The following is a 112,173-nucleotide window of genomic DNA, read 5'->3' as shown; positions in this document are numbered from 1 at the left end:
GGGGGGGGTCGCAGTATTGCCACTCTTACTTCTGCGCTGCCTTCAGATCTGGGCATCTAGAGAGTGGTGGCTGTTGTCCAGGTGCCCACCTCTGAAGGCAATGCCCTGCCAGCAGCAGCGCAGAAGGAAGGGTGGCAATCCCATACTGTGCCATCCTTCCTTCTGCCCTGCTGCTGGTGGCATTGCTGCCTTCGGAGCCGGGCTCCCAGCCAGCAGCTGCTGCTCTCCGGCGGCCCAGCTCTGAAGGCAGCAGCACAGAAGTAAGGGAAGAAGTACTGCAACCCCCCCAATAATCTTGTGACCCCCCAACTCCTTTATGGGCCAGGCCCCCTAAAATTACAACACTGTGAAATTTCAGATTTAAATAGCTGAAATCGTGAAATTTACTATTTTTAAATTCCTATGACCAAGAGATTGACCAAAATAGGTGACCACTCTTGGGATGAACTTGGAAACTCTGACGCCAGATTTTGTAGAATCAGAGAATCTCAGGACTGGGAGCCCCTGAGAGGTCACCTGCACACAATGTCCCTTTCCAGGGGCATCCCGGATGATGGACTATAAAATGAAAAGTTTTAAACATCCTTTAAAATGTAATGATGGAGGAAAGTTACAATTCCCGAGCCCCAGCAATAATGCGCAGAAATTAGCTCCAAGGAACTATGGGATTTCTTGGGAATTTTTCTCCCCTTTCAAAAGCTGCCCTCCCACCCCTCCACTGGTGGCATTTTAAAATGTCTGCTCACCACAGTCCGCTTTTTGTGCAGAGGGGCAGCGTCTGGCCTGTGACAGAGATCCTGAAACACGCACACACGCACCACCTGTACTGGGGCAAACTTTGATACGGGCACGAAAGGGTTATTTGGGCACGAAAGGGTTATAGCCTGCTTTCCATGGCGTTAACCTTTGCGCTGGGGCTGGCCATCCGTGAAACAGAGACAGGCTGCAGGTAAAGGAGGCTGCGGGTTTTTCTCCTCTTTCCAGCCTTAGCCTCTGGAGGGGCTGCAAACAGCTTGCCTGACAACTGTACAGATTTGGTTCGGGGGTGGAGGGGCCTCTACATCCGGGCTGTGCAAACGGAGGAAATATCTGCTGTGTGCTGAGAGCTTTGCCGAAGAGGCCCCGCTCCAGGGGCAGAGAGTTTCCATGCAGCATTGTGCAGGCTACGCAGAGCAGAGCTCCTCCATTTTGTTTTCCCACGGAAGGCTGGCTCCTGCCCCTGCTCTTCCCCCTCTGATCTCTGGGGAGGAGGGCCAGTAAAATGGAACGCAGACAAATGGAGTTTAGGGAACGAAGTGTCCCTGTAGCTGCTTTGTTCCTGATGGGGCCGGGACCTGCAGAGAGCGTGAGCGGGGCTCTAATTCCAGGGGGGCTAAAGAGTTCAATCAGCACAGCAGCCACAAGACACTGCAGTTAAAAGCAACCCCTAAAGAAACTAAAACGGAGCGTATACGGCAGGGTATAGGTTCATAGAGTCCAAGGCCAGAAGGGACCATTGTGATCATCGAAGTCTGACCCCCCGGCTAGCCAGAGAACTGCCCCAAAGCAATTCCGAGAGCAGAGCTTTTCGAAGAACATCCCACGCCCCTAGGCTCCTCCGTCTATGCCAGCAATGGCTCCGGCTGCAAGGCCTGACTTTCTCCGGGGAGGGCCCCAACTAAGCCCCTGCCAGCTGCCGTCCTGCTGCAGCCAGCGGCGTATTAACGCCTAGGCCGACAAGGCCTAGGCCTAGGGTGGCAAATTTGCAGGGGTGGCAAATTTATAATAGCAGCCAGAGGCTGCTTCCCCCGGTGCCGGGTCGCGCCCTCCGCCCCTGGCCCCGCCCCAACTCCACCCCTTCCCCGCCCCCATTCCCCGCCGCCTCCCTGCCCCTATTGGTCCCCTTCCCCAAATCCCCGCCCCAGCCCCGCCTCCTCTCCTGAGCGCACCGCGTTTCCCCCCCTTCCCCCCTCCTTCGGGAAGCTGTTTCGCGCACAAGCCCTGGCAGGGAGCAGGGGGAAGCAGGACCCGGCGGCGCGCTCAGGGGAGGAGGTGGAGTCGGAGCGGAGGTGAGCTGGGGCGGGGGGCGGCAATTATTTCTGGGCCTAGGGGTGGCAAAATCATTAATCCGCCACTGGCTGCAGCGGGCTTGTTTGTGAAGGTAGATTTTGTCCACAAGGGGGCAAAGCTTAGGGGAGGAGCAGTCTCTATGCCAGGAGTGGGCGAACTTTTTGGCCCGAGGGCCGCATCGGGGTTGTGAAACGGCATGGAGGGCTGAGTAGGGAAGGCTGTGTCTCCGCAAACAGCCAGGCCCCCACCCCCTGACTGCCCCCCTCAAAACCTCCGACCCATCCAACTGCCCCTGCTCCTTTCCCCTGATGGCCCCCTCCCGGGACCCCCCACCCCTAACCGCCCCCTCTGGCAGGGCCAGCTCCAGGCACCAGCTTTGCAAGCAGGTGCTGGGGGCGGCATTCAGAATGGGGCGGCCGGCCGTGTCCCGCGGCGGCCATTCGGCGGCAGCCCTGCTGCTCTTCCTGCCGTGGCAGCTTTTGGGCGGCAGCCCCGCTGCTCTTCCGGGCACGGCGGCAATTCGGCGGCGACTGGTTGGGGCGGCAAAATTGGTAGAGCTGCCCCTGCCCCCCGGGATCCCCCACCCCCTATCGAACCCTCCCTGTCCCCTGACTGCCCTGACCCTGACCCACACACCCGCCCCCTGACAAGCCCCCTGGGACCCCCGACCCATCCAACCTCCCCACACTTCCCCTGACTGCCCCCTCCTGGGACCCCTGTCCCTAACTTCCCCCCCAGGACCCCACTCCCTAGCCAGCCCCCCCTGCTCCCTGTCCCCCTCCTCCTGGGACTCCCCCAGCCCCCCCGGGATCCCACCTCCTATCCAACCCCCCCTGCTCCCTGTCTCCTGACTGCCCCGCCCTGAACCTCCACCCCATCCAACCGCCCCTGTCCCCTGACTGTCCCCCAGGACCTCCTGCCCCTTATCCAACCCCCCCTTCCCCCTTACCATGCCGCTCAGAGCGGCAGGACAGGCTTATTGGAAAGCCTGGGAGGTGGGCAAGCACAAGCTGCTGCCGGCGTGGCTGTGGGGGAAGGGAGACAGTCGGGGAGGGGCCGGGGGCGAGCCTCCCTGGCCAGGAACTCAGGGGCCGAGCAGGACGGTTCTGCGGGCCGGATGTGGCCTGCAGGCCGTAGTTTGCCCATCTCTGCTCTATGCTCTCTGGCCAGTACAGTGCACGTAGATAGCAGTGATCATAAAGCACTCCCCTTGGCCTGTGCAGTTAGGGTGACCAGACAGCATGTATGAACAATCAGGATGGGGGCAGGGGGTAATAAGTGCCTAAGACAAAGCCCCAAATATGGGGACTGTCCCTATAAATTCAGGACATCTGATCACCCTAGGTGCAGTGTGCAGTGAACATGTGGACAGTGCCCCCCTCCCCTCAGTTGGTGCAGTGAGCACAGAGATTGCTCCCTCTCCACCTGGGGCACCGGGTTAACATAAGACTGGCCCTACTGGGTCAGACCAAAGGTCCACCCAGCCCAGTATCCTGCCTACCGACAGCGGCCAATGCCAGATGCTCCAGAGGGAGTGAACCTAACAGGTAATGATCTAGTGATCTCTCTCCTGCCATCCATCTCCACCCTCTGACAGACAGAGGCTAGGGACACCATTCCTTACCCATCCTGGCTAATAGCCATTAATGAACTTAACCTCCATGAATTTATCCAGTTCTCTTTTAAACCCTGTTATAGTCCTAGCCTTCACAACCTCCTCAGGCAAGGAGTTCCACAGGTTGGCTGTTGCGCTGAGTGAAGAAGAACTTCCTTTTATTTGTTTTAAACATGCTACCCATTAATTTCATTTGGTGGCCCCTAGTTCTTATATTATGGGAACAAGTAAATAAAGACTTTTGTTTCCATCTGGTTTAACCACTGCAGAGAAAGGAGACTTGAGAAAGGCAGGTGAGGAAAGGTGCAAAGCAGCAGAGGGTGGAGGAGCCTGGGGGACCAGAGTCCAGCAGGCGAGCTATAGGGAAGGGATGGCTGCGGAGAAGAGAAGTGGCAGGATGGACCAGAAAGCAGGGAGGGGGATACGGGCAAGACAAAGGATAAGAAGAGACGCTGCCTTGCAGAGGCTGAGAGAAAGGCCAGCAGCAGGAGGAAGTGAAATCACAAGGAGGAAACAGACCAGCTCAGGAACAGAAAAGGGAGAGAGAAAGATGGGGATTCAGCCCCATCTCCTTTGTGTCAGTCTCCACTAGAGCAGCAGCTGCTCTGGCCAGGAGGGGCTAGAGCAGCACAAAGCCTGTGGCAGTCCCAGCAGGAGGCCTGGATTCCCCACCAGCTGCTGAACCTGGGAGCAAACATCCACGTCCAGTAGGATGGGAAGTGGCTGGCAGGGGCTCTGCTCAGGTAGGACTTTGTCCCTGAACTTGACTTTTTCCTGTGAACTGTAAGGACGCTGGAGAAGGAGGGCGATTGCCAGCTGTGTTTATGGGACTGTTCTGTTTCCTCGGCCCAGGTGATTTTAGAACCATTGCTGCACTCCACAGTGGAGTTGTGCAAACCAGTCCAATTCCAGTTCATCCAGAGTTGGGGGATCTCTGTGGTGGGGTTTGGGACATGTGGTTTCATGGCTCCTTCCCCAGAGCTTCACCTCGCATTGCAGGCTCAGGGAAAGCCCCATGCTCCAGAGAAAGCTCCTAACAACGTTCTGTCAGAAAACAAAAAAGGGAAGAACTGTTCCCAGGAGCGGGGAACACACACACACATGGAGCAGGGCAAGTGGGCAGGGGAGGAGCTGGCTAGGAAGCCAGGGAGAAACGAGCTTCCTCGAGGGACAATTTTGAACGGATGCCTTATCCGTCGCAATTCAAAGAAGGATACAGCTGCGGGGGGCAGTGCATTCCGGACTCTGAAATGCAGGTGTGCTCGGTATAGGGTGTGCCTTCGTGTCCTCTCTAGCCGTGTCAGTGTTTAGATTTTTGTGTTTCACTGGACAACACGAGCCCCAGTTAGATATCACTGCAGAGAGGTGGGATGGGGGGAAGGGACTGGTGCCACCTTGATGGGGAGTCTCCACTGTGACAATGGCTGGGCTACTACTCAGCATCCACTTGGAAAATGATTTCCTTCCATCAGAGCCCTGGAGTGGCAGGTGTGAGCTGACAGGGTGGGAATCACACTCCAGGTGGACCGGCTGTGCTGTGTGTGTTACTCAGGCGAGTTACTTGCCCAGGAAATGCTCTCCCTGCCCTGCCAGGACCCAGGGCTGCTGCTGCCAGGATTTGACTGAAGCAGATGTGCCGATCACAGTTTCTTCGCTGTTTCAGGCCCTGGTCACATTTGAAGACATCGCTGTGTATTTCTCCTCGGAGGAGTGGGAAGAGCTAGCGAACTGGCAGAAGGAGCTGTACAAGGACAGGATGAGGGATAACTATGAGGCTATGATCTCTCTGGGTAACAGTGATCGTTCACCTATTTCTAGAAGAAAAGGAGTCCTAGTGGCACCTTAGAGACTAACCAATTTATTTGAGCATAAGCTTTCATGGGCTACAGCTCACTTCATTGGATGTAGCTCACGAAAGCTCATGCTCAAATAAATTAGTTAGTCTCTAAGGTGCCACTAGTCCTCCTTTTCTTTTTGAGAATACAGACTAACAGGGCTGCTACTCTGAAATATTTCTAGAAGCTGCATGAACTTTGAAGGGCCCGAGTTAGCTTCAGCTCAGATTTGCTCTCATGCCTTTGAAATGCTTAGCAGAATTACAAAATACTGTGGTGGTTTTAATCATTCTAGCTCTGTGTGTGATAATACTATAGCGCCTTCAGCTTTTACAGGGAATATGCCCTGACCCCCCACCTTAGAATCATAGAATATCAGGGTTGGAAAGGACCCCAGGAGGTCATCTAGTCTAACCCCCTGCTCAAAGCAGGACCCATCCCCAACTAAATCATCCCAGCCAGGGGGCTTTGTTAAGCCTGACCTTAAAAACTTCTAACAAAGGAGATTCCACCACCTCCCTAGGTAATGCATTCTCGTGTTTCACCACCCTCCTCGTGAAAAAGTTTTTCCTAATATCCAACCTAAACCCCCCCCCTCTGCAGCTTGAGACCATTACTCCTTGTTCTGTCATCTGCTACACTGATGCTACTCCAGATGTGGCCTCACCAATGTCGAATAGAGGGGAATGATCACGTCCCTCGATCTGCTGGCAATGCCCCTACTTATACAGCCCAAAATGCCATTGGCCTTCTTGGCAACAAGGGCACACTGTTGATTCATATCCAGCTTCTCGTCCACTGTCACCCCTAGGTCCTTTTCTGCACAACTGCTGCCTAGCCATTCGGTCCCTAGTCTGTAGCGGTGCATTGGATTCTTCCGTCCTAAGTGCAGGACCCTGCACTTGTCCTCCTGGACTCTGCACCTTCACTTGAGTTATTTGATAAATTTCCCTTCTTGAGATCCTGGGGATAACATCTGGGCCCCCGAACACGTCCAGACAGGGCATCAGATTTTCCCACAGTGCTCCTGCCCAGGAGCACGGTACCAGCACCACTGTGTGTGTCACAGAGCACTGGCAAGGCAGCGCTAACAGGAAGATCCTTCCCCTTTTGGGAACAGAGAGATCTAGAACATCAGCACTCCAGCACCCGTTCCCTGGATATCACAGTCAGCGCGTAATCATCGTTCTCCCCCCGCAGACTGTGCTGCTGCAAACCGGACATCATACCCCAGATGGAGCGAGGAGAGGAGCCGCGTGTCAGTGCTCACCGGGACTCCAGGGACAGATGAACATCCGCAAGCGAGTCGGAAGCTCCCTGGGGCAGGGGGAGTGCACATATTCACCACCACAGCGCCCCCTGTCATCAGGGCCTCTCATTACAGGGATCTTCACCGCTAGAGCCTTGCGAAGGCCATCTGCCTTTGCGCACAGTCAGCCCTCCAGGAAAGGAACATCTATTTCAGAGCCCTTTCAGCTACAGAACATCCATCCAACAACCCAGGTGCCTCAGCAAATCAGCCCGTCCTCTGGGCTCTGTCTTCAGTCCCCTTTCTGGGGCCACTCTGGAGTCTTTGCCCGGCTCCAGTACAGAGCCTTCCTGAGGTATTTGTTCTCCTGCCGTCTCTGGCTCAGGCCGCTTCACAAGAGTCCATTTTGGGTCCCCCTCTTCCCCGCCCCCGCCCCCACCCCGCCCCTGACTGAAGGTCTCAGCTGTGTATTAAGTTATCACCTGACACCTCTTAGTCCCACCCCCTCTGGCTGTGAAGCAACCATTTAATTATGACACAGGTGTAGTAGCTGCAACTAACTGGCTTTTAACCCGTTCTAGCCCATGATGGGGTTTCACCCCGTCACAGGAAGGGACCATCTTTGTTATGTGCTTCTACAGCTCCTTGCCTCATAGTCCATGACCGGGGCTCCTGCATACAAATAAATAAATAGTATAATGTATCCAGAATGACCCCCCACTCCAATGTACATCTACAGTTCCATGCGGGAGGTTAGTAGCAAGCAGATTTCATATTTTCTTGGCAGACATCAATCATCTCTTTCCACTCTCCCTGCCCCTCTGCATTTTGTCCAGCTAGTTTGTGAGCATTCGGCTGTTGCAATTGAATTGGTATCTTCATCTCTCTTCTCTGGAGGGCTCACAAATACTTTGCCCCAGACAGAGAACTTCCCTGGTGGTGGCTTGATTCACAAGGGTCTCTCCTACTTTGCTATCCTGCATGGACCACTTTGTGAGAGTGTCTTTCATGGACCCATTTAACCTCCCACTCTCCCAGCTCTCCACTCTTTGGTTCTCAAATTACGACGTTCTACGGACCACAGTTTGCGAATGACTGAGCTGAAGGTAGAAATGGCTCCTGGGGCATTTTTTACATACTCATCCATCCTTCCCAAGTGAAGGTCTCAGAATATCTTCTTGGGGAAGTGGAAATTACTGTAAAGACTTATTCTGAATGAATTGCCTGAAGGGGCACAGTTTCTGAGCTCCTCCTGCTCTGTCCCAGACACGCTGATGTTTCAGACTTCGGCCTTGACTTACTGCAGTTCCTTGTTGTTCACATAAAGTTGATTTTTCAAGCTATTGCTCTGTTCGTTGGGACACAACGGGTCAGATTTTCAGAAGGTTTAACACGGTTTTGTGCCTACACAGATCCATCATCTGCTGACACAGCTCTGAATACTGCCTTCACATCCTCACCAGCTGGGCCCTCTCCTGCATCCCTGTCGTCTGATCCCTCCTCCCACAACGTGGACCTCTCTCCATCCCCTGTGCATTCCACCAGCCTGTGGATTTGGGAGGCACACCTAGGGCACACAGACCAGGGAGACAACAGCATGGGCATTGCCGAATGCATAGAGAGGCGTGGCAGTAGGTCTTCCTGTGCACTCAGTGGGGCAGTCCACAGCCAAGTGGAGAGGGAGGAGAAAGCACTGGACAGGGCGTTTTGCCCACCTCCAGCCTCGCCTGGCCTACATCCACATTCTGAACGAATCTATGTACCTGGGCAAGTCCAGACATCTGAATCTGCTCACACAAATCAAGGATCTGAGAATAACACAACTATGTTCAGAGCACAGAGAACTGAGCATCCTGCCTCTGTGCACAGTCTGGAGAAGAAATTGGGCAGCATCATCCAGGAGATGCGGATGGCAAGAATCCACCTGGGTAGCATAGCTGGCTCTCTGCTGGCTTTGTCCTTAGCATTCCTGCCAGCTCCTGTGGATAGCACAGGTCCATAGGAGATAATCTCAGAGCAGCATATTCTCTTAGAAACTTCTTCTGCATTCTCACACTCAAAGCTGTGAAACAGAGAAACAACCTCTCCCTTCTTTATTTTCTCTAAAAGCACGTGTTCTATTACATTTTTATGCATTTTTTTTAAATAAAGACATTAAATATTAGTATTTTTTCATTTAAAAAGGCCTGTTAACATATTTATGTCTTAACACTTTATTCCTCTGTTTACTAAACTTTATTTAAAAGGCCCTAAATGTTTAAAAAGCCTATTTTCTTCTGAAAAATGTTTTTTCTAACCCTAAAATTTTTTAAATGGCTGTAAATGTGAAAAAACACACAAGCAGCCATAATGTGCCCCATGAAAAAATTAAATTAAAAAAATCCAAAGTGGCCATGATGCCAAAAGCTTACATGTTCAAAAATGAGACCTGAATGGGCCATAAACCAAAAAGGGGGCCTGGAAACCAGTCAAAATGTATATGGTGATGAAATGTATAGAGCCCTTTACTTTCATTCTCCTCTTGTGTTCCAAGATGGCAAATGTGGAATTAAGGATGCCAATCTCAGAGTGTACAACATTCTGTTTCACATTTGTGGAAAACTAAGTACAACTACCATGATGTACTCTAAAGTAACAGTTAAACTTGGCAGTAGTCTTTATATTATTTACTCCCGGGGGAAATCTGTGCTACTGTGCATGTGCATAATTAATTAATGAGCCATGCATATTTTTAATTTTTTGCACAGAAAGCTTCTGCTGAAATGTTAGTGTACTTCTGCCTTTTGCCTATCAGAGGGTGTTGTGGCCATAGAACACAGTAGCAGCTCCTGGCTAGCTAGGGAAGAGAACGCACCTGGCTTCTTCATAGCACCTGTCAGACCAGGTCAGGAGACAGGGGCTATGGGGAAACAGACAGCATGGGGTGGGTGGGGGGAGGGTCAGACAGGGGCTCATAAGGGCTAGGGGGGAGGACAGACTGGGGCAGAGGCTGAATGTCATGCCCCTTCCCTGGTGCCACCCCTTCCAATATATGGTCATGTTCTGTTCTGGCGGGGTCTTGGGTTGATAAGACCACCTGTTTTGTACCTGATGGGAGCGGTAAGGAGAGGGCTTACTTGTGGCCACGGTCACTTTCTTGCAGACTCCATATCTCTTCCTTGCACCTTCCCCTCTGTTCCAGCTGCTTGGTTACCATTACAACCCCTTGCTTGATTAGGTTCCCTTATCTTCTCTTGTTACTGAAAGGCAAGGCTAGCAGCTTCACAGGGGTGGGGTGGTGTTTGTGTGTGTGCACACGCAGCCTTGTGCTTTCACTTACATTCTCTTGCTTGCTTATTCAGCCTGTTTAAATTAAAAGCAAGGCCAGAAGCAAGATTATTATTGTTTAGTTTTTACCCTATTTACTTCACATCCTCCTAACAGCGGTCAGCCAGGGCCTGCATGGGGGAAGATCCCTAACAATCCCTCTCCCCCCCCCCACCAAAAAAAAAAAACCAAAAAACAAAAAAAACCCAAAAAACCTGTTCCATACTTTCCCCACCAATACCCAGCAATCCTCCAAGTTCACACCCAGGCTCCTTCCCAGCAATTTACTTCCCTCTCCCTCAGCTCCTCCGTTACCCCTGAATCCCCCAAGGCTTTGCACTGCTTCTGAGGGGGGGGGGGGCAGGAAATACCGTTCTGTATTCTAGTTTAAAGGAATTACTCAGAGTTCTGTATTAATATGCCTAGTAAGGAATCTATTTGTCAAAAAAATTTTCTTGAATTTCTTTGTTTGTTATAGACATACTTGCTGACAGGTATTTTGAATAAATGACCAAAAATAATTGAAACTGGTATGATTGTATTGTATTATTTTGACAAATAAAATATGCAGAATTTTAAAATAGTGGGTAGAATTTTTATTTTTTTGGCGCAGAATCCCCCAGGAGTAAATTGATTTTAATTGTACATATATTATCATTGATCAGCGTATTAATATCAGACACTTTTACTACTTAAAAGCTCGTGTACATTGATGCTGCAAAAACTACATTGTTTGGTGACCTTTCTGTGACTTTGAATGTTTTTCCTGCACCTCTGCTGTGGAATCTACTAAAAATTTCCATGCCAAAATCATAGCCTTAGCCATCAGCACTCAAGCAATTTGGCCTGTGTCCATGCTGCAAAGTAGATGAGCTCCAGACTGAGAGTAAAGCAGCACCCTGGCTCTAGCCCACAGTCCAGCAGTGCCAGATACCCTGGATTTAGAGTGCCACCAAACTAAGGTGAGAGGGTTTTGTGTGGACAAGTGGGGCAACATCTGAGTAAGCATCTGGGCTAACTTTGCAGTGAAAACAGGCCCTTAGAGACTAAGAGGACAAAGTTCAGAAATGATGGGTGACAGGGTGTTTGTCACTGAGCAGGCATAACTCATGCTGAGGGGTAAGTAAGGGAAATGTTTGCCATTTTTCTCTCAATCTAGCATAGCACAAGAAAGAAAAAGGAATATTCTGAAATATAAAGGACATAATGAGAGAGGGAGAGACTGGAGAAGTCCAAGCAGAAGCCTGTAAGCATGAGATGGCCCAGGAAGAAGCTAGAGAGAGAGCTTTTGGGTCTGGTGCTGACTAAAGAGGCTTTGGGCTACAAGCAAAGAAGCCACCCTCTTTTTTGGTTCCTCCTGCATTTGGAGAAGCAGGACTTTATACACATTTCTTGTAAATAAACAAGACTGCATCAAAGAAAATACCAGATTCCATCGGTTTCTACTCCCAGCTGGAACAGCCCCACAACCCCAAACTTTGACTAGCTGCTGGGATTAAAAAGGGCCAACAATGTTATAGGGTTCAATGCCTCTCTCACAGAGAGACTAAAAAAGGAGAATTACAGAGAACGCCCAGTAAGAAACCAATCCCGATATGCAGAATGGACAGGGTTCACAGGCTAAGACTGGCTTTTTCTATAGGCAAGGAATCTTCAATTTCTAGGGAAAATTAGCTTTGTGAACTCTGCAAATCCCAAAATAGTCTGAGAGGTTTCTAGACCAGCCCCCACTGATTTGGGATTTCTAGTCCAACTAAGCACTGAGCCTAGTCACAGGGTGTGACAAGGTGCAGGGGCCTTACCTGCTCGCAGGTAAACAATGGTTAACTTTGCCTCAGCTTCCCCTTCCTGCTGCCCAGGTGTTCAGAGGAGGGGCTGTAAGACTGGCTTCTTGGGAAACAGAAAGGAGGGAAGATGCATTTGAGAAGGCTGGGCTCCACACCCAAGGGTTATACACAGAGATGAACTCCAGACTGCTCCTAGAGAGGAGGACCTGGCTGACTGGACATGGATCTTTCTCCTGCATTGTTTGATCAGCTTACCCCAGGTACTTCTATCTTGTGGGTTCTCCAACTTTCCTGCTGAATGAACGCCAAAGGAAGCTTTCCTCAGACTGATTTCTCAGCATTGTAGATTCTCTGGGACTGTGTACTTAGTTGAGATCTCCAGGGGCAAAGGATCAGTCCCAGCATCACCAATTACATCTGAACAAAGCCTCCATGACAAGAAAAAAGGCTATTTCATCAGTACCTCCAAAAAACAAAATCCCATGTGTGCTAAGACTCTGCTTCCTGATTCTAGTGAATTACCATCAACTTCTTCCACAACCTACTGCTAGAAACAGAAATTCATAGCAGAAAATCAGTACAAAATAGCCCCAAAATAAATTACAATCCTTATCAGCACTGAACAAAACTTCAAATGCAAAGGTATAAAGTATGAACTGCTGATTAGAGGTTTATGAAAATATAATGAAATGAGAGACTGATAGAACAAAGAGAAGGAAAGGCCCTAAAAGGTCATGTGGTCTATACCCCTTGTAGTAGGGAGAGAGGGCCTGGAGCACTGGGTCTAGTACAAGAGCTAAGGCCTGAGCTAGAGTCTGTGAACCAGAAAGTCAGGCCATGGATTAAAGCAGATGCTTATAAGATCACTGTCCAGTACATGAATGTGGCAAAGTTGTTGCTAATGTACAAGGCACTAAATAATTACATAAATATATTCCACTCAATCCAACAGAATAGAGAAGCTAGTTGCTCCTGTCTCCTGCCCAGCAAAGCTCACCAGATGGTAACAACCAGCAGTAAAGGCAACCTATGATGTGAATGAATAGTACAAAATTATCCTTGAAGGGTTAAAAATGATAGATTATACCAGTGCTCCAAAGAAAATAAGCTACACCAGCAAACAGAGTCTTTTGCAGTATAAATGTCTATGCTCGTGTTTTTGCCAGCACGGCTGTGTCTGCTAGCGGGTGATAAGGTGTGATTTGTGACCAACCTACTGGCAAAAGCCATGAGTGCAGGTGTGATTATATAGGAAAACACGCACACCTACCAGTCTAGTTTCTTTTGATTAGGGGGAGGGGCTGGAATATGCTAAACTGGTACAAGCGCCATTTTGTTCATCTAAGCGGTGTCCACGCTAGCAGCACTGTGCTGGTGTAGCACACGGGGAGAGGTACACGGCCAGCGTCTTCCAAGCGTAGGCCTCGCCCGAGGAGAAATTTACCCCAACGCAATCAATAAGAACCAAACCTTGTCTGCCTGAAGTGAAGAGTCACGATCCCCTAAAAACGGGAAAGACTCTGAAACTCGATACCTGTCCACATGCAGAGAAACACTAGACTCGCCGATCACAAGAGATGAGTTGAGGTGATTATTTAACTTGTGCTTTTTGGGTCATATATTCACTCATCTGTCCTGAGTTTAGCGGTTTACTCTGGAAGAAGAAATTACTAACATGGTCATTAAATATGGAGATGGTATGAAATTGGTAGGAGCTGCGAAGAAAGAAAACATTCAAAGGGACCTGCAGAAGTTAGACATACCAGGCAAAATGGTACCTGCCTATGTGGAGCCATTCGTACAGATCAAGATTTTTAAGGTTAAACCTGGAGAAATCAAGTGCTTGCTGTACAAAAATAACGTGAACGGTTGTACTGCATAGTTCTGATTGATTGCCATTGAACTAGCTTGAATACAAGTAATTTTACCGAGTGTCCTGGTAAATATGCAAAAAGAAAAGGAGTACTTGTGGCACCTTAGAGACTAACCAATTTATTTGAGCATGAGCTTTCGTGAGCTACAGCTCACTTCATCAGATGTATACCGTGGAAACTGCAGCAGACTTTATATACACACAGAGAATATGAAACAATACCTCCTCCCACCCCACTGTCCTGCTGGTAATAGCTTATCTAAAGTGATCAACAGGTGGGCCATTTCCAGGACAAAGCCAGGTTTTCTCACCCTCCACCCCCCCACACAAATTCACTCTCCTGCTGGTGCTAGCCCATCCAAAGTGACAACTCTTTACATAATCAAGTCGGGCTATTTCCTGCATAGATCCAGGTTTTCTCACATCCCCCCCACCCCCATACACACACAAACTCACTCTCCTGCTGGTAATAGCTCATCCAAACTGACCACTCTCCAAGTTTAAATCCAAGTTAAACCAGAACATCTGGGGGGGGGGGGGTAGGAAAAAACAAGAGGAAACAGGCTACCTTGCAAGGTAGCCTGTAGCCTGTTTCCTCTTGTTTTTTCCTACCCCCCCCCCCCCCAGATGTTCTGGTTTAACTTGGATTTAAACTTGGAGAGTGGTCAGTTTGGATGAGCTATTACCAGCAGGAGAGTGAGTTTGTGTGTGTATGGGGGTGGGGGGGATGTGAGAAAACCTGGATCTATGCAGGAAATAGCCCGACTTGATTATGTAAAGAGTTGTCACTTTGGATGGGCTAGCACCAGCAGGAGAGTGAATTTGTGTGGGGGGGTGGAGGGTGAGAAAACCTGGCTTTGTGCTGGAAATGGCCCACCTGTTGATCACTTTAGATAAGCTATTACCAGCAGGACAGTGGGGTGGGAGGAGGTATTGTTTCATATTCTCTGTGTGTATATAAAGTCTGCTGCAGTTTCCACGGTATACATCTGATGAAGTGAGCTGTAGCTCACGAAAGCTCATGCTCAAATAAATTGGTTAGTCTCTAAGGTGCCACAAGTACTCCTTTTCTTTTTGCGAATACAGACTAACACGGCTGTTCCTCTGAAACCTGGTAAATATGGTCACCCTATTAATCTGCCACTGCGAGAGGGTCATTCTGCAGCTCTACAAGCTGATTCATTCCCTCTCTCAGACCCGTGCCATCAGCAGCAATCTGTCTTGCTGTACTTCCGGGGAGTTACAGGAGAACTGGGGCATGAAACCAGTATGGCACCGGAAGCGACATGGCATGCTTCTTTTACTCTGTAAAGGAACAGCATTCAAGACATTCCTGTTCCTCAAACTCCTGGGCTCCAGCTTGTTTCCCACCCCCACTGCATCTCCCAATTCTCCCCTCCAGGCAAGTCCCACATCCAATCCCACTGCTTTGGGCCTGTTAGAAACCCAATTCCCTTCCCCCAATTCACTCCTCCATCACCTCCCAGACTTTACTCTTCGCATCTCTCTATTTTTCTCCCCAAAGCCAGTCCAAGTTCTACCTCCAGCAGGCACCTCTCTACCCTCCCCTACTCACAGCATCTGATTCTAACCTCACAACACGCCAGCCCAGAGCCAGCCTTAGAGGCGGGCCACTCGGGCGACCACCCCAGGTACCGTGGTCAGGGGGTTGCCGTGCAGCAGCGCAGAGGTTACAAAGATTTCAGGGACAATAACAAGACCCGGCAAGCCCCGCATCTCCTGAGAGTAGCTGGAGGGGATTTTTGAAAGGGAGTCCCCCACTGAACCCAGCCTGTTCTGGACTGCAGCAAGGAACTCCTCACTGATGCCAACCAAGACCCTGAGCAGGAGGAGATTGCCCAGCCAGTCAGGATGGCGCCAGCTCACGAAACCCTGAGGCAGGCGCTGCAGACGACAGTGCTGGAGACCTAGGAGATGCCCAGTTGCCAGCCAGAGACCCATCCTGACGGTGCTGGGAAGGGGACCTTTCCCCATAACTATTAGGGGCTATATCAAAATACAACCATTAAACAGCTTTATTCCAGGTACCCTCAGGGCAACACCGTGTTGGATTGTTGTGCATTAGGAGAATGCTCCAAAGCAATTTCTCAAAAATATCAAATCCTACAGCCACCAGTGAAACGTGCCACTCACCCCCTTTCCTATGCTGCTTCCTGCTCCCTCCCACCCAGCCACGGCAGGGGCACCATGCCAGTCTGAAAAAACAAAGTCAAAAACATCGGCTGCACCGCAGACATGCTTATTGTAGCGCCAGAAAGTACTTGGGCTTATGGTTTGATTAATGCCCTCAACTTGAGATTTGAGGAGGTACAGTGCCGAAAGACGGCGACAGAGACATGTTAAATGTGTAGCAACCTTAAGGCAATCATGGCTAATCTGATCCCTTGGGATCAGAGCCATTCCTGCAAAATTCCACTGAGTTTGCAGTGCACGTTGTGCTGCTCTGCAGGTTTTACAGAAGAGAATTTAAGGCAAAGACAAGACTCTATTTTTCCATGCACACTGTTAGGCAATGCAGCTCACCTGACTCCACCCTGATACCTTGTGGTTCCCTTCCACTCCGGCACCAGCCTGACAAAGAGTGGCGTGAAATATTGTCCCGGTTTGCCCATGGCCTTGTTGAATAAGATCTTGCTCTGCCTTTGGAGAGATGCCCTCAGCATCATGTTACAGACAGCCTGCAGCTGTGCACATGAGCTTAACCTGCCCCCACGTGCCTCCCTCCTCCCCAATTCCCAGCCCACCACCAACCTGACATTTCTACAGAGGCCCTATCCAAGGAGGGAAGCAAGGTGGAAAAAGATCTTACCATCTCCAAGCTCACCCCAAAATAGGGTGGTCGCATAGAATATCAGGGTTGGAAGGGACCTCAGGAGGTCATCTAGTCCAACCCCCTGCTCAAAGCAGGACCAATCCCCAATTAAATCATCCCAGCCAGGGCTTTGTCAAGCCTGACCTTAAAAACCTCTAAGGAAGAAGAGCCCACCACCTCCCTAGGTAACCCATTCCAGTGCTTCACCACCCTCCTAGTGAAAAAGTTTTTCCTAATATCCAACCTAGACCTCCCCCACTGCAACTTGAGACCATTACTCCTTGTTCTGTCATCAGCTACCACTGAGAACAGTCTAGAGCCATCCTCTTTGGAACCCCCTTTCAGGTAGTTGAAAGCAGCTATCAAATCCCCCCTCATTCTTGTCTTCCGCAGACTAAACAATCCCAATTCCCTAGCCTCTCCTCATAAATCACGTGCTCCAGCCCCCTAATCATTTTTGTTGCCCTCTGCTGGAGTCTTTCCAATTTTTCCACATCCTTCTTGTAGTGTGGGGCCCAGAACTGGACACAGTACTCCAGATGAGGCCTCACCAATGTCGAATAGAGGGGAACGATCACGTCCCTTGATCTGCTGGCAATGCTCCTACTTAAACAGCCCAAAACGTTGTTAGCCTTCTTGGCAACAAGGGCACACGGTTGACTCATATCCAGCTTCTCATCCACTGTAACCGCTAGGTCCTTTTCTGCGGAACTGCTGCCTAGCCATTCGGTCCCTAGTCTGTAGTGGTGCATGAGACTCTTCCATCCTAAGTGCAGGACTCTGCACTTGTCCTTGTTGAACCTCATCAGATTTCTTTTGGCCCAATCCTCCAATTTGTCTAGGTCCCTCTGTATCCTATCCCTACCCTCCAGCGTATCTACCTCTCCTCCCAGTTTAGTGTCATCCGCAAACTTGCTGAGGGTGCAATCCACACCATCCTCCAGATCTTTTATGAAGATATTGAACAAAACCGGCCCCAGGACCAACCCTTGGGGCACTCTGCTGGATACCAACTGCCAACTAGACATGGAGCCATTGATCACTACCCATTGAGCCCGAAGATCTAGCCAGCTTTCTATCCACCTTATATTCCCTTCATCCAGCCCATACGTCTTTAACTTGCTGGCAAGAATACTGTGGGAGACCATATCAAAAGCTTTGCTAAAGTCAAGATATATCACATCCACTGCTTTCCCCATATCCACAGAGTCAGTTATCTCATCATAGAAGACAATTAGGTTAGTCAGGCATGACTTGCCCTTGGTGAATCCATGCTGACTGTTCCTGATCACCTTCCTCTTGAGGACCTGCTCCATGATTTTTCCAGGGAATGGAATTCCAAAATGAAGGAAAAGCAACACTTTATTATTATTGGATGGAGACTAGAACTAACAATAGCTAATTGTGCTGTTTCTACTCCCTCCCCTCAGGTCCTGACACATTGCTGCCCACATGGACAGAAGCATTATCCGTGGCTGAATGCCAGGCAAATCTTCGGGGGGGGGGGGAGCACGCGCACGCACGTGCACATGAGAAGGCATATTTGTGTCTGCATCTGCAAAGGCAGAAGACGACTGAAGAGTGGAGGGAAGGTTTCCTTTGCCATGATGCCAAGGAGAGAGGAGGACAGTGAGCTGTGGGCAGAGCACATTGACAAGATAGTGAGGGGGATATAAAGGCATTAAATTCACAGGCAAGCCAACTTCGCCGTTGGAGGACACTGCATACTGGGAGCATCCCTTCCCCGCCCCAAGTCCAGGAGCAGGCCTCTCCCTCACCAGTCTACACCACACTGGAGTTTTCAGGGTTAACTTTTTTGATTTGTACAAACAGCTGCACAGAGGTGGGGCCATTGAGCTGTTTGCCGATGACACTGCACCTCTGGCCAATTAGAAGCGCCAGTGGCTCAAATTTCAATGCCACTTCCAGCCCAGCATCCTTCAGCCGACTACATCATATTGAACATCCACCACCCGAAGGAACTCCTGCCGCTGTAGCCTTCCTCTGCTCGAGCTGCATGCAAATCCTGATGGTTAAAAACTAGCGCAGCCCTTGGAATGAAGCACCACGTTGGCTCATTTCACTTACAAAAAGATTTTCATTGTTTTGTTCCTCAGCTAAATGATTAATTCCTCCCGACAATTAGCAAGTTTGATAAAATACCATTTTAATTCCAAAGATCTAATTTTTTTTAATCCTAAAGAACAAAAAAATACAACAGCCTGCTGGTGTGCTGTCAGATCAGAAATTACCCCCCCTCCCGCAAAAACAGATGGAACCAACACAGAATATTTTCCAGGGATGTGCCCAGTCTAGTGTTAAAAGTCCCAAGCAACATGAATCTCATGGGAGACTCTTCCACAGCTGTTCTGGAATCTCATGCCTCTGCAGTTACAACCCAAAATTACATTTGTTTTTCTCTTCTACAGAGGCACAAAGCAGGAGTCTATGGGACAGCTGGGAACAGACCCCAACAGTGTTGGGCTCTCAGTCACAACCTCTAATTTATCAGTGATATTCTGAGCTAGACTCAGGCAAGATGACTGTACAATGACACACCCGAAAGCAAACATCTCTGCACTGCTGCCTTTTACCTTCAGCACCACTCACTAGCATTCTCTGCCAGGGACTGTTTGTATTTCAGATCACTTTTGCCCACATGCAGCAGTTTTCCTTTTCCTACCTACTCTGTTGATTTCTACTCCTACGTGGGCCTGATCTCCCCAGGTCCCTTTGACTTATTTCTCTTTCCTCCATGGCATCTGCAGCTCGCTGCAGTTTTACACCATCTGAATATTTAATGATCATGTAAATTACTCCCTCTTCCAGGTGGAACAGTCCCAGTGACAGATGATTGAATACATAACCTGAGAAGCATAAAGCTAAATAATCACCTCTGATCAATTCTTGTGACCCAGGGGTGGGAGAAGAGAAGAGTCTATTCTTTCTCTGCACATAGACAGGCATCAAATTGCAGTCTCTTTCCCATTTTTTAGAGGAGCTTAACTATTCACTTCAGGCAATCAACGCTTTGTTACTTACTGTGTTGGAGTCCTACACTTGTAAGACTTGGCCAATACAGTTACACCAATGTATTATACCGATATAAAATACCCGCAGACTGCTGCTAACATGGACTCAGGTGATACTGGCAAAATAGCATGGTCAAAGAATCACAGAATATCAGGGTTGGAAGGGACTTCAGGAGGTCATCTAGTCCAACCCTCTGCTCAAAGCAGGACCAATCCCCATCTAACTATTTTGCTAGTATAGTTTATTACAGTGTCCCTCCTCGTCCCCCACAAACTGGTAAAAGTGCAAATTTTGGCAATGTAACTGTGCCTACGCTAGGGGCTTTTACCAGCACATTGTTCACTCACAAATCACACATCCTTAATAGACATAATTGTGCTAGCAAAATCTGTAGTGTAGGCATAGTTATATCGGCAAATGGGGATAGTATATTGTTGGGGAAACTGGTATAATTTATACCATCAAAACTCTTGCCAGTATAAGAAGGGCAAGGCAAGTTTCCTAGAGATCTTAATTCAGTTTGATACAGTGAAGCTGAACAACGTGACCAGTTCTGACTGAAGCTTCTCTCACCGTTGGAATATTTATAGGATTTTCCTTCGGTGTGAATACTTTTATAGTCAACAGTGTGGAGTTCTATGGAAGCATCTCTTACAGGTTCTCCCTGATGTGAGTTCTCTGGTGTTTAATAAGGTTGGAGCTCCGATTGAAGGTTTTCTCACAATCACTGCATCTAAAAGGTCTCTCTCCCGTGTGGATTTTCTGATGCTGAAGGAGATGCGAGCTCTGAATGAAGCTTTTCTCACACACTGGACATTTATAAGGTCGCTCTCTAGTGTGAGTTCTCTGATGCTGAATTAGATGTGAGCTGTAAATGAAGCCTTTGTCACAGTCAGCACACTTGTACGGTTTTTCTGCTGCGTGGTTTTTCTGATGGAGCATAAGCTGCGAGCTGCGACTGAAACTCTTCTCACAGCTAGGGCATGTGTAAGGTCTTTCCACATGGTGGGTTCTCTTGTGCTGAAGAAGGTGGGAGCTGCTAGTGAAGGTTTCCTCACACTTGCTGCATTTATAGTTCTGGTCTCCCACGTGGATTCGTTTGTGTTTATTTAGCACTGAGCTTCGGCTGAATCTTTTCTCGCACTCAGGACATTTAAAGGGCTTTTCTTGTGTGTGAACTCTCTGGTGCTGAATGAGATGGGAGCTCTGGTGGAAACTTTTCTCACAGTCAGGACATTTGTAGGGTTTTTCTCCCCTATGAGCTCTCTGATGGAGCATCAGGTGTGAGCTCTGAATGAAGCTTTTGTCACAGTCGGGACACTTATAGGGTCTCTCTCCAGTGTGGATTCTCTGATGCTTAATAAGATTTGAACTCTTGTTGAAGCTTTTGTTGCATTCGGAGCATTTATAGGGCTTCTTTCCTGTGTGAATCTTCTGATGTTTATGAAGATCCGAGACAAGACCAAACCACTCCTCACAGCCATCACACTTGTAGAGTTCCTCTCCCGTATGCATTCTCTGATGCAGAATGAAATGAGACCTGATCGGAAAGGTTTTTTCACATTCCCCACACGTATAGGGTTTCTGTTGTGTGTGGACTCTCTGATGTTTAATAAGATTTGCACTCTGTACAAAGCACTTTGCGCAGGTAGCGCATTTATAGGGTCTCTCTCCTGTGTGGAGTCTCCGATGCTTTACAAGGGTTGAGCTCCAGTTGAAGGTTTTCTCACAGTCGGGGCATTTATAGGGTCTCTCACCTGTATGGACTCTCTGGTGTTTAATAACTGATGAGATCCAGCTAAAACTTTTCTCACACTGGGGGCACTTGTGGGGTTTCACTCCATTGTGAACATTTTGATGCTGAATAAGCCGTGTGCTCCGAATGAATCTTTTCCCACACTTATCACATTTGTAAGGTTTCTCTTGAGTATGCGTTCGCTGATGATCAATCAGCTCTGATCTCTGTCTGAAGCTTTTCTCACACTCGGTACATTTATAGGGTCTCTCCCCCGTGTGGATTCTCTGGTGCTGAAGAAGATGTGAGCGGCGAGTGAAGCTTTTGTCACACTCAGTACATTTATGGGGTCTCTCTCCTGTGTGGATAGGAATGCTTTGGTGTTTACTGAAAGGTCTTTCACTTGGAGTGGATTTCTCCACACTCTCATCCCCTATGTTCCTGTGTTGGCCGGCTGGCCCGCGTTCACTCTCACACGTATTTCCCTCATCACAGCTGTTTGCTTTCTCTCTTTGTGATAAATTCCTGTGCTCTGCCAAACCCTCAGAATTTCCCTGCTGATGATTCTCTTCAATCTTCCACTTGATTCCATCATCTGCGGAAATAAATGGAGAATCCAGATGTTACTTCAACACACAAAGGACATTGGACTCGTGAATGTAAAGCATATAAACATACAGCATATCATGTTGGCATTCTGACTATAGGCTCTATTAGAAAAGCTGAAAATATCCCTTCCATCTCCGTTCAGGAGTGTTGTATGTACAGGAGGTAATTGTTCACTGTACTCAGCACTGTGCCCTCAGATGGAGTACTGGGTCCAGTTTTGGGTGCCACACTTAAGAAAGATGTGGACAAAATTGGAGACCGTCCAGAGGAAAGCAACAAAAATGATAAAAGTCTTAGAAAACCTAATTTATGCCGAAAGGTTAAAAACAACTGGATGTGTTTAGTCTGGAGAAAAGACGACTGAAGGGGACCCCATAACAGTCATTAAGTACGTGAAGGGCTGTTATAAAGAGGATGGTGATCAATTGTTCTCTATGTCCACAGAAGGAAGGTCAAGTAGTAATGGGCTTAATCTGAAGTATTGGAGGTTTAGGTTATATATTAGGGAAAACTTTCTAACTCCAAGGACAGTTAAGCACTGAAACAGGTTAACTAAGGAGGTTGTGGAATCTGCCTCATTGCAGGTTTTTCAGAACAGGTCAAACACTTGTCAGGGATGGTTTAGGTTTCCTAGGACTGGGTCCTGCCACAGTGCAGGCAGATGAACTAAATGAGCCTCTGAAGCTCTACATTTCTATGATTCAGAAGCTCCCTCTCCACCTCCTGGCTTAGCTAATGTTTCAAAGCTCTACAGAGAGGCAAGACAATGATATCCACCACATCCTGCCATCCCACCTCAGCAGTCAGATGTCCGAAGGGGGAGGCTACAGTCCAAAGCCAGTCAGGATAGGTAGGAATCAAGGATAGACACCTGCCAAAAAGATGTAATAATGGCTGGCTACTATGCTGACTGGAGGGGACAAAGCCGTTTCAGTAGAAGCTCACGAAATGCGGGCTTCTTTCTCAGCTCATTAATGAACTCTTCAGAAACTCTGAGTGAGATACTTATTACTCACCAGAGGAGACCCCTGTAGAAAGGTCACTTTCCCTTGACTCCTGGTGAGCCTGCACACGTGGCTCTTCGCCACGTTCAATCAGGAATACAACGTCTGGTTTGGTGACAGCACGCCTGTTAGCGAAAAAAAAAAAAAAAGAATCACACCATGTTTTCTTTTTTCAGAGTAACAGCCATGTTAGTCTGTATTCGCGAAAAGAAAAAGGAGGACTTGTGGCACCTTAGAGACTAACCAATTTATTTGAGCATAAGCTTTTGTGAGCTACAGCTCACTTCATCGGATGCATACTGTTACTTGGCAAGCATAGAGTATTTGGTATTTTGTAAAAGTCTCGTTCAACCTTACTACTTCCCAGGATTGTTCCTCCAGTGGAGCATTTCAACCTGTCCCCAAATGTATTAGCTGCCATATTGTTTGTAATTTTGTTATTTCCAGTCAGGTTTGTAATTTTGCAACATTCCCTATTGTTTTCCTGTCCTCACTGGCGTTTGCAATTCCTCGCAGTTTAGCACCACCTCCTAAATCTACTGGCATGCTGCTTACCTCCTCATCCAGAGCAATGACCACCACTTTAAATGCTGGACCAAATGCTTCTGTAACCATCTCCCAACCCAGAACATGGCTATTTGTTGTTAATTCTAGTTTGTGATCTTTGAACTGTTTTATATCCAAGAAATTGTTCTCCTATCCCACCCAATTTTGGGAGTAAGGTTTTGCGAGATACTATATCAAATTCTTTTCTAAAATACCAATATCAGTCTCTTTAATGGGTCTCTTCCGTCATAGGATTCCCAGATTCTAAGGCCAGAAGAGATCACTGTGATCATCTAATCTGGCCTCCTGCATTACACAGGCTACAGTCTAGGAGATAAAGGCCCCACAAATGAATACAGCATTATTTAAGGTGAAGCTGTACCATAGATAATGCCATTGTAATGTTTTCTGTCTGTCACAGTACAGCCTAAAATCTTAATTGCTTACTCAGTAACCACTACACACTAAGCAAACATCTTCACTGATTTGTCCACAAGGGCACCTTGATCTCTGTCCTAAGAGGTTACAAGGAACTGGGATTGAGATTCAATGTATTTCTACAGGAGAGTCATAAAAGACAAACACCACATAATTTTACAGACCTCTTTGGCCATGAAAGAGTTAGATGAGAGACAGGCTGATCGTGTGGATGCTAAACTGCAGAAAATTTAAATTGCTTCTATTAGAATATTGACACTCTTTCCACGTGGAAAGAAAAGGAGTACTTGTGGCACCTTAGAGACTAACCAATTTATTTGAGCATGAGCTTTCGTGAGCTACAGCTCACTTCATCAGATGTATACCTTGGAAACTGCAGCAGACTTTATATACACACAGAGAATATGAAACAATACCTCCTCCCACCCCACTGTCCTGCTGGTAATAGCTTATCTAAAGTGATCAACAGGTGGGCCATTTCCAGCACAAAGCCAGGTTTTCTCACCCTCCACCCCCCCCACACAAATTCACTCTCCTGCTGGTGCTAGCCCATCCAAAGTGACAACTCTTTACATAATCAAGTCGGGCTATTTCCTGCATAGATCCAGGTTTTCTCACATCCCCCCCACCCCCATACACACACAAACTCACTCTCCTGCTGGTAATAGCTCATCTAAACTGACCACTCTCCAAGTTTAAATCCAAGTTAAACCAGAACATCTGGGGGAGGGGGGTAGGAAAAAACAAGAGGAAACAGGCTACCTTGCATAATGACTTAGCCACTCCCAGTCTCTATTTAAGCCTAAATTAATAGTATCCAATTTGCAAATGAATTCCAATTCAGCAGTTTCTCGCTGGAGTCTGGATTTGAAGTTTTTTTGTTTTAAGATAGCGACCTTCATGTCTGTGATTGCGTGACCAGAGAGATTGAAGTGTTCTCCGACTGGTTTATGAATGTTATAATTCTTGACATCTGATTTGTGTCCATTTATTCTTTTACGTAGAGACTGTCCAGTTTGACCAATGTACATGGCAGAGGGGCATTGCTGGCACATGATGGCATATATCACATATTCTCTGTGTGTATATAAAGTCTGCTGCAGTTTCCACGGTATACATCTGATGAAGTGAGCTGTAGCTCACGAAAGCTCATGCTCAAATAAATTGGTTAGTCTCTAAGGTGCCACAAGTACTCCTTTTCTTTTTGCGAATACAGACTAACACGGCTGTTCCTCTGAAACCTTTCCACGTGGAACATCCCTTATTTGCGCCAACGTACCATGTGCAATGACCCAGCAGCTCGTTTCTGCTTGTGGGCTAAACACAGACGGAGAAGTACACCCATTGTCCTAAACCAGAAAAATATTGTAAACAGAGGGATTAGAGCGACCTTCTGTAATTTGAGTCTCCATTGACTGGAGTGGATTTTTTTTTTTCCCCTCCCACAAAGGAATGCAAGCGCAAACTGTCAAAGTCGAAGGGAAACATGAGAATAACCCTGATCTGAAGATCACTCAGGCCCCTCACAGCTCATGCCACTTCTACAAACTTGCAAATAATAGTTTTTACCCAGTGAGATCGAAGTCTTGTAGCTGTCCCTCATCACATCCTTCTGCCATTCCGCTAGCTCCTCCCACTCCTCCTCAGGAGAGCTAGACAGCAACGTCAAACATAGTCTGAAATGAGAAATGAAATACACTCTGGATCCAGACTCACGGCTGCAACCTTCAGGCCAATGGAGGAGAGAAACAGACAGTCCTTGGCACGGAGAGCTGTGAAATGAGGGAGGATGTGACTCCAGCTTGGGAACTCATAGAAAGTTTGTTATTACATACTGACTTCCGTGTTCTTCCCGTAGCTAAGAAGGAAGTGCAGCCAGTATCCGAGGCCTACAGCAGTCTTAGTACTTGTTAGCGCTATGAGAGATGAACAGTCTGAGGTGCTGATCAGCCCCCAACTGATCAGCTAGTAGAAAGGCTTGAAGTTTAAAAAAAAAAAATTTATGAATATTTTTACAAATACAAGGACCAAGTTCCATTCATTTTGATTTGCTGCCTATTCTAAAGGATTCAGGCATTTTCTGGGGATTCCTCAAATTCTCTCCAAATCCCCCAAATCACCAAACATTTCTAAGCACTAATGATCTTCATTTGAAAATCCATCACAAAAAAGTGGATTATTCCCAGTTCGCTTCCTATTTAAAATGTTTGTGATCCACGCAAGGATCAAAAGCAAAGCCATGTAACTTAGGCTACCAGCCACCATGCAAATAATGAACAGTGATCCTTGGATGAGAACAACCCCATGGATGCAAAAGATGCAGCAAGCATCAGGAGCAGTTCACCAAGGAGTCATTCTCCAAGATAGTAAACGTGCAACATACATTAATCATAACAGATCCTTCCAGCGCCAAGCATTGTCAGCTACATGATAGGCCTGGTCAAAGGTTTACATTTAAAAAAAAAATCTTTTTGGTAAAAACTGGGGTTGTCAAAGAAACTCCACTCTTTCTCCCACCCATCAAACATGTCTTTGGAGGAGGAGAAGTTTTAGTTTTCAGAAACACTTTCAAAACAGATAAGTTGAGGGAGAGGATTTTTTTGGTATGTCTGAAATTATTTGTTTAAAAAGGGCGGGGAAATGCCCGCTCTCTATTTTTTCCTCCCGTCACCCTTCTCCCCCAATTTTCTCATTCCAAAAGTGTGAGAAAAAAACATTTACATTCAAAAGTAACTTTTCCCTTCGAAAAAGCAAGCCTGGATAGTGTCTCTTGCTCCCTTGTCCAGGGTCACACTGATCACCAGATTTGGGATTGAGAAGGAATTTTCCTCCAGCTCAGAATGGTGAGAGTCCCTATGTCTTTTTTGCCTTCCTCTGTAGCATAGGGCATGGATCCCCTGCTAGGATTACCTGTGCACATCTCATCTAATCATTCACTGACATCGCAGGGACCTTGGCCTCACCTGTTCTCTTTTTCTCAGAGCCAAAATGCTTTGGTCTGACTAAAGTCTTTGGGCTTAGTACAGTTAGTGAAATGTAATGGCTTGTGATATACAGGAGGTCAGACTAAAAGTTTACTAAAAAGACGTAAACTCTACGAAACTTCCCCCCCCCCCATACTCTCTTATGTTTAATTTCTTACCCCCTTTTTCCTACTTGAAAAAGATTGTGGGGGAGGGGAGTTTTAAAAGAAAGTGAAGAATTTCCCCCACCAAAAAGAAAATAATTTTTTCCACTGAAAAACACACATTTTTACATTGCACACACAAACTTTGCGTTAAATTTTTTTTTTTCCACAAAACATGAGCTTTGACCAGCTCTAATCCTTCGTTACCAACAGCATCTGCAAGATACAAATCAGAGCTCTTCATTGTCACTCAGATCAGACTAGGAAATCCCCAGGAAAAGTTCCTCCCCGGTGCAACGTGGAGAGTTAGACAGTAACACTGCCATTAAGCAATATTTTAAATACAGCTGGTTTGAAACAGGTTACACAGCTCAGCAGAGACACAGGTTACACTAGAATCCATCACTTTATCCTCTGTCCACGAGCGAAAAGGCCAAGAACGTCACTGTCAAAGCTCTATCTGGGCAGAGGTGTCTCTGGCCATTCCCCTGTGAATCGGGCAGTGTATGTAGTTCAGCAGCCAGTGGGTCATCGGGGGAAGGTTTCACTCAGGGACACTGGCAACTGAAAACAATATTGACTGAACTACAATCAGTTTTAATCTAGGCAACAGATTAGGAATCTCAAACAAAATTCTTGCTTCTCCCTGAGAGGGTCATTCCACAGTTCTGCAAATCAATTAATTCATTCGCTCAGATCTGTGCTGTCAATGGCAATTTGTCCCTCCACGCTCCCTGGGAGTTGCTGGTAGAGTGCCCCAGTGGTGCTGTATAGCTCTGGGGGCAGACACTGCACTCTTCCTTACGCTCCTTAAAAGAACAACATTTCCTGCACCTCAAGCCACCAGGCTCCAGCCTGATTCCCAGCCCACAGCATCTTCCAATTCTCCCCTCCATGTGACTCCCAAATCCAATCCCTCTGCTTTGGGCCCCCATTAGAGACCCAATTCCCTTTCCCCGTGTATCCCCCCACCCCAATTCACTCCTCCACTCTTTGTATCTTTCCATTTTGCTCCCCCACCTTCCCTACCACTCATAGGTGCTCATACCATCCCCACAACACACCAGCCAATCTGCTTCCTAGAATATCAGGGTTGGAAGGGACCTCAGGAGGTCTAGTCCAACCCCCTGCTCAAAGCAGGACCAATCCCCAATTAAATCATCCCAGCCAGGGCTTTGTCAAGCCTGACCTTGAAAACTTCTAAAGAAGGAGATTCTACCACCTCCCTAGGTAAGGCATTCCAGTGTTTCACCACCCTCCTAGTGAAAAAGTTTTTCCTAATATCCAAGAACGTCACTGTCAAAGCTTTATCTGGGCAGAGGTGTCTCTGGCCATTCCCCTGTGAATCGGGCAGTGTATGTAGTTCATTAATTCATTCACCTTGACCTCTCTTGGCTCCCAGCTCCCTCCTCACACCCTATTGCTCCACCTGGGAGAACCAGAGCATTTCTCAGACTTACCACTTCATACCCAAGGGCTCTCCCAGACTTCCAGCCTCCCCACTGGCACACAACCAACCTAACTTTCTCCCTGCCTTCTCTTGCATTCAAACAGGCTTCAGCTACCCAGTCCCAGACCAGTCCCCGGTCCTAACCCAGGGGTTCTCAAACTGGGGGTCGAGACCCCTCCGGGGATTGCGAGGTATTACATGGGGGGGTTGTGAGCTGCCAGCCTCCACCCCAAACCCTGCTTGGCCTCCAGCATTTATAATGATGTTAAATAAATAAAAAAGTGTTTTTCATTTATGGGGGGGGGGGGGAAGTCGCACCCAGAGGCTTGCTCTGTGAAAGAGGTCACCAGTAGCTCCTGAACTCTCACCTTCTGCAACACAGCAAGACCCTGTGGTAACTTCCCATTGCAAGGCTGTGGCCCCTGCCTAAGTCCCAGTTTCCTAGACCAGATGAGCCCAAAGAGCATCAGGTACACGCTGACCCCGGACAGCCTTACGTCGCAGGGACGGTAACACAAGGCCACGGAACATCGCCGATAACCAGCAGCGCCCGCGAGTCAGCGGAGACCCGCCTGGTGCCCGCGGGGGCAGGGGCCCGGTTATCCCCGCCGGCTGGGCGCTGCTTTGCCAGAGTTTTCGCTCGGGTTAAGTCACGGGAGGAAGTTAACGCCTTTGCACAGCGAGTCTGGAGGCCGGTGCGGGCGGCGAGCAGCCCGGCGTTTGGAGAAAGGGCGGCGAGGGACCCTGAACGGGGCCGGGCCCCCCCGCCACCGCAGTCCCGGGCACTTGGCGGCGTTGCTGGGACCCGCCCCAGCCCAGCAGCCGGAGCCCGGCGCGACCCTCCCGCCTGCCCCAGCCCGCGCCCCGGCCGCAGGCCCCCAGGGCCAGGGCCGGCCCCCGCCAGCCCGCCCGGGCGGCTCCCGCCAGCCCGCCCGGGCGGCTCCTCCCGGCCGGCTCCTCCCGGCCCCGGTCCAGCGCCCGACCCGCCGCCGGCCCGGCTCACCTCGCGCCGCCGCCATCGCGCCGCCGGGCCCGGCCAGCGCCAGCCCCGCCCGCCGTAAGCCTGCCCCTGCCGGCCGAGCCGGGCGGGGGATCCGGGCTGCAGCCCGCTCCCTGCAGCGCCGGGCCCACGGGCGGGGAGCGGCTGGAACGTTGCCCCGCCGGAGCCCGAGCCGGGTCCGCCCCTGCCCCGGTCGCGAACTCACAGACCTGCGGGGCAGGGCTCGCCTCTCTCCTGGCGCGGGGCTGGGCCCAGGAAATGTACATCAGCCCTGACCCAACCCTAGGGCTGCCAACTTTCTAATGGTGCAACCCCCTGTCCCGCCCCTGCTCCGGGCCCCGCTCGCTCCATCCCCGCTCCCTAGCTCGCTCCCCCACTTTCATGGGGCTAGGGGTTTGGGGGGGCGTGAGCAGGTATTTTGAGCAGGGGGTTGGACTAGATGACCTCCTGAGGTCCCTTCCAACCCTGATATTCTATGATTCTGTGGTTTCCCTAAACCCCCCTGGCAGGGCGTACACCCGCCTTGAATTTCCCCAACACCCCCTCCCCCGGTTACATGCAGTATTGCCAATTTAGTGCTTGCTTGGAAATCTGAATTTAAATTGAAACAGTAATCCACACTTTAAAAGCATATACAGTGTATGAGAAAATACTTATACTGAGAAAGCAGAATGGGTTTGAAAAGTATGAACAAAGATTAGCTTCCTCATACAGCTATTTAGGGCAATGTTGGCACATTTGTTTAGGCTATATTGGCCTACCTAATCATTTCAAATTATGATTTATTAGCAAGGTCTCACTGAGCTCTCCCCTGTCAGCTCCTGGTGAGCCAGGGATGCATGAAAAGGCTTCAGGACCAGACTGTATTTAACTGGACTCACCTACTCTGCCTAGGTATCCAGCAGACAGAGCTGTACTGCACAAGAGATCAATTTTGGCTGGTGCTGGGTTACAAATCACTGAAGTATAAAATGTGGGGGTCATGAAATGTTGTTCTCCTTATTCCCTCTGTGCTTAATTTGTGCCAGGGCTTGCCGGGGGGAGCCCAGCACCTCCAGGCTCGGCAATGCAGAGCCCTGGGACCTCTGGGCTTGTCAGATCAGTTACAAAAGTAACAAACTTGCTTGAGCCCTGGCACCTCTTTCGTTACAAATTAAGCACTGGTCACCCTCAACTGAACTGCACTTGCTAGGCAGGAGGTTTGGATGCCAGATCCCAGTGGGGGGAGAGAGACGGTGGGGCCCAGGTGTTTTGCTTGGTGGTGGGGGCTCTGCCTAAGAGTCACAGGCACTATTTGACCTGCCCCTCTCTCCTGTTTAGAGAGAGAGCTGATTAGGCTCCAGTCTTTTGGTTTGTTAAGTGATCACTAGAGCTGAAATCACTGAGCATCAGGTCTAAGTGCTTAGACCGGCTGTGGGACAGTGTCTGTGAAAGAGACAGCCCAGCCGGCACTAGCAGCGAGGTTCCCCCACCGAGAGCTGAAATCACTGAGAGCTGGGTGGAACCTCAACAGACTGACTTGCAGAGGTTACAGTTTTCAGAGTAACAGCCGTCTTAGTCTGTATTCGCAAAAAGAAAAGGAGTACTTGTGGCACCTTAGAGACTAACCAATTTATTTGAGCATAAGCTTTCGTGAGCTACAGCTCACTTCATCGGATGCATACCGTGGAAACTGCAGCAGACTTTATATACACACAGAGAATACGAAACAATACCTCCTCCCACCCCACTGTCCTGCTGGTAATAGCTTATCTAAAGTGATCATCAAGTTGGGCCATTTCCAGCACAAATCCAGGTTTTCTCACCCTCCACCCCCCCACACACAAATTCACTCTCCTGCTGGTGATAGCCCATCCAAAGTGACAACTCTCTACACAATGTGCATGATAATCAAGTTGGGCCATTTCCTGCACAAATCCAGGTTCTCTCACCCCCTCACCCCCCTCCCAAAAACCACACACACAAACTCACTATCCTGCTGGTAATAGCTCATCCAAAGTGACCACTCTCCCTACAATGTGCATGATAATCAAGGTGGGCCATTTCCAGCACAAATCCGGGTTTTCTCACCCCCCCACCCCCATACACACACAAACTCACTCTTTCTGGTAATAGCTCATCCAAACTGACCACTCTCCAAGTTTAAATCCAAGTTAAACCAGAACATCCGGGGGGGGGGGGAAGGAAAAAACAAGGGGAAATAGGCTACCTTGCATAATGACTTAGCCACTCCCAGTCTCTATTTAAGCCTAAATTAATAGTATCCAATTTGCAAATGAATTCCAATTCAGCAGTTTCTCGCTGGAGTCTGGATTTGAAGTTTTTTTGTTTTAAGATAGCGACCTTCATGTCTGTGATTGCGTGACCAGAGATTGAAGTGTTCTCCGACTGGTTTTATGAATGTTATAATTCTTGACATCTGATTTGTGTCCATTTATTCTTTTACGTAGAGACTGTCCAGTTTGACCAATGTAAATGGCAGAGGGGCATTGCTGGCACATGATGGCATATATCACATTGGTGGATGTGCAGGTGAACGAGCCTCTGATAGTGTGGCTGATGTTATTAGGCCCTGTGATGGTGTCCCCTGAATAGATATGTGGGCACAGTTGGCAACGGGCTTTGTTGCAAGGATAAGTTCCTGGGTTAGTGGTTCTGTTGTGTGGTATGTGGTTGTTGGTGAGTATTTGCTTCAGATTGCGGGGCTGTCTGTAGGCAAGGACTGGCCTGTCTCCCAAGATTTGTGAGAGTGTTGGGTCATCCTTTAGGATAGGTTGTAGATCCTTAATAATGCGTTGGAGGGGTTTTAGTTGGGGGTTGAAGGTGACGGCTAGTGGCGTTCTGTTATTTTCTTTGTTAGGCCTGTCCTGTAGTAGGTAACTTCTGGGAACTCTTCTGGCTCTATCAATCTGTTTCTTTACTTCCGCAGGTGGGTATTGTAGTTGTAAGAAAGCTTGACAGAGATCTTGTAGGTGTTTGTCTCTGTCTGAGGGGTTGGAGCAAATGCGGTTGTATCGCAGAGCTTGGCTGTAGACGATGGATCGTGTGGCGTGGTCAGGGTGAAAGCTGGAGGCATGCAGGTAGGAATAGCGGTCAGTAGGTTTCCGGTATAGGGTGGTGTTTATGTGGCCATTGTTTATTAGCACTGTAGTGTCCAGGAAGTGGCTCTCTTGTGTGGACTGGACCAGGCTGAGGTTGATGGTGGGATGGAAATTGTTGAAATCATAGTGGAATTCCTCAAGGGCTTCTTTTCCATGGGTCCAGATGATGAAGATGTCATCAATATAGCGCAAGTAGAGTAGGGGCTTTAGGGGACGAGAGCTGAGGAAGCGTTGTTCTAAATCAGCCATAAAAATGTTGGCATACTGTGGGGCCATGCGGGTACCCATAGCAGTGCCGCTGATCTGAAGGTATACATTGTCCCCAAATGTGAAATAGTTATGGGTAAGGACAAAGTCACAAAGTTCAGCCACCAGGTTAGCCGTGACATTATCGGGGATAGTGTTCTTGACGGCTTGTAGTCCATCTTTGTGTGGAATGTTGGTGTAGAGGGCTTCTACATCCATAGTGGCCAGGATGGTGTTATCAGGAAGATCACCGATGGATTGAAGTTTCCTCAGGAAGTCAGTGGTGTCTCGAAGGTAGCTGGGAGTGCTGGTAGCGTAGGGCCTGAGGAGGGAGTCTACATAGCCAGACAATCCTGCTGTCAGGGTGCCAATGCCTGAGATGATGGGGCGCCCAGGATTTCCAGGTTTATGGATCTTGGGTAGTAGATAGAATATCCCAGGTCGGGGTTCCAGGGGTGTGACTGTGCGGATTTGATCTTGTGCTTTTTCAGGAAGTTTCTTGAGCAAATGCTGTAGTTGCTTTTGGTAACTCTCAGTGGGATCATAGGGTAATGGCTTGTAGAAACTCATGTTGGAGAGCTGCCGAGCAGCCTCTTGTTCATATTCCGACCTATTCATGATGACAACAGCACCTCCTTTGTCAGCCTTTTTGATTATGATGTCAGAGTTGTTTCTGAGGCTGTGGATGGCATTGCGTTCCGCATGGCTGAGGTTATGGGGCAAGTGATGCTGCTTTTCCACAATTTCAGCCCGTGCACGTCGGCGGAAGCACTCTATGTAGAAGTCCAGTCTGCTGTTTCGACCTTCAGGAGGAGTCCACCTAGAATCCCTCTTTCTGTAGTGTTGGTAGGGAGACCTCTGTGGATTAGTATGTTGTTCAGAGGTATTTTGGAAATATTCCTTGAGTCGGAGACGTCGAAAATAGGATTCTAGGTCACCACAGAACTGTATCATGTTCGTGGGGGTGGAGGGGCAGAAGGAGAGGCCCCGAGATAGAACAGCTGCTTCTGCTGGGCTGAGAGTATAGTTGGATAGGTTAACAATATTGCTACAGTGGCAGGTGGCAGCAGAAGGTGACAGTGCAGGGACATTGGGGATGGAGCAGTTGAGTAAACGGTGGCACGACAAACAACAGCGGCCAGAGCATTGGACTGTGTTTTAGTGACTTTGCTCCAGAATGCTAGATTTGTGACTGGGAAACTTATACAAATATACGTTTCCTAGTAGGCCAAGATTTTTAAAATGCATTATTTGCCCAGGTCGTTATCTCACATCATCGCTATCTCAGGAGGTCATTATATGGGGAGTTTCTGTACTAAACTTTTGTATTATTATAATTATTTTTTATGTAAGAACGGCCATATTGGGTCAGACCAATGGTCCATCTAGCCCTCTATCCTGTCTTCCAACAGTGACTGTTCCAGGTACTTCAGAGGGAATGAACAGAACAGGGAATCATCAAGTGATCCATCCCCTATCATCCACTCCCAGCTTGTGGTGGACAGAGGCTAGGGACATTGAGAGAATGATGTTGCATCCCTGCCCATCCTAGCTAATAGTCATTGATGGACCTAACTGCCATGAACCCTGTTATAATTTTGGCCTTCACAACATCCCTGGCAAAAAGTTCCATGGGTAACTGTGCGTTGTGTGAAGAAATACTTCCTTTTGTTTGTTTCAAACTTGCAGCCTATTAATTTCATTGGGTGACCCCCCTGGTTCTTGGTTAAGTGAAGGGGTAAATAACACTTCCTTATTTATTTTTTCCACACCAGTCATGATTTTATAAGCCTCTATCATATCCCCTCTTAGTCGTCTCTCTCTTTTCCAAGCTGAAAAGTCCCTGTCTTTTTAATCTCTCCTCATATGGAATCTGTTCCCTACCCCTAATCATTTTTGTTGCCCTTCTCTGTACCTTTTCCAATTCTAAGATATCTTTTTTGAAATGGAGTGACCAGAGCTACACGCAGTATTCAAGATGTGGGCATATCATAGATTTATATAGTAAAAGTGGAGGAGCTTGGTTTGCCAGACTGATCAGCTAAGCTGATACTGACAACCTGTATGAAAAGGCTGCAAAACACTGGGCCTCTGGACTGCATCAACGTGCAGAAAGCCTCATAAGCCCGTCACTGTCAAAGCCAATTTTAGAAGAACTTAATGAGGCTGTTAAGAATGCTAGAGACACAATGGCTGTTGCATCATACTTTCTATTTAAGCAAGAGATACGGCACACTGCAAACTGGAGGCCAATGTTAAGTGCATTGTCATTTGTTAATCCTGAAGCTGGACACTGGTTTCGAACAAGACTGCCAAATGCTCGCTATCTTTCTGAAAAAACTCACCTGACGCTCTAGAAGCATGCGGTGTAACAGTGAAAGACTCAGCAGTTGAAAAAGTGAAGAACTCTCTCACCATATTCAAAATATGTGCATACATAGCTGATGAATGCATCAGTGCAAATAGGCATCAAAGTATTAAGTCATTGTGTATGTTTTCTTGGTGTCCATGGTAGGCCAGTGATGCATTCTATATGTTCAGGTTATAGAAGACACATCAGCTGCATCTGTGACATCTTAGAAGAGTTAAATACTTGTATATTGAACCCCAAACAGATGGCTGCTTGTGCATTTGTTGGAGCTACAAACTTCTCTGGAAGACATAGTGGAGTATAAGCTTTGCTCAGAGAAAAGTGACACCTTAGTCTCTCTTATACACACTGCAGAGGCCATCTACTCCAGCTAGCTCTAGTACAAGCTGCAGAATCTTCAAAAGACATTAAAAAGCCATAAATGTAATGGCTTTTTATGTTCTTTTTTTCAGCAAGAGTCCAAAAGGACTGAACATCTTGGAAAGAAATGGAAGATACACTGGGATTGAAGTTCAAATGAGTCCAACCTGGGAAAACCTGCTGGCTTTCTCATGAGCGATTCTTGGCTGTTGTCTTAAAATTACTGCAACCGTCATTACTGGCTTTGGAAAATATCCACCAAGATAGGACAGATCTAAGTAGTGAGACTGGTGGACTACTTTTATTACTAAGTTCAGAGAAGACTATCCCCATTCTCTCTCTTGTAAGTCTACTGTTGAAACCACTTGGGTCATTAAAAAATGTCATCCAGGCATCGGCTACAACAGTAGTAGATCTTTGTCCGGCAAGAGAAGCTACCTTTGGTTCAATCAGAGCTATCCATTGAAAATGTACTGGAAGCAGCAAAGACTTCAGTCCAGAAGTTGACTAATGAAGGTACTTATATTGACTCCTTAAGTGAAGAGGACAAGAAGTGTTTGTTAAGCCAGCTGAAAAAGTACACAGACTTGATTCTTACAAATCTACACTAGCAATTTCTGGATTCTCTCAACCTCTACGTAGCTTTTACAGATGCTTGTCTTATACGTAGAGTGGAGCGAGGCACGACCAGCAATGGGGCTGCCATGTGCTCAGGACGGAATAGAGAATTTGAACACAGAGTGGACGATCACACGACAGACAAATGAAGATTTAACTTCAACCTCTTTATCATCACTAGTAGTTCAACCCACTCTTTGTGTTCTGTTTCCTGGAATGAAAGTTGGAATTCATCTCTTGCTACTCCCAGTCACAACAGCTACAGTCGAGCGTTGTTTTTCCTCATTGAATAGAATTTTGTGTTCTGAAGCAATTGACCCACTCCTCTTTATAACAGCCCTTAACATACATGGGAGTGCAGCAGTACCCCTGGCTTGACGTGGTTTCCATCATATACAGGGTTTACAATAATGTCCAATGGCTCTCAACACCCCCTTTTTTGCAACAGCATCATACAGTTAACTCATATTCAATCATAATGCAAAGCCCTCTCTCTCTCTCTCCCCCTCCCCCCACTCATGCACAAACAAGCTTGTTGTACTCTCTCTGCCTGCTTTGGTCAGATTTCTGTTATCTGTTTATTCCCCCTTAGTCCAGTCAGAGTGACCAGAGCATCACTGTGAATATGTCTATGCTGCAAAGCGTACCCATGTCCTGGTTTGCATGTGTGCAAGCACTACTAGGCAAGCCTGCCCCACAGCTCAGAGCTCATACCCCTGTACCCAGGTCCATACAAGACTGCAGTTATACGGGTTTGGAGTTAGGATTTCTGGGGTTGTAGCCCCTCACCAGCTGGAGCCACTCTAGGAATTAGTTTGCAGTGTATTGTGGGAGAAGTTGTCTGTCCTTTCTGGGCCCTTGTCCAGATGTGATTTTATCCCACCAGGAAATTTCGCACTTCTGACTCTGCACACTCCTCCTTCCAGCTCTTCCAGCTGGGCCTACGCCCTGGACTGAGCACTGCTGGATGAGCTGCTCCTGCTTGTGGCTGAAATGTTTATGCAGAAGGGTAGACATTCTGCAAGATTCTGGATGACATTTCAGCAGCAGTTTCTGAACCACGGAAGGTGGCAGGACCCAGAGGGAGGAATCCATTTCCAGCAGACTGGAGACACATGTCCCTTCTTTCAATTACTGTAGATTCCCCATACAAAGACCGATACTTCTGGTGCCAAATAACTGGAAGAGCATGGTGGGCTCACAGTCACACAGACCTGCGATGACCAGCAATGGCTCCAAAACATCTGTATGAGGAAGCAAACCTTGATGGAGCTCTAAGAGGTGCTTACTCCAATCCCCTGGCATCAGAGCAAACAAATGAGGGAGGCATATTGGTCTAGAAGCAGGTTGCTATTGCCCTCTGGAAGTGGCTACCCCACACTGCTACAGGTCCATGGCTAACCAGTTTGGTGGAGGCAAGTCAACTGTCAGTGTGGTCGAGGTTTGGGAAGTGATTAACTGGATTATCCAGGGATGCCAGAAGTGATGTGCCTGAAATAGAAAAAATGGGGTTTGTGAACTGTGCGGGGGCCACTGGGGCCCATAGTGTGCCCACCTGTCACAGATCTGTCCATGGTAGAGCACCCCCTTTAGGAGCTACGTGGAAAGTGAACATGTGTGAGTTCAACTATCCCCCGGGCCCCCCAGTGGGTGCTACAGCGTGACTTTCTCATGGGCTGGCTCTCGACCCTCCAGCCGAGGGCTGTTCCATCCCCTCTCCGGGTCTGGGGGAAACAACAAGCAACCTTAAACAAAAGAAAAGGAAAGGAAAAAAACTTGTAGGCAGCTTCCTCCAGGCTAGGGGCCTGCCTTACTTCAGAGAGCCCTGGGATAACCACTGCTCACCTCGGAGCTCGCTGGGCCTCCGGGAAAAGTCTGTCTTCTCCCCTCTCTCTTTCAGATCAGGGGAGTGGTGTGGTGTTTAGATGCTGCTTGTAATTATTAGAACTGGGAGCACTGACTGTTGGGAGTCTGAAAGGACAGGAAACAGGAAAGGGGTGGGAAGTTGAGGAGGTGGAGTGAGAGCTACCGAGGGTGCAGCAGTAGCTTGGTAAAGAGGCTTCCACTTTAAAAATAAAGTCCTGTTGAAGTTTGTTAGTACCTTGCCTTGGAGCAGAAGGGCAGCACATATTTTTCACTTTTCCCCTTGCAGATGATAAATATGAGACTGCACTCACCGAATTAAAGAACTTTTTTGTGCCAAAAGTGAATGTAGTAGCTAATCACTACAGATTTCACCAGCGTGAGCAGAAAACTGGGGAGACTATAATGCAGTATATTGCTTCCCTGAGGAGTCTGATTGTAACTTGTGATTTTGGGAATATGGCAGATGAGATGATTAAAGACCAGCTCATTGAGAAAACAACCATGCTTCATGCAAGGGAACGCTTACTTCTAGGACCACAGCTTACACTAGAAAAAGCAATAACCATTGCTACTCAGATTGAGTCAGCTACAGCTGAAGCCAAAATAATGAGCATGGATACAGGAGGCACAGTCCAGGCTGTGACTCCTTTGCAGAAAAGTTCACTCCCACTGCAGACAAACGATTACAAGAGGAAAACTAATGGAAAACCACCGAATCAGCAAATTCAAAATACAGTAAAAGCATGTTTTCACTGTGGATCCCCACAACACCTTGCAAGCTACACAGGATGTCCAGCAAAAGTAGCTCAGTGCAATCATTGCAAAAAGATTGGGCATTTTGCTAAAGTATGTCGCAGCAGCCAGTTCAATCAACAGGTGCATGCAGTTACAATACCAGATATTACTGTGCTGAGCATGGACAAAACCACTACTGCACATATTCCAGAACGAATGACGTGCACTGTAAACGTTTCCACCATACCCTCAGGCAAATCACACTCTATTCAGCTGGACACTAGCTCAGCAGTATCTATACTACCTGATTCCATCTCTCTGCATTACTTTAAAGATGTGCCTCTTACTGAACCCAAACTTCACTTGGTGTGCTATTTGAAAAACCATATTCCAGTACATGGCTGCCTGCCAGTAATAGTTACTTTTGGTGATTGCTGTGTAACTGCAGAGTTCTACATTATCCACAAAGGCACTCCTATCCTTGGCAGAGATTTATTGGCTGCTTTAAATCTCAGGGTAGTTAATGGATGAATGGATCTTCCTCAGCAAAGCACTCTTGCGGTACACACACCAGTTTCAGCTGGGACCCAACACTAGGTTGAGGAGAAACTCGGCGGTGCTTATGGGTTTCTGCATAAAGTTAAAATGTGGAATAATGTGATGCCTGTACGACAGAAGTTACGGTGCTTACCATTTTCAGTCAGGGAAGCTGTTTCAGAGGAACTTAGAAAACTTGTTCAAAAGGACATTATTGAAGAGGTTGACTCCTCGGAATGGGTTTCACCTATAGTAGTAACGCAGAAGAAGGGTGGAGGCATTCGCCTTTGTGTGGACTTAAGGGAGCCAAATAAAGCTATTGTGATTGACAGCCATCCTCTTCCTCACGCAGAAAAAGTATTTGCAGAACTCTGTGGAGCAAAGATGTTTTCTACTCTTGAATTGCAGACCGCATACTACCAGGTTATGTTGCATGAAGATAGCAGAAACCTCACAGCATTTATTACACATGAGGGACTATTTCATTTTAAACGTGTACCATACGGTCTTGCATCTGCCCCAAGTGCCTTTCAAAAAATGATGTAGTTGATTCTGAAGAATCAACATGGAGTTCAGTGCTATCTGGATAATATTATCATGTTTGGAAATACTTCTGAGGAGCATGACAATAATCTGCAGTCTGTACTAAACTGCATCAGCACAGCAGGCCTCCAGCTCAATAGGTCCAAATGCAAATTTAGACAAACTGAACTCTCTTTTCTGGGGCATACAATTTCACAGGCTGGACTAAAACCTGATCCAGATCATATCCTGGGAATTTCAAATGCTCTTCCTCCAACAGATTTGCAAACCTTACGTTCCTTCTTGGGTCTTACCTCCTGGTATGCAAAATTCATTCCCATTTATGCTTCTGTCATTGAACCATTATGGGAATTACTATGGAGAAGTTCAACCTTAGTGTGGTCAACGGATGCACAGGCTAGTTTCGAAACAGTGAAAGACTTGATTGCACATAGTCCAGTACTTGCATTATTCATCCTACATTGCCCACAATTGTAACTACTGATGCTTCTGATTATGGACTTGGGGCTGTCCTCACACAACTTCATGAGAACAACACAGAGAGGACGGTTGCATTTGCTTCAAGGAGACTAAGTAATGCTGAGAGGAAATATTCTACAGTTGGAAAAGAAGCACTTGCTTGTGTCTGGGCTACTGAAAAATGGAGAACTTACCTGTACCTGGTATGGGCCCAGACCACAGCCCTTTTGGTCTATTACATGGGTAGTCTGCCCCAGTGAGTGGACTGGATATATCCCAACTTCAGCACGTCCATAGAAGGGTTGAAACAACAATTTAATTGGTGGGTGAGAGGACATACATGGAAACATCACCAGAGAAGGGGATTATGGTCAACAATAAACACGGGGCTAGGAGAATGGAGCTTGGGGGAAAATTGGGAAACTAAGCTTTCGATGAGCCACAATGTGAAATTGCAACAAGAAATTAATGAATTGATGGTTTAGCACCTGCAATAGCAGATGGGTGGGGGGAAGTAGCAAAAGTGAATCTACAGATTGCTGATTGAGCTGGGCAATTGGTGAAATGGGCAAGGGATAGTTTTAGAAGTTTGATGTGGAGAGGAGTGTGTATGGGAATGCAGAATGCTCAAGTAATGATGTTAATGAATGTTATGAGGAATGCATGGTCGGGACAGTGGCCATCAGTTTTAAATCATGGAGCTAGCCCATACCTATCAACACTTGCAAAAACATACCCGTCCACATGGAAAACAACATCCCCAACCTGTAAAGTTAGCACATGCATACTGGTCACTGTGATACCCTGGGAGGAAAATGCAACCAAAGTAGTCCCCATGAGCCCAGTGGCAGTGCAGGAAAAGGGAAGAATTTGATGGGAACCTTTGGGAGATCAGTGGGGAGGATGGAATGGTATAAATTGGACCATAATTGAATTAAACAACTGTGTATTCGGGGGGGGGGGGGGGAATATGGACATGCCCCACTCCAATGGCATCAGTGAAACAAAATGAGTGTCCTATTGCAAAAAGGGGACACTTAAATGTGATGTATATGGGATATGGAGTGTTCTGCTGGGAATGCATACACTCCTGCAATGTAACACTAGGGGGAAGAAACACATCAGCACATAACCGAACTGCACGCACCTACAGTATAAGCTGTTACCAGGACTATGGTGCTCAAATGGGTCAGTGGAACAAATTGTTGTGAATTACCAGACCAGTGCATACCACCACATCCAAAGCCAAGTGGTCGAGTTGGTTTGGAAGATACCAGATTTTATTGTTAACATTCAATGAATTTATAATATGGACAAAAGGACTCAAAAATTGCAAAAACAGCTCACCGCAGCAGCTGATAATTGGACGCTCTTGAGTTGTATGCTCCAGAACAATGCTGAAATAATTCTAGTGCTGTTGAAGGAGGAGGAACCATGCCAGTGGTGGTGGTGGCCAAAATGCTGGACTGTATTTCATTGGACAGGACATTCGATAGTACTCTGGATTATCAGGACACTTGGCCTACTATTAAGTGTTCATTTTGCAAAATATGGATGGCAGTGGGCAAAGGGGATATGGCAGCAAAATCAAGAACAGCCTTCAATTGAGATTAAAAGGCAGCGAAATAAAAAAACAAGCACCATCAGTTGTTGCAGATGTGTAAATAAAGTAGTGAACCCACCCCACAGTGTACCAGACAACTCGGCCCCAACCTTTCTGGGCCCAGGATAATGGGAAGCCTGGGACACTGATTGCAATAGTGCAGAATGCCCGTACGAAGGAAGGTGCAGGGCACTCGCTCGCACTGGGAGCTGTGGGGCACATGGATCAATGGCACATTCCATCTTGACATCTGGCCCTATCAGGAAAGGTGCCGCCATGTGTCCTATGCTCTTCCCAGGATGCCTGGGCAGGGGGATCCCAAAAGAAAAGAAAGGGGCAGAATATTAGGGGAATGTGAAGTAAATAGGGTAAAGACTAAACAATAATAATCTTGCTTCTGGCCTTGCTTTTAATTTAAACAGGCTGAATAAGCAAGCAAGAGAATGTAAGTGAAAGCACAGGCCTGCATTCCCCCTCCTTAACCGCAAAGTAAAAGACTTGCCTTTCAGTAACATGCGAACATAAGGGGACTGAATGGAGCAAGGGGTTGCTGTGGTAACCAAGCAGCTGGAAAGTGGGGGCGGGGAGGAGGGGGAGGTGTAAGGAAGAGACTAGTAAATCTGCAAGAAAGTGACCATGGCCAAAAGTAACACTACTCCTTACCCCTCCCATCAGGTACAAAAGAGGTTGTCTTATTGCCCCCAGACTCAAGACCCCCCAGAATGGAACATGACCATATATTGGCTGGGGTGGTACCAGGGGAGGGTCACAACAAGTAAGTTTGCCAAGAATGGTGGGGGAGGGAACAGGGAGCTCCCTCGGCCTGCCACGCTAGGGGTCAGGAGAAGACACGGGTTCTATCGTCATATAGAGGATAAGCCCGACTAGTGTGAAGGGCTTCGGAATATGCTTGCTTGTTTAGCCCAATAAACCCAACACATTGCCTGCAGATTGGACACTGGACTGTTATTTTCCGGCAAACTGTGTCTGGGAACTGAGAGGGAGGAGGGAGCTGGACCCCCACCAACAGAGATGCTCACAAGCCTCTTCTCTTCCCAGGATTGCCCCCAGCTGAGCAGCCTTGTGATCTGCAGCTCCTTAACCCCTTCCATGCCAGGCCACGATTTATATAAGAACATAAGAATGGCCATACTGGGTCAGACCAAAGGTATCCTGTCTTCCAACGGTTACCAATGTCAGGTGCCCCAGACAGGGAATAAATAGAACAGGGAATCATCAAGTGTTTCATCTCCAGTCGCTCATTCCCAACTTCTGACAAACAGAGGCTAGGGACACCCTCCTTGCCCATCCTGGCTAATAACCGTTGATGGTCCTATCCTCCATGAACTTATATAGTTCATTTTTGAACCCTGTTATAGTCTTGGCCTTCACAACATCCTCGGGCAAAGAGTTCCACAGGTTGACTGTGTGTTGTGTGAAGAAATACTTCCTTTTGTTTGTTTTAAACCTGCTGCCTATTCATTTCATTTGGTGGCCAATGTTCCCTCTAATTTTTTCCATCCATGTGTGGAATTAATTTTGTTATGTTCCTCAATATCAAGGTAATGTACGGGTATGCACCACCAGTAGAAACAAAAAAACCTCGATATACTATATATAAATTACCATAGGGATAATTACTTCAGCCAGGACAGGTTAGGCATTTTAGCACCACTACTCAAAGAATTAAATTTAAGCATAAGAGAGAAATTAACATTATAAAATGCATAGATCAGTCCAGAAACTAAAATAACAGCACTTTGAAAGAATAAAATTACAGAGAATATATGTGCATTGCACTAAGTACCAAGAAGTAACAACAACAACAATACAAGTATGTGTTGGGAGGTGAGTGTGAAAGATGCACAGTGTGTTGTGTGTGTGTGTGTGAGAGAGACACACACAGTGGGGGGGTGTGAGAGAGAAAGAGAGACACACACACCGTGTGTTTGTGTGAGTGAGAAAGAGACACAGTGTGGTTTGTGTGTGTGTGTGAGAGAGAGAGAGAGCAAAAGATAGAGACACACACCATGTGTTTGAGTGTGAGAGAGACACACAGTGTGGTGTGTGTGTGTGTGAGAGAGAGAGAGTCGCATTGCCCCTTTAAATACACTGCCCTTTTAAGTAGATTGGCACTCACCAGTCTGAAGGTTACTTGTTCAGACACAGCAACAGCTGCCAGCAAGCTCCGTTCCATGACCCACTCCTGAGCCCTGTTGTGTCCGCCCCCCACACTCCGCAGAGATGGGGTACGTGGGTGGGGGGAGGTGAGGGAGGGGGACACCCTGACATCAGCTGCCCCTCTTCCCCCCCTCTACAATGCACAGCAAGCAGGAGGCTTCTGGGAGCAGCTGGCCTGGGGCTCCAAGGCAGAGAGCAGGAGCAGTGTAGCAGTGGAGGGAGGGGAACCTGAAGTGCACGGCATTTGATAGACTGTTGGGCAGCCACACAGCTTAGAGGGAACTTAGTGGGTGACCCCTAGTTCTTGTGTTATGAGAAGGAGTAAATAACACTTCCTTATTTACTTTCTCCACACCAGTCATGATTTTTTAGACCTCTATCATATCCCCCTTTAGTCATCTCTTTTCCAAGCTGAAAAGTCCCAGTCTTATTAATCTCTCCTCCTACAGAAGCCATTCCATACCCCTAATCTTTTCTGGACCTTTTCCAATGCCAATATATCTTTTTTGAGATGGGGTGACCACATCTGCACCCAGTATTCAAGAAGTGGATGTACCATGGATTTTTATAGAGGCAATATGATATTTTCTGAAGGACCATAATCCATTTAATGTGGATGTAAAATCTTAACTACAGTTTCTGTTAAGAACTTTTCATATAGGCCCGGATGAGTGCTAGCTAACAAAGAACAATACATGGCTAAGAGAAAGCTGGGGTAAACAGACAACCTTGTGTGTTTCAAGTCAATGAGCGGAGTCAGCATGACTCCAGATGGTGAGCTGTAACTGGGTGTCCTTATCGCAAGTTATAGGACACGAAGCGCTGAGAAGGGCCTCCAAGATAACTCCCTGGTATAGATGCCAGAACAGAGTTCAGGGAGAGGTCTAACATGACTGACGTGAGTAATGACACCCTCCCCTCATAGATGTATGTGTACTCAATGCCTTTTTTGCCTTTGTCTTCATGAACAAGATCAGCTCCCAGACTACTGCACTGGGCAGCACAGCATGGGGAGCAGGTGACCAGCCCTCTGTGGAGAAAGAAGTGGTTCGGGACTATTTAGAAAAGCTGGATAAGCACAAGTCCATGGGGCTGGATGCCCTGCATCTGAGGGGGCTAAAAGAGTTGGCGGATGTGATTGCAGAGCCATTGGCCATTATCTTTGAAAACTCATGGTGATTGGGGGAGCTCCCAGATGACTGGTAAAAGGCTAATGTAGTGCCCATCTTTGAAAAAGAGAAGAAGGAGGATCCAGGGAACTACAGGTCAGTCAGCCTCACCTCAGTCCCTGGAAAAATCATGGAGCAGGTCCTCAAGGAATCAATTTTGAAGCACTTTGAGGAGAAGAAAGTGATCAGGAACAGTCAGCATGGATTCACCAAGGGCAAGTCATGCCTGACTAACCTAATTGCCTTCTCTGATGAGATAACTGGCTCTGTGGATGAGGGGAAAGCAGTGAACATGTTATTCCTTGACTTTAGCAATGCTTTTGATACGGTCCCCCACAGTATTCTTACCAGCAAGTTAAAAAAGTATGGGCTGGATGAATGGACTCTTAGGTGGATAGAAAGCTGGCTAGATTGTTGGGCTCAACAGATAGTGATCAATGGCTCCAGGTCTAGCTGGCAGCCAGTATCAAGCAGAGTGCCCCAAGGGTTGGTCCTGGGGCTGGTTTTGTTCAATATCTTCATTAATGATCTGGAGGATGGTGTGGATTGCACCCTCAGCAAGTTTGCAGATGACATTAAACTGGGAGGAGAGGTAGATACGCTGGAGAGCAGGGATAGGATACGGAGAGACCTAGACAAATGAGAGGATTGGGCTAAAAGATATCTGATGAGGTTCAACAAGGACAAGTGCAGAGCCCTGCACTTAGGACAGAAGAATCCCATGCACCGCTACACACTAGGGACCGAGTGGCTAAGCAGCAGTTCTGCAGAAAAGGACCTAGGGGTGACAGTGGACGAGAAGCTGGATATGAGTCAACAGTGTGCCTTTGTTGCCAGAAGGTTAACAGCATTTGGGGCTGTATAAGTAGGAGCATTGCCAGCAGATCGAGGGATGTGATCATTCCCCTCTATTCAGCATTGGTGAGGCCTCATCTGGTGTACTGTGTCCAGTTTTGGGCCCCACACTACAAGAAGGACGTGGAAAAATTGGAAAGAGTCCAGCGGAGGGCAACAAAAATGATTAGGGGACTAGAACACTTGACTTATGAGGAGAGACTGATTTATTTATTTGGGATTATTTAGTCTGCGGAAGAGAAGAATGAGGAGGGATTTGATAGCTGCTTTCAGCTACCTGAAAGGGGGTTCCAAAGAGGATGGATCTAGACTGTTCTCAGTGGTAGCAGATGACAGAACAAGGAGTAATGGTCTCAAGTTGCAGTGGGGGAGTGTAGGAGGGTGGCTACCCTGCTCCTAAAATAGAAGAGGTTAAAAGCAGCCCTGGAGAGGGCTGTGGCTGGGGTTGGCTGATTGGGGAAGCAGCCACAGCTGGGCCATGCCCCAATCAGGCCCCAGCTGGCCTGTATAAAAAGGCTGTAATCCAGTGGTATAAGGAGTCTCTTCCCAGGTTGGGAGAGAGCAGGGACTACTTGACAGGGTGCTGTGCTGGGGAAGGAGTAGGCTGAGCAGGGGTGCTCCAGGCTGACAACTCCCCAGGCTGTAGGGCCTGGCTCAAGGCCCATAGGGATACTGTGAGGCAGAGAAAGGCAGCATTGTCTGAACCCCCTTGCCTGTGATTAGAGGCCTTTACACTGCAGTCTGCCCCAGGGAGTGGGGGCTTGGTGATGATTGGCTGTAGCCCAGACTGAGGAAGGTGGGGATAGTGGGTTGGTGGTTTCCCAAGAAGGGGAGACCCAGAGGCAGAGTGTGGGGGTACTGCCAGGTGGCAGAACCCCAGAGAAAGGGGCACTGGGGTCTGTGAGGGATATGGGGGGCCAGAGCTGTGCAGATCACTGGCCTGCAGAGGGTGCTCCAGGCTGGAAAAGAGCTAATTCCCAATGACCATCAGGAGCTGCCACAGGGGTGAGTCTGCTCCTTTACAGGTTTAGGTTGGATATTTAGAAAAACTTTTTCACTAGGAGGGTGGTGAAGCACTGGAATGCGTTACCTAGGGAGGTGGTAGAATCTCCTTCCTTAAAGGTTTTTAAGGCCCAGCTTGACAAAGCCCTGGCTGGGATGATTTAGTTGGGGATTGATCCTGCTTTGAAGCAGGGGGTTGGACTAGATGACTTCCTGAGGTCCCTTCCAGCCCTGATATTCTATGAGTCTATTATTTAGACTGCTAGCATTTGTATGTAAGCACTTAAAAATTGTCACTTTTTAGCTGTCTGCCATTACATGATGTAATTGAATGGGACTCTTTTTCAATTGACTGTTTCTCATCAGATCCTACCTGTATTTTATCATCTTCCATCCTCTCCTCCTTAGTAGGACACAGAATCTCCATTAATAGATCATCCCTTAAGGGATGTCTCTGTCTGAACCACCTGCTCCTCCACACCTGTCGGCTTTCCCCCAGCCCTTAGTTTAAAAACTGCTCTATGACCTTTTTAATTTTAAGTGCCAGGAATGTGATTCCATTTTGGTTTAGGTGGAGCCCATCCTTCCTGTATAGACTCCCCAGTTCCTAATAAGTCTAAACCCTTCTTCCCTACACCATCGTCTCATCCAGACATCGAGACAGTTCTGGCTGTCTACCTGGCCCTGCGTGTGGACCTGGAACCATGGAGGTCCTGGACTTCAATCTCTTACCTAGCAGCCCAAATTTGGCATCCAGGACCTCTCTCCTATCCTTCCCTATGTCACTGGTACCTACATGTACCACAACCACAAGCCCCTCCCCAGCACTATACATAATTCTATCCACCGCCACGAAAAGCAGGTGAATGTCACCTGCAAAGGGTACTACTCCTGCATTCTGCAGGCCATCATCACCCAGAGAGGCAGGTTCTCGGACCCCCGACGTGGAATACACTGTAAAGGTGAAGGACCATTTCCCCTCAGAGAGCTGAGGCTGCGGGAGGGGTAGCGGCAGCTCACAGGCCCGGGAGCTGCAGAGCATGGCGAGGGGAGAGCTGGGGGGGGACGGGGGTGGGTCGGTGCCCGCATGCACCTGCTGCAGCTTGCAGGAGCCCCCTGGGGGGGGGCCGGGCCACAGCCTGGGTGGGGGTTGTGGCTGCTCCCCTCTAGCAGCGCCACCGCCTTTGCAGGGCTGCTGCCCCCCTGCGCTGCACTGGCTCCTCCATGCCTGGGGCTCGCCACCCCTGCAAGCCAACGCTTTGGCTCTCTGGCGCCTCCAGAAGGCGGCTCCTCCCTGCCAAGCCAGGGCACTGCTTTTTGGCACCCCCAACCACTTGGCTCCCTAGGCGACCACCTAGTTCACCTAGCGGTTGCACCATCTCCCCCCACGGCTCTGCCGATGCCCCTCAGTCCCAACCTTCACAGCCCTGTTATGCTAGCCCTGGTCTTACCCGAGACACCCAGCTCTGATCCTCACATGGAACCCCCCCGCCTATTCCAGCCATTGCCTCTGTTGTATTAATTGAGATGGAATATAGGGGCCCAAAGAGGCAAAGGTGTTTACATGACCCTGTCACTGTCCAACATTAAACAAAGTTCGGGATTTGGTATGCAGAGACCTCAACCTGCTTAGTGTCATGGCAAACACACCACTAAAAACCTCTTCAATCTTTTACTAAAGAGACAGAAAAGAAGGAAAATCAGCTAAAGCATTTGAGATGTAAAGAACTAAATAAGGCTTTCATTTTAACAACCCCCCGATGCCCTTTCACTGTACCATCTTCAGAAGGACAAAAAAAATCCCTTGTTTGTCAGTCTCTTAGATGGTGATAACTGCCCTTTTTGGGGTGTAACTGTGCCTCAGTGGGTCACAGCTGAGGATGCCAAATTCAGGACAAACTGCTGAGAAATAGGTCAAACACAACCCAAAACTGGTGTCTGTTCTTTTATAAGATAGACCAAACCAGCCAGAAAAGTAAACTCCTGTTTCCTTGGGCATTCGAGTTCTTATATCCCCACCAAAAACACTGGATTCAGAGATGAGTGGTTCTTTGCAACCAGTCTCATCAAATGAAAAGTTCTTCCAATCCCAAAGGACCAGCCACACACCCAGGTCAATATATAACTTAGATCTTACCCAAAAATCACACTGATGCCAATCCTTTAGTATCTAAAATCTAAAGGTTTATTCATAAAAAGAAAGAAAGGTGAGAGTTAAAATTGGTTAAAATAATCAAATACATACAGGTTTCAGACTAGCAGCCGTGTTAGTCTGTATCCGCAAAAAGGAAAGGAGGACTTGTGGCACCTTAGAGACTAACAAATTTATTTGACATAAGCTTTCGTGAGCTACAGCTCAAAATACAGTGGGGAGATTTATATACACAGAGAACATGAAACAATGGGTGTTACCATACACACTGTAACGAGAGTGATCAGGTAAGGTGAGCTATTACCAGCAGGAGAATGGGGCGGGCGGGCGGGCAAACGTTTTGTAGTGATAATCAAGGTGGGCCATTTCCAGCAGTTGACAAGATCGTGTGAGGAGTGGGGGGGGGGGGGGGAGAAATAAACATGGGGAAATAGTTTTACTTTGTGTAATGACCCATCCACTCCCAGTCTTTATTCAAGCCAAAGTTAATTGTATCCAGTTTGCAAATTAATTCCAATTCAGCAGTCTCTCGTTGGAGCCTGTTTTTGAAGGTTTTTTTTTTGAACAATTGCCACTTTTAGGTCTGTAATCGAGTGACCAAAGAAATTGAAGTGTTCTCCGACTGGTTTTTGAATGTTCTAATTCTTGACATCTGATTTGTGTCCATTTATTCTTTTACGTAGAGACTGTCCAGTTTGACCAATGTACATGGCAGAGGGGCATGGCTGGCACATGATGGCATATATCACATTGGTAGATGTACAGGTGAACAAGCCTCTGATAGTGTGACTGATGTGATTAGGCCCTATGATGGTGTCCCCTGAACAGAAATGTGGACACAGTTGGCAATGGGCTTCGTTGCAAGGATAGGTTCCTGGGTTAGTGGTTCTGTTGTGTGGTGTGTGGTTGCTGGTGAGTATTTGCTTCAGGTTTGGGGGCTGTCTGTAAGCAAGGAGTGGCCTGTCTCCCAAGATCTGTGAGAGTGATGGGTTGTCCTTCAGGATAGGTTGTAGATCCTTGATGATGCGTTGCAGAGGTTTTAGTTGGGGGCTGAAGGTGATGGCTAGTGGCGTTCTGTTATTTTCTTTGTTGGGCCTGTCCTGGAGTAGGTAACTTCTGGGTACTCTTCTGGCTCTGTCAATCTGTTTCTTCACTTCAGCAGGTGGGTATTGTAGTTGTAAAAATGCTTGATAGAGATCTTGTAGGTGTTGGTCTCTGTCTGAGGGGTTGGAGCAAATGCGGTTGTATCGTAGAGCTTGGCTGTAGACAATGGATCGTGTGGCGTCGTCTGGGTGAAAGCTGGAGGCATGTAGGTAAACACAGCAGTCAGTAGGTTTCCGGTATAGGGTGGTGTTTATGTGACCATTGCTTATTAGCACCGTAGTGTCCAGGAAGTGGATCTCTTGTGTGGACTGGTCCAGGCTGAGGTTGATGGTGGGATGGAAATTGTTGAAATCATAGTGGAATTCCTCAAGGGCTTCTTTTCCATGGGTCCAGATGATGAAGATGTCATCAATGTAGTGCAAGTAGAGTAGGGGCATTAGGGGACGAGAGCTGAGGAAGCGTTGTTCTAAGTCAGACATAAAAATGTTGGCATGCTGTGGGGCCATGCGGGTACCCATAGTAGTGTCGCTGATTTGAAGGTATACATTGTCCCCAAATGTGAAATAGTTATGGGTGAGGACACAGTCACAAAGTTCAGCCACCAGGTTTGCTGTGACATTATCGGGGATACGGTCCCTGACGGCTTGTAGTCCATCTTAGTGTGAAATGTTGGTGTAGAGGGCTCCTACATCCATAGTGGCCAGGATGGTGTTTTCAGGAAGATCACCGATGGATTGTAGTTTCCTCAGGAAGTCAGTGGTGTCTCGAAGATAGCTGGGAGTGCTGGTAGCGTAGGGACTGAGGAGGGAGTCTACATAGCCAGACAATCCTGCTGTCAGGGTTCCAATGCCTGAGATGATCGGACAACCAGGATTTCTAGGTTTATGGATCTTGGGTAGCAGATAGAGTACCCCAGGTCGGAGTTCCAGGGATGTGTCTGTGCGGATTTGTTCTTGTGCTTTTTCAGGGAGTTTCTTGAGCAAATGCTGTAGTTTCTTTTGGTAACCCTCAGTGGGATCAGAGGGTAATGGCTTGTAGAAAGTGGTGTTGGAGAGCCTCTGAAAGTGTGGCTGATTACTAACTTCAAATACAAAAATGATACATGCATACAGATAGCATAATCATAATGAGCAAATCATAACCTTTTCATAGATATCTCACTTGACAACTTTTGTACAAGATTTACTGCACATATATAACAGTGGTTGCAACAATGATCTATATGGTCATATTTTAATCAGATAATGTCACATGGGGAAAAGAGAAAACGTTGGTTGAGATTTGCTAGAGCTACTGCTGTTCAAGTCTGACCCCATTTCCTCAAAGGCAAAACAAAATGCCCTCTCCCAAGAGGGGGAAGAAAAGAACAGCAAAGAGAGAAAATGCAGCTTTTGTCCTGCCGCTGACACTTCCTTGCAAGCTCCCTGCTGGGAAAACACAGGCTTGTCACATGGGCTTATCACACTGAGGACTTCAAAACATGTACTAGTGTCAGATTATTTAGTTAGGACATTGCTTTTAGCTGCCTCTTTCTGGTCACAGGCTCACAGCTATGTTGCAAAATCAGAGTCTGGCTTAGCTGGCCAAGCCTGTATCAGATGGAAGGAGAAAGGAGAGGGCTAGGAAAGAGAAGAAATAAGGGAAGGACACACAGGGGTGAGGATAGGAGGGAGAGAAGACAAAGTCTCATGTCGCAGGTGGTGGTTGGGATTTAGCCACAGTTGATGGAGGTATTGATGTCATCTGGGTCCCTCTCTTCAGCCCGGTCTGGTCAGGACTTCTTGCAGGCTCAGGATGACAAAGGCCAAATGGCGTCACAATGGAAATAAATTCAAAATTGGGCTTAATCAAAGCTGAGATGCAAACACTGGCTATTCAGCAGCTGATCAAGTCACAGGGACGCACTTCCTTTAGTGCTGGGTCTAAAATAACAGCAGAAGCAGATTGAAGAGAATGAGCTCATGGAGGAGCTATGGGTGGTTGCCCTGTCAGTGCATCACTCACCTGGAAGGTGTTTCACAAAACACAGCCCTTCCCCTCTGGAAGAGAAACACTCCCACCCCCCTCCCTCATTATGCTCTCCATGGGATTGTCTGTCCTGAGGGACCGTGAGCTCTCCGCGGGCGGGGAGGGGGAATGTCAATGGTAATTCTTAAAAAGAAAAGGAGTACTTGTGGCACCTTAGAGACTAACCAATTTATTTGAGCATAAGCTTTCGTGAGCTACACTTTCCACAGTATGCATCCGATGAGGTGAGCTGTAGCTCACGAAAGCTTATGCTCAAATAAATTGGTTAGTCTCTAAGGTGCCAAAAGTACTCCTTTTCTTTTTGCGAATACAGACTAACACGGCTGTTACTCTGAAACCGGTAATTCTTAAAAGAGCCACTGGGGGGCTGAAGTCATCCCCATGTAAATCTCTTCACTTCTTCCTCGGTGCCACCTTCTTAGCCCCGGCTTTGGGGGCTTTGGTGTTGGCTTTAGTCTTGTCCTCTCCTGTCTTGATTTCAGGTGGGATCTTGACCACCATCTGGGGCTTGGCAGCTTTGACCTTTTGGGGGCTTTTGTCTGCCTTTTTTGTCCCTGCTGCAGCCACCACTTTATTACAACTATTCCTAGACATGGAGATGGTGGCATTTCTAGGGATCCTTGCAGCTCTGGCCAGCTTCTTGGTGGCTAGTTTCCTGCTCAGAGTCACTGGCTTTGTCTAATGCATTGTCCTGGGGGCCCGCCCAGGTACTGCTAGCTGAATGTGAAGGGGCCAAGCTGCTGGTGACCTTAGCCTGGGCCAAGGTACCTTTGCTCATCAGGTTCCTGAGCCACAACAGGATGTGATTCTTGTTCTTCTGCCCAGCCCATGGAGAACAGGGACTTGCAAATGTGCATTCATACTAGATCTTTATTTAATCAATGAAAACATAAACTAGACACTTAGAGGATTGGAATTAATTTCAGCTGATGGACAGATTTGCTAGGGTTTTATGCATTTGCACAGGAAAATGTTGAATGTTTCAATTCATTTCAAGGATCCCCATTCAGTAGAACTTCTGAACATAATGGAAATGTATATAAAAATGTTTTAATTTGAAAAAAAAAAAGGCTTCAAAGGGGGGCACCTGGATTTGAACCAAGGACTACTTCATAGAATCATAGAATATCAGGGTTGGAAGGGACCTCAGGAGGTCATCTAGTCCAACCCCTTGCTCAAAGCAGGACCAATCCCCAACTAAATCATCCCAGCCAGAGCTCTGTCAGGCCTGACCTTAAAAACCTCTAAGGAAGGAGATTCTACCACCTCCCTAGGTAACGCATTCCAGTGTTTCACCACCCTCCTAGTGAAAAAGTTTTTCCTAATATCCAACCTAAACCTCCCCCACTGCAACTTGAGACCATTACTCCTTGTCCTGTCCACTTCTACCACTGAGAATAGTCTAGAACCATCCTCTTTGGAACCCCCTTTCAGGTAGTTGAAAGCAGCTATCAAATCCCCCCTCAATCTTCTATTCTGCAGACTAAACAATCCCAGTTTCCTCAGCCTCTCCTCATAAGACATGTGTTCCAGACCCTTAATATTTTTTGTTGCCCTTCGCTGGACTCTCTCCAATTTATCCACATCCTTCTTGTAGTGTGGGGCCCAAAACTGGACACAGTACTCCAGATGAGGCCTCACCAATGTCGAATAGAGGGGAACGATCACGTCCCTCCATCTGCTGGCTATGCCCCTACTTATACATCCCAAAATGCCATTGGCCTTCTTGGCAACAAGGGCACACTGCTGACTCATATCCAGCTTCTCGTCCACTGTCACCCCTAGGTCCTTTTCTGCAGAACTGCTGCCTAGCCATTCGGTCCCTAGTCTGTAGCTGTGCATTGGGTTCTTCCGTCCTAAGTGCAGGACCCTGCACTTATCCTTGTTGAACCTCATCAGATTTCTTTTGGCCCAATCCTCCAATTTGTCTAGGTCCCTCTGTATCCTATCCCTACCTGCCACCGTATCTACCACTCCTCCTAGTTTAGTATCCTCCGCAAATTTGCTGAGAGTGCAATCCACACCATCCTCCAGATCATTTATGAAGATATTGAACAAAAACGGCCCCAGGACCGACCCTTGGGGCATTCCACTTGATACCGGCTGCCATCTAGACATGGAGCCATTGATCACTACCCGTTGAGCCCGACAATCTAGCCAACTTTCTACCCACCTTATAGTGCATTCATCCAGCCCATACTTCTTTAACTTGCTGACAAGAATACTGTGGGAGACCGTGTCAAAAGCTTTGCTAAAGTCAAGAAACAATACATCCACTGCTTTCCCTTCATCCACAGAACCAGTAATCTCATCATCGAAGGCGATTAGATTTGTCAGGCATGACCTTCCCTTGGTGAATCCGTGCTGACTGTTCCTGATCACTTTCCTCTCGTGTAAGTGCTTCAGGACTGATTCCTTGAGGACCTGCTCCATGATTTTTCCGGGGACTGAGGTGAGACTGACTGGCCTGTAGTTCCCAGGATCCTCCTCCTTCCCTTTTTAAAGATTGGCACTACATTAGCCTTTTTCCAGTCATCCGGGACTTCCCCCGTTCGCCATGAGTTTTCAAAATAATGGCCAATGGCTCTGCAATCACATTCCTTTAGCACTCTCGGATGCAATGCGTCTGGCCCCATGGACTTGTGCACGTCCAGCTTTTCTAAATAGTCCCTAACCACTTCTTTCTCCACAGAGGGCTGGCCACCTACTCCCCATGCTGTGATGCCCAGCGCAGCAGTCTGGGAGCTGACCTTGTTCGTGAAGACAGAGGCAAAAAAAGCATTGAGTACTTTAGCTTTTTCCACATCCTCTGTCACTAGGTTGCCTCCCTCATTCAGTAAGGGGCCCACACTTTCCTTGGCTTTCTTCTTGTTGCCAACATACCTGAAGAAACTCTTCTTGTTACTCTTAATATCTCTTGCTACTTTACTTCATCTGCAGTCAAATCTCTACCGCTGAGCTATACCCCCTATAGCATTGGAATCACTGACCTTAAAGAACTTGAAGGACAGACTCTGCTTCAAAGCGCTCCTTTGCCATGCCCAGTCCATGGGTGGTTTTAAAAATGGGAGTGGATTAAACATTATACATGCATGGTTACTTCATTCAGTGACGTGTGTTGGATAGCTCAAACTGTTTGTTTTACACATTACTTTAGTAATGCTGAAAATGTTCCCTCCTCCCTCAGGACCGGCCTCAGGATCCCCTTCCTTTTCTAGATTAATTTTCTCCTGGATCTCTGAGGAAAATATGGTTTCAGTGCAAAACACCATTTTTAACCGTAATAATAATGAAATGCCACGCGATGGCGATGCAACATCAGGAATGAAAAGCAACAGGCTCCTGGTTTGCGCCTTGATTATGAAAATGGCTGAACTCCACCCTCCTCTGTTCACAGACAGAGTTGTTTATTTCTCCAAGAACCAAACATAAGTTCAAATGAATGTCTAGGGCCGATGAAAGGGGCCTTTAGGACTGATTTTACTTGTCCACAAATGCAGTTTTTGCTGGTGTAAATAGCACCATAGGGTGGGATGGACACAGAATGGCTGAGCTGTCTGGTCACAAAGGCTGGTTTCCCTGCTGCAATTGACCATGCTGCACATTTGCGGTGAATGATATAAATAGCCCAGCATGGCCCCTTCTGGAGGTTTGTGCCTGGCCCATCACTGCTGGTAGACGTGCTGAGGCTATGAATGGCTGCACAGTGCTATGGAACAATACCCACACACCCTATGGCAATGGAGGGGAGAGTCAACCCCCGCTCTGATGCAGGGTGAACAGGAGTTAGTTTCATATGCCTAATTTCAGGTTGTAATCTGCGGCACCCTGCTTTGTGGAAGGGATCCTGGCAGCTCAGATCAGGGCTGGAACAAGCCCCTGGTTTAGGGACTGACCGCATAGTTTATTACATTCTGATGTCTCAGAAAAGTGCTCTCCCCAAAAGCCGCAGGCCTGCAGCCCCAGTTTCCCCAAATATAGGAGTCAAACTACACCTAGGCAGACCTGCTATATGGGAGCCAAGAATTCTCCCACTGAACTGCATGTGTTCAAAACGACTGCTGCATTAGGGCCCCTGCTTGCTCCTACTGCCCCACTCTGCTGCCACTCGGGGGAGCACCGTGTTTCTGCTCAGAATGGAATTATTTGGGAATTAATTAACTAAAGATATGGAGATGAATGGGTTCTATTTATATGCACCCTGTCCCTTTAAGGTTTGGAGCAATGCTGGAGAGGTTGAAGGGCACAGAGCAAGGAAGCAGGGTGTGGTCCCAGAAAAGTTCTTGTGTTCTGGTGAGACTGAGCAGGTCTGAGGAATTGCAAGCTTTGGTGTTCACGTGCATAAGAACACAAGAACGGCCATACTAGGTCAGACCAAAAGTCCATCTAGCCCAGTATCCTGTCTGCCAACAATGCCCAATGCCAGGTGCCCCAGAGGGAATGAACAGAACAGGTAATCATCAAATGATCCATCCCCTGTCACCTATTCCCAGCTTTTGGCAAACAGAGGCTAGGGACACCATCCCTGTCCATCCTGGGTAATAGCCATTGATGGACCTATCCTCCATGAATTTATCTAGTTCTTTTTTGTATCCTGTTATAGTCTTGGCCTTCACAACACCCACTGGCAAAGAGTTCCACAGGTTGACCGTGCGTTGTGAGAAAAAATACTTCCTTTTGTTTGTTTTAAACCTGCTGCGTATTAATTTCATTTGGTGGCCCCAAGTTCTTGTGTTATGAAAAGTAAATTACACTTTTTTATTTACTTTTTCCACACTAGTCATGATTTTATAAACCTCAATCATATCCCCCCCTTAGTCATCTCTTTTGCAAGCTGAAAAGTCCCAGTCTTATTAACCTCTCCTCACATGGCAGCCATTCCATACCCCTAATCATTTTTGTTGCCCTTTTCTGAACCTGTTCCAATTCCAATATATCTTTTTTGAGATGGGGCGACCACATCTGCACACGGTATTCAAGATGTGGATGTACCATGGATTTATATAGAGGCAACATGATATCTTTGGACCTATTATCTGTCCCTTTCTTAATGATTCCTAGCATTCTGTTTGGTTTTTTGACTGCCGCTGCACATTGAGTGGATGTTTTCAGAGAACTATCCACAATGACTCCAAGATCTTTCTTGAGTGGTAACAGCTAATTTAGACCCCATCATTTTATATGTATAGTTGGGATTATGCTTTCCATTGTGCACTACTTTGCATTTATCAACATTAAACTTCATCTGCCATTTTGTTGCCCAGTCATCCAGTTTTGAGAGATCCTTTTGTAGCTCTTTGCAGTCTGCCTGGGTCTTAACTATCTTTAGTAATTTTATATAATCTGCAAATTTTGCTACCTCACTGATTACCCCTTTTTCCAGATCATTTATGAACAAGTTGAATAGGACTGTTCCCAGAACAGACCCCTGGGGACACTACTGTTTACCTCTCCATTCTGAAAACTAACCATTTATACATACCCTTTATTTCCTATCTTTCAACCAGTTACCAATCCATGAGAGGACCCGCCCTCTTATCCCATGACACCTTACTTTGCGTAAGAGCGTTTGGTGAGGGACCTTGTCAAACGCTTTCTGAAAATCTAAATACACTATATCCACTGGATCCCGTTGGTCCACATGCTTGTTGACCCCTTCAAACAATTCTAGTAGGTTGGTGAGGCATGATTTCCCTTTACAAAAACCATGTTGACTCTTCCTCAACAAATTATGTTCATCTGACAATATTGTTCTTTATTATAGTTTCAACCAGTTTTCCTGGTACTGAAGTCAGGCTTACAGGCCTGTAATTGCCAGGATCACCTCTGAAGCCCTTTTTAAAAATTGGCATCACATTAGCTATCCTCCCGTCATCTGGTACAGAAGCTGATTTAAATGATAGGTTACAGATTACAGTTAGTAGTTCTGCAATTTCACATTTGAGTTCCTTCAGAACTCTTGGGTGAATACCGTCTGGTCCGGGTGACTTATTGCTGTTTAATTTATCAATTTGTTCCAAAACCTCCTCTAATAACACCTCAATCTGGGACAGTTCCTCAGATCTATTGCCTAAAAAAAAAAGGCTCAGGTTTGGGAATCTCACTCACATCCTCAGCCATGAAGACTGATGCAAAGAATTCATTTAGTTTCTCCGCAGTGGCCTTATCATCCTTGATTGCTCCTTTAGCACCTCAATTGTCCAGTGGTCCCACTGGTTGTTTAGCAGGCTTCCTTCTTCTGATGTACTTAAAAATATTTTTGCTATTACTTTTTGAGTCTTTGGCTAACTGTTCCTCAAATTCTTTTTTGGCCTTCCTCATTGTATTTTTCCACTTCATTTGCTGGTGTTTATGCTCCTTTCTATTTTCCTCACTGGGATTTAATTTCCACTTTTTAAAGGATGTCTTTTTGCCTCTTACTGCTTCTTTTACTTTGTTTAGTCACGGTGGCTCTTTTTTGGTTCTCTTACTATGTTTTTTTTAATTTGGGTTATACATTAATTTGGGGGTATTACATACATAATTTGGTTCTCTTACTATGTTTTTTAATTTGGGGTATTCTTATGTTGTGATCCGGGAGCCTGCTGAGTTGATGAACTGTAATGGTCAGAGATCACACCAGCATAGAAATATGTTGAAGATGAACCCTAACGAAATTAAGATTTTAAATTATCCTCCCCATGTCCCACTACAATGAATCCAGGAAGGATCATTTGGAAGCTGAACACTTTGTTTCCATCCCTCACCACTGTCAAATTTTAGCAGATTAGGACAAGTCAGCACATAAGAATAACCATATGTATCAGTAACTGCTAATGGTAACAATTCACTACTTCTCCCTACTACAGGTAGCAAATTCCTACAGATAGCAGTTTCACGCACATATGTGTGTGAAACTGCTATTTCTGTTGGAATTGGCTACATCAGATACCAGTTTCTAGCAAAGTAGGATCTGTCGCTGCTGCTGGTAGAATGATCCTACAGATAGCATTCACACACACCCACGCACGCACACACCCCTGCAATCTGAAGGATGTGGTACCTGTAACACTGCTGTCTGATCAAGCTAATTCCTTCAGATAGCAGTTTCTTACACCATAGGATGTGTGGAATTGCTCTGTAGGACTGTGCTACCTGCAGCAGTGACAGGTCCTACTTTGCTAGAAACTGCAATCTGATGTAGCTAATTCCTACAGATAGCAGTCTCACATGTCAAACCAATGATCAGACCAGGCAATCACTCAGTGAACCATCCCATTGTCCACTCCCAGCAGCTGGCAGTCAAAGGACGGTTTAGGGACGTGCAGAGCATGGGCCTGCATCCCTGATTATCTTGGCTAATAGCCAATGTACTTATTACTGAGGGACTGATCTAATTCTTTGTTCAACCCATTCATAGTTTTGCCTTTCAAAATATAATGAACACACACCTACAACCCCAAGATACCTTTACAACCCCAAGAATTCTAAAATCACGAGTTGTACACCCTTGAGTCAAGAAATTTTAATAAATAAATGATATTTTATTTACGTGCCTCTTTGTTCCTGAGTCTGTAGGGTGCAGTAAGGCCAGTTCCAATGCCTTGAGCCTAAACACCTGAATGAATCTTAATCTGCCCTCATACTGGTCCTATTACCGCTCCCAAACTTTTCATATACCTAAGGCCATATCTACACTTTAAGTGTGGGTTCACTCGAATTATGTCAGCATAGAGTCACTCGGTTACTATGTCACTTGTGTGCATGCCTCCTGGACTCCTTGTCTCAGCAGTCAGGGTACTCACCAGAAGCACTTGTATAGATTCAGAGTGAGGTGCACCATGCACAGATATCCCACTGTCCACCCACTGTATATTGGGAAGCTTTGGGTTGGCAGTGTATGCTGGGTACCAAACAGGTCAGACAGGGTGCTTGTGACCAGGGGATCCACCTTCCCATAATGCGTCGTTAACCATCCACTAATTTTATATGTATCCCACTTAAATGTATACATAATGTTTACATCTTTTTTTCTAAACCCAAAACCTGCCTGGCCCTCCTCACTGTCTGCCATCTCACACAGAATCATGGAGCTTGCATGGCTCTGCACTATTGTCATGAGCGTTTGCACTCAAAGGTGCATGCTCCTTTACTATTTACAAGATCAGCAAACATACATGTGGGGTGTGACATTATACTCTACATGCTTTATGAAAATATGCTTATGATATGGATATGACATAGCTAATATATACTTTATGCAAGATGGCTGATGTGGGGTATCATTGCAAAACTTAAGACCTATTGACTGTGTTTATCCAACCTGTATGCATGTAACATTTGTATTGGAGACTAGAAATATTGACCATGTCTCTGTATTTCAAATATGCTGTGCTGGATGATGCCAGACAATGTTAGTGGCTTATTGAAGGAATGCACAAACACCTAAAGATTCATAGAATCATAGAATATCAGGGTTGGAAGGGACCCCAGAAGGTCATCTAGTCCAACCCCCTGCTCGAAGCAGGACCAATTCCCAGTTAAATCATCCCAGCCAGGGCTTTGTCAAGCCTGACCTTAAAAACCTCTAAGGAAGGAGATTCTACCACCTCCCTAGGTAACGCATTCCAGCGTTTCACCACCCTCTTAGTGAAAAAGTTTTTCCTAATATCCAATCTAAACCTCCCCCACTGCAACTTGAGACCATTACTCCTCGTTCTGTCATCTGCTACCATTGAGAACAGTCTAGAGCCATCCTCTTTGGAACCCCCTTTCAGGTAGTTGAAAGCAGCTATCAAATCCCCCCTCATTCTTCTCTTCTGCAGGCTAAACAATCCCAGCTCCCTCAGCCTTTCCTCATAACTCATGTGTTCCAGACCCCTAATCATTTTTGTTGCCCTTCGCTGGACTCTCTCCAATTTATCCACATCCTTCTTGAAGTGTGGGGCCCAAAACTGGACACAGTACTCCAGATGAGGCCTCACCAATGTCGAATAGAGGGGAACGATCACGTCCCTCGATCTGCTCGCTATGCCCCTACTTATACATCCCAAAATGCCATTGGCCTTCTTGGCAACAAGGGCACACTGCTGACTCATATCCAGCTTCTCGTCCACTGTCACCCCTAGGTCCTTTTCTGCAGAACTGCTGCCTAGCCATTCGGTCCCTAGTCTGTAGCTGTGCATTGGGTTCTTCCGTCCTAAGTGCAGGACCCTGCACTTATCCTTATTGAACCTCATCAGATTTCTTTTGGCCCAATCCTCCAATTTGTCTAGGTCCTTCTGTATCCTATCCCTCCCCTCCAGCGTATCTACCACTCCTCCCAGTTTAGTATCATCCGCAAATTTGCTGAGAGTGCAATCCACACCATCCTCCAGATCATTTATGAAGATATTGAACAAAAACGGCCCCAGGACCGACCCTTGGAGCACTCCACTTGATACCGGCTGCCAACTAGACATGGAGCCATTGATCACTACCCGTTGAGCCCGACAATCTAGCCAGCTTTCTACCCACCTTATAGTGCATTCATCCAGCCCATACTTCCTTAACTTGCTGACAAGAATACTGTGGGAGACCGTGTCAAAAGCTTTGCTAAAGTCAAGAAACAATACATCCACTGCTTTCCCTTCATCCACAGAACCAGTAATCTCATCATAAAAGGCGATTAGATTAGTCAGGCATGACCTTCCCTTGGTGAATCCATGCTGGCTGTTCCTGATCACTTTCCTCTCATGCAAGTGCTTCAGGATTGATTCTTTGAGGACCTGCTCCAGGATTTTTCCAGGGACTGAGGTGAGGCTGACTGGCCTGTAGTTCCCAGGATCCTCCTTCTTCCCTTTTTTAAAGATTGGCACTACATTAGCCTTTTTCCAGTCATCCGGGACTTCCCCCGTTCGCCACGAGTTTTCAAAGATAATGGCCAATGGCTCTGCAATCACAGCCGCCAATTCCTTCAGCACTCTCGGATGCAACTCGTCCGGCCCCATGGACTTGTGCACGTCCAGCTTTTCTAAATAGTCCCTAACCACCTCTATCTCCACAGAGGGCTGGCCATCTCTTCCCCATTTTGTGATGCCCAGCGCAGCAGTCTGGGAGCTGACCTTGTTAGTGAAAACAGAGGCAAAAAAAGCATTGAGTACATTAGCTTTTTCCACATCCTCTGTCACTAGGTTGCCTCCCTCATTCAGTAAGGGGCCCACACTTTCCTTGGCTTTCTTCTTGTTGCCAACATACCTGAAGAAACCCTTCTTGTTACTCTTAACATCTCTGGCTAGCTGCAGCTCCAGGTGCGATTTGGCCCTCCTGATATCATTCCTACATGCCCGAGCAATATTTTTATACTCTTCCCTGGTCATATGTCCAACCTTACACTTCTTGTAAGCTTCTTTTTTATGTTTAAGATCCGCTAGGATTTCACCATTAAGCCAAGCTGGTCGCCTGCCATATTTACTATTCTTTTGACTCATCGGGATGGTTTGTCCCTGTAACCTCAACAGGGATTCCTTGAAATACAGCCAGCTCTCCTGGACTCCTTTCCCCTTCAAGTTAGTCCCCCAGGGGATCCTGGCCATCCGTTCCCTGAGGGAGTCGAAGTCTGCTTTTCTGAAGTCCAGGGTCCGTATCCTGCTGCTTACCTTTCTTCCCTGCGTCAGGATCCTGAACTCAACCAACTCATGGTCACTGCCTCCCAGATTCCCATCCACTTTTGCTTCCCCCACTAATTCTACCCGGTTTGTGAGCAGCAGGTCAAGAAAAGCGCCCCCCCCTAGTTGGCTCCTCTAGCACTTGCGCCAGGAAATTGTCCCCTACGCTTTCCAAAAACTTCCTGGATTGTCTATGCACCGCTGTATTGCTCTCCCAGCAGATATCAGGAAAATTAAAGTCACCCATGAGAATCAGGGCATGTGATCTAGTAGCTTCCGTGAGCTGCCAGAAGAAAGCCTCATCTACCTCATCCCTAAGATTACCTAAGGAATGTGCATACATTAGAGTCCAGGGCCTTGTACCACCCAGACACATATGGAAGGAAAAGGCTATTTTCATGTTTTGTCAGCAGAGTTAAAACTGTCATATCTTTAGCTTGTACCCAGTCCATCTCCCTTTCTGTTCGCATAATAGCTAATTGTTGTTCACAACACCACAAGGCCAACAGGTACAGCCCTTCGCAGCTCTCAGGAACTGCTAATGGTAAGAATTCACTATCTCTCTGCTACAGGTAGCACATCCCTACAGATAGCATTTTCACACACATGTGTAAAACTGCGATCTGTAGGACTGGGCTACCTGCAGCAGTGGCAGGCCCTACTATGCTAACAAAGGACATCTGATGTAGCTAATTCCTACAGATAGCAGTCTTACATACCTATGGTGTGAGAAACTGCTATCTGTAGGAATTAGCTTCATCAGATTGCAGTGTTACAGGTAGCAAGATTGCAGTTTCTTATTCATACATATACGTGTGTATGGAAATGCTATCTGTAGGACCGGGCTACGGGCAGCAGCGACAAGTCCTATTTTGCTAACAAAGGACATCGATCTGATGTAGCTAATTCAAGCTGTCTCACATGTAAAACTAAACGGATAGCTTTCTTTAACAGTGTAACAAGCCTTGTGGATGGGGGAAAGTGGTTGACATGGTCTATCTTGCCTTTAGTAAGGCTTTTGATACTGTCTCCCATGACCTTCTCATAAACAAACTATGGAAATGCAACCTAGATGGAGCTAAAATGCGATGGGTGCAAAATTAGCTCTGGAAAACAGTTTAACAGTAGTTATCAGTGATTCACAGGCTGAAAGGGCATAATGAGTGGGGTTCTTCAGGGATCAGTTCTGGGTAAGTTTCTATTCAAAATGCTCAAATAAATTTGTTAGTCTCTAAGGTGCCACAAGTCCTCCTTTTCTTTTTGCGGATTCAGACTAACACGGCTGCTACTCTGAAACCTGTCAAAATCTTAATCAGTGATTGAGATAATGGCCGAGAGAGTACAATTATAAAATTTGTGAATGATAACAAGCTGGGAAGGAGTACTGCAGAAAGGTATCTGGGGGTCATAGAGGACCACAAGCTGAATATGAGTGAACAGTATAAGGCTGCTGCAAAAAAACAGAACATCACTCTGGGATGTCCGCTCTACTCTGCACTGATTAGGCCTCAGCTGGAGTATTGTGTCCAGTTCTGGGTGCCACACTTCAGGAAAGATGTGGACAAATTGGAGAGAGTCCAGAGAAGAGAAAAAAAAATTTAAGGTCTAGAAAACATGACCTGAGGGAAGTAGCATCTTTATTCAAAAGCTGTTTCTTACAATCTACATGTATAAATAACTGCTACAGATAGCACATTTCTACATGTAGCAATTTCACATACACCATAGTGCAAGAAACTGCTCCCTGTAGGCATTTGCTACATCGGGCGGCAGTTTACGACAATCGCAGTTTCTTACGATCTTTTATGTATCGGTGACTGCTACCAGTAGCACAGTCCTACGTGGAGCACTTGACTACACTACACCCTGCTCCTGGGGCTCCTGCTGCAGCAGGGCCCGCTCCGCCGGCAGCCAAGCTCCTTCCCCGCCTCTTCCCCCAGCGTGCCATGTTCCCGCCCCTCCTGCTCCCTATTGCGGATCAGCTGCAGCAGCTCGCTGCTCCGGGGAGCAGGAGGAGAAGACGCGGGGGCAGAGCCTTGGGGAAGGGGGTGGAATCAGGGTATACCCCTCCAGCCCCCTGCCGTGAGTACCCCCACGACCCCAGCCCACACCCCCTGCCCACCCTGAACCCTGCAACCCCTCACACCTCCCCAGCCCCCTGCCCTGACTCCTGCACCCACCCCACACCTCCCTAGCCCCCGCCCCCCCCATGCCCTGACTCCTGCACCTCCCCACCCCTCACACCAAATGGGAGCTCCTGCACACACACCCCCACATTCCCACCTGCACCCCTCACACCAAATGGGAGCTGCCCCAGGTAAGCGCTCCACACCCCAACCTCCTGCCCCAGCCCTGAGCCCCCTCCCTCACCCTAGCTCCTGGCTAGACCCTGCACCCCAACTGTTTTTATAAGTTTTTTTATAAAATGCTCTTATCCAAAGCGCCTACAATGGTTAGCTAATGGCACAAACGATATTTGGAGAGATCATTACGTGGTGCGTCGAGACCCTCCGCAATTTTCAAGTGGTCTGCGGGAAAATAAGCTGGACGACAAGAACAATCAAGGTACCTCACTTTACTGTCATTTACTTCCTGTTACTTATAGGAGGAGGATGAAGAAAAAAAGAATGAAAAACGAGGGCAGGAGGAGATAACAGCGAATGTTCTTTTTCTTGGCTGGGTCCCAAGGAGAGGCCCCAAAAATGAAGCTGAGCACAGGGCCAGGGGCCCCACTCACTCTAAATCCGCCACTGGCTGTCACGTCACCTGGGCGGGGGGGTACTGTGTCAGCTGATCCCCAGTCTCCAACCTACCTGGGCAGTACAGCAGACATGGCCCTGCCCACTAGCTCCTCTCCACCCCCAGCCCACCCCCCCCCCCCCAGCTTAGCCCTCTCACTTTTAAAAATGATTGCTTGCTCCTCCCCCCCCTCAGGCTTTCCTGGCAGCCCTGTTGCCAAGAATCCAGTTTCAGACTGGGAACTCCAGTAGAAAATGGGACCTGAGTGTCCGGTTAGCAGTGCTGACTGGAAACTAAAAGTCCGGTTATAGGAGTAACCACTATTAGCTCCGCTCATCCCACTCCCAACACCCACCCCAGAGGGCTGGAAGAGAACCTGTCCTGCTCCTGCGGGAGAAGGGGCAGCTCAGTGCAGAGAGAGCTGAAGAGAATGGGCTAGAACTGGGTAGGTACCCGCTGTATGTGGGCCGGGGCGGGGGGGTGTCCTGTTTACCCCAGCCCCAGCCCTGCTGCGCTTGCTGTTTACTCCTGGTCCCTCTCTTACTCCAGGGACGAACCCTAGCTCCCACCCCACTGTGCTTTTTCCCCCTGACCCTTTTACAATCATTCCTCCAGGGAGCCCACAAATATGTTTGGCGCTGGGCCCACAAAAAGTTAATCCAGCCCTGCTTGGGGGTGAGGTCTGCCTTGGATACTGACATCATGACCCCATCCAGTTGGAATGAGGCACACTTTGGGTTAACATCATTTTGGAAAATTCTCCCTTAATCCAGTAGTTTTCTTAAAATAGCCGTTCTTGAAAACCACATTCAACGTGGATGTGAATCCCAAAGATAAAAATGAAAGAAAAGCAAGGCCAGTTTTGAGGAGGTCTGCATAGCCTGGCCTAAGGAGTCAATGGCCAGGCTTTAATTGGTGGCCTTCTCAAAATGAAAAGGGGTCTGGATTGCAGAAGTTTTTAACAACAAAAAAAATAAAATAAAAAAAATGCATACATCTTTCTTATAAATAAATATGGACATAATCATCACAAAAGTCATGTCTTTCCTTTGCTCACAAGAGAAGTGCGGAACTAAGTGACCCTTACAGTCTAACCAGTAAAAAAAACTTGTCTTCTTGAGTAGTTTTCCTCTTAACAGAAATTTGACTTTAAAGCTTGTCAGAATAAATTCCATTTGAAATGGAAATAATTCATGTCTATACTGATCAGTATTCTCAGATACCTTATTTCTCTTACCTATTCTAGCACCGCAACCTTTGGAGTAAAGTTTTATTTCAGAATTCCTTAGTCAGAAGGGAGTAAAATACACCAAACAAGCCTTTAAGGATTAGCCACCATTTCCTATATTACCAATAAAAAGAAAACAACATAAATCAGAATTATATTGGAAAGCTGAGAGTCATCACATAATTAGTCTCTTGTTGGTTAACAAATAATTAACTTCATGTTTAATTTCATTCTTACTGGTAACAAAAATCTTATATGTTACTTTCTTTTAATTTAACACCGATTTCCACCAAGTAAACCACAATTTTACAGAAGGTTTCACACCCATATAGGTGCCTTCCATTTCTGGAAGTTAATTTATTTATGGCTCTTCTGCCATAAGTGTTGGTGGAAGGGGTCTCACACTATGTGGCAAGGTTTGCAACATGAAAAAAACCTTCTTTTCTATTTCCACACATTTTAATCTTTCAAAGTAGCAGGAGATGGAGACGCGATGCAAAGGCATAAAACACAAGACCAAAACCAAGACACCAAAGCATAGAATCAGGACTCAATATTCAAATATCCTGCAGTCTGAACTTGGAGCTTGACCCACGCATTACTTCATGGGTTACTATCACTTGCACAGAAGGAAAGTGCTTATTGTCCAAGAAGGCAGCCAGATTGGGATCCTTCTGAGGAACAGGGCCAGTGCAAGGATGTTTTGCGCCCTAGGCGAAACTTCCACCTTGCACCCCCCCTCCGCCCTGAGGCGCCCCCTCTGCAGCATCTCCCCGCCGCCCCGCCTCCGCCCTGAAACGCCCCCCCCTCCGCAGCAGTTACCCGGCGCCCCCCTTCTGCCCTGAGGCGCCCCCCCATGGCAGCTCCCCACCGCCCCCTCTCCGCCCTGAAGCGCCCCCACTGGGGCAGCTCCCCTCCGCCGTGAGGCGCCCCCCCTGCGGCAGCTCCCCGCCGCCCCCTCTCCCCCCGGGGAACCGTTCAGCAATTCCCCTCAGCGCGGGGAGCCGTGCGGCAACTCCCCATCCCAACTCACTTCTGCTCCGCCTCCTCCCCGAGCACGCCGCCGCTTCTCCCGCCTCCCAGGCTTGCGGCGCCAATCAGCTGTTTGGCGCGCAAGCCGGGGAGGGAGAGAAGCAGAGAAGGGCAGTGCGCTCAGAGGAGGAGGCGGAGCAGAGGTGAGCTGGGTCGGGGAGCGGTTCCCATGTGCGCCACCCTCCCCCCATTACTTACTGCAGGCGGCCCTCCCTGCGCCCCTCTGCCCCAGCTCACCTCCGCTCCACCGCCTCCCCGGAGTGCGCTTTGAGCTGCCCCCAACCACTTGGCGCCCTAGGCGACCGCCTAGTTCACCTAGTGGTTGCACCGGCCCTGCTGAGGAGGGAATGTCCTCCAAAGGCATCAACTCTTTTTCTTTGCCTCATGAAACTCTGGATTCATATGGTAAAGGACAATTGTTCTCAAACTAACTGGCATCTGTTGGGACTCTAATCAATGCCACGGAACTAGGAAATTGTGTTCTAAACACATTTCTGCTGGACCATAGCTCACCATAGCTTTCACCTCTGTGCTGAAAACCAGCAATTAGGTGCCTGTGGTTTCTGAGTTCTTGCCAAGTCCTTGGTCTTGAGGAGGACAAATTTACATTTCTCTGGAGAAGAATCCTTTACCAACCCACCTGAAATCTCAGCTGTGCTAGTGAGGAATGACTTCCTCAAACATGCCCAGTTTACTTCTTTAATCTGATAGCACAGGTCTAAATTAGAAACTAGATATAGGCTTGGTGAGAATCATTGGATGGTACAAGAGGCTGGTTTCTATTCAAAAAGAGTTATTTTTCTTCAGCTGTCTCACATTCAACATCGATTTCATTTTATACACATTTGCAGCATTACAAAGGGTGAATTCAACAAAAACATCAATTCTATTTCCTCCACATCTGCATAGCTAAAGGCAGTATTTCCCAAATATTAGGATTAGCTAGGAGATATCTTCAGGAGTAACTTCCTGTGTTGGGAATCAAATTCATGGGCATTTTGCCTAGTTCCAAGTCCCTTACTGTGGCACTCCCTCCTTGCATTATCTGAGATAATACTGACTTAAATAATTGAACAACGCTGCGATGATACCCAGTTAGTTGCAGAGTTTGGGGTGTGCTGTTGTTCGCCACTGGAGATTTCAAACCACTCCCGTTTCCTTGGTAGCGTATCCCAGAACTGGGAGTATTCGCTCCTGTTGACTGAGCTGCGTTTGTTTCTGCGGAAAAGGACCTAGGGGTGACAGTGGACGAGAAGCTAGATATGAGTCAGCAGTGTGCCCTTGTTGCCAAGAAGGCCAATGGCATTTTGGGATGTATAAGTAGGGGCATAGCGAGCAGATTGAGGGACGTGATCGTTCCCCTCTATTCGACATTGGTGAGGCCTCATCTGGAGTACTGTGTCCAGTTTTGGGCCCCACACTACAAGAAGGATGTGGATAAATTGGAGAGAGTCCAGCAAAGGGCAACAAAAATGATTAGGGGTCTAGAACACATGACTTATGAGGAGAGGCTGAGGGAGCTGGGATTGTTTAGCCTGCAGAAGAGAAGAATGAGGGGGGATTTGATAGCTGCTTTCAACTACCTGAAAGGGGGTTCCAAAGAGGATGGCTCTAGACTGTTCTCAATGGTAGCAGATGACAGAACGAGGAGTAATGGTCTCAAGTTGCAGTGGGGGAGGTTTAGATTGGATATTAGGAAAAACTTTTTCACTAAGAGGGTGGTGAAACACTGGAATGCGTTACCTAGGGAGGTGGTAGAATCTCCTTCCTTAGAGGTTTTTAAGGTCAGGCTTGACAAAGCCCTGGCTGGGATGATTTAACTGGGATTTGGTCCTGCTTCGAGCAGGGGGTTGGACTAGATGACCTTCTGGGGTCCCTTCCAACCCTTATATTCTATGATTCTATGAACTTTCCCCATGTCATCATGGAAGGGTGGAGGAAAAAAAAAAGGAAGAAATGACTATTGAAGCAACTGGTCATTTGCCTCAATGTCCCCAATAAATCTGAACTGCATTCTGCCACAGAAAAGTAATATCCAGTTGTGTGACCAAACCGCCTTCAGGAAAGAGAGAAAAACCAGGGCCAGATTTACACCTTTTGTGCCCCTTGGGACAGCATCTTAAGCGGCCCCATGGGGTCCTGTGACACCCCCCCCCCCCCCCAGCAGCCCTGTGTGGCCAGCTCTGCCTCCTAACCTGGCTCCAAGAAGGCGGCTGCCCGGATAACCCCCCCACCCGCCTGCCGGCTCTTTGCCGCCGCCAGCCCGACCAGTCAGCCGCAGCCAGCTCAGGCTGTTCTGGCACCACTGTGGCCCCTGGTGGGCGAAAGGCAGAACTGCAGCACATTTGTGCAGAAAAAAAATTTTCTCCCTCGGACAAGAATGCTGCACATGCTGCAAATGTCACCCAAGGGGAGGTGGCACGACGTGAGACAAGCAGTGTGTGGGGCATCTCGGCAAGGAACAGGATGGATCAGGAGGCTCCCTCCCTCCTGAGCAGTGTAGCCAGTGGCAGCAGGGCAGCAAAATAGCCCAAAATACTGCAACTTGCAACTGCTAAAAACCCTGGCAACTGACAGCTAAAAATAGCCCATTTGGGCTAGAAAATCACATACTTGGCAACCTGCCTGGTGTGCGTAGTTGGAAATCCGACCCTGCTCACAGAGGTATAAGACATTTTCAATTTCAGATGGAATGAGATTCTAGAGCAGGTTACATCTGATGACTCAGAATGAGAACCACCGATTTTCCCGTTGCATTCTCCTCTGATCCACTGAAACCTGATTCACTCGGCACTGTCTCGTTACTGAGTTGTGTTATTTTACAAAAGCTTTACCATCATGATAATGGTTTCTCTAGACTAGGAAAAGTGAAGGAGATTAGGACAGGTTGAGGGGGAAAGTGCTAGCTAACCCACACTATTGTACTTGGGCCATGTTAGTACAGAAAACAGAGTTGTGGTTTTCCATCTGGATAGCTCACTCATGCTGGTTAACTACAAAAAGTGCTAATGGAGACAAGGCCCCGGTAGATTTTAACATAATGCAGCTAACTGAGGTCTTTTGTGTTTCCCTCCCCTGGGCCTGATGCACATTCCTAGTAAGATGGACTCATACTCCCATGACTCAGAACAAAGCAGCTGGCAGAAAGGGTCCTTGGGGATTCACCCCACAAGGGGTAGCTGCAAAAAGCAGAACCACACAACTCACCTGGGGGAGCTGAGACCACAGTGACGTAAATGGCACAAACAGCCTTAAAGGCCACGTGTGGGAAGTACCAAAAATATTAAAGAAAAAATGTATGTTTTGCCAGCCCTAGACAAGGATTTTATGATGTTTATCTCCCTGGTGGATTCTCTGATGATAAATAAGGTGTGACCCCTGATGGAAGCTTTTCCCGCACTCACAGCATGCATAAGGTCTCTGTCCTGTGTGGATCCTCTGATGTCTTCTAAGGTCTGAGCAGTAAATGAAGGTTTTCCTGCACTCAAAACATTCATAGGGTCGCTCACCGGTGTGGATCCTCTGGTGTCTAATAAGGTGTGAGCGCCGAATGAAGTTTTTCCCACACTCACAGCATTTATAGGGTCTCTCTCCTGTGTGGATTCGCTCATGGTTAATAAGGTGTGAGCGACTTCTGAAGTTTTTCCCGCACTCAGGGCAAATGTGTTTCCTCTCTCCCATGAGGATTCTCTGCTGGGCTGTGGTTTCCTGGAGGTCCTTGTGATTTTCCTCACAATTGATGGATTTGCCCATTTTCTCTCCTGGCTGGTTTCCCTGCTGCCTCTTCTCGTGACTCCTGGACACATCCCCTTTCGTTCTTTGTGATACTTCCCAGCACGGTTCCACATGTTCAGCATCGTCCTGCTGTGGATTCTGCTCCCCGTTCTCACTCACCATCCCACCAGCGCCTGACACACAGAGAGAAACCTCAGAAGCAGGAATGAAAATCGGGAGAGGAAACCAAGGGTAAGTGCTGGAGAGATGGGAGAAAATATCAGAACATGAACTCCCCCAAACTCTTCCTCAGAGGGCAGAGAGGAGGGAATCAACTCTGTCTCCACATCCCATCCCAATGCTCAGGATGAAGGGAGGTTAGGAAGGGAGCTATTGCCAGGAGTCGCTCAGGATGGGAAAGAAGCAATGAGCGATATCTGCCCTGAGGACATGACACCTGCTGGGGGACAATCCGGAGCTCAAACTGCTCTCATGGACTTGGTAGGGAATCCCAGCTGTTTTCTTCACGCACAGACAGAATCTGACTTGTTGGACTAATGACTCCTCACCTGGGAAGGTTCCTCTCAGGATCTCGCTTTCCTCAGACCCCTGGAGATCTGAGACCCACAGCTCTTCCCCTCGTTCCAGCTGGGCCATAACCTCAGGTTTGGAAACTGGTATCCCTGCTCAGAGGAAAGAATCAAATGAGATCAAGTGACTTCATGGGACATTTGTCACAAAGAGCCTGGCCTTTTTTTAACCATTGATCATTTTAAAGAACCAAAATTCTGTGGCTAGCTCTCCAGGTGCTCTAAGGTGCCAGACACTCTGCCTATAAAGGGAATAACTGCTGTCCTGGCACACACATGACCAGAGATTCCTGCTCAAAGGGGCTCCTAAAACCCAGGGAAAGTAACTCCACATCACTGAAAGCCATGGGGACATCACCTTGGAACTGCTTCCTACCGATAGAGACCCAAGGATAATGAGGGAGGCAGGGAAACGGGCTGCTGGGGCTCAGCACAGTAAGGAATAGGAAGGAGAGGGGACAGCACTGCGTGTGGGATGTCAGGGATGTTGGGTATCAAGAAGGCACATGCTGAGGAGTTAGGGAATATAGTGAGTCAGGTGTAATGGGGGGGGGGGGATATGAAAATCCACCAGTGTACGGAGAAAATTACAGAATGATGGAACCACAGAAATGTTGGGCTGGAAAATCATTTAATCCAGCCCATGCACTGAGGCAGGACCAAGTACACCCTGACAATGCCTGATAGGTATTTGTCTAAGCTGTTCTTAAAACCTTCCAATGATGGGGATTCCACAACCTCCTTTGGAAGTATATTTCAGAGCTTAACTACCCTTGCACTTACAAGTTTTTCCCTAATATCTAACCTAAATCGCCCTTGATGCAGTTTAAGGGCATGGCTACACTTGCAGATGTAGAGCGCTGGGAGTTAAACCAGGCTTCAGAGACCGCAGCAGGGAAAACGCTGCCGTGTGTTTACACTGTCAGCTGCAAGCACACTGGCGTGGCCACATGAGCAGCCCTGGCAATGCCACAAAGAGCAGTGCATTGTGGCAGCTATCCCAGTGTGCAATCGGCTGCGCTTTTCAAATGGCGGGTGGGGAGGGGGAGTGTGACGGGGAGTGTGTTTTGGGGGGCTGAGAGCATGTCAGCCTGCTGTCTGGTAAGTTCAGACAGCAGCAGACCACTCTCCCCCCCCACCCCACTCACAACAGCAGCATTCCACACTAATGGCTTGCTTTGTCCCGGAGCAGATAAGCATGCTAGCTGTCCGAAACAGAGCTTTCAAAACAATGAGCAGAGTGGCCTCTTGACTTCAGGGGATTATGGGACGTTTCCGGAGGCCAGTCACAGCGCAGTAATGCAACACCTCATTCACACTAATGCCCGGGCCTTTCAGCCGGGAAGCAGCAAGCTTTATGCTTCTCGTGGAGGTGGATTACCAGGATCACTCCAGCTGCAGAGTCCAGGTGCTCTATGGGCCTTGCCAATGTGGACACATCGGGAGTTAGGGCGCCCGGGGCTGCTTTAATGCGCTCTAACTTGCAAACGTAGCCAAGCCCTAAGATTGAGTTTGATCTTTCAACCAGTTTTGTGTGCTCACTTTATAATAATTTAATCTAGACCCCATTTCCCTATGAGAACGGCAGGTGGGACTGTGTCAAAGGAGGTACTAAAATGAAGATATAGCAAATCCACTGCTTCCCTGAAATACTATAGGCCAATCTCCCTGTCAAAGTAGGAAATCAGATTGGTTTGGCTTGATTTGTTCTTGACAAATCCATGCTGACTATTCTTATAAAGCTTTTATCCTCCAGGTGCTTACAAAGAGAATGTTTAACAATATGGTCCAGTCTCTTTCCAGGTATCGAAGAAGCAGGATTAGCTGCAAAAAGCAGAACCGCACAACTCACCTGGGGGAGCTGAGATCACAATGACGTAAATGGCACTAACAGCCTTAAGGGCCACATGTGGGAATCATCATTAATATTAGAGAAAAAATATGTTTTGCCAGCCCTAGTCAAGGATTTTATTGTGTTTATCTCCCTGGTGGATTCTCTGATGATAAATAAGGTGTGACCCCTGATGGAAGCGTTTCCCAACTCACAGCATTCATAGGGTCTCTGTCCTGTATGGATCCTCTGATGTCTCCTCAGGTCTGAGCAGTAAATGAAGGCTTTCCCACACTCACAACATTCATAGGGGCTTTCGCATGTGTGGGTTTTCTGGTGTCTAATAAGGTCCGAGCGCCGAGTGAAGTTTTTCCCACACTCACAGCATTCATAGGGTCTCTCTCCCGTGTGGATTCGCTCATGGTGAATGAGGTGTGAGCGTCTACTGAAGTTTCTCCCGCACTCAGGGCAAATGTGTTTCCTCTCTCCCATGAGGATTCTCTGCTGGGCTGTGGTTTCCTGGAGGTCCTTGTGATTTTCCTCACAATTGATGGATTTGTCCATTTTCTCTCCTGGCTGGTTTCCCTGCTGCCTCTTCTCGTGACTCCTGGACACGTCCCCTTTCGTTCTTTGTGATACTTCCCAGCACGGTTCCACATGTTCAGCATCGTCCTGCTGTGGATTCTGCTCCCCGTTCTCACTCACCATCCCACCAGCGCCTGACACACAGAGAGAAACTTGATGTCTCAGGACTTTTCTGCAGCCACATTAGGACAGCAGCAGCCATGAGCTAAGCAGCAGGAAGTCACAGCCTCACATTCCCTCTAAATTGTATCAAAACAATGTAATATTGGGCTGTTGAGGAGGCTCCTGTCGTAACAGTGCCCACCATCACCAGATAGAGAAACAGATCGTAAGAAATGTAAAGAAAATATTGACAGCATTCTGTCTAGCAAGGAATCCCCTAACAGATGTGGTTGTGAAATCTATACTTTATTGTTTTGCCTTCATTGTCCCTGCTTCTCTATTGTTCATCTGTCTGGTCTCTGCCTGGTTCTTTGATCATTTCTGCCTGCTGCATCACTAACTTTGCAAGATTTAAATCAGCTCAGGTGGTGGGCTCTGATTGGGTAAAGAGTGGTTTCGTAATGGGCTAGGACGGGTGAAAAATGCTGGTTTGCAGGACTTTACTTTACAATGATTGGTGACAGTAGAGCTAAGCAGGACTCAAGTTTCACTATAATAACTGGGGTCCAACAGGAATTTCTTGGGAACCAACTCCAGGGCACAGCCTAAGATCAGAGCTGCCAAACCTCAACACCCTGCCAACTATATCGTGCAGAAGCTGAAGGAGCCCCAGACAACCTGATCCTGGCTGACCACCAAGACAAAGTTCATCTGATTATGGGGAGTAGTGAGCACTGTATGCTTGGTGTGTGTGTTCTGCTTTGGTAACTGTTAATAAAAAGAAGTTAAGGATATTACTGTGTAAGGCTCTTTCACTAGTAAAAGACCCTGCAAACCTGCAGAAGATTATGCCCTGAGCCCTAGGAACAGCGTAAGGCTGGCCCTGAGCCCTAGAAACTGCGTAAGGGTGAGGATACTTAAATTAACCAGCTTATGCCCTGAGCCCAGGGAATGGTAAAGGTGGAATACCCAAGAGTGTGCAAGTAACAGAACCTGAACTAAAAGGGGAGAGGAAACCAGAGTAAGTGCTGGAGAGATGGGGGAAATATCAGGAAATGAATTCCCCCAAGCTCTTCCCCATTAGGGAGAGAGGAGGGGGTCAATTCTGTCTCCCATCCCATCGCTCAAGATGAAGGGAGGTTAGGAAGGGAGCTATTGCCACGAGTCGCTCAGGATGGATCGGAAGCCATGAGCGATATCTGCCCTGAGGACATGACACCTGCTGGGGGACAATCTGGAACTCAGAGAGCTCTCCAGGGCTTCGTAGGGAATCCCAGCGGTTTTCTTCACGCAGAGACAGTATCTGAGTTGCTCTGATGACTCCTCACCAGGACAGGTTCCTCTCAGGATCTCGCTTTCCTCAGAGCCCTGGAGATCTGAGACCCACAGCTTTTCCCCTTGTTCCAGCTGGGACATCACTTCAGGTTTGGATACTGGTAACCCTGCTCAGAGGAAAGAATCAAATAAGATCAGGTGAATTCATGGGACATGTGTCACAAAGAGCCTCGCCTTTTTTTTTAACCATTGCTCGTTTTAAAGCACCAAAATTCTGTGGCTAGCTCTCCAGGTGCTCTAAGGTGCCAGACACTCTGCCTATAAGGGGAATAACCGCTGTCCTGGCACACACATGACCAGAGATTCCTGTTCAAAGGAGCTCCTAAAACCCAGGGAAAGTAATTGCCCATCACCGAAAGCCATGGGGACATCACCTTGGAACTGCTTCCTACCATATAGACCCAAGGATAATGAGAGAGTCAGGGAAACTGGGGCTCAGCACAGTAAGGAATAGGAAGGAGAGGGGATATCACTGCGTGTGGGATGTCAGGGGTGTTGGATATTAGGAAAGCACATGCTGAGGAGTTAGGGAATATAGCGAGTCAGGTGAAATGGAAAGGAGTACAAAAATCCCCCAGTGTTATGGAGAAGGTTACAGAGTGACAGAACCACAGAAATGTAGGAATGGAACATTTAATCCAGCCCATGCACTGAGGTAGGACCAAATAAACCTAGACCCCATCCCTGATAGGTATTTGTCTAAGCTGTTCTGAAAAACTTCCAATGATGGGAATTCCACAGCCTCCCTTAGAATCCTATTCCAGGACTTAACTACCCTTGAGTTACAAGTTTTTCCCGAATATCTAACCTAAATCGCCCTTGCTGCAGATTGAGTACAATCTTTCAACCAGTTTTGTGCCCACTTTGTAATAATTTCATCTAGACTCCATTTCCCTAGTTTCCCTCTGAGAACAGCATGTGGGACCGTATCAAAGGACGTACTAACATGAAGATATCGCAAAGCTGCAGGTTCTCTGTAATACCGTAAGCCAGGGGTAGTTAATTATTTTTTGTCAAGGTCCAAATATCTTGGTCAAGGGATAGTCAAGGTCCAGACTTGAAAGAAAACAATAAAAAAAAAAAAAGAGAAGTAAGGCTGTCGATTAGTATCAGTTAACTCACACGATTAACTAAAAAAAAATAAATTAATCATGATTAAAAAAATTAATCATGAATAATTGCATTTTTAATCACACTGTTAAACAACAGAATACCAATTGAAATTTATTAAATATTTTTGGATATTTTTCTAATTTTTAAATATACTGATTTGAATTACAACACAGAATACAAAGTGTACACTGCTCACTTTATATTTTATTATAAATATCTGCACTGTAAAAATGATAAATAAAAGAAACAGTATTTTTCAGTTCACCTCATACAAGTACTGTAGTGCAATCTCTTTATCATGAAAGTGCAACTTACAAATGTAGGGTTTTTGGGTCTCACAACTGCATTCAAAAACCAAACAATGTAAAACTTTAGAGTTTACACATCCATTCAGTCCTACTTCTTGTTCAGCCAATCACGAAGATAAAGTTTATTTACATTTATGGGAGATCATGCTGCCCACTTCTTATTTACAATGTCATCAGAAAGTGAGAACAGGTGTTCGCATGGCACTTTTGTAGCTGGCACTGCAAGGTATTTACGTGCCTGATATGCTAAACATTCATATGCCCCTTCATGCTTCGGCCAGCATTCCAGAGGACATGCTTCCATGCTGATGATGCTCGTTAAAAAAACATGTTAATTAAATTTGTGACTGAACTCCTTGGGGGGAGAATTTTATGTCTCCTGCTCTGTGTTTTACCCACACTCTGCCATATATTTCATGTTCTAGCAGTCTCGGATGATGACTCAGCACGTTTGTTTTAAGAACACTTTCACTACAGATTTGACAAAACGCAAAGAAGATAACAATGTGAGGTTTCTAAAAATAGCTACTGCACTCCACTGAAGATTTAAGAATCTGAGGTGCCTTCCAAAATTTGAGAGGGACGAGGTGTGGAGCATGCTTTCAGAAGTCTTAAAAGAGCAACACTCCAATGAGGAAACTACAGAATCTGAACCACCAAAAAAGAAAATCAACCTTCTGCTGGTGGCATCTGGCTCACATGATGAAAATGAACATGTGTCACTCTGCACTGCTTTGGATCATTATCGACCATCATCAGCATGGACGCATGTCCTCTGGAATGGTGGTCGAAGAATGAAGGGACATATGAATCTTTAGTGCATCTGGCACGTAAATACCTTGTGACTCCAGCTACAACAGTGCCATGCGAATGCCTGTTCTCACTTGCAGGTGACATTGTAAATAAGAAGTGGGCAGCATTATCTCCTGTAAATGTAAACAAACTTGTTTCTCTTAGCGATTGGTTGAACAAGAAGTAAGACTGAATGGACTTGTACGCTCTAAAGTTTTATATTGTTTTATTTTTGAGTTCAGGGGTTTTTTTTGTACATAATTCTACATTTGTAAGTTAAACTTTCATTGTAAAGTGATTGCAGTACAATACTTTTTTACAGTGCAAATATTTGTAATCAAGAATATAAAGTAAGCACTGTACACTTTGTATTCTGTCTTGTAATTGAAATCAATATTTGAAAATATAGAAATCATCCAAAAACATTTAAATAAATGGTATTCTATTATTGTTTTACAGCATGATCAATCCCAATTAATTTTTTTGATCGCGTGATTAATCCCAAATAATTTTTTTAATCGCTTGACAGCCCTAGTAATAATAAAAAGATTTCAGGGTCCATTAAAAAGTGTCTGGTGGTCCGGATTTGGCCCACGGTCCACCTATTGATTACCCCTGTCATAGGCCAATCTCTCTGTCAAAGTAGGAAATGAGGTTGGTTTGGCATGATTTGTTCTGGACAAATCCATACTGACAATTCCTTATAACACTATTATCCTCCTGGTGCTTACAAACTGATTGTTTAAAAACATGTTCCAGTATCTTTACAGGTATCGAAGTTAGTCTGACTGGTCTATAACTCCCCAGGTCTCCTTACTACCTATCTTTAAAATGGGGAACAATGTTTGCCCTTCAGCAGTCCTCTGGGACCTCACCTGTCCTCCAGGAGTTCTCAACGATACTTGCTAATGGTGCTGAGATTGCCTCAGTTAGTTCCTTAAGTACCTAGGATGAGGTTGAGGAATTAGATATGATTATAACTCAGTAGCAACAAACTAATTCCTCTGGAAAAGTAAGAATAAGACCATGGGATCTCAGCAGGGACCGACTCAGAGATCCAAGGAGTCTACAGAGAAGAGAGAGTGTGGCTACTACAGATAGGGAGGGGGGGAGCAGGACCCTCCAAGTCCCCAGAAGTTTCATTACCAACCTATGATGTCACCAAGCAAATGCATATTTATGCCAGGGAATAGGTCACCTTGTGAGGACTGAGGAACAGAGGCTGTGGTCACAGTTTGTAGGGAAGACAGTGGGAGGGAGGGAGGCCCTGAACAGTGGAGAGAAGAATGAGAATCATCATATTTGAAAATATGTGAACTGAAAATGGACTCTGATCAGAACGGAGTTCACGCTCTCCAACGGGGACAGGGCACGGATCCTCTCACAACAGGCTCTAGATCCCCAAACCACCCCTCCCTCCCACCCACTAACCGCACCCTCCTCACTTAACTTGGTGTCCCTTAAGCCATTCATAAATGCAACTGACCCATCACTCTTTAGGGGTGAAAAAATCCATGCCCCTGAATGACACAATTAAGCCGACCTAACCCCCAGTGCAGACCATGCTAGGTCAATGGGAGAATTCTTCCAGCAACCCCTAGCTAGTACCACTTGGGGAGGTGGATTGACTACGGTAATGGGAGAATCCCTCCCATCCCTCTAGTTCATGGCTACACTGAAGTGCTACTACAGTAGCATTCAAAGAGTAGACAAGCCCTTAGTCCTATTTCTCCAAGCCCGCCATGGTGGAGCTGGAGTGGCTCCGTAATAACAATGTGCTGTGTGTTGTCCTGGATACTGGGATATTTACTGCATGAACACTTTGGTTTACTTCAATAGGGGGCTGGCAGAAAAAGAAGCAGAGAGGAAAGATGACTGGCTCAAGAGAAGTCACACCTTGGTAAACCCTTAAGGACTGTTAAGAGACAATGTCTGAACGATTAGCTTTGAGTATTCTACCTCCTAGCTGCAGCAAATGTACAGACCTGGCTTAGACGAATAGGACCAGAAGATCAAACGGACTGGGGCAGTTAAAAAAGGGACTCCATCTTGGGAGGGGCACAGCTGTTCTGGTGACTGTTTGGGGGAAGAGAGAGACAAGACGACCCTGCTGGGGTGTCTGAAGAACTTAGACCTGCCTCACTAACCATCGGACACACAGGCATGAAGACTGTTATTTTAAAATAATTTTCCCCTCCGCAAAATAAAACAGCCTTCTGCACACCAAAGGAGAGTTTGTCTCTTTACACCACTGATCCCAGGCTCCCAATGGTGTCTACACTCAGCGTGAGCTGGGGGGTAAGCACAGTTGGTACACAGGGTATGGTAACCCAGAGCCCGGTCAAGGAGAGGGAGAATTGCAGAAATCCACTTTGGGAGCTGGAAAGGCAGGAGGCTGATACCTTGTATACGTGTGCGTGGGAGGGCTCAGACATACTGGGAAGGGGACAGAGATATAGCTAGTCCTGTCACTCACTCGGACACCCACTCCCCTCAGGCCTCCCTGCTGTGTGGTACTGCAGGGTCACCAGCAGCCCATCAAATTATCCCCTCCACTGCTCCCCCTTCTCCTAAGAATAGCAACATCACACGGTCTTCTATCAGTGGATGGGCCCAGTCGATTCCCACACAGTCCATGTCTTTGGGAAGCGATTACAGCTGACCACCAGTTCTGACACTATTATGGTTTCTGTGTAAAAGATGACTAATATAACTGCTCTAAAATCCACAGACTATGGTACTTGGGCCATGTTGGTACAGAAAACAGAGTTGTGATTTTACATCTGGATAGCTCACTCGAGCTGGCTAACTGCAAAAAATGCTAATGGAGACAAGGCCCAGGTAAATTTTTACACAATGCAGCTGACTGAGGTCATTCGTGTTCCCTCAACCCGGGGCTGATGCACTTTCCTAGTAAGAGGGACTCATACTCCTACGACTCATAGAACAACGCAGCTGACAAAAAGGGTCTTTGGGGATTCACCCCAAAAGGGGTAGCTGCAAAAAGCAGAACCGCACAACTCACGTGGGGGAGCTGAGACCACAATGACGTAAATGTAACTAAACAGCCTTAAAGGCCACGTGTGGGAAGTACCAAAAAAACATTAAAGAAAAAAAATGTATGTTTTGCCAGCCCTAGACAAGGATTTTATGATGTTTATCTCCCTGGTGCATTCTCTGATGATAAATAAGGTGTGACCCCTGATGGAAGCTTTTCCCACACTCACAGCATTCATAGGGTCTCTGTTTACTGTGGATCCTCTGATGTCTCCTCAGGTCTGAGCAGTAAATGAAGCTTTTCCCGCACTCACAACATTCATAGGGGCTCTCGTCTGTGTGGGTTTTCTGGTGTCTAATAAGGTCCGAGCGCCGAGTGAAGTTTTTCCCACACTCACAGCATTCATAGGGTCTCTCTCCCGTGTGGATTCGCTCATGGTGAATGAGGTGTGAGCGTCTACTGAAGTTTCTCCCACACTCAGGGCATATGTATTTCCTCACTCCCATGAGGATTCTCTGCTGGGCTGTGGTTTCCTGGAGGTCCTTGTGATTTTCCTCACAATTGATGGATTTGCCCATTTTCTCTCCTGGCTGGTTTCCCTGCTGCCTCTTCTCGTGACTCCTGGACACGTCCCCTTTCGTTCTTTGTGATACTTCCCAGCACGGTTCCACATGTTCAGCATCTTCCTGCTGTGGATTCTGCTCCCCGTTCTCACTCACCATCCCACCAGCGCCTGACACACAGAGAGAAACCTCAGAAGCAGGAATGGAAATCGGGAGAGGAAACCAAGGGTAAGTGCTGGAGAGATGGGAGAAAATATCAGAACATGAACTCCCCCAAACTCTTCCTCAGAGGGCAGAGAGGAGGGAATCAACTCTGTCTCCACATCCCATCCCAATGCTCAGGATGAAGGGAGGTTAGGAAGGGAGCTATTGCCAGGAGTCGCTCAGGATGGGAAAGAAGCCATGAGCGATATCTGCCCTGAGGACATGACACCTGCTGGGGGACAATCCGGAGCTCAAACTGCTCTCGTGGACTTGGTAGGGAATCCCAGCTGTTTTCTTCACGCACAGACAGAATCTGAGTTGTTGGACTAATGACTCCTCACCTGGGAAGGTTCCTCTCAGGATCTCGCTTTCCTCAGACCCCTGGAGATCTGAGACCCACAGCTCTTCCCCTCGTTCCAGCTGGGACATCACCTCAGATTTGGAAACTGGTAACCCTGCTCAGATGAAGGAAAACAAGTGAGATCAGGTGAATTCATAGCTCATGTGTCACAAAGAGCTTGGCCTTTTTTAACCACTGCTTGTTTTAAAGCACCAAAATTCTGGAGCTAGCTCTCTGTGTAAGATGCCAGACACTTTGCCGAATTGGGGAGTAACTTTCCACCACTCTGCTGACACACATGGCCAGACACTCCTGCTCAAAGGGACTCCTAAAACCCAGGGAAAGTAACTCCACATCACCGAAAGCCATGGGGAAATCACCTTGGAACTGCTTCCTACCATAGAGACCCAAGGAAAATGAGAGTGTCAGGGAAACGGGCTGCTGGGGCTCAGCACAGTAAGGAATAGGAAGGAGACGGGAATATCACTGTGTGTGGGATGTCAGGGGTGTGGGATATCAGGAAAGCACATACTGAGGAGTTAGGGAATATAGCAGGTCAGGTGTAATGGAAAGGAGTACGAAAATCCCCCAGTGTATGGAGAAAGTTACAGAATGATAGAACCATAGAAATGTAAGACAGGAAGATCATTTAATCCAGCCCATGCACTAAGGCAGGACCAAGTACACCTTGACAATCCCTGACAGGTATTTGTCTAAACTGTTCTTAAAAACTTCCAATGATGGGGATTCCACAACCTCCTTTTGAAGTATATTCCAGAGCTCAACTACCTTTGCACTTACAAATTTTTCCCTAATATCTAACCTAAATCGCCCTTGCTGCAGATTGTGTATGATCTTTCAACCAGCTTTGTGCACTCACTTTATAATAATTTAATCTAGACCCCATTTCCCTATGAGAATGGCACGTGGGACTGTGTCAAAGGATGTACTAAAATGAAGATATAGCAAATCTGCTGCTTCTCTGTATTATCCTAGGCCAATATCTCTGTCAAAGTAGGAAATCAGGTTCGTTTGGCATGATTTGTTCTGGATAAATCCATACGGAGTATTCTTTATAACTCTATTATCCTCCAGGTGTCTACAAACCGATTGTTTAATAACAGGTTCCGGTACCTTTCCAGGTATAGAAGTTGGGTTCACTGGTCTATAACTCCCCAGGTCTCCTTAGTACCTATCTTTAAAATGGGGAACAATGTTTGCCCTTCAGCAGTCCTCCAGGAGTTCTCAACGATACTTGCTAATGGTGCTGAGATTGCCTCAGCTAGTTCCTTAAGTACCTAGGATGAGATTGGGGAATTAGATATGATTGTAACTCAGTAGCAACAGACAAATTCCTCTGGAAAAGTAAGAATAAGACCATGGGATCTCATCAGGGACCGACTCAGAGATCCAAGGAGCCTGGAGGAAGAGAGACTGTGGCTACTACAGATAGGGAGGGGGGAGCAGGACCCTCCAAGTCCCCAGAAGTTTCATTACCAACCTATGATGTCACCAAGCAAATGCACATTTATGCCAGGGAAGGGATCACCTCATGAGGACTGAGGAACAGAGGCTGTGGTCACAGTTTGTAGGGAAGACGGTGGGAGGGAGTTAGGCCCTGAACAGTGGAGAGAAGAATGAGAATCATCATATTTGAAAATATGTGAACTGAAAATGGACTCTGGTCAGAATTCTGACTCTGGTCAGAATGGAGTGCATGGTCTCCACCAATGGGGACAGGGCAGGGATTCTCTCACAACAGGCTCTAGATCCCCAAACCACACTTCCCTCCCGCCCACTAACCACACCATCCCCACTTAACCTGGTGTCCCTTAGGCCATTCACAAATTCAGCCGACCCATTGCTCTTTAGGGGTGAAAAAATCCACGCCCCTAAGTGACACAATTAAGCTGACTTCACCCCCAGTTCAGACAGCGCTAGGTCAATGGGAGAATTCTTCCAGAAACCCCTAGTTAGCACGACTTGGGGAGGTGGATTGACTACGGTAATGGGAGAATCCCTCCCATCCCTCTAGTTCATGGCTACACTGACGTGCTACTGTAGCATTCACAGTAGACAAGCCCTTAGTCCTAGATCCCCAAGCCCCCTGTGGTGGAGATGGAGTGACTCCGTAATAACATGATGTCCGTTGTCCTGGATACTGGGATATTTACTGCATGAACACTTTGGTTTACTTCAATAGGGGGCTGGCAGGAAAAGAAGCAGAAAGGGAAGCAGCCTGGCTCAAGAGGAGTCACACCTTGGTAAACCCTTAAGGACTGTTAAGAGACAATGTCTGAATGATTAGCTTTGAGTATTATACCTCCTAGCTCCAGCGATTGTACAGACTTGGCTTAGACGAACAGGACCAGAAGATCAAACTGACTGGAGCAGTTTAAAAAGGGACTCCCTTGGGGGGAGGGGGGGCGCACAGGTGTTCTGGTGACAGTTTGGGGGAAGAGAGAGACAAGACGATCCCACTAGGGTATCTGAAGAACTTAGACCTGCCTCGCTGACCATCGTACGCAGAGGCATGAAGACTGTTATTTTAAAATGCTTTTTACCCACCGCAAAATAAAACAGCCTTCTGAACACCATGTTTGTCTCTTTACACCACTGATCCCAGGCTCCCAATGGTGTCTGCACTCAGCCTGACCTGTGGGGTTAGCACAGCTGGTACGCAGGGTATGCTGACCCAGGGCCTGGTCAAGGAGAGGGAGAACTGCAGAAACCATAGGCGTAATTTGACTTCTATATCTGGGGGAAGGCTCTATTCAGGCCAACAGGGCCGTGCGGTGGGGGGAGAGGGGGTCAATTCTGTGCCTGCCACAGGGGCGCCATTTCAGATTGCGGGGGTAGAGGGGGAAAGGTGTAATTTTAACCGTGATTCCAGAGGCTACTTAGGCAACTGAAAACTCTGGTATTTTTGCAGATAATAACTTAGAAATCTCTGATAGGAGCACTGGATCTAATTCCTATATCTAGAAAGAAAATTAAATAAATATTAGACCCACTCAGCTCTAATACTAACATGTTCTGACATCTTGTGGCAAGTCAGTTATGGGACACTGGTTGGCTTTAAAATTGTAATGTATATTCTTACTCAGATACGCTTACTGAAGTCGGAAGGGACCATCATGATCATCTAGTCTGAACCCCTGCACTTACAGGCCACAGAACCTCACTCACCCACTCCTGTAATAGACCCCTCACCTCTGGCTGAGTTACTGAAGTCCTCAATTTGTGGTTTAAAGACAGCAAGTTAAAAATAATTAATAATTTAAACTAGTTTAAACCTGCACGTGACCAACACCCCATGCTGCAGAGGAAGCAAAATCCCCCCCACGGTCTCTGCCAATCTGTCCCAGGAGAAAATTCCTTCCCAACCACTAATATGGTGATCAGTTAGACCCTGAGCATGTGGGCAAGATACACCAGGAAGATACCTGGGAGAGAATTCTCTGTAGTAACTGTCTCCAGCCATTGGGGATTTTTATTACAGGCAGTTGCCAATGGGCCACACGCCATTGTAGGCAGTCCTGTCATACCATCCCCTCCATAAACTTATCAAGCTCATTCTTGAAGCCAGTTTGTTTTTTATGTTCCCACTGCTCCCCTTGGGAGGCTGCTCCAGAACTGCACTCCTCTGATGGTTAGAAACGTTCACTTAATTTCAAGCCTAATCTTGCTGATGGACAGTTTATATCCATTTGTTCTGGGGTCCACATTGGTGCTTCACTTAAATAACTTCTCTCCTTCCCCGGTATTTATCCCTCTCTGATGTATTTATACAGAGTAATCATATCTCCCCTCAGCCTTCTATTGGTTAGACTAAACAAGCAAAGCTCTTTGAGTCTCCTCTCATAAGGTAGGTTTTCCATTTCTCAGATCATCCTAGTAGCCCTTCTCTGCACCTGTTCCCATTTGATTTCATCTTTCTTAAATATGAGAGATCAAAATTGCACAGTACTCCAGATAAGATCTCACCAGTGCCTTTTATAATGGTAGTAACACTTCCCTCCTCTACTGGAAATACCTCGCCTGATAGATCCTAGGACTGCATTAGCCTTTTTCACAGCCACATCACATTGATGGCTCATAGTCATCCTGTGATTAACCAATACACCCAGCCTTTTCTCCTCCACTGTCACTTCCAATTGATAAGTCCCCACCTTATCGCAAAAATTCTTGTTGTTAGTCCCTAAATACTTGACCTTGCACTTTTCCATATTAAATATCATCGCATTTCTATTACTCCAGTTTACAAGGTCATCCAGATCTTCTTGTATGATATTCCAGTTCTCCATATTGGCAATACCTCCCAAATTTTGTGTCATCTGCGAATTTTATTAGCACACTCCCACTTTTTGTGCCAAGGTAGAAATAAAAATGTTAAATAATAGTGGTGCCAAGACCGATCTCTGAGGAACTCCACTAGTAACCTCCCTCCAGCCTGACAGTTCACCTTTTAGTATGACATGTTGTAGTCTTCCCTTTAACCAGTTCCTTATCCACCTTTCAGTTCTCATATTAATTCCCACCTTCTCCAATTTAACTAATCATAGAATCATAGAATATCAGGGTTGGAAGGGACCTCAGGAGGTCATCTAGTCCAACCCCCTGCTCAAAGCAGGACCGATCCCCGACTAAATCATCCCAGCCAGGGCTTTGTCACGCCTGACCTTAAAAATATCTAAGGAAGGAAATTCCACCACCTCCCTAGATAACGCATTCCAGTGTTTCACCACCCTGCTAGTGAAAAAGTTTTTCCTAATATCCAACCTAAACCTCCCCCACTGCAACTTGAGACCATTACTCCTTGTTCTGTCATCAGCTACCACTGAGAACAGTCTAGAGCCATCCTCTTTGGAACCCCCTTTCAGGTAGTTGAAAGCAGCTATCAAATCCCACCTCATTCTTCTCTTCCGCAGACTAAACAATCCCAGTTCCCGCAGCCTCTCCTCATAAATCATGTGATTCAGTCCCCTAATCATTTTTGTTGCCCTCCACTGGACTCTTTCCAATTTTTCCACATCCTTCTTGTAGTGTGGGGCCCAAAACTGGACACAGTACTCCAGATGAGGCCTCACCAACGTCAAATAGAGGGGAACGATCACGTCCCTCGATCTGCTGGCAATGCCCCTACGTATACATCCCAAAATGCCATTGGCCTTCTTGGCAACAAGGGCACACTGTTGACTCATATCCAGCTTCTCGTCCACTGTAACCCCTAGGTCCTTTTCTGCAGAACTGCTGCCAAGCCATTCGGTCCCTAGTCCGTAGCGGTGCATGGGATTCTTCCGTCCTAAGTGCAGGACTCTGCACTTGTCCTTGTTGAACCTCATCAGAAGGTGAATATATGAATAATTTCTCATATCAAATGCCTTACTGACATCCAGGCAGATTAGATCTACTACATCTTCTTTGTCTAAAAAATCAGTTCTCCAAATCTATAATTACTTTCTATCATTTAGACTTTGTCTACACCACACAGCTTTTAGCTAAAAGCCATGCAGTGTAGCTGCTATTTGTCAGCAGGAGAAAGCTCTCCCGACAACAAAAAACATTCACCCCTCATGAGTGGAAGCAGCTTTGTCCGCAGGACGACAAAGCGCTGTTCACACCAGCATCTTTTCGTTGGTAAAACTTCTGTTATTCGGGGGGAAGGAGGGGGGTGCGCGGGGGAAGGGATTAACACCCCTGAATGACAAAAGTTTTGCAGGCGAAGTTCCAGTGTAGACAAAGCCTTAATCTACTTGCTTTTTGCAGTTCACCAAGTTTGGAACAGATCATTTAACTTTAGGAAACATTCTAACAGCCCTTTCTTATCTTATCACCTGTTAATCACTCTGTTTATAAACAAAATTCTGACTCCCTGTCTCAGGGGTACAAGCTGGGAGCAGCACATCTCCTGTCTCCTCTGCGGGACTCATCGCATTGCACACTCAGGGTGCCTGCCTGCGGCTTGCAGTTTTTTTGGGGGGTGGGGGGGCAATGCCCTCCCAGACCCCTCCCCCCTCAAACTCCACCTATGGCAGAAACCCACTCCAAGAGATGGAAAGGCATGAGGCTCACACCTTGGGGGGTGGGGGGGCTCAGACATACTGGGAAGGGGACAGAGATAAAGCTAGCCCTGTGACTCACTAGGACACCCACTCCCCTTCTTCCCACTACCCTCAGCCCTCCCTGCTGCGTGGTACTGCAGGGTCACCAGCAGCCCATCAATATATCCCCTCCACAGCTCCCTGCTCCCCCTTTTGCCAAGGACCGCTGATAGGAACGTCACACTGTCTTTTATCACTGGATGGGCCCAGCTGACTCCCACATGCTCCATGCATTTGGGAAGTGATTACAGCAGAGCGCCAGCTTGGACACTCTTATGGTCAGCACTGCTTTCAGTTTAAACGTTGACTGATCTAACAGCTCTGAAATCCACGTGTGTGCTCAGATTGTCTTGGCATTTGCTATTCTCTATGGGCATGCAGGGCATAGTTAGTGGTTCAAATTTGGGGTTATTTGAACAAGGAGTTCCCTAGATTCCCCCCCAGGTCTCCCCCCAAAAGAACCTTTTTATGAAGCCTCCTTGTTTTACAACCTTTTAAACACATCGAAGATGAAACTACGCCGTTTATTGCCCCCTGACTTACCTCAGTCACTTGGCATTTATCTCAGCTAGTACCTGGTAACCTCCAGTATTGCCTTGATTACAACTGTTTTGGGAACCAAATACATGAGCATTTTGCCTAGTTCAAAGTCACTTATGGTGGAACTCTCTCCCCAGGTTATCTGAGATAATACTGACCTAAATAACTGAACAAAGCTGTGATTATATCCCATTAGTTGCAGAGTGTGGGGTGTGCAGACATTCACCATCTCAGACTAGAGATTTAAAACCACACCTTGTTTCCTTGGTAGCATATCCCAGAACTGGGAGTATTCTCTCCAGTTGACTGAGCTGCATTTGAACTTTCCCCATGAAACCTTGGAGGGGTGAGGAAGAAGCAAAAGTAAAGGGAGAAATGACTATTTAAGCAAATGGTCATCTGAATCAAAGTCCCCAATAAATCTGAACTACATTCTGCCAGTTTTCAGAGTAGCAGCCGTGTTAGTCTGTATTCGCAAAAAGGAGGACTTGGGGCACCTTAGACACGAACCAATTTATTTGAGCATGAGCTTTCGTGAGCTACAGAAGTGAGCTGTAGCTCACGAAAGCTCATGCTCAAATAAATTGGTTAGCCTCTAAGGTGCCACAAGTCCTCCTTTTCATTCTGCCAGTTGTGTGACCAAACAGCCTTCAGGAAAGAGAAAAATCTACATCTCACAGAGGTATAAGACATTTTCCATTTCAGATAGAATGAGATTCTAGAGCATGTTACATCTGATGTCTCAGAATGAGAACCACAGATTTTCACGTTGCATTTTCCTCTGATCCACTGAAACCTGATTCACTCAGCGCTCTCCTTATTATTGTGTTGTGTTATTTACAAAAGTTTTAGCATCATGATAATGGTTTGTCTAGACTAGGAAAAGTCAGGGAGGTTAGGACAGGTTGAGGGAAAACATGTTAGCTACCCAGACTATTGTACTTGGGTCATGTCAGCGCAGAAAACAGAGTTGTGATTACATCTAGATACATCTAGATAGCTCACTCAAGCTGGCTAACTGCAAAAAATGCTAATGCAGACAAGGCCCACATAGATTTTAACATAATGCAGCTAACTGAGGTCATTTGTGTTCCCAACACCTGGGGCTGATGCACATTCCTACTTAGAGGGACTCATACTCCCCCGACTCATAGAACAAACCAGAAAGGGTCTTTGGGGATTCACCCCAAAAGGGGTAGCTGCAAAAAGCAGAACCGCACAACTCACCTGGGGGAGCTGAGACCACAGTGACGTAAACGGCACTAACAGCCTTAAAGGCCACGTGTGGGAAGTACCAAAAATATTAAAGAAAAAATGTATGTTTTGCCAGCCCTAAACAAGGATTTTATGGTTTTTATCTCCCTGGTGGATTCTCTGTTTATAAATAAGGCGCGACTCCAATGGAAGCTTTTCCTGCACTCACAGCATTCATAGGGTCTCTGTCTCCTGTGGATCCTCTGATGTCTCCTCAGGTCTGAGCAGTAAATGAAGGCTTTTCCACACTCACAACATTCATAGGGGCTCTCGTCTGTGTGGGTTTTCTGGTGTCTAATAAGGTCCGAGCGCCGAGTGAAGTTTTTCCCACACTCACAGCATTCATAGGGTCTCTCTCCCGTGTGGATTCGCTCATGGTGAATGAGGTGTGAGCGTCTACTGAAGTTTCTCCCGCACTCAGGGCAAATGTGTTTCCTCTTTCCCATGAGGATTCTCTGCTGGGCTGTGGTTTCCTGGAGGTCCTTGTGATTTTCCTCACAATTGATGGATTTGCCCATTTTCTCTCCTGGTTGGTTTCCCTGCTGCCTCTTCTCGTGACTCCTGGACACATCCCCTTTCGTTCTTTGTGATACTTCCCAGCACGGTTCCACATGTTCAGCATCTTCCTGCTGTGGATTCTGCTCCCTGTTCTCACTCACCATCCCACCAGCTCCTGAGACACAGAGAGAAACCTCAGAAGCAGGAATGGAAAAGGGGAGAGGAAACCAAGGGTAAGTGCTGGAGAGAAGAGGGAAATATCAGAAAATGAATTTCCCCAAACCCTTCCCCAAAGGGGAAAGAGGAAGGGATCAATTCTGACTCCATAACCCATCCAAACGCTCAGCATGAAGGGAGGTTAGGAAGGGAGCTATTGCCAGGAGTCGCTCAGGATGGGAAGGAAGCCATGAGCGATTATCTGCCCTGAGGACATGACACCTGCTGGGGGACAACCCAGAACTCAAAGAGCTCTCAAGGGCTGGATAGGGAATTCCAGCTGTTTTCTTCAGGCCCAGACAGTATCTGAGTTGCTCTAATGACTCCTCACCTGTGCAGGTTTCTCTCAGAAGCTCTCTTTCCTCAGAGCCCTGGAGATCTGAGACCCACAGCTCTTCCCCTCGTTCCAGCTGGGACATCACCTCAGGTTTGGAAACTGGTAACCCTGCTCAGATGAAGGAAAACAAGTGAGATCAGATGAATTCATGGGACACGTGTCACATAGAGCATGGCCTTTTTTAACCCCTACTTGTTTTAAAGCACTGAAATTCTGGAACTAGCTGTCCAGGTAAGGTGCCAGACACTCTGCCTATAAGGGGATAAACTCTCCACCGCTCTGCTCCAGACATTCCTGATCAAAGGGGCTCCTAAAACCCAGTAACTCCATATCATAGAAAGCCATGGGGAAATCACCTTGGAACTGATTCCTACTGACAGAGAGACCCAAGGGCTATGAGACTGTCACAAGGAAACTGGGGCTGGCGAGAATGGGCTGGCGGAGCTCAGCGCAGTTAAGGGGATATCACTGTGTGTGGTATGCCAGGGGTGTTAGTTATCAGGAAAGCACATGCTGAGAGTTAGGGAATATAGTGAGTCAGATGTAATGGAAAGGAGTACGAAAATCCCCCAGTGTATGGTGAAGGTCATAAAGTGACAGAACCATGGAAACGCAGGGCGGAAAGGGACTTCAAGAGGTCATTTAATGCAGCCCATGCACTGAGGCAGGACCAAGTACACCTAGACCATCGCTGATAGGTATTTGTTTAAGCCAGTGGTTCTCAACCTGCAGTTCCCAGGCCGTTTGTGGCCCAATCAGCACACAGCTGGAGCCCATGTGACATCCTCAGGGCCATAGAGGTAGTATATATTGTATATTGTGCGGATGCAACCCACATAACACAAAGAGCTGCCTATGCGGCCCACGATGGTAAATAGGTTGAGAACCACTGGTCCAAGCTATTCTGAAAAGCTTCCAATCACGGGGATTCCACAATCTACCTTGGACTCTTGTTTCAGAGCTTAGCTACCCTTGTAGTTACAGGTTTTTCCCAAATGGTAAACCTAAATTGCCCTTGGTGCAGATTAAGATTGAATATGATCTTTCAACCAGCTGTGCCACTGTAAGGTCTCCCATGTAGAGCTCTCCTGCTGGTAAAATAAAACCAACCTCAACAAGGGGCAGCAGCTTTGTTGGCAGGAGCGTGTCTCTCACAGACAAAGCGCTGTCCCCCCCGGCGCTTTTTGTCGGTAAAACTTTGGTCGGTAAGGGGGTGTATTTTTCACACACCTGACCGACAAAAGTTTTACTGCCAAACGTGAAGTGTAGACATAGCCTCTTTAAGTATCTGTAACAAGGGGAACAATGTTTGCCCTTCACCAGTTCTCTGGGACCTCACCTGTCCTCCATGGGATAATTCTCAAGAACTCCATGGGAGTTCTCAACGATAATTGCTAATGGTGCTGAGGTTACCTCAACTAGTTCCTACTGCAAAATAAAACAGCCTTCTGCACACCAAAGGAGCGTTTGTCACTGTACACCACTGATCTCAGGCTCCTAAAGGTGTCTGCACTCAGCCTGATCTGTGGGGTAAGCACAGCGGGTATGCCGGGTATGGTAGCCCGGGGCCCGGTTGAGGAGAGGGAGAACTGCAGAAATCCACTCCAGGAGACGGAAAGGCATGAGGCTGACAACTTGCTGAGGGGGCCACTTAGAGATACTGGGAAGGGGACAGAGGTGTAGCTAGCTCTGTCACTCACTAGGACACCCATTCTTTCTCCACACCACTCATGATTTTATACACATTTAGCATATCCCCCCTTAGTTGTCTCTTTTCCAAGATGAAAAGTCCCAGTTTTATTAATCTCTCCATTCCATTATTAATCTCTCCATTCCAAGCCATTCCATACCCCTAATCATTTTTGTTGCCCTTTTCTGAACTTTTTCCAATTCCAGTATATCTTTTTTAAGATGGGGCGACCACATCTGCACACAGTATTCAAGATGTGGGCGTAACATGGATTTTTATAGAGGCAACATGATATTTTGTGTCCTATTATCTATCCCTTTCTTAATGATTCCCAGTATTCTGTTGGCTTTTTTGACTGCCGCTGCACACTGAGTGGATGTCTTCAGAGAACTATCCACAATGACTCCAAGATCTCTTTCTTGAGTGGTAACAGCTAATTTAGACCCCATAATTTTATATGTATAGTTCGGATGATGTTTTCCAAATATGTATAGTTGAGAATATGTTTTCCAGCTCTCACAGTATTTAGCTGTCTCTAGGAGACATGCTGTGGCCAATACAGCAGTAACTGTTGTACAGGAGGTCTGATTACATGACCGGACTTCTGGCCTTTTAATGTATGAATCTATAATAGCTCTGAGGAAGGACTAAAAGAACATGACATTGTTTGTGTTGTGTTCCACAGACTGGAATACCAGCACTGATCTGCATGCACTCTGTCAGCTGTAGCTGTAATTGGACGGTGGAGGAATTAGTTGGAGCAGCTTTGCAGAGCTGTGACTGTGATATGAAGAGAGGTGCATGTGAACCTTGAAGGACCAAGTTTGCCTCATTTCAGTGATGTGTTGCAGGCTGTGTCAGCAAATGTGCACAAGGGTGTGTTCTTGCCATGAGGGTTGACAGCACTCCGGTGGTGTACATGCCAGTTCTGTCCAGGGCTCAGTTAGGGGTTGTCATAACCATACAGCTAAGGGTAGCCTAGAATTCCTCCTTACTTGTAAGGGGTTAAGAAGCTCAAATAACCTGGTTGGCACCTGACCAAAAGGACCAATGGGGAAAGAAGATACTTTCAATCGGGGGTGTGTGTGTGTATGTGAAGAGACTTTGTTTGTGCTCTTTGTTTGTGTGTTTTCTCTTGGGACTGAGAGGGCCAGGCAGAAATCCATCTCCTCCAAACAATCCTGAGCGAGTCCCTAATATTACAAAAATAGTAAGTAAAGCCAGGCAAGGCGTGTTAGGATATCTTTTGTTTTAGCTTGTGAATTTTCCCTTTGCTGTAGGGAGGTTTATTCCTGTTTTTTGTAACTTTGAAACTAAGCCTAGAGGGAGTTCCTCTGTGATTTTGAATCTTTTGTTACCCTGTAAAGTTATCTTCCATCCTGATTTTACAGAGGTGATTCTTTTACCGTTTCTTTAAATAAAACTCTTCTTTTAAGAACCTGATTGATTTTCAGCATCCTCAAGACCCAGGGGTTTGGGTCTGTGATCACTTGTAACCATTTGGTTAGGATATTATGCTCAAGCCTCCCCAGGAAAGGGGGTGTAAGGGCTTGGTGGGATATTCTGGGGGAATAGGAACTCCAAGTGGTCCTTTCCCTGAACCTAAATTACTAAATTTATGTCTAAATGTCTAAATTGTCTAAATTACTTGGTGGTGGCAGCATACCGTCCGTCCAAGGACAAATAGAGATTTGTGTCTTGGGGAAGTTTTAACCTAAGCTGGTAGAAATAAGTTTAGGGGGTCTTTCATGTGGGTCCCCACATCTGTACCCCAGAGTTCAGAGTGGGGAGGGAACCCTGACAGGGGTACACGAAGGCAATGGCTCAGAAGGAATTCTCAGGGGCTGGGGGTAAAGAGGTAGAAACATTTTGCAAGTTGGAGATGGTTTGAGTGGAGTGGGCTCAGTGTTCAAGTGTTGGCCAGGGGTGTAGGCAGCTTCTGTTCTTTATGACAAACCTTCACCTGAGTTTTGCCTTATCATACAGAAGATGTTAGATTTTGTGCTATACAGCTCCTGTGCTCTGCTCCCAAAGTATTCTCTAGCAGCAGAGGGTAGAAAGCTAGTGTGTGTGTCACTGGCATGTCAGGGTGTTGCTGAAACTGGGAAGAGTTAAGGTTGTATTATGGAGATGATGTCAACTTTACCTCTTCATTTCCCCTTCTAAGAACCAAGGGAAAGAAATCCTTACCCAGCGTGGTCACCGTCTCATAGTTCTCCTGCATGACATCCCAGTAGAGGTCTCTCTGAGCAGGGTCCAGCAGAGCCCACTCTTCTCTGGTGAAGTACACAGCCACCTCCTCGAAGGTCACCAGACCCTAAAAAAACAAGAGTCCCTCACTCAGCACCTGCTACCCCAGTCACAACCCACTACTCACGGGGAAGCAGGGCCAATCAAATGGAAGCTCTGGGAGGCAGTCAGCAGAGTCCGACCTGCACCCTCTGAGGAGGCATCAGGGTGAGGGGAGAAAGCGAGTCCCTCATCCCTCCCAGCAGACAGAGGGGAGCAGGATATTCTCATGCCTCACACACCTATGAGTCAGAGACCGATATAGGGGATGGAGCCCTTTGAGAGGAATCCAAATACCCTCCTCACTGCCAGCAGCTGGATGTGAGGGGATGGGGCACCTGCCCTAAGCCCAACCGGTGGGTGCCCCCTTCATATCTCATAGGAGCCATTGGTTAGTAGGTTCCAGCTTCAGCACTGGCAGTCTGATAATTTCCCCAGCCCTGTCCAGGTGGTCGTTTCCCTGTTCCGTAAATAGGCCAATTTCCTCCCTCAACCCCAATGGATCTGTTCCTAGAATGTGAGCCTCAGGTTAAACAAGTCCCAGCAGGTTTGTCACACTCTGTCCTCCTCTTTTTCTCCACCCTGTGGATTTCCTTTCCCCTCCCACCTCCAAACTAAACTCCCCAGAAGCTCCCATCTCCTATGTGTTTACTGCCCCTCACAGTCCAGAGGGAACTCATGAGCAACTCTCTCATAATCCCTACCTGAGCCAGCTCCACAGCAGCCATTTCCCTTCCACATCCCCTGGGAGGCTGGGCCCATCTGGAGTGAAACGTGGATGTTGTTCTGCAGCCTGCCAGGGTGAGAAGGGGGATTGGAGAGATTTCAGAACTGGCTTTAGATAATTTCACAGCACGTTCCCCCAGGCTCTTTCCCTGCAGAGAAATGTTCTAGGCTCTCCTACAGGCAAAATACTCAGTTGCTTTATTGCAGTGCAGACCCGAGCCTTCCCACCAGGGCTAAACCCACGGAGAACCTTTAACACCCGACATGGTCCCCGAGGGCAGCACATTCCCCTGGCAGGGTGGGATCCAGGCAGAGGCAGGGACTGGACAAAATCTGTCCAGTGCTGAGAAAGAAACTGGATATGAGTAGGTCTGGGCGCTTGTGACCTCTCTACCCACTTAGTTCTCCTCAGTTTCTCTCTCCCCTCCCTCTACCGAGGTGACTTGGTTACTGTCTATTCATGGCGGCCTTCACTATCCAACAAGTGTTAATGAAATTTTGGATCCAATCTTTGTGCTTCATCCTCATCTCTGCTAACCCCGGTTGGGTTTCAGTCTCTCTGGCTATGACACAGACACACCAGGGAAAGGGTCACTGGGCCCAGCTGCAAGCTGCCCGATTTCACAGCTGGGATTCTAAAGTAAGGAAAAGATTTTTGAAATGGGGGTTTTATGGGACTTCATTGTCCTTTGGCTCAGTCCATATCTTGTATAGCTGCTAACTGCTCATTCACAGTAGGTCCATACACACAGTAATACCCTCTTCCCATTCATAGCCAATAGGGATATAAGATAATGAATGATCTAGTCTGCTGTTTCTCAAGCAGTGGTTCACAACCCCAAGCGGCTTGCGACCGACAATCAGATATTATCTGTTTTGTTACGATCTAAAGGAAAGAAAGTCTCATTCTCCCACTTCCTGCCACTTTTAAACTTCAAGGTCAACTATTCTCTGTCAGCCTCATGAGACACACACACATCCAAGTCACGTAGGCTCAGCTTTTATACACGTTTTATTCTTACTGTCACAGTAAACGTAAGGGATTGGACCAAAAAAAAAAGGGGGGGAGGTCACCAATGGGGAAAGTGTGAGAAACACTGACGCACTCTAGCAGCTCCCTTCTCATTCACAATGATCCCAGATGCAATCTAGGGCTCTCTTCCCCTTCACAGCCAGTCTGAACACAGAAGACCAGCCCCATCTCTCATTCAGGGTCAGTCTCTATTCAGGGTACAGCTGGGCTCCACCCCCTCCTCATTCCTGAAACTCAGCTGCCCCCATGTGACCATGTTCAGTCACTCATTAAAGCTGTCAGATTGTTCAGTGACTGGATGTTTCGTCTTTGTCTCACCCTATTTCGCATCAGTCAGAGTGTTGCTCCTCTCCCCACAGGGAAACACACCCAAGATCAGGATTTACTTTGAATCCCCTTCAGATGCCACAGCAGGAGTGAATGGGGCAGTCACGAGGCTCACCCTGTTTCACACTGTTCAACAGCTTCCAGGTACACTAACATGGTGATTGGTCTGAAATCTCTGCATAGCCCATCAGAGACAGAAACGTACCTGTGTCACTCCCCAGCTCCAGTCGCAGAGTCTCTAGGGGAAGGAGAGGATGGGAGAGGTGAGAATTCAGGCCCTGGCATTCACGGGGTTGTTCCTAGTGGTTTTTAAGGTAACTACTGTTTACTATGAGATGGTGACACAGACCGCTGCAGACAGAGCAAGCCCCACAGGATACTCCCCTGGGGAAAGGTGACTCGCTGAGCTGGACTGTGAAATGGAGCTCAGGATCAGTAACATTGCTAGATCCCCGACTCCTCCCCAGGGCAATTCAATCTAACCAGAGGAGATGCCACCCCAGACTGCAATTCACCTTTGAATCCCTGCAGCACCTCTTGCAGGATGGCACTTTTCAGAGAGAAATCGCAGAGCCTCTTCTCCAGCTCCACAAACCCCGGCTCTGGCTTCTGAAACTTCCTGTCCTCCCTGCTAAGGAAAGCAGGAGGGAAGAGAAATGGGCCCCAGAAGTCCCCAAACTCCAGGAAACCTGGAACTGAGCTTTGTAGCCTAAAATGATCACGGTTCTGGTGAGTCACCTGCCCTCAGCCCTGTGCTCTCCATGGGCCCAGAGAGAAAGGACATGAGGAGGAATGGAGACAGGTTGGGAGCTTTCTCTGGGACACTCTCCTTGCCTGGCGAGCTGAGTGACCTCCCACACTGGGTTACTCCGGTAACAAGGGGCACCGGCACTGGGATTATGGGGAAAGTGAGGAGACATGGACTAAAGAGTGGGCGTCTCTCATACTCACTGAGGCCCCAGATGGAGGCCAGGTCTTCAGCAGGGAATGAGCCTGGGCCCTTTAATGCCAAGAGCTCTGACCCTTCAACAGAAGCCGTAACCCTGGGGTGTCCAGCTTATATGGTGAAGATGGCCATATTCCACTTCCTGTTATGGTCAGTGGGCCATGACATCAATTTAGGACTCTGTACACTGCTCCATTCCTGGCAGGACACCACCTGCTCTCAATGGGAGACCCACATACCAAGGTCAAGGTGAGAGTCTACCCTTTGTATAGGAAATAAACTTTTGAGTTAGTATCACTCAGTGGGAACATACCCCCTCCCACACCTGCTAGGGCTCCTGCTATTTCTACTCTTTATTTCCCTTCCTTTCCACCCTCCTTTCTCTATTTCTCTTTTTTGTCTTTGTATCTCCCCTCTGTTCTGTCCTTCCTACAGAAACTCCCTGTTCCCACCCCTAAAGGGCTTCACTTCCACCCCCTCCCCATTCCACCTGCTAGAGTGATCAGCCATGGAATATTGAATGTTAACATTAAAGTGGAATCATTTCAGTTGACACGCCAATAGGATTAACGGAGGACGGGGGGAGTTCACAGCCGTCTGAGCCACGGCTTTAGGCCGATGCTACATCAGCCAGACAACAGTGTGTCCATTTGCATTTGGGAGGGTTTCTTTGCAACCATGAAGAGTAGAAACTTACTATAAAATTGAAAGCTGAGTTTCTGCACAGTGTGAATATGTGATGTGGCCACATAAACAGATCAGACAGGCAGGGTCTGGCCCATACGTCTGACAGCGCTGGTGTGACCTCATTAGCTGTCAGATAGTAACAGATTCTTCCCCCTGGTGAAGCAGCCACTAGTGGAGATGTGGTCACGGGCACGAACACGGCAGGGGGAAGCTCCAGCTTTAGTGCAGTTCCCAAGCATAACTGAGCACCGGGGGCGAAGGGGGAGGAGTGAGGAGAAGAGTGAAATGGAGCCAGGGACTTACCTGCTCCCAGTGCTTCCAGCACCCTGAGAGGGAGAGAAAGGAGATGCAGTCAGGTGGGGTGTCCAAGGCTGGGGAGACCTCCTGCTCTGCAGGGCAGTCACCATTGGAGTCTTGGGTGTTTGGAGACTTTCAGACACTCAAATTCATGTCCGGAGAGCAGCTGCCACCCCCCAGGGATCCCTGCTGGGACGTCGTCATCGGGGAAAGTTTCTGCCCATGCACTTTACAAGGAAGAAAATATGCATCTTCCTGGAAAGTGAAATTCCCACTAGTGCTGAGAGTCCCGCAAGCACCCTACTCCTTAAACCCATTCACCTGGGGTGTTGTGGGGCCTTACGCTCAGTACCAGCGTTCCCTCTAAGCTGGGCGGCCATGCGAGAGTCAATCAAGTACCGCACACTTGATTAGTAGAGCCGCGCACATCCAGCGACTTGTGTTTAGGTGCCCCTCTGCCCGCTGCCATGCTTCTCCTGCCCTCTGCCTTGGAGCTCCTGGCCAGCTGCTCCCGGGACCCCCCTGCACTGGTGCTCTCTCTCACCCTCTCACACACTGTCTCTTTCACACTCACCTCCCAACATATACTTGTGTTATTGTTGTTGTTACTTCTTGGTACTTCCTGCAATGCACATATATTCTCTATAATTTTATTCTTTCAAAGTGCTGTTATTTTAGTTTTTTGACTGGTCTATGCAATGCATAATTTTTATTTCTCTCTTATGCTTAAATTTAATTCTTTGAGTAGTAAGTTCTAAAATGCCTAACCTGTCCTAGCTGAAGTAATTATCCCTATGGTAACTTTTTAAAAATATATAGTACATCAAGGTTTTTTGTTTCTACTGGTGGCGCACATCCGCACATTATCTCGATATCGGTGCACAAAACAAAATTCATTCCACACATGGATGGAAAAAATTAGAAGGACCATTGCTCAGGACGTTGGCATGGCAGGGAAGGGATGTCACACTCAAGCCCAAATGCATTTAGACATGTACAAGGCATTTACTGTGTGACCTTGGTCAGAGCTCTGCCCCTCTCCCTCTCCCCCATGCCTCACTTTCCCCATTGTAAAATAGGGACCTTGCCCTGACCCCCCTCTCCCCCCTTTGCAAAGAGCTTTGGGGTCGAGGGCTAAGATGCTCCTGAAGAAACACTGCATATTATCATTGCAATAACATGGTCTGACCTGCAGGGATTGGCTCAGCGGCTGCTGCCCCTTCTCTCTTCCTCTCTCACTGACCACAGAAATCTCTCTGGAAAGTTTGCAGAGGCCCTGATCCCTTCTCTGGACAATGGCTCTCTCTAGCTCTTCCAACTGGGACAGCAGCAGCTGCTCCTGCTCCTCCAGAAACCCCTGCAGCTCCTTCCATTCCCAGACGATCTTCTGCCTCTCGACTTCCATCTGTTTCTTCAATCACAGAGAAAGGGCAGATCAGTCACAAGGGAGAACCATAAATGTGCCTCTTGCAGATGGAGGAGTTATTTACCAGAATCAGGGTGGATTTGATTTAAATCAAATTCATTTAAATCATGATTTAAATCAGTAGTCAGGAAGACTCGATTTAATCATGGATTTCTACATAAAAGTACATTCTTTTTGGTTGTTGTAACCTTAATACATATTCTTCACAACTCAGAGATAGACGTAGGTTTCATTTTTAGAAGGTACACACTATACATTTTTAAGGTGATGTATTTTGAAAACTTTTCACGTCAGTTTTACAGCTATATCAGAAAATGAATGATTGTTTGGTTATTTCATTTACCAAAGGTAATTGAAGCAGATATTTATGAAGTCATTGGGAAGTGAACTATCTCCAAATTCAACTGGTTAATCATTAAATATTTGAAGGATTTTCTTGCCATGCTGTATTAGGAGGAGAATGTCACCAGACAGACATTTAAATTGTTTTATTTAACTATTTCTCACCTCTATATATTATTTATTTATTTAAAAACATTTTTGCTGTTCACAAGCACATTATCTCTGGAGACACAAATCCACAGTTTGAGAACTGCAAAACTAAGCATCTGTGATGGTATCTTTGAGACTGAGCACTGAGTCCCATTGGGTAGATAGAAAGATTAACCTAAATAATCTATACAGGGGCCCCTGGAACCCCATAAAATTGGGTCCCTAATCCATGAACTATTGGAACTCATTTATAAAACTTTTCTTAAACATTACATGAATATATTGTCTCATACTATAGAATTAGAATTTATAATCCCTATTCCATGATGAGATACCTTTGAGCTATAATGTATCTTAATTAAAACTATCTTTAGATAGGTTTTTTCCTCAAAAAGCATTTTATCAAAAAAATCCAATTTAAAAAAAAATAATTAAAAAATCATTGATTTTTATCCACCCTGACCAGAACACAGGATCTCCTGCAGTGGGTGATGGGAAATTCATTTAGGCCAGGGAGGGATCAGGGCAGGGATGAGTTGTACATCGCTACCAGAAGAGACTTTTCTCCCCAAAAATCTCATCAGATTGCCCTGGGCCAAACTCTCCATCTCTGCAGCCCACGTTTCATCTCCTTCCTCCCCATCTCCCCTAACTGCTATAAAGGAGCTGTAACATCCAGACAGCCTGTGGGCAGGGTCTCTGGGTTGACACACAGACTCACACTTTCCTGCACAGCAGCTTCTTGCACCCCAAGGACATCATGTTACTCACCTGCCTGACCCTGCATGCTCCCTGGGCTCCAGTGGGGATGGTTTCCTGGCAGGATAGGCCCTGCGTTCACAATGTCACTCAGGGCACTGTGAGCCCAAGCAAACCTGAGGGGCAGGGGGCACTTACCAGCAGCTCCTCACTTTGCCGCTTCTCCTCGGCTTCGGCTACTTCTCTCTCTTTTCGCAGAGGGGCCAGACACTCTTCTGGTGCCATCTGGAAGAAGAAGGGGAGAGGGTTACAAACTGCTACAAATGGCCTCACAACTGCGAGACTTCAAAGCCCAGCCTGCCCTGAAGATGCTGAAGCGGAGTCCCTGGGATCCACTTAGACTGTTTTTTTCCAGACAGGTCTAGTTCAACCACAGCAAGGAAGATCCAAGAGGGGCTGGTGAAAGGGGGAGCGTGTTTTCTCTCTAAAACATAGGACCCCTTGGTGAACATCCCCCCGGCCACACCCACATCCCTAACAATTAACTTCAGACATTCCCCCCACTTCCTCAGCTGCCACCCCCAACCCTGCCCAAGTGCTGGATCTAAACACACACACCCCCAATATCCCCCAATCCCCAGCTCTGATCCCCACACACTGACACACTCCAAACAGCCCCAGCCCTTCCTCACAGCCCGGCTCTGACCCCCAGACAGTGGTGAGCTGGAGCCGGTTCGCACCGGTTCGCTAGAACCGGTTGTTAAATTTAGAAGCCCTTTTAGAACCGGTTGTTCCGCAAGGGAGAACCGGTTCTAAAAGGGCTTCTAAATGTAACCAGCCAAAAGTGGCGCCTTAGGCGCCAACTCCATGGGTGCTCCAGCCTTGGAGCACCCAAGGGGAAAATTCGGTGGATGCAGAGCACCCACCGGCAGCTCCCTGCCCCACCCCCAGCCCCGGCTCACCTCCGCTCCACCTCCGCCCCTGAACGCGCCGTCCCGCTCTGCTTCTCCGCCCCCCCGGCTTCCCACGAATCAGCTGTTTGCGCGGGAAGCCGGGGCGGGCTGAGAAGCAGGCGGTGGCTTCGCACTCAGGCCCAGGGAGGTGGAGATGAGCAGGGGCGGGGGGGCATGAGGAGGGCCGCCCGCGCCGCAGCAGGTAACCCGGTGGGGGGGGGTGGCGCAGGGGAACCACTCCCCACCCCAGCTCACCTCCGCCACCCTCGGCCTGAGCGGGAAGCCGTCACCAGCTTCTCAGCCCTCCCCAGCTTCCCGCCGAACAGCTGAATCACGGGAAGCCGGGGGGGCACGGCGAGGCAGAGTGGGGCGGCGCATTCAGGGGAGGAGGCGGAGCGGAGGCGAGCTGGGGCCGGGCGTGGGACAGGGAGCTGCCGGTGCATGCTCTGCACCCACCAAATTTTCCCCGTGGGTGCTCCAGCCCCGGAGCACCCATGGAGTCAACGCCTAAGGCGCCACTTTTGATGTGATCAGTGGGGGGAGCGGCCGCTCCCCCTGCTCCCCCCCAGCTATGCTCCCCGGCCCCTAGGAGCCAGAGGGACCTGCTGGAGGCTTCCTGGGAGCTGCCCCAGGTCAGCACCGCAGGGACTCCACACCTCGGCCCCCGGCAGGTGCCTCTGGCTCTTAGGGGTGGGGTGGGCACCCACTACGGTGGCCCACGAGACCCTCCTGCTCGGTTCTGGGGGCAGTCAGGCGACAGGGGAGGATGGGGCAGGGGTCCTGGGAGGGGGGTCAAGGAACGCGTGGGGTATTGGATGAGGCAGGAGTCCGGGGGTGGGGGCGGGGTGGGCAATGACCCCCGTGGGCTGAGGAGGAGGGAACCGGTTGTTAAGATTTTGGCAGCTCACCCCTGCTCCCAGATACACCCACCCCCAGCTCCCCGTTCCCGGGCCCAGCCTGGGCGCCGAGCTCCGCAGCCGAGCAGCGCTCCGGGCCCCTCCTGGCCCGGCCACTCCCGGGCTCGGTCGCACCGGCCCCGCCGCAGCGGCTGCTCCGCTCCGCGCCGCCCCGGACGCTCGCCCGGCAGCCCCTCTCCGGCTGCGGGGAGCTCGGGGACCCGGGCAGGGGCGAGCCAGGCAGCCAGGCCCGGCCCCTCCCGGCAGGAGCGTGTCCGCCCCACGCGTGTCTCCGCCTCTCGGCCCTGCCCGCTCCGCGCTGCCCCCGGGCCCACCGCGCTGCTCCGCGGGCTGCGGGGCTGCAGCAGCCTCCGCGCTGCGCTCCCGGCCCCGGCCATGGCTCCGCTGCTGCGAACACAAAGGGGACAGGAAGGGGCGGCTCCTTCCCGGGCCTGGCCCTGCCCCCGGCGGGCCCCCGGCAGGGTGCTTGTGACTCTCGGTGACGGGAGCTGCTCGGGCCGGGAAACCCCCTGAGCCCCGCGCCGTGCCAGGGAGCCGGGGCGCTGCCCTGTGCTGGGTCCGCCCTGCAGCTGCTAACAGCCGCCTGCGCCAGGCAGTGCAGGGATGTCCCTTGCGGTCCCTTCTCGCCCTGTGATTCTCTATACGCGCCACTAACTCCCCCCTTTCTCTCCCCTCACTGACCCCTTCGGGGTTCTGCTCACAAATCCCCCCATTTCCTCTCTGATGGTCACGTTTCCATTCGTCTCACATTTGGGATATTTCCCCAGCCATTTTATCGGCAGCAGACTGCCCTTGTTGGGATGGGAAATCGTTGCCCTGAGTCAGCCCCTCCACAGGCAAGGGGTCAGTGGGTGACGCTTGGGAGAGCCCTGAGACAGGGCTGCCTCCAGGTGGGAGTTGGAGCCCTGTGGGTCCCGGGGTATTAGAGAGACGAGGTTGGGGAGGTGATACCTCTTATCGGACCAACTTGTCTCTTCCCCCGAGACGCTGGTCCGATAAAAGAAATGACCTCACCCACCTGGTGCGGTGGGAAGCTGCCTCTGCAGAGGTGCTCGTTCCCTGCCACCAACAGGGCCTGGAAGGGACACAGGATGCTCAGGGTGTACGCGGGGCCTTGCTGGCTGGTGTCCGAGAATCACCCTATTACTGTGTTAACCCTGCCCATTCCCATCGCTGATTTCACCAGGAGGGTCCCCAAACCCCATGACAAATGCTCTGCACCAGGGGTTACTTCATCCAGTGCTGAGATGGCGCCACCTCGGGGGTGGGTCCATGGTGACTGTTACTTGTCAGCATCAGGGCATAGAAACTGTTTATATTTGGGCTCCACCAGTATCCTGTTAAGGAAGCATCAGCCCGCTCCCTACACCTGTGCCGCTGCTTGTTTGGCCTGGGTGGACTGAGCATGCTCGGTAACATCTGCGGAAGCCACTGCCCTCGCTCTGCCCTCACTTAAACTTGGGTTTAAAATCTGCTGCCTGCTATTCACTGGGACTAACGGGGGACAAAGGGGTAGGGGGACCAGATGTCCCGATTTTATAGGGACAGTCCCAATTTTGGGGTCTTTTTCTTATATAGACTCCTATCACCCTCCACCCCTGTCCCGATGTTTCACACTTGCTGTCTGGTCCCCCTACACAGGGTGGGAGGATGTGCAGGGGGCAGAAACTCACTGTGCAGGGGGTCAGACAGCTGGAGGCAGGGGAAGATGAGGGGCTGAGGCAGAAAATCAGGAACAAGGGGCAGGAGCCAGGGTTACGAACTGGGTTGAAGAGGCACGGCCTGAGGGCAAAGCCCCATTCCAGGGAGGGACAAGAGGGCAGAGGGGCTTTTTTATTTCCCCTCTCACACAACAGGACAGCTCAGCTTCCCAGGACCGTGTCCGTAAAGGCACAGGGCATCCCAATGCCTGGACAGGCAGCAACTCTCTATCAGCTACAACCTACTGAGGAGCTGCCGAGACTTCATTCAATGAAATATTCTACATCGGGGGGGACAACTTTTTGGCCCGAGGGCCACATCGGAGTTGTGAAACTGTATGGAGGGCCAGGTAGGGAAGGCTGTGCCTTCATAATCAGCCTGGCCCCCGCCCCCTATCCGCCCCCTCCCACTTCCCGCCCCCTGACTGCACTCCCCTCAGAACCCCCGACGCATCCAACCCCCCCTGCTCCCTGTCCCCTGACTGCCCCGACTCCTATCCGCACCCCTGCCCCCGACAGGCCCCCCGGGACTCCCACGCCTATCCCACAGCCTCCTGCTCCCTGACCGCCCCCCACAGAACCTCTGCCCCATCTGACTGCCCCCTGCTTCCTGTCCCCTGACTGCCCCCAGGACCCTCTGCCCCTTATCCAACCCTGCTCCCTGCCCCCTTACCGTGCCACTCAGAGTGGCAGGACTAGCAGCTGCGCTGCCCGGCCAGAGCCAGCCGCACTGCCTGCACGGCAGCGTAGCTATGGGGGAGGGGGGACAGCAGGGGAGGGACCGGGGGCTAGCCTCCCTGGCCAGGAGCTCAAGGGCAGGTCAGGATGGTCCCGCAGGCCGGAAGTGGCCCACGGGCCGTAGTTTGCCCACCTCTGTTCTACATACACCTCTAAAAGCTGTGTCACACATTTTGAGTATTTAAAAAGAAAAGGAGTACTTGTGGCACCTTAGAGACTAACCAATTTATTTGAGCATGAGCTTTCGTGAGCTACAGCTACTTCATCAGATGTATACCGTGGAAACTGCAGCAGACTTTATATATACACAGAGAATATGAAACAATACCTCCTCCCACCCCACTGTCCTGCTGGTAATAGCTTATCTAAAGTGATCATCAGGTGGGCCATTTCCAGCACAAATCCAGGTTTTCTCACCCTCCACCCCCCCACACAAATTCACTCTCCTGCTGGTGCTAGCCCATACAAAGTGACAACTCTTTACATAATCAAGTCGGGCTATTTCCTGCACAAATCCAGGTTTTCTCACATCCCCCCCACCCCCATACACACACAAACTCACTCTCCTGCTGGTAATAGCTCATCCAAACTGACCACTCTCCAAGTTTAAATCCAAGTTAAACCAGAACATCTGGGGGGGGGGGGGGTAGGAAAAAACAAGAGGAAACAGGCTACCTTGCATAATGACTTAGCCACTCCCAGTCTCTATTTAAGCCTAAATTAATAGTATCCAATTTGCAAATGAATTCCAATTCAGCAGTTTCTCGCTGGAGTCTGGATTTGAAGTTTAACTGGACAGTCTCTACGTAAAAGAATAAATGGACACAAATCAGATGTCAAGAATTATAACATTCATAAACCAGTCGGAGAATACTTCAATCTCTCTGGTCACGCAATCACAGACATGAAGGTCGCTATCTTAAAACAAAAAAACTTCAAATCCAGACTCCAGCGAGAAACTGCTGAATTGGAATTCATTTGCAAATTGGATACTATTAATTTAGGCTTAAATAGAGACTGGGAGTGGCTAAGTCATTATGCAAGGTAGCCTGTTTCCTCTTGTTTTTTCCTCCCCTCAGATGTTCTGGTTTAACTTGGATTTAAACTTGGAGAGTGGTCAGTTTAGATGAGCTATTACCAGCAGGAGAGTGAGTTTGTGTGTGTATGGGGGTGGGGGTGGGGGGGGGGATGTGAGAGAACCTGGATTTATGCAGGAAATAGCCCGACTTGATTATGTAAAGAGTTGTCACTTTGGATGGGCTAGCACCAGCAGGAGAGTGAATTTGTGTGGGGGGGGTGGAGGGTGAGAAAACCTGGATTTGTGCTGGAAATGGCCCAACTTGATGATCACTTTAGATAAGCTATTACCAGCAGGACAGTGGGGTGGGAGGAGGTATTGTTTCATATTCTCTGTGTATATATAAAGTCTGCTGCAGTTTCCACGGTATGCATCTGATGAAGTGAGCTGTAGCTCACGAAAGCTCATGCTCAAATAAATTGGTTAGTCTCTAAGGTGCCACAAGTACTCCTTTTCTTTTTGCAAAGACAGACGAACACGGCTGTTACTCTGAAAAGTGTGACAGGGCATCAATCATCCATAAAGGTTTGTTGCTGCTGAACTTTCTCAAGCGGTGCTCTGGGGTGATGCCCTGTCACATTCATAGCAAATTGTGCCAGAGGTATCCCCCCTTGTCACACTTTGCTACCCCGGGACCAGAGGAGGGGAAAGTTGAAAGGAGAAACTGGAGGCACAGCAGGTGATGTGACTTGCCCAAGGCTATACAGGCCTGTACTTGCCCTGTACTTTTCTGCAAAATCCCAATTTACAAACTTTCTGGATTCCCCTTATAAATTCTCCAAAGGCCTGATTAGTTAAATCTGTCTAGTATTTCCAGCAGCAGTTATTAACTGGCAGGTTCATCAACTGGAACTCTCATCTTTCCAAATGTTAAGCAGGATAACGTACCCAGCTTATTGCCCTTAGACACTAGAGGTGATTTTAAGTGAGTTTTAACGGTGTTGGCTAGAGAACAGACAAAGTGGTTACTGGTTTGTTATTTTCTGTTTGCTTATTCCAGGCAAGAGAAGTAGGGACAGGAAAAACAGCAAAATGAGTGAAAGCAAAGTTACCAAAAAGTTGGAGCGCCACAGGTTGCAAGCAGAAGAAAATGACTGAATGCATAAGAGACGGATGGAATTAAAACAGATGGAAATTGACACAGAAGCAGCCAGACAGAAAGCTGACCACGAGATAGTCCTGGAACTGAAAGACAAAGAAATGAAGCATGAACTGGTCATCATGGAGTGGAGGAGACAGAACCCCCCACCAGGGGGCTCCACCTCTCCAAAAATCCACAGGTGGGAGCAGTTGTGTCCAGCATATAGTGAATCTGGGGACATTGTTGAATACTTCATCACTGTTGAGAGGCTGTGTATGCTCCATGTGATTCCTGACGATCTAAAGAAGACCACTTTGGTTGCAAAGTTGACTGGGAGAGCTTGGGACATATTCAATAAGATGCCAATTGGAGATGCTTCCAATTACGGTAAATTTAAGGACATGGGCTTTAAAACGGTTTCAGATTACACCTGAAATTTATAGAGTAACATTTAAAAGCTTTAAGAGAGGGGATAGATTAAGTAATGTGGCTTATGTGAACCAAATGACAGATCTACTGGATAAGTGGATCAGGGGAAAAGGTATTTGAAGGAATGTGTGATTTGGTCGCTCAGGAACAGTTCCTGAATATGTCTAGTGATGATGTGAAACAGTGTTTATGGGATAAAAAGGTAGAGATGGTCAAAGAACTTGCCACTTTTGCAGATAAATTTGAGAAATCCCAAGCACCTAGTAGGAATAAATCACAGGAAGAGGGGTTAAAGTTTGGTGGGAAGCAAGGTCCTCATTTTACCCCTGGGAAGAAGGAGAGCGGATGGGAGGGTGGACACTCACCTCTCCAGGTTCACTCCTCCAGTCCTTGTCCCAAATCTCCTGTAAAATCAGAAGAGCCCAGGAGGTCCTATCATTATAATTTCACTGAGCACCTGAGGAATAAATGCCTTGTGCTGAGTGGGAATAGGCAGCAGGCAACTCATGGAAATGCTGCTACCCAGAGCACAGAGGCACCTCAGGCAGTTGCCACTTATTATACAGGATTTGTAAAGGTTGCCACGGCACAGCCAGGCAGTAAGCACAGGGCTGTCAGAATAAATGGCAAGGAGCTCCCTGCATGGAGAGATACTGGTGCAGAAATCTCGGTGGTCAGGAGAGACCAAGGTCAGGAGAAAGACACACTGCCAGGACAGATGGCAGAGCTTTTGTTAGTTGGTGGTCACAAAATCCTTATGCCTTTGGCTAAAGTGCACATAGAAACTGAGGATTTGCAAGCTGAATTAACCATTGCTGCAGTCCCTCAGAATCCTACACAAATTCCTCTGAGTAACAATTTTTTTAATGTGGCTCAGGCTGTCCAGGGGTCTGTCAGCAGCGAGAAAGACTGCTGTGATGGGTGTGGATTCCATGGGCTCTGTAGCTGGAGGCAAACACTCCATATTCTTTATAAAAAGAAAAGGAGTACTTGTGGCACCTTAGAGACTAACCAATTTATTTGAGCATAAGCTTTCGTGAGCTACAGCTCACTTCATCGGATGCATACTGTGGAAAGTACAGAAGATCTTTTTATACACACAAACCATGAAAAAAAATTTTTCACCACTGTCACAAATATAAAGGGAAGGGTAAACTCCTTTAAAATCCCTCCTGGCCAGAGGAAAAATCCTCTCACCTGTAAAGGGTTAAGAAGCTAAAGGTAACCTCGCTGGCACCTGACCAAAATGACCAATGAGGAGACAAGATACTTTCAAAAGCTGGGAGGAGGGAGAGAAACAAAGGGTCTGTGTCTGTTGGTATGCTGCTTTTGCCGGGGATAGACCAGGAATGGAGTCTTAGAACTTGTAGTAAGTAATCTAGCTAGGTATGTGTTAGATTATGATTTCTTTAAATGGCTGAGAAAAGAACTGTGCTGAATAGAATGACTATTCCTGTCTGTGTGTCTTTTTTTGTAACTTAAGGTTTTGCCTAGAGGGATTCTCTATGTTTTGAATCTAATTACCCTGTAAGGTATCTACCATCCTGATTTTACAGAGGTGATTCCTTTACTTCTATTTACTCCTATTTCTATTAAAAGTCTTCTTGTAAGAAAACTGAATGCTTTTTCATTGTTCTCAGATCCAAGGGTTTGGGTCTGTGGTCACCTATGCAAATTGGTGAGGATTTTTACCAAACCTTTCCCAGGAAGTGGGGTGCAAGGGTTGGGAGGATTTTGGGGGGAAAGACGTGTCCAAACTACGTTTCCCAGTAAACCCAGTTAGAGTTTGGTGGTGGCAGTGGATATTCCAAGGGCAAAGGATAAAATTAATTTGTACCTTGGAAGTTTTAACCTAAGCTGGTAAAAGTAAGCTTAGGAGGTTTTCATGCAGGTCCCCACATCTGTACCCTAGAGTTCAGAGTGGGGGAGGAACCTTGACAACCACTACAGAAGGTTTTCTCTCCCCCCACCCCACTCTCCTGCTAGTAATAGCTTATCTAAAGTGATCACTGTCCTTAGCTTATCTAAAGTGTGATCATTGTAAGGACAGTGATCACTTTAGATAAGCTATTACCAACAGGAGAGTGGGGTGGGGGGAGAGAAAAGCTTTTGTAGTGGTAAACACCCATTTTTTCATAGTTTGTGTACTTTCCACAGTATGCATCCGATGAAGTAAGCTGTAGCTCATGAAAGATTATGCTCAAATAAATTGGTTAGTCTCTAAGGTGCCACAAGTACTCCTTTTCTTTTTGCGAATACAGACTAACACGGCTGTTACTCTGAAACCTGTCATATTCTTTATGAAAACATGCTTATGATATGGATATGATATAACTGAGAGATACTTTAAGCAACTTTCCCACTCTTGGTATTGACACCTCCTCATCAAATATTGGGAGTGGACCACATCCACCCTGACTGAATCGGCCCTGTCAACACTGTTTCTCCACTTGTGAGGTAACTCCCTTCTCTTCAGGTGTCAGTATAATAATGCCTGCAGCCGTAATTTTCACTCCATGCATCTGAAGAAGTGGGTTTTTTACCCACGAAAGCTTATGCCCAAATAAATTTGTTAATCTTTAAGGTGACACCGGACTCCTTGTTTTTGTGGATACAGACTAACATGGCTACCCCTCTGATACTTTATGCAAGATGGCTCATGTAAGAGATCATTGGAAAGGTTATGATTTACTGAATGTGATTATCCAATTTGTATGCCTGTATCATTTCTGTATCTGAAGTTAGGAATATTGACCATAAAAACAGTAAGGAGTCCGGTGGCACCTTAAAGAGTAACTGATTTATTTGAGCATAAGCTTTCGTGGGTAAAAACCTCACTTCTTCAGATGCAAAAATATTGACCATTGATCTGTATTTCAAATGTGCATCTGTATTTCAAATGTGCTACTTTGGGTGCCACCCATAACTAGTCCTTCAGATACAACAATAGAAAAGCCAGACATGGCTGATGGCCCATTAGCAAAGACAATGGACTGTGAAAGAACTTAGTCTTCCTGTGGACTCTGCCACAGCCCTACAGAGACATGGGTCTGAGTCACCAGGTACTGGAGTAGAGGCCACTGGCTGCACAAAGGTGGGAGATCACCCTGAAGCCTCCCTCCCCCTCACCCCGGGGACACAGACTCAGTGACCCCTCCCCCCACAGTTGAGGCGCGATGGGGGCAGGAAGCAGGGGAG

General features: G+C 47.6%; 3 protein-coding genes across 7 annotated transcripts; 1 reads left to right on the top strand and 2 right to left on the bottom strand.

The window, feature by feature from the left end:
- The first annotated feature begins 4,457 nt into the window (after positions 1-4,457).
- On the top strand, positions 4,458-9,682 carry LOC125623120 (uncharacterized). The gene is made up of 2 exons (XM_048821974.2): positions 4,458-5,454; positions 8,161-9,682. Exons 1-2 carry the CDS (start codon positions 5,085-5,087, stop codon positions 8,748-8,750), a joined length of 960 nt encoding a protein of 319 aa, XP_048677931.2. The 5' UTR covers positions 4,458-5,084; the 3' UTR covers positions 8,751-9,682.
- Positions 9,683-18,697: 9,015 nt separating this feature from the next.
- On the bottom strand, positions 18,698-29,776 carry LOC125623119 (uncharacterized). 2 transcript variants are annotated; one of them, XM_048821971.2, is made up of 4 exons: positions 29,493-29,776; positions 25,482-25,588; positions 22,941-23,053; positions 18,698-21,910 (listed from the first exon to the last, which is right to left on the bottom strand). In XM_048821971.2, the coding sequence occupies exons 2-4, from the start codon at positions 25,529-25,531 to the stop codon at positions 20,232-20,234; spliced, it is 1,842 nt and encodes a 613-aa protein (XP_048677928.1). In that variant the 5' UTR covers positions 25,532-25,588; positions 29,493-29,776; the 3' UTR covers positions 18,698-20,231. The 2 variants fall into 2 exon arrangements, with proteins under 2 accessions (XP_048677928.1, XP_048677929.1); XM_048821972.2 differs by lacking the exon at positions 29,493-29,776 and adding an exon at positions 28,858-29,099.
- A 39,022-nt stretch (positions 29,777-68,798) lies between these two features.
- LOC125623118 (uncharacterized) lies at positions 68,799-104,380 on the bottom strand. Of its 4 annotated transcripts, none has more exons than XM_048821958.2 (17): positions 104,264-104,380; positions 102,278-102,364; positions 100,652-100,873; positions 100,037-100,084; positions 99,469-99,491; positions 98,048-98,163; positions 97,738-97,770; positions 96,151-96,239; positions 95,348-95,474; positions 91,462-91,575; positions 90,586-91,089; positions 82,520-82,633; positions 81,641-82,144; positions 76,194-76,307; positions 74,394-74,897; positions 72,327-72,440; positions 68,799-71,951 (listed from the first exon to the last, which is right to left on the bottom strand). In XM_048821958.2, the coding sequence occupies exons 1-17, from the start codon at positions 104,324-104,326 to the stop codon at positions 71,356-71,358; spliced, it is 3,372 nt and encodes a 1,123-aa protein (XP_048677915.2). In that variant the 5' UTR covers positions 104,327-104,380; the 3' UTR covers positions 68,799-71,355. The 4 variants fall into 4 exon arrangements, with proteins under 4 accessions (XP_048677915.2, XP_048677917.2, XP_048677918.2 ...); XM_048821960.2 differs by having other exon boundaries at positions 98,048-98,160; XM_048821961.2 differs by lacking the exon at positions 100,037-100,084.
- Between the last annotated feature and the right edge of the window lie 7,793 nt (positions 104,381-112,173).

This window comes from Caretta caretta, chromosome 15 (genome assembly GCF_965140235.1).
Source record: "Caretta caretta isolate rCarCar2 chromosome 15, rCarCar1.hap1, whole genome shotgun sequence".
NCBI classification, from domain to species: Eukaryota; Metazoa; Chordata; order Testudines; family Cheloniidae; genus Caretta; species Caretta caretta.
Note: the sequence above shows the minus strand (reverse complement) of the source record. Positions and strands in the feature narration are given on the sequence as shown.

What these genes read in the sequence shown, in the direction of transcription:
- LOC125623118 (XM_048821958.2), bottom strand. Translation starts at nt 104,326, where the DNA reads ATGGCCGGGGCCGGGAGCGCAGCGCGGAGGCTGCTGCAGCCCCGCAGC. An exon ending in GCAGCCCGCGGAGCAGCGCG is followed by an intron (nt 102,365 to 104,263) that starts GTGGGCCCGGGG and finishes TTCTTCTTCCAG; the next exon opens with ATGGCACCAGAAGAGTGTCT. An exon ending in ACACAAGTATATGTTGGGAG is followed by an intron (nt 99,492 to 100,036) that starts GTGAGTGTGAAA and finishes TCTCCCTCTCAG; the next exon opens with GGTGCTGGAAGCACTGGGAG.
- LOC125623120 (XM_048821974.2), top strand. Translation starts at nt 5,085, where the DNA reads ATGGCTGGGCTACTACTCAGCATCCACTTGGAAAATGATTTCCTTCCA. An exon ending in TGAGGCTATGATCTCTCTGG is followed by an intron (nt 5,455 to 8,160) that starts GTAACAGTGATC and finishes GTGCCTACACAG; the next exon opens with ATCCATCATCTGCTGACACA.
- LOC125623119 (XM_048821971.2), bottom strand. Translation starts at nt 25,531, where the DNA reads ATGGCAGAAGGATGTGATGAGGGACAGCTACAAGACTTCGATCTCACT. An exon ending in CAAGACTTCGATCTCACTGG is followed by an intron (nt 23,054 to 25,481) that starts GTAAAAACTATT and finishes TTTCGCTAACAG; the next exon opens with GCGTGCTGTCACCAAACCAG. An exon ending in TTCTACAGGGGTCTCCTCTG is followed by an intron (nt 21,911 to 22,940) that starts GTGAGTAATAAG and finishes TTATTTCCGCAG; the next exon opens with ATGATGGAATCAAGTGGAAG.